Source organism: Glandiceps talaboti, chromosome 2 (genome assembly GCF_964340395.1).
Source record: "Glandiceps talaboti chromosome 2, keGlaTala1.1, whole genome shotgun sequence".
Lineage (NCBI taxonomy): Eukaryota > Metazoa > Hemichordata > Enteropneusta > Spengelidae > Glandiceps > Glandiceps talaboti.
In genome coordinates this window covers 11673525-11776896 of record NC_135550.1, presented here as the reverse complement: position 1 = coordinate 11776896, position 103372 = coordinate 11673525, and the positions used below count along the sequence as shown (strand labels likewise).

General features: G+C 35.1%; 4 protein-coding genes and 1 non-coding gene across 6 annotated transcripts; all 5 read left to right on the top strand.

The window, feature by feature from the left end:
• Window positions 1–208: 208 nt before the first annotated feature.
• LOC144449170 (xanthine dehydrogenase/oxidase-like) lies at window positions 209–33110 on the top strand. Its single transcript, XM_078139664.1, has 32 exons — window positions 209–345; window positions 1564–1621; window positions 2970–3066; window positions 3954–4062; window positions 5043–5231; window positions 7313–7384; window positions 7636–7716; window positions 8248–8389; window positions 9067–9234; window positions 10004–10080; window positions 11141–11234; window positions 11917–12026; window positions 12137–12321; window positions 13007–13172; window positions 14047–14133; window positions 15898–16015; window positions 16812–16863; window positions 17957–18062; window positions 18634–18753; window positions 19109–19333; window positions 20062–20195; window positions 21379–21553; window positions 22098–22289; window positions 24919–25067; window positions 25516–25597; window positions 25870–26094; window positions 26986–27060; window positions 27584–27636; window positions 28239–28419; window positions 28706–28894; window positions 30316–30483; window positions 32162–33110. The coding sequence occupies exons 1-32, from the start codon at window positions 277–279 to the stop codon at window positions 32210–32212; spliced, it is 3999 nt and encodes a 1332-aa protein (XP_077995790.1). The 5' UTR covers window positions 209–276; the 3' UTR covers window positions 32213–33110.
• A 726-nt stretch (window positions 33111–33836) lies between these two features.
• LOC144453869 (5S ribosomal RNA) lies at window positions 33837–33955 on the top strand. Its single transcript, XR_013482445.1, has one exon. It is a non-coding gene; the product is annotated as a 5S ribosomal RNA (ribosomal RNA).
• Window positions 33956–34341: 386 nt separating this feature from the next.
• Window positions 34342–35445, top strand: LOC144444237 (uncharacterized). The gene has a single exon (XM_078133654.1). It carries the CDS (start codon window positions 34342–34344, stop codon window positions 35443–35445), a length of 1104 nt encoding a protein of 367 aa, XP_077989780.1.
• A 4721-nt stretch (window positions 35446–40166) lies between these two features.
• On the top strand, window positions 40167–52248 carry LOC144452034 (3-oxo-5-alpha-steroid 4-dehydrogenase 1-like). 2 transcript variants are annotated; one of them, XM_078143036.1, is made up of 5 exons: window positions 40167–40514; window positions 43958–44124; window positions 44741–44842; window positions 46663–46813; window positions 50601–52248. In XM_078143036.1, exons 1-5 carry the CDS (start codon window positions 40180–40182, stop codon window positions 50665–50667), a joined length of 822 nt encoding a protein of 273 aa, XP_077999162.1. In that variant the 5' UTR covers window positions 40167–40179; the 3' UTR covers window positions 50668–52248. The 2 variants fall into 2 exon arrangements, with proteins under 2 accessions (XP_077999162.1, XP_077999172.1); XM_078143046.1 differs by lacking the exon at window positions 50601–52248 and adding an exon at window positions 48167–48371.
• An 8087-nt stretch (window positions 52249–60335) lies between these two features.
• LOC144451800 (uncharacterized) lies at window positions 60336–84978 on the top strand. Its single transcript, XM_078142706.1, has 4 exons — window positions 60336–60891; window positions 77635–77766; window positions 81337–81435; window positions 84278–84978. Exons 1-4 carry the CDS (start codon window positions 60774–60776, stop codon window positions 84586–84588), a joined length of 660 nt encoding a protein of 219 aa, XP_077998832.1. The 5' UTR covers window positions 60336–60773; the 3' UTR covers window positions 84589–84978.
• The last annotated feature ends 18394 nt before the right edge of the window (window positions 84979–103372 follow it).

Sequence of the window (103372 nt, the reverse complement as noted above, 5' to 3'; positions counted from 1 at the left end):
ATCCAATTCCGCCACACACTCATGATATTGCTGTTTCACATACAAGTATTACAACAGTTCGTAGAGGGTGTAATGTTTCCGAGTTCGTTGGAGTGTGCATAAAGCTCAGTGTGGTGTGACGCGCCTGCCATGGATGTCAAAAGATTTTTTTGTGTGTGCCAGCATGTCACACAAAGGTCATTTACTAGTATTATATATCTCTGGAACACAGCGAACTACAGGCTGCTACTGTGGTAGGAGTTATACTTGGGGGAGTTGATTTTGTGTTCTGACATCATGTCGCACCATGCTAACAGCGACTCCCTGATGAGTGAGGATCTTGTTTTCTTCGTCAATGGTAAAAAGGTACGGATATATAATACAGTATACGTTAAAAGTCGTATGATGGCTATGGTTGAATTGGTATTTCGTAGCAGTACTGGTCAAACACAATATGTGATTATAAATTATTACATGTAGGAATTTCGTGACATCGAGTGCATCAAGTATCTGCCATTAGGTATATGTAAGTGGCATGTCGTTTCTTTTCACGTCATTGTACCTAACATATAGAAACTCAATATCTACTAAAACCGACCATAGTTGACACTGCAACTCCCATTTAGAAAATAAATTTTTGTTCAACACCGAGTATATAACGTACATTTCAACTATAAGAACTGAAAACCTTTTGTATTTTCCAAGATTATAGAGGTCATTAGAAAAAACTTTTTATTTGACATTTGTTGACAACTTAACATGACATACGTTTCTGAAGACCATGTACTCAAACGACCTCATTCCCACGTGATAATACCTTGCGCATGCGTAGATGATTTTAAAAAGAAAAATCAAAGAGATGTTGTTTTTTCCGGAAAAAGTACACTTTTAATTATTAAAACGTTACAGTAACGACTGTCCTTTTTTACATTTTAATCTTAAAATCGCATTTGTGATTCTAAACTTTGTCTTTTAATGAAAACCGAACGTATAAACCACAGTAACGGACATTTCCTTCAGAATCCTGTCTTCTTTTAATAATATGAAACTTTTTTTGTAGAATGTAATGTTTATATTTATCGTAACTGCTATGCTAAACGTTGGATAAAGTCCGCATAATGTTATTTCAAACAACATATCGGCAAACGTAATTCATGGTAACGAACGTTTACCGAGTAAATTAAAAATAAATTTATCGCGGCTTCGCCACAAAATAATTTAATATATATTCAGTGATGAGGTGGGTGACGGCCATGCTAATGCATTTATAGGCTCTCTCTTTGTCTCTCTCTCTCTGTCTGTCTGTCTGTCTGTCTGTCTGTCTGTCTGTCTGTCTGTCTGTCTGTCTGTCTGTCTGTCTGTCTGTCTGTCTGTCTGTCTGTCTGTCTGTCTCTCGCTCTCAGTCGTAATCTGTTCTGCTCTGACGAGGGAATGTAGTTTTCCATTTCTCTTGCTAAAATAACAGGTGAGGTCTTTGGTCTTTAGTCTGTCCTGTATGACATCACACAGGTGAAGATTTATATGTATATCTGTAATAAACCACCATAATCACTGACTCAATCTTGACACCCTTTTATTTCACAGGTCATCGAGAGACATGTTGACCCAGAGATGACCTTATTGACGTACCTTAGAACAAAGTGTATCCTTTATACCATGCACGAGCCGGTCAGGTTCAACAAAAAATACGTTAGTCATGACGACAAAGCACGTTTATTTCATGACAACATGTGCCTTCGTCATTGGTTCTGCTGTGTTCGAAATGAGTCAAAACGCTCTTAATTGTAGCTGTTTCGACGTCGACGTCTTCTTTCAAAGCACGATCGCGAAATGAGTTCACATTTATAGTACTGCGTCGTTTTATGTCGATTCAAATGTGATATAGATGTACATGTTCCAAAATGAAAACAGATTCGGCTCTCAGTACCAAGGAAAACAATGCATACGATCGATCGGACTACACATTGTTTACAATTTTTTAAAAATCTTTTACGATGCTAAGTTGCCTTTTTTTTATAAAGTTAAAACCAATTCAAAGCATTTGATATGTTTTCTGTAATTTCATGAACTCAGGTAAACTGATCTGGAACGGTAACCCTCATTCCCTCAGTGACAGGATGATGTGACGTCACAATTTCTCAAAGTGAACACTGGAGGGGGGCTGTATTTAAGGGCAAAATGACAAAATACACGACCTTGTAATATTTCGGAAGCTAAAACGGATTTTTAAGCTACACCAAAGATAGTTGAGCTCAAAAAATGGTATAAATCACTCGTCACCATTTACATTGCAACACTTGTTTTATGATTTTGTTTCATTGTGTCCTGACTTAAGTTACCATTTCAACTGCACATTATTTGGAAAAGAAACCCAAGTAGTTAATTTAAAGTCACCACCATACAGTTTTGGTTGGGGTGTTTTTCATATGTAGATATAACAATTTGTTCAATGCAAGATGATCAGATCCTGGCATGAAAATTGGGGGTTTGAATGTTTTGATTTCAGTTAAAAATTTAAAGCCTCTAAATATATGGTAGGTTTCTTCAATTATTTGTGGTTCTTCCAAGGAGCATCTGAAAATATGGTATGTCTAAGAATGCAGTCATTCCTCTACAGGAACAATAACAAACACAGCAGTTGTGAGCGTGAATGCTACAACAAATTAACACCGTAGCAATTGTAAGCATACTCCTAGCAACAAAATAAACATTATTGCAATTGTGAGCATACCCCTAGTAACAAAATAAAAACATACCCGTTGTGAGCATGTCCCAAGCAACAATATATAAAGTAAGTTTATGGGCAACTCTAACTTATCAACCATGAAAATGGCCATTTCAACTGAGCTTATTTGAGTCAATTATATCTCCTATTTCTATAGTAACATATGGCCTAGTGATTAATTTCAGTACAGTCAGTGGTGCTGCAGTCTCATTGTGCTATGCCTATCATAGCATAGGAATATGTTATCCTTAATTCATTTTCACAGTAAGACTCACTGGTACAAAACTAGGCTGTGCTGAAGGAGGATGTGGAGCCTGTACTTGTATGGTATCAAAATATGACCACAAGGAACAGAAAATCAGGTTTGAAAGTCTTGATAATTATAATCTTAATTTCAATTTGTTCTGGTAAACTTTCCAATACAATGGAGGGTGTGTGCATCGAAACTGCAATAATTTTCCTATCATGCTGTGACACACTTTGCTAAAATATGACACATCCAGTTGCTGGTCATAATGTTTCATTTTCAATTCATGTAATTATGTGATTCAAATGGTGTTTTCATACCAGCTAAAGCTACACAGGGTATATGATAATTGTGGCCTAGATATGGTTTTGCAGACCTCGGTAGTCCTAGCTAATTAACAGACCCTCTTTAAAGTTGAGACCTTCTTCCATACAACTTCTGTCTGCAAAACCCATATTTGGGCCATAAAAATTATTATTTGAATCAAATCAGAGCATCAAAGTTTTCTGACATTAATGTTTACACTAATTTCATAAACCATCCTAATTAAGTCACCGAGATAACAAATCTTGTATTCCTACATTTTATGCTCCAGACCAGCTGTACACGTTAGATTCTGAACTTTAATATAATGTGATTGTATTTACTTACAACATTGGAAGATGAACTATCAGCAAGCTGACACAGACACAAACTAAAGCTGATATATTGCAACATGTTGATATAAGCTATCAGTACCCTTAACACTAGGTTGGGGTCTCTGATAGCAAGTTTTCCTTAAGTGGCCGCACAGTTCAATCTCGTTCTGTGCTTACACTATCTTGATTACAGGGTGATTATATCCATATAATTATTACTAAATTCTAGTCTACCTGTGTATCTATACTGTATCATTCAACAACAATTTAGTTTGTGTCTATCTTAGTTTGCCAATATCATAATAGTACCATTCTAGAGTTTCTGACATACCTTTCTTTCGATCACTTTTCCTTCTTCATCTAGTCACTTTTCAGTGAATGCATGTTTATCTCCTGTGTGTTCCATGCATGGTATGGCTGTGACAACTGTAGAAGGTATTGGTAGCACTAAAACTAGACTACATCCTGTACAGGTTAGTATATAGAAATTATACTAACAGGCATACAACCATAAAAATATTGTTTCCTTGCTCTCAAATCACATTTAGTAGTTTAATAGTTGTTGTTGTTTTTTTGGAGGGGGGGGGGGGGGTTGTCGATGGTAGAGTGGTTAGCTTGTATGCTTCTTACCTCTGTTAGTCTGGGTTCACACCCACCAAGTGTTGGCTGGGTTTGATTAAAATTTTAACACTATGTAAGAAGGATGATAAAAATATTGCTGACCCTGCCAAAACAACACAGGTTTTCCCCAGGTACAATGATTTCCTCCTGCTTCTTTACCACTTCTATAGCACTAGGGAACTGCTCTTGTGGTGACCATTCAACAAATTGCTTCATTTATTGAGACGAATAAACAGTATCATCAATATTAATAGTACTGAACTCAGAGTATAAGTAATTTTAATACCCCATATATTTCAGCCAAACCATTCAGTTTTTGTATTTTGTATGTGTGGTTAAATGATGTCGACTTGTCATTCTGACCACAGGAGAGTGTACATCCATCCATCCATCTCTGTTATAGCTGCACTGGAACATTTCTTGAAACTGTTTTGTTAGACATAATGGCTTAATCATAATATTATGCCTACACCCTGAACAGTATTGGGGCATAAACTTAATATGTGCATTGCTGTAAAATATGACGCAATAAATCAAATCTAATTGATTTTTGGGCCAGCCTGTACCCAATCACATGTGGATTTTACACACCTGGTATAAGATTTATATAGTAATTACTTCATTACACGCTACCAATTAGGAGGATTGTATAACCAAATCACATGGTTCTCTGTGGGTGAATTTGTACAACTGGTATAGAGATGTTAATATGAACTATTTCATTTTAACACCCAATCAGCAATGCATAAACATCACATGGTTCTCGGTATAGAATCTGTACACAAGGTATGTAGATTTTGATATTAACTATTTCAATTCACTTACCAATCAGGAACGTATAGCCAAATCACATGGTTCTCAGTGTGGATTCTGCACACCTGGTATTGTGATGTCGATGTATACACTCCTAAGAAACAATCCACAGCCTTGCTATGATGATATGCTGAGTGCTTTTGAAGGTAATCTGTGTCGTTGTACTGGATATCGACCAATCATAGAAGGGTACAAAACATTCACCAAGGTAAGAGTGTGAATTAAAGGGGGCACCAGCTCAGTTTAGAATTTTTTTTTTATTCAAGTGAAAATACTTAACACATAAAACATTGATTAAACTATTCTAGTATAATATTATGTTGATGTATGCCTTCTAATTGTCTTCTGGCATTGTTAGAACAGTTGATCACATAGTAGGGGTTTCCTTGACATTTTATTTTAGGTATAATAATTAAATTACATTAAAATTCAGGTCTTTTACATGTTATGTCGAGCCAGGTTTGAGTTCAGTCAATTGCGAGTGATGGTTAAGTATGAGTATCTTTAATATGTGGCAAAAATTAATTACAACCAAAAACATATTGTTCCATGACATGATGATCCAATCAGTGATATTCAAATTAGGGTAAGAATGTGTCTTTTTGGTTAAAAATCTATAATTCCAAAATTACTGATCAGATGGGGGCTGAAATTTGGTGGGAGCGTTCTTAGTGGTGTTTAGATTAAGAATTGTTTATGACATGATGATCCCATCAGTGATATTCAAATTAGGTATAAAGATGATCTTTTTGGTCAAAAATCTTTAATTCCAAAGCTACTGAGCAGATTGGGCTGAAATTTGGTTGGAACCTTCTTCAGATGCTTATATTAATATTATTTGTTCATGACATGATACAAATTAGAGCTAAAAATGTGTCTTTTTGGTCAAAAATCTATAATTTCAAATCTACAGAGCAGATCTGGGAATATGCAAATGAAACTGCATTCATAACTTGCTGATTCCATCAGCGATATGCAAATTTGGTCTAAAAATCTCTCGATTTTGGTCAAAAACTTGAAACTTGGTCGGGATGTTTCTGGAGGTCAGTCAATTGCGAGTGATGGTTAAGTACGTATGAGCATCTTTGATATGTAGCAAAAATATTGTTCCATGATATGCTGATCAAATCAGTGATATGCAAATTAGGGTAAGAATGTGTCTTTTTGGTTAAAAATCTATAATTCCAAAATTACTGAGCAGATGGGGGCTGAAATTTGGTGGGAGCATTCTTAGTGGTGTTTAGATTAAGAATTGTTTATGACATGATGATCCTATCAGTGATATTCAAATTAGGTATAAAGATGATCTTTTTGTTCAAAAATCTTTAATTCCAAAGCTACTGAGCAGATTGGGCTGAAATTTGGTTGGAACGTTCTTCAGATGCTTATATTACTATTATTTGTTCATGACATGATACAAATTAGAGCTAAAAATGTGTCTTTTTGGTCAAAAATCTATAATTTCAAATCTACAGAGCAGATCTGGGAATATGCTAATGAAACTGCATTCATAACTTGATGATTCCATCAGCGATATGCAAATTTGGTCTAAAAATCTCTCGATTTTGGTCAAAAACTTGAAACTTGGTCGGGATGTTTCTGGAGGTATTATTCTGCTGTTATTGTTGAAAATATTTCAACACAATTGGTCCTAGCAACTATGCCCATGCCCTTAGGAACAGTAAAGTGATGATGCATATTACAAAGCTAACAACAGGGATAGGTAGGTAAGTGACTAAAGATTCCAAAAATGTATGCAGATATGCCTAGCAACAGGAACACGCCCATAACAACAATTAAATGATGGTTTATTATCATTATTATTATATTGCAAAGATGAAGTGGGAAAGGTAGGCAAATTAATAAAGATTCCAAAAATGTCTGCAAATATATCTAGCAACAAGACCATGCCCATAGCAACAGCCAAATACAGTTGTTCTACACAATGCCATTGGCACTATTTTTAAACTAGTTTTTTGCAATGTATTGAGTTACAAACAGACTTAGTAAATGTTGTTTTATATTGATTTTTCAAGTAGAATTTAGCCATGATAAAATTGTGTTATAAATTTAAAAAAAATAAAATAAATACCCAATCCTCATCCATATGGTTACTTTAAAAAAGCATTTACGACAAACCATCATGATAAACTTGAAAGCAATTAAAAAAACAAATTAGATACTGCTTTTATCTGTATTCCTTTTTTTGATCATATATCATTATGGGGTTGGACTGTTATACCTTCATGATAAGATTTACAGCAACTTATTTATAAATGTCTTCCTCAGGAGTACTGCTGTGGAGGAGGGGGAGCTAATGGCTGCTGTATGAATGGGAATTTGAATGTGCAGGAAGAAGGGGTATGTAACACATAAATGAAAGTAAAGAGTGTCAAAATTACTGTATGTCCTAATATTGCTGATAAGTTACACTTGATTATCTATGTCTTCATTCACTCTTGAAATATAACAAAAAAGACTCAAATTAATTGATAGAAAACAGTTTTAAAAAAGAAACCTGTCACTGTATTTCTTTGTGTTTGTGCATTGTGTATTTGTTTATGGCATAGTGATGTTAGTCTTTGTTAAAATACGTTTTTATGTATTAATAGATATCCACTGAGTTGGTTAATCCAAGTGAGTTTATTCCATACGATCCAACACAAGAACCAATCTTTCCTCCAGAACTTATGGTGAGTGAATTTTTGCCAAAATTATATTACACACAAAATCCACGATCTTTTCTCCAGAATTTATGATGAGTGAATCTTTGTCAAAAATTATGTGAAATGATACACTTAAATTTATAACTACCACTCATTAATTGTCAATTAGTAATTGTCAGACAGTGTGGAGTGCTCTGAAAAATGTACAACAAATGTGGGAAATCAACATAATACAAAAATTTTAGATTAATATGTATTCTTGATATGATGATCTCATCAGTAAAATGCAAATTAGGGCTAAAAATGTGTCATTTTGGTAAAAAATGTGTAATTCCAAAAGTACAGAGCAGATTTGACTGAAAAATGGTGGGATGGTTTTAGGGGTGTTTAGTTTAAGAATTGTTCATGATGTGATTATCCCATCAGTGATATGCAAATTTGGGCTAAAAATGTCTCAAATTACTGAGCAGATGGGACAAAGTTTATCAGATATACATGTATATACATGTATTATGTTGTTAAAAACTTAAAGTATTTTTCATGATATTTTATCCATAGAACTCTGACAAACATTACACTAAGACAGTACAGTTTTGTAGTGAAAGAGTGAAGTGGATTAGGCCAGCAACTTTACAAGAATTGTTGAATTTAAAAGCCCTGTATCCAGCTGCCAGACTTGTCATTGGTAACACTGAAATAGGTGAGGTGGTTGTTTGGTTGTCATGTTTCATTTCCTGCATTCCAATTACATATAATTTGAATAAATTCCATCACGCCACAGAAAAATTAAGTACGGAGAACCTGCTAAATTAATTCATTTAGTGTATCGTTAAGTATGAGTAAAGCCTTAACTTTTATTCTGGTGAATGAAACATTTGGTGGAATGGCCATTTAGGATGTGTTGGGCACACTTTAATTTGGTAGGCAATGTAAGGTGAGAGTTCACACTACTTGTAAATCACCCATCTTGTCAGCCTGTCATATTTAGTATAACTAATGCTGACACCTTTCACAACAACTGAATATAGAATATAGAATATGTTAGTGGGATTTCTTTCCACGGAAAAAGCTTTTGCATGTAAATAAATCCACTACTGCAAAATGCAGATGTTAGGAGTACAGATAATTCCAAGAATACACCCAAATTCACACTTGTCATTTGAGTGAGACACAGATTTATAGTGGTACAGCCTAGTATCCACCGAGTCTGTAGAACACTCATCATATGGGTTAAAGGTTACCAGTCACAGAAATCAACTGCCTTCCAGTATTTGGATTATACAGCACGCTCGTCAATATTTATAATTAAGTTAATTTTAGCTATGCATGTACTGACCTGTGTGATTGTAATATTTTGTTTTAAAAATTTGTTTGTAGGAGTTGAAGTTAAATTCAAGAATCAATTCTACCCAGTCCTCCTTGTACCAACTCACATACCAGAACTAAAGAAAGTTGAAATAACCAATGATGGAGTGGTGTTTGGTGCATCTGTGACACTATCAACAATAGACCAAATATTGAAAACACAGATTCCAAAACTACCAGGTGATGAATTAACTTCTTATTAAAATGACCATGTGGATGGGAAAGAGGTTTTTATGTTGGATTTTGGATTAGCAAAATAACTTTACTATGTTTTTCTCTTTAAAAAAATGATTATAGACAAGTCCTTGTTTGTAACTTTAAATGTAAAACAACACAGTGGTTGGGGGCAAAGCTCAACTTTATTTACATTTTAAAAACCACTTATGCCATAGATATACTTAAAAATAGAAATTTTGCTGCACAAGGGCAATAGCTTAAACCTGCACTAGCTGCAACTGGGACATATTTTTTCATCAAATAACCAAAGATGTATTCACTAAAAATTGGTCAATTACTAAAAAAAAGAAAAAAGACATTGTGTCTGTTAATCAATGGTAAAGCAATGTATTGTCTGTAGGTAGTGTAGTGGCAAGTTTAAATTTTGAGCCAAAAGCTCAGTTTTGAATTTGTCACCATGTTAAAACTCCATTAGTTGTAACTAGAGTATCATTTTTTCGATCAGACAACCAGAATATAGTCACTGACAATTGTTAAAATTTCAATAGCTAGACATTGTACATGTTAATCAGTGGTCGCTATTAGCCATATAAGCAGTACAGAAACAGTTTGAAATCATGATTGCTGTTGAGGGCGTTGTTCAGTTTTGGGTACAATAATTGTAAAGTGCTACATAAAAAACTAACATTGCTAGTATTAAATCTGAAAACCGTTCACAACATCTATGTTGTACCAGGTGTTTAAGTTTCATAACTATTTTCTCTGCTTTCAGATTACAAATGTGGTGTGTTTGCTGCTGTGGTAGAAATGTTACGATGGTTTGGTGGACATCAAATTCGAAATGTTGCTGTATGTATAAGCATTATATGTATATATATATAGTGTCACTTTTCAATGTAATACTGTACCATGCATGAATGAGGTAATGATTCATGCATGATTGCTATTACTTTTTCATAGTTATTATGGTGTATTCATTCAATCTTGTTATCTTGAAGTGTATAGCATGAGCAGTTTGTTATTGGTTTCTGCATGTTGTATCAAAGATAGCCAGTGAACACTAACATTAAATGGACTGTATATGTGTACATGCAATGAATTCATCTATGGTTCCTCAGTAATGGAATGTATGAAATACTCGTAACTAGCAATTCATTGGTAACAGTGATATGTACCATTTGAATTCAGTGAATTTACTAACAATGCCTCTAATGTATATACATATACAGTTAATTATACACTAAAATCAATATTATTGCCTTGCATAGGATTGTTGTAGATGTGAAGTATGAAATGTGCCTTAAATTTTAATGGCCAAAATTAATTCTAGTCATTACCGACTGTGTTTCCAATGTCTTTGGGCAACACAAGAAAAATGGCTAGATTATAAAGTGATATAAGAATATATATACTAATACCCAATTTGTATTTTGAGTCTTATTTGCATAGTTAGATGGAACTTTCAATACACCACATTTTAGTTATCAGAGAGATAAAACATTTCATAGCTTGGCCACTAGTAGTGCTGTTCATAAGTTGTTTTGGGGACTGTAAGTTAGGGCCAAAATAGTTGAGTATTGTAGCTTAAAGAGAACAGACACTAAGTGAACTCATTTCTGTGTTATTCTCACTGTATTGTCATATTAGTGACTACCAATAATCAAAACATGTCTAACCTCTACCATATCAGAAGTGATATTTTGCGTTAAACGTCATCAAGAACGATTGATCTGAGCATATGTATATAATAAAGATTGCATATTACAAGAAACTTCTAACACAATTAAAACTTCATTGGAAGAATCCTTAAGCCATTCTTTTTCAGTCTGTACAATTAAATCTACTACAATAGTATTCTCCTTCATCATTTCTTTTTTATCAGCAATTGTAACCATTATTTTAACTGTAGGCTGTTGGTGGTAATATTATGACGGCCAGTCCCATATCAGATCTCAATCCACTCTTCATGGCTGCCGGATGTAAACTTACATTGGCCTCCAAAAGTAAGTCACCTTTATACAATATTATCATGTGATGATATTTAAAGATATGAGCTAGAATATTTAGTATTTAGATTTTTAGATATTTGGGGTCCCAAAATGAGCTTTCTATGAATTTAATACTTAAATATATTAGCATACCTACCAAGAATTATTTTGTACAGTAAAGATGTACATTTACCCGTTATGAATTTGCATAGTGAATGAAACATCTAAACTTTCACACTTTTTTGAGTTTCCCTGAATGTTGTACCATATCTTATACTTACAAGTAGCCAACCAGAATCCGTCTTGTAATATAACATTCAATGTTTGAAATTGAAAGAAAGAGAACCAGGAAACAATAAAGATAACATCGTTGTCTGCGCTCTGTGCTCGTGCTCTTTTAGAACAGAGTCCTCTGAGGTTCTGTGCCAATTATGTTTCGGCGCATTACGTATTCTCATTTGTTGAGTAAATCCACTCAGCACTCTCGTTTGGCTTGAGAACACCAGGTACTGTGTTAGATGTAGGTATCGTGTGCTCACAGCTAGAACAAAAAAAGAACCAACAACAATAAACGTAAGAGCTACATAAAGAAATCGCACCGAGTTCACAACATCGGATTTTAATAAAGATAGACCAACATTGTAACATAAAATTTTTTCATCAAACTAGTAATTTCACTTTCCATTATGTCCCCTAGCTGGTACCAGACAGGTTGCCATGGGTGATGGTTTCTTCACAGGGTATAGGAAAACTATTGTTGAACCAGAAGATGTCCTTGTATCTATTCACATTCCACACACAAGAGAAGTATGTATGATCAAATACTATTTTGTAATCGATATAACTAATTTCACAAATGCTTTCATTTAAATCTCAAATCATAAAATATTAAATCATTTTCTTTTAATTTCCTGTAGGATGAATATTTCTATGGTTACAAGCAATCTCCTAGACGAGAGGATGATATTGCCATCGTGAATGCCGGAATGAGAGTACTCTTTGAGAGTGGTACTAACATTATCAAAGACTTGGCTCTCAGTTATGGTGGTATGGCACCTACCACAGTTATGGCTAAACGGACGATGGACGCCTTAATAGGAAGGTGGGATAATACATGCTTTTCATATACACTGACATTTATTTTTATAACATCCCCAAAAATTTATCAAAATAAGAAATGTGATAAATGATCACTGAATCATTCATTCTATGAGTACATGTCAGCATAAAATTCTGACATTCAAGCTGTTTAACCCATAACAGGTCACAGACTTTTCATGCAAAAGACTCTGTAGACTTTTTCTAATACAGAGGAGGATCTTACCTATTCTACAGTTATATCAACTTTAACTTGAAAGGAATAATAAAATATAGTCAATCCTATTTTTAACTTATTCACACATTATATATATATATATATATATATATATATATATATATATATATATATATATATATATATATATATATATATATATATATATATATATATATATATATATATTGACAAATGAATATTAATTTACCCAAATATGAGGTGAAGAGGTGAAAATTGGCCTTATGCAAACGAGTAAACCTATCTGCACAGATGTGGGTTGGGAACCCGGACTCGGGCATCATGCAAGTAGGTCAAATGGTGCTCTGAACTTGGGATGTGTGTCCAAGTTTCCAAAGTGATGGCAATGTGATGCATCATGTTTGCCAACAAACAATAGGTACTATATCCATATATGCCTGTATCAGACGACCACTGGACTAACTTTTTTAACTATTATATTTTACTCCAGGAAATGGAATGATGGTTTGATTGATAGTGTGTGTGAACACCTTGCTGAAGATCTTCCTCTGCCACCGTCTGCTCCTGGTGGAATGATAGAATACCGGAGAACTCTGACTGCCAGCTTCTTCTTCAAATTCTATCTGAGTGTATTGGATAAACTAAACGCCAAAGAGGTATGGCACTATGGTACTTGAAGATTCACAGTATTAAAATGTACTGACAACTAAACGAAACACAATGCTTTGAATAGGATATTTAGATTTTACTCCCCAATATTTGTATTCTTTCAGCCAAGGAAAATACAAGTGACCTAAGGGGCCCTTGTTACTATGAGTCGCTAGCCCTTAGGTCATGAGTATTTTCCAGCTGAATGAAGAAAAATATTTGAGAATAATATAATCATACGATCGCCAGTAATATTTCGATCACAGCAGAACGAATGACGTAGACATGTGTTAAATTGCATGGTATAATTTTCATTGTCACCAGCTTGGGTATAGACAGTCTGTATAAGAGCGTTTTAAAATGCAAATTTCTTTTGTTATTATATAGTCAGAGAAATCAGTATCCTTGATGGTGTCATAACAGATGTTTTCCTATATTCCATGCACATTTTCTGCATGTCTTCAAAGAAAATCTATTGACAAATTGATAAAAGTTTCTGATATGTGAAGCAATGAAAATAGGTATTCAAGAACTAAGCAGTGGCGTAATCTACAATTTGAAAATGACAAAAATGTTTTCACAAAATTGTACACATGGGTGGGTCCATATTTGTCTGACTTTAATGATCTAATATCTGAGAGAACAAAGCAGAGAGAGAGTTCTAGGTAATACATTTTTTTACAGTACTGGTGAGATGAAATTGGCGTCTTCATCATGTTGGCTAGAGGTGGACTAGTGGAGTACATGTAGCAGCTACTTCAATTTTGCTGTGATAAGTTATCTCCTCAATATAGTTGAATTTATGCTTTAAATTTTACACTGGTACATCCTCATGTTGATCTGTAAGTTGCTGATAACAGTTATCTTATCATATGTTGACAGGTAGCAGAGGCATCGGTTCCATCTTCATTCAGAAGTAGCCTGTCTGGAATTCAGAAGGACAGTATACGCAGCACTCAAATGTATCAGGTAGTTTGTTCAGATTTTCACTGTATAAGGGACACATTATGACCTACCCATAGCAGTATATGTCTATGAATGCCGGCCATATTATGACCTCTGACCCTTGATCACCGCATTTTTAAAGCATCACTTCCTTATTTGAAACGCTTCCATGGTTTATGATCACTTCCCTGTTTAGTGTCCAGGTGAAAGATTTAGAATAATATCTTGCTAGAAACTTACTGTGTATCTCGTTAACTCCTTTAAAATGTGGGTCTAAGTAGTGAGTAAACAGATGTCAACTTAATTACCTGACTCAAATTCAAGAGGAAATTTTGTTTTCTAAAGATGAATTTCAGTATAAAAACCTGCATATCTTGTGGAAAATATTTGCAACATTGGATTCTGAGGGCACACAGATGAAAGAGGACTTTTTGCTGACTAACGTAATACCTACACAATCTTCTGTATAGTGTTGGGCTAAAATGGATGATGTAAAAGTGTCCAGTCCAGTTCTGTATAGTAGGGGTATATAGAAATAGCATACTTGTATCTGGAAAGGATAATTTCAGTGATATATCATGCTAAGCTGCATTAGCGCCCTCACTCAGGCATGAGCCCAGTGCTTTTGTTTTTGACATGATATTAAGAATTAGGCAAAACAAATATTTGCTTGGCAATTCGCAACTAACTGTTGCACATGTGTGGACATATAGAAGTTACAGGTCATAGATGTCAAGTATTCGAGCAGCAGGAACTTGGAAGAAATACTGTAACATTGATACTATCACCGATTAAATGACTGAAAACTTGTAGAGGTATCGATAGTAAAACTGTATTCAATTTGAAGTCTGTTTAGGCGATGTTGATCTTTACGACGTCACTACTTGCATTCAAGTTAGAAATAAAATGATATTCTGCGGAGATCAAGCATTCATAGATGTTGTATACCAGTGATAACTTGTGGTGATAAATTGAAATTACATCAAAAAAACTTGCCGAAATAGAATATTTATACTAAAAATATGGCGGCCTTAAAAAAACATTGAACATAATTTGACACGCAGGTATATGTCAAAGGTTTCTGCTTGCGATGCGACGAAGTGGTTACACGGGGCAACTCATGAAGAAGCAACTCAAGAAGCAACTTGCGATGACTTGCAGAAAAATCGACATGCGAGGCCCTGCGACAGAGAGCGTACACAAGGCAATGTGACGAATTGCTTAGTGAGTTGCTCGTCGAGTTGCATCATGTAACTTGGACTTTAGGCAAAAAAAAAGTTGTTTTATTTTTTTTTTGAGGCTTCAACGCTAAGACTTGTGGGTAAAAATACTTCTGTGATAGTTTGGCGAGATATAAAAAAAGAAATAAATGAAGACAAAAATGTGTGAAGTTAACATGTATGAACACGATATGTAGACTGTATTGTAAAATTCAACTTACATTTTTGAAAGACTCGATTTCTCTGAGATGGGATTTTAATAAATAATTGACCAACGATACTTTTGTAAGAAAATTTACATACAAATAGAAGTACATTCTCACCATTCTATCTTGTGTGAATGTGAAAAAAAAGTTTAGGGTCGGCAGCTTAAACTAGGTTTGGTCGGGTTACCTGACACCTATCATTTTCTATTTGGCCTTATTCTTTTTTTTTGTATTACAAAATGACATCAAAGATAAGTTTAGTGATACATCTTACCAAGCTGCATTAGCGCCATCACTCAGGCAAGGGCTCAGTGCTTTTGTTTTTGACATGATATTAAAAACCTTTCTTTTTGTTTTGACAGGAAGTTGCACCAGGTCAACCTGTTGATGATGCTGTAGGTAGACCAATGGTTCATTCATCTGCCTTCAAACAAGCTACAGGAGAAGCTCGCTATTGTGATGACATTCCCCCAATACAAGGTATCTAGAGATAACAGGCGTTACAAACTGAATATGATGTTATACTGTAGTAAACAACAACAATAATTGAATATTTTGAAGGAAAAGTCCAGTAAGACTAATAATTTCTGCCTTTATTACACGTGTTGATTACTACTTCTGTCAACTTTAGTGACTTAAGGGGATAAAATAGCGTCTCAATAACTAACTCAACTTTGAAATCTTGTAACAAAGTCTTACTGCACTTGACATGTGTTCAACCATATTGGACTTTCCTGCTGCAAGGGTTCATGAGGGAAACCTCTTGTGATGAAATCATTTTCACCACAATCTCTTTGTCTTGACACTTGAGATCTTTGAATTTGTGTTCTGAAGTGATTTCTGTTTTTTAACAATGAGGCCAGTCTTAACTGCTTGATAGTACCATAGACTGGAAACAGAAAACTGTTGCTCCAGAGAAACATTTCCATCACAACTGCACACATCCTCTCTTATTTTGTGGAAATATTCTAACATCAGATTTTGTGTTTTTAAGTAATACTACAACTAAGTAGACTAAGATTTGTCATGTCGCTCTGCCTGCACTCTGCCCTTCGGCACCAGCCTGCTCTGGGTTGACTGATGTGTGAGGGTGCCCGGACATCACAGTAAGGGGTACACCTCACAGACTGCACAACTTAATTACTGTGCTCTTTCAACAATAACTCCTATTATTGCTATACTACTGCTGCTATTGTGATGCTGCTACTGATTCAACTACCATAAACTACAAGTTAGTTACTTACTTTGCCTTGCAACCTTTTGCCATTTATCATAGGTGAATTATACCTTGCCATTGTGACAAGTTCAAAAGCTCATGCTGAGATACGGTGAGTAGAATGAATTTGGCTGCTACATTTTTTAGAACAGAATTTCAACACATCAGTAAATTATCAAACCTGTCATAGAAATTTCAGGACAGCAAACTAGCTTGTATTGAGTTTAGAATTACTGGAGACTGAATTCCATGACACTTTTAATAGGCAATAGTCCACTTATCAGAGAGATAAGAGATTTCATGGTTTCGCCACTAGGAGTGCTGTAACTTCAAACCATTCAGGGCTAGACGTTAGGGCCGGAATAGTTGAGTATTGTAAGAGAAATACAGCAGACAAGTTACCATTCATTTACTGTGTTGTTCTTCACTTCTCAGTGCCATTTTAGTGACTACCAGTAATAAAGACATGTCTATATAAACCATAATGTAATGCTCTTTTAAAAACATGTGGAGAGTTCTGTTACACACATTTTGTTCCCAGCTTCTTGCATCGATCACCATGACCAAATTGTTCCCCTCAAGTTGCCAAATCTGGGGTGCCAGGAGTCTTGCGATCCTTATGTGCAAAATGGTGAAAGCTTCGTAACCAGAATATGGAGTATTCATTGTAATAATAAATTGACTGAAAATTGAATATTATTAAATAAATAATATCACACTGACTCACAGCTACAAATAAAGCAACGAATAAATGTTTATACACTTTGTATACTCAGAAAAAGTATGCTAATTGACAGACTAAGAATATTTTCTTCTCAGTGTAGGTTGTCAGTGATCGAGCAGTTAGGTCATACACCTCTTCCCTCTGCAGTCTGACTTCAAACCCGCCAAGCATGATTAAAATTTAAGTACATGCTCAGTTTGACCATGATGAACAATGCAGATTTTCCCTGAGTAGTCCAGTTTCCTCCTGCTTCTGTAAAACTAGGGCACTGCTACTGCGGTGACCATTCTAATAAAATTCAAATATATTTAGATAAATAAAGAAACTCTTGAAAGAAATTCTTAATTTTAAAAACTATAAAAAAAATGGTGTGAACACAAGCTTTGAATTATCCATCTCTACTTGTGTCTAAGAAATCATCCATTGTACCATTCATTTTTCTTATAATTTATTACACACATATGATGTATATCCCTTGCAGATCTATTGATGCGTCTGAAGCCCTGTCCTTGCAAGGTCTACATACATTGATTACACATGTTGATGTTCCTGGTGAAGCTGATGAAGAAGTCTTTGCCACTGACAAAGTAAGTATGAGTAATAATAAATATTTATAGTTTATTTTGAGAACTAGCTCATAAAAATAAAATGTACAAATTTCTATTAAGCTAAAATTATAAGAAAAGAAAAAGGTCATTACAGTACAAAGTGAAAAACAATCAATATAAAGTCTTTTCCAAAATGTACTATATTGAATAATGATGCAGTAAATAAAGAAAGCATTTCGCTGTCTTGAAGACTAAGGTAAAATTTAGAGTGTAAAGTATGTTGTTTACTTCTAAAAATATAAAATTACTATACACAAACATGGTAGAAATACTGCCAGGTACTAGCTCACTTACATCCTGGTGCTTCTAATAATATTCTAAAGGCATTATTATAGGCAACATGAAAATACCAAGCTGGATTTATAGAAGATCCTAATATTAGAGTTATTGCAAAACTAGTTTTACAATTATGAATACAAAAATTGAAACTCACTGGGATGCAAGATCAACCAGATGGCAATTTGCCTTAAGCCACACTTTGTGCTGAATACAACTGTGGTTGAAATGAAATAATTCATCATTGAATTGCCATGACTGATTTTCTTCCTAGGTAACCTGTGTTGGTCAAGTGATCGGTGCAATAGTTGCTGATAGTCATACCCTTGCACAGAGAGCTGCTAAACTTGTATCTGTGGAGTATAATGAGCTGGAACCTATCATTACCATGGAAGTAAGAATTAAACTCAGTAATTGTCAAGCTTCAGTACCTGTCAGTCTTTGTAAGCTAAAGCTAAGATGTATGTGTGTGTGTGTGTGTGTGTGTGTGCAAATATGTAATGTATGTATGTATGTATGTATGTATGTATGTATGTATGTGTGTATATGTGTGTATTTAGGCCATAGATACCATGTACAATAATTGTAAACTGCTGAAACATTCTTAGAATATTCATTATTTTACATAATTCTTGTCATAACTGATATAAAGAAGCTTTTCTGTTGATAATAAACTGTTTAAAAAGTGAAGTAGACTTCAGGGGCTGAATACAATTGTTAAATGTTCCAAGTGATTTTCTACTGGACAGGAAGCAATTACACATGAATCATACTACAAACCAAGCAGGACAATAGAGAAGGGCAACGTTCAAGTTGGATTCGAAAATTTGTCTGACCATGTGATAGAAGGAGAGATGAAAACTGGTGGCCAAGAGCACTTCTACTTGGAGACGAATGCATGCATTGCAATACCAAATGGAGAAGATGGTGAAATGGAGATAATTTCCTCAACACAGAATCCAACTGCAACACAGGTTTGTAGGATTAAGGGACAGTGTGAATGTTGAGCCAGAAAGTGACAGATAACATTCCAAAAGTATATATTATCAAATGATTTTAGATTATTTAAAGAATACTAGGTTAAGCACTGAAATTTACAGAAGAGATATCCTCGTTATACCGGGATATTCTATAACGGTTTCAAAGCAAAGGTTGATCAAATCATGCACTGCTTTCAATGAAAAGTGAACACATCATTCTTTACTATATTTCAATATGCCTGCAATAAATTGCTGTGTCATGAAGCTGGTGTGAATTACATACTTATGCCGCCATAAGGGTCAATAAAGACGATAGTATAAATGACTAGTGTGTTTTATTTCCACTATCTTATCTCTTACCTTTATCTGTTATCAGCTAATTCACTAGAGTGTACACATAGGATGTGAATAGTCTTAATCCCCTCTGTGAACATTTGCTGTGTGGTCTTTTATGGATGAAAATATATCCATCATATCTTTATCTGTTATTGGCTAATTTACTAAGTGTATACATAGGGACTAAAGAGATAAAGTAGTGGAAATAAAACACGCTAGTCATTTATAGTATCCTCATTATTGAGTAAAATAGAAAAAGGAAGTAAAAAAATAGACAAATATGGAGAAAACTGGATGCAGATTCTCAAATATCGTTCCGCCTCCCCCTTTGCCATTTGTCCTTTATATCTGACTTAATGCCATGTTTTTTATCAATTACGATTCAGAAACTTGCAGCAAAAGCCTTGGGAGTGCCAGAAAATCGAATTGTGTGTAAAGTGAAAAGAATGGGAGGAGGTTTTGGAGGGAAAGAAATCAAATGTTGTATATATTCCACAATAGTAGCTGTTGCAGCATACAAGTAAGCTGTTTGTAGAACATTCTTAAGGTTCAGTACAATCTGATTGATGATTGGGTTCAGTAGTGTTTATCAATGGCAGAGGGACTGTATGAATGCCTTAAGGAAATAGATAGTAAAAATATGTTGACTGTGGTATTACTATATGGGAATGTTACTTTTGATGACTTATTTGGAAATTAGATTCCTACAATTAATCAAGAAAATGTTGAAGTAAAATTTGTGGCCAAAACATTCAAATGCAGAATCTCCCAAATTGGATTTGTCGTCTACTATTTTTCTGCAATATCTCAACTAAAATGACTTCTTTCAGTTCCAAAGTATTTTACAACAAAACAATATAATAGTGACTACCAAAAGACAGAGTTATAGCTAGAACACAGAAATCAACAGTTCTCAAACCAATCACTTCATTGAACAAGGAGACTACTGGGTGAAAAGGTGCAGCTAACATTTGAAAGGAAAATTGGGACATTTTAATGTGGTCTTAGTTTATATTTATGAAATTCACACCATAATTATACTGTTACAGTACCTTATACCGATAATTTCAAAATACCATACAGTTCATGCAGAAATCAACATTCAAGAAAGTGCATATGCCACACTTCAATAGCAAGATTGCATTTTTTGCTACATTTAATCTACATGAAATAAAGCATTTAAATGTATTGCAACTCCATGTGGACATCTAGGCACCAATTTCACTGTAACATTTCGGAGATTTGAACAGGGTGGTCAACCAGTATGATGCATGTTATTCCCAAATTGCTGCCAAATGTTGTCACAGGAGATTTCATCTTAGCTTGCAAATGCTGTTAAACAACAATATCAAGTTCTCTGAGACCGCAGACCACCAAACAATTATGTTTAACCGTCTGAGGTGAGACTGAGCACATGGTTTCATGTTGAGATAGATACAATTTCAGACCACCAATGGTCTTAGATACTATAAAGATAACACACAAACATGCCTTACACAGTGTTCTGTAGCTGTATAATGTGTCTATCTCAACATGAAACCAGGTGACCAGTCTCACTGATCTTGATACATTGTTAAACAGCATTTGCAAGCTAAGATAAAATCTCCTGTAATAACATATTTCTGAAATTACATACACTGAACCTTAATATATTTGCACCAAAGCTTTAACATTGGGCGATTTGATCTTAATTATTAAAACAGGGTTTGTCAATCAGTACGATGTATGTTAGACCGTGATGAGGATATGTGTACGTCTGGAACAAGACATCCTTTCATGTCCAGATATAAAGTTGGTTTTGGAAACAATGGACAAATTCAGGCACTTGAAGTCAAACTATACAACAATGCTGGAAATACTGAGGATCGCTCTATTGCAGTATGTTTATCATTGTGATGTAACATTCTGTCACCATCAGAACTGTTCAAAGATATTAAGCTACTATTAATTATCATATTTTCTCCTCAGAGTTGTTTTGATAAGTGTATGCATGCCCTCACTGTTTTGAATGTTACAGAATACAACTGCTATGTCCATACACTGTCATCTGTACATGAAATAGAATATTACTGCCTGGATGCATCATAAAAATAATGAACATTTGAGTTCTTGGTCGATGCCATACTCTGCTCCTCACGCTTCATATAACTGTACCTAGTTAGGCCAAAAAATCAAACATTTTGGTTCAATTATTATGACTATTATCATGTGTAACTATGAATAGCAATTGTTAGTTTAGCTTATAATGAAGAGAGGAAGTGCTAAAGAAAGATTCTTTTTTTTTTAATGAGCAGTCTTTTTAGGGAATGTGTAATATAATCTCAATTATTTCTGTTTTCAAAAGTTGAAACTTAGATCATGTACAGGCTAAAATCCAATTTGATTTAATGTGTTAAATTACTGTTTTTTCTTCCATTCACAGATAATGGACCGTGCTCTCTTTCACTCAGATAATGCATACAAGATACCAAATATAAAGGTCACAGGATATGTTTGTAAAACAAACATTCCATCCAATACAGCATTTCGTGGCTTTGGGGCACCACAGGGATTATTGTTTGCAGAGAACTGGATTACTGATATCGCTATAAGGTGCGGTGTTACACAGCAAAAGGTATTGGACATATCATGTGGATGAATATTGAAGGGTACAAGCTGAGTTTAAAAAATAAGGGGGGGGGGTTTGTAAAAATTCAAAGGTACTCATTATAGTATTCATAGTACTCATACAAAAAGAAGAAAAGAAATTCCTACTATGCAATCAACTGTTCTATTAAGCAATGCCAGAAGACAAGTGTAATGTCATAGAAGGCGTGTGTCAAAATTAACATTCTACTAGAATAATTTAATCAAGATTTTATGAAATTATTTTCACATGAGTGAAACGTTTGTAAACTGAGCTTGTGCCAATTCAACTTTGTAATCCTAAGATGGGAAGCATATTATATTGTATATATAATGTTAGGTTACTGCTGCAATGCAATTTTAGCTATTGTCTTTAATGATTCTCATTCACAATGGTCCAGAGAACATCTATTTTATCTGGTATTCTGAAAAACAAATAGAAAATGTTTGATTGACAAGTGAAATATCAATTGCTTACCCATGAATTGTAAAATTTAGTGAGAAGAATATTGATTTTTCCAGCCTGAGAGTGCAAAGAATCATGAGAGAGAACCTTACTGTGTGTAGAAACAGTGGTCGATCATATGATTATTTGTTGAAATCTACATAACATTTTGAATGTTACACCTTATCAACATTGAATTCTAAACAGTCATATACCTGAGTATATTGAATTACCTGCAGAATGATGGAGTTAGAGCACCATATTTATATAGTGTAAGGTGCTTCTCTTTTAGTAAAATTTGTTGTATAGCATATATTACTTGTTTATTCAAATTCATCCTTTCAATACTAAAACAGCATGGTGATTGTGAAATCAATATGTGTGTGTGTGTGTACACACATATATACACATATATATAAGATGTATATATATATATATATATGTATATATATATATATATATATATATATATATATATATATATATATATATATATATATATATATATATATATATATATAGTTTTGGTAGTACTGGAACTCTTATATATATATATATAGTTTTGGTAGTACTGGAACTCTTTCTTGGTTGTAACTCGGAGTTTCACGCATAGTGCGATCGTCAGACAATATATATGAGTGAAACGTTTGTAAACTCAGCTTGTGCCAATTCAACTTTGTAATCCAAAGATGGGAAGCATATTATATTGTATATATAATGTTAGGTTACTGCTGCAATGCAATTTTAGCTATTGTCTTGTGAGTATCAATCTGCTAAGACAGTGCTCTATACCGCAGTGGCAGAGCGTAATAGTTTTGGTAGTACTGGAACTCTTTCTTGGTTGTAACTCGGAGTTTTACGCATAGTGCGATCATCAGACAACATGATGATCGCACTATGCGTGAAACTCTGAGTTACAACCAAGAAAGAGTTCCAGTACTACCAAAACTATATATATATATAAGAGTTCCAGTACTACCAAAACTATATATATATATATAAAGTGTACAGAAGAACACTTGTATACACCAAAGGGGTATAATTTCACAATTTGAAAGTCAACACAGCTTATTAGTTATACATTTAATAATGAGCCTCTGAGGCCAGGTTGATTGATTGATCGATTGATTGATTAATTGATTTATTTATTTATTATTATTTGGTTGAGTGAATGAATGATTGATCGATTGAATAGTTAATTTTTGTGGTGAAATAAAACTTATTTTGTGTGTAATATTGATCAATTGACTCAATTTTTGTGATGATATAAAAGTTTTTTTCTTCTTTCCCTGGCTACTTTTCTCTCTTTCAGTTACATATAATTCTCTCTTTATTCTCTAATTAAAGACATCTTGTCGAAATTAAAACACCCCTAATCTCATAATTAGCAGGGATCAGTTACCATGAAATTTGCTTTATCCCTTATCTACTGGGTCATTATCACACTGGACAAACCCCCCAAAAATGCACTAACAAAGAAAAAATTAATGCAAGAATGAGTGTGATAATCTCCCAGAACATAAGAGTTAAAGCAAAGTGTTAATGTAACGATCTGTTGACAATTATAAGTTCATGGGTGTTTTATTTTGGATAAGAGGAGAAGAATGGAGTCTTTATTTAGTCAATAGAGTGAATTTCAGATAGAAAAGTAGCCTCCTTGGAAGAAAGGAAGAAAAAAGATTTATATCACCTAAAAATCAATGAGTCAACTGAGCAGTAATATCACACACAAAATAAGTTTTATTTCACTGAAAAAATTAACCATTCAATCAATCAATCAATCAATCAATCAATCAATCATGCCACCAAATAATAAATCAAACAGTAAATCAATCAATTGATAGATAGATCGATTGATTGATCAATCAATTACATGCTCGCTGTACCCTGAGATATGTTCGTGCACTTCCTTATGGTTGCATGATTTGCTTTTAACTGACAGGTTGCATGTCACTTTTGCTCTCGTGTAAGCATGAAATTTTCTGCTAAATCATACACATTTTCACACAGTTCTGCTTATAATGTACATTGCTTGGCAATGGGGGTGAGCCTTGAGACATGAAGGAGTCACATTGGTTGTTTTGTTTAACCATATATATGATAAAGATGTTCAACATGATATTCTGATTTTCATGTTCATTCAAATCTTTCCTTTCAATATTAAATTTTCAAGATACGTGAAATCAACATGTATAATGAGGGTGATCTGACACACTTCAATCAACCTGTGATCTTAAACAACACACTACACAGATGTTGGCAAGACTGTTTAGAAAAAAGTGATTATCTAAGAAGACGTCGACAAGTGGACATATTCAACAGGTATGACAGAGACTAAGTATTTTTTCTGTAAATGTTCATTTCACAAAATGTTCCCATGTCTTGCACAGAAACAGAATTTGATATATTTGCAAGTTAGGGACAAATGGCTGAGATCTGGCACCTTGTCAAAACCATGATATTTGTTTGTTTCTGTTCATTTCACTAACCATTAGATTTAATGTTCAAAATTGGGCCACAATCCTGGTTCAAATCTTCAGCGAGGACTTTAGTCATTCAGAAACAAATGCAGTGGCTCAAACCTGTAACTTGCAACTTCCAAGCTGGCCGGAAATATTCAGAACAAATCTTTAGTGCACTTTTGATTGATGAAATTAACTTTTGTTGAGAACTACAGAGTAAACGAAATTATTCAAACAAAACTAAACAAGAGTTTGAATGTTAAACTAATGATATCAAGTATGGAAATTATATGTTGAATATTTTGCAGTGAGAATCGTTGGACGAAGAGAGGCATTGCAATCATTCCAGTAAAACATGGTATTTCATTCACGTGTACACTTCTTAATCAGGTAAGTTTACACATTTTTCTAACAATAGTCGCTAGGAATAAGTATTTCAGGACGAGACTTAATGTCACATTACAGAGGACATTTAGAATATGTATATGGTATTATACTTATAGATACCTGGAAGGTGAGATTTGCATACGCTGGTAAAGTAATGACTGAGGGAGAGCATTTAGCAAACATTGGCATTAACATTATAGTATAATAATTAACCAAAATATATTTGTTTGAGTAAAAGGTTCACAAACCCAGCTTGTGCCTTTTTAACATTTCAGGCGGGTGCATTGGTGCATGTATACACAGATGGCTCGGTACTTTTGGCACATGGAGGGACAGAAATGGGACAAGGTTTGCATACCAAGATGATTCAGGTTGCCAGCAGAGCATTGAAGATTCCTACTAGTAAAATATATATTAGTGAAACTAGTACAAACACTGTACCAAATACTACGTCCACTGGTGCTAGTGTCTCATCAGATTTGAATGGAGGGGCAGTAAAGGTAACATAACTGTTATGATTGGTTGGGACGGGTTTTTTGATTGGTGGGTAGATGGGAAATTGTGGCATGAAAGATGATCATATTTGGTGTGCAAATTTCATTACATTTTCCAAATATTACCAAATAATATTAGGTAGATTGGTATGAAATTGACTATTTTGTGAGGATGCCCCTCGGATTTGTTTTAAAGTGCATGTATATAAAGGAATACAAGTAATTCAAAGCATGAATAAGAAAGGAGCAGAATCAAGACCATGTCCATGGCAAAAGCTTAACATGACTTACATGTTGAATATAAACTCCAATTTCTGAACTCCATAGAAACCATGATAATCAGACTTACATGTATTGCAATGACAAAGTGCCTTTCATATAATGAAGTTAGGTGTGCTGCAATGCTATTAGCTCTATTTTCCATAACACGTATGTCGACAGGATATATAATGTACATACACCATGACTACAGTGAATGTATGTATTTTAATATTCAATTTTTTTTTAGCTGAAAGACATTTTTTTCACATTTTCGCTCAACTTTGTTTTAGATCAAACTCTGACTCATATCAATCAATCAATCAATCAAAAGAATTTGTATCGCGCCAAAATCCAATACAACGTAATGTTCTATGGTGCTGAACAGGAACAATAGTAGATCATTGTAAAAGTTAGAAAGCTCTTGCAAACAGTTGTGTCTTTGTTATTGCCTGTTTGTTATGCAGAATTTACCTGTAAAAGTGATTCCCATTATTACGCTGATTTATTTTGGCACAAACACTTTCAGTTGAAGAAGCTAAAAAATAAGTTTAGAGCCAAATTACATACATTCATAGAATGGAAAGATAGATCTTAGGTCATTTAAATATCCCCTGTTTTTGATGTAATTTCACACAGAGAGCTTGTGAAGTCATCCTGGAGAGATTGGAACCTTTCATGTCAGCAAATCCTAAAGGAAGCTGGGAAGACTGGGTAAGGTATATTTCAATGATTTTGCTGCTAATATTTATCTAACCTGCTAGGATGGTCTTCAGATATGATTTAATTCTTTCTTTTGCCAAGTCAACAAGTTTTCATGAGAACAGTCCAGTCCATCCACAGGATTTTATTTTTAATAGTTATACTCAAGACCTTGGAGTGAAGGGGTTAAGCTGTGAGCTGTTCAGTTCAAAGAGTATAGAGAGAGAGAGAGAGAGAGTAATAACAGATATTACATACTAATGCTAGGAATTATCTACAATTTGTTACATCTAGAATCAAGTCCTTTATTATTATACTGTAAAACAAGACAAAACCACCACTCACACAAACATCAAAATATGAAATATATGCAAAAACAAAATGTAAATTAAAAAGTCATATTTGGCTATATACTAATGGGACCTAAGTAATCGCAAGTAGCTATGTACATAACATGAATTTGGGATTACCGATTGAATACAGAATGCAAGGAATATACAGTCATTGACAATAATTAATCATCTGTTTATTTCAGGTGCAAGCTGCCCACATGGACAGAGTTAGCCTATCAGCAACAGGATTTTATAAGTGAGTCATTAATTGTCAATTGAACACTAGATATACTAACTAAGGCAAAAATAAAAAAAAATGTTTGTTTCCAATAACATGACTTCAGAAAATAGGGTAGGTAGGTCAAAAATTTTATTTTATTTTATTTCACTTTTTTTGTTGAGAAATTGCTTCAACCCTAAGACAAGATACTCATTGGTTGCAATACTTCTGATATGTGAAGTAGATGGAAACAATATCCAGACAACTTACAGTCTTAAAAGATCTGGGGTTTCAGGCATGGGATTATGAATAAATGACACAAGATACTTTGGCCAAAAATGTTGTTTACATGGAAATAGAAGTAAATTGTCACCACTTTGACCTTTTTGAGCATCAACAATTGTTTTAGTGTTGGCAGCTTCTGCCAGGGTCGGTTGGGCATTCAGAAAAACAATTTTCGTTTTAATTTAGCCTAAAGAGTCTTACATCTCATTGTAGTTAACAAAAGATTTCACAGTTAGTTAGTGTCCAGGTAACAACATTTCAAGTACCTGAAGCAAAGATTGGGAGTTTGAAAGCTGTCTACAGAGGGCAGTGTTCAGGTATTTATAAAGTATGTCCTGTTTTTGCTACCCTAGGACTCCTGATATTAGCTACAATTGGGAAACCAACTCAGGCAACCCATTCAGTTATTTTACTGTTGGTGTAGGTTGTTCAGAAGTAGAGATTGATTGTTTAACTGGTGATCACCATGTCATACGTACTGACATTGTCATGGATCTTGGTCAAAGCTTAAATCCTGCTATTGACATCGGACAGGTATGTTTAAAACTTACCTTTGAATTGAGGTGTAGAGGGCGATGTTAGAAATGTACCTTTGCAGTGGATGTTTTATTTGTTGGCAATTTTTGTATGGCAGTAAAAAATATTTTCACTCTACAGTTTAACCCAAAGACAAATGTCATACAACAAGGGTTTAAAATATGTGAAATCAGTAGTCTAAATTGCAATGAGAGTGCACATCCTTAAAGTTATAACAGATGATAATTTAACCGTTGTTGCATAAGCACATCCTGTTCCTGTTGTCTCTATTTTTGATATTCAGATTGAAGGTGCATACATGCAAGGTTATGGCATGTTTACAATTGAGGATCATCGTTGGTCTCCAAATGGTGTTTTACTGACTAGAGGTCCAGGCATGTATAAAATACCTGGCTTTGGAGATGTTCCTACAGAGTTTAATGTCTCTCTTCTCAGTAACTGTCCAAATGAAAGAGCTATCTATTCATCCAAGGTGAGTGTATATTCTTTGCATTTGTTTTGCATGCATGTGTGTGATCATGTTATGGACTTGCAAATGCTAATTTGGGAACAATACTAGTTGGAGTTATACTTGAGATACTTGAGTTGATGGCCTTTGCCATGTTTGGTTGTTGAATGTGAGTTTGGAAACTTAGTGGATGATTGGTGGGAGAATGATCATGTAGGGGCTAAGAAGATTTGACAAGACTTGGCTTTGCTCGGAGTAATGAGGCTGGAATAGGAACGTGAATTGTGACACTGGTTCATACCCTAAAATGAACTTCACCTTAAAGGCTCATTTTCAATACTGGGTCGGTGTCTCAACACTTCGAATGTGTAGCAAGCCAACATTTTGTGAAGACATTCCCCAAACAACTGTTTTCAAAAATAGGACAGGTTTCTTTCCTGTATTCATAATACCATAGTCCAACATTAGGAAATAAAAACCTGTCATACTTTCTAAAAGGACAGTTTCAATATAGGCACTGTAAGTGAGTGTGAGTATGTTAACGTTATCTAGCATTTGGCCAAAAAAATTGTTTCTGGTCAGGACATTTTGTCTGAAGTGATGCAATGACACAATTTTTTTTACCACAACTGAACTGATTCAGTAGTGCTATAGGAGGCATGGCAAAGTATGTGTGTGTGTAAACAACTTAAAAGTCAAAAAAAGATAGACTGATAGCCATGATATTTGGTGGGTATATTACCTTGGGTGCCTAGTTGGGAAATTATTGAAATCAAAGTGATCTTGACTCAGATGTAGGATTGGATCCAAAAATGTGGTTTTTGGTCCAAAACTTAAACTCCAAAACTACTGGGCAGATCGGTCTGAAATGTAGTGGGAACCTAGTTAGGGGTGTTTAGGTTAAAAACTGTTCATGACATGATGATTGCATATGATATGCAAATTAGGGCTTAAAATGAGTCTTTTTTGTCAAACATTTATAATTTCAAAACTACCGGTCGTAAGAAGATTGGGCTGAAATTTAATGGGGATATCATCTTGGGATGTGAAGATGAATGTGTATTCACAACATGACGATCCCATCGGCGATATGCAAATTAAGTCTAAAGATCTCAATTTTGGTCAAAGACATATATCTTGAAAACTGCATGGTGAATTGGGCTGAATCTTGGTGGGGATGTTTCTGCAGGGTTATTCTGCAGATATTGTTCAAAACATTGGATCAAACTGGCCAAAGCAATTATGAAAATTCCCTTAGCATACAGTGAAATGTTGATGCACATTACAAAGATAACAACAGGGATGGGTAGGTAATGAATAAAGATTTCAAAAATGTATGCAAATATGCCTAGCAACAGACCAAGCTCACCTAGCAACAGCCAAATGATGGCTTAAAACTTTACTAGCATTTATAAATTTCAATACCTATTTTGTTTATTCTACAGGCTGTTGGAGAACCACCTCTCTTCTTGGCTTCTGCAGTATTCTTTGCCATTAAGGATGCTATCACATCAGCAAGAGCGGATGCAGGTATAACAGGAATATTCAGACTTGACAGTCCAGCCACTTCGGAAAGAATCCGCATGGCATGTCAGGACCAGTTCACAGAAAAGGTAAGGCATGAATTTCTTTAGATTTAGGACTAAGTTGTGAAACCCAGTTAATGGAAGTGTCATATGAAATATTGATAGTTTCTATCTCATTGAATGATTATTTTATACACTTGAGAAATAATTTCAGAAGGTAGTACATTTGACTACTTTCCACCCTTAATAAGAACACACAATTATGAAAATGAGAAATTTTGATTAAATATGAACTGAAGGTATAGTGATAAGCTCATTACAAATTAATTCTCTTTTTGTTAACAAGTAATAACTTGTTTACAATAATACCCCCTTGGGAGAAAGAGGATTAATAATATATGTTTTGGTCAGATAAAATGTGTGTAGTTTGGTAAAAAGCAAATCCCTGTGTTGCAACTATTTATCAGTATGCTAGATTTGGTACTTTTCAGACATTGAATTATTTCCTGCCCACTTTCCTGCCCAAGTATATACTACTGTACATAGTTTGATGTTGAATATATAGATTTGGTGAAGTACTGAAAAAATGAATTACACTTTGTTAATTGTTGTAAAATGAAGCCGGCTAGAAGTGAGATGAATAATTTATTGTAACAAACAAGTTTCTGGGTTCAAGTAGATCATTTAAAAATAACTTTAATGGATATTGTCGACGTCCGACTCTCAGTTGTAGTTGATCCACATGCACTTTGAAAAGACCTTTCTCTGTTTGCATTTTAGCACATCTGATAAGGTTCAGTAGTGCGGTAGACATGGTGCGGTGTCTGTCCGTCTGTGTGTTAGTTTTTGTGTGGGTGGGTGGGTGAGTGGGTGGGTGACTTTAACTCAAAAACTGCCAGACCGATTACCTTGGTATTTGGTGGGGACATTACTTTTGGTGTCTAGTTGGGAAATTGTTCATAACAAAATGATCACATCACAGGTATGTGTTTCATTTTTGGTCACAAAACTACTGGGCAGATTGTTCTGAAATTTGGTGGGAACATTCTTAGTGTGTAGATTGAGATTTGTTCATGACTTGATTCCATTAGTAATATGCAAATTAGGTCTAAAAATGTCTCTTTGGTAAAAAATGTTTACTTCCAAAACCACTGAGCAGATTGGGCTGAAATTTAATTGGATGTACAGATAAAGGAATATGAAGCATATAATGATCTCATCAGTGATATGCAAATAATTAGGTGTAAAAATGTGAACTTTGATCAATGACATATCTCAAAAAGTACTTGGTCAATGAGACTGAAATTTGGTGAGGTGTTTCTAAAAATGTTATTCTGCAGATTTTGTTCAAAACATTTTGACACAATTGGCCCTAGCAACCAAGACCACGCCCTGAGCAACAACCAAATGCCAGCATATTTTGCAAAATAACGTGTGGTAGGCTAGTACAAAATGTATGAAAATATCCCTAGCAACCATGACCATAGCAAGAGCCAATCGGTGGTGTCTTTCACAAAGATAACAACAGGGATTCATAGACAAGTGAACAAACATTCAAAAAGTGTATGCAAATATGCCTGACAACAAGACCACACCCATTATGATCGCGTATGTTGCAAAGATAACAACATGGCTGGATATAGACAACGGGATAATCATTCAGCAAATGAACACCTATACCTAGCATGGATCAGCATGTAGATAAACATTTTTAAAAACTGTACAGTTGTGCTACAATGCCATTGGCAATATTTTTCTCTTGTAGTTTCCTGCTGCTAAACCTGGTACATTTATGCCATGGTTTGTACGAATTTAATGTGACATGCCATGATACCCACAAAGTCAGATTCAAGTTATCAAATCACAAAAACAATAATGTGAGAAGCAGAGGAAGGAGAAAATGCGAAAGAAGAAAACTCTGGTCTTCGATGTGGTAGTCTGACAGACAAGAAGAGAGGAACTATGCAAGAAGTATGAATAGAAGTCATCGATAGCATGACAAGAAATAGTCTGGAATATAAATTGAATCAATGAATAAGATTTATGGTTTATATTTTGATATTAATAATCTTCAATGATGATGGTGATGGATATAAAAATATATGGAGACATATCCTGCCATGATGCTATTGTTACGGATGACAGAATACAACTTTTTAATATTCGCTAAGTTTTGATGTTTTGCTAGGTCACCGTGAACTCTCAGCTGTCATGAATTAATACTTAGAACAAATGTTTGCATATCGCGAATAGTATTCTTCTAAGATGACAACATTAAGTTATTATAAGATCAACAGTGTCAAATAATGACTGATTACAGACAGTTGGAAGAACAATGACGTGATCACATTGTTTGGCTAGTTTTCATATTTGTCAAAATCATTTGCATTGAATTAAGACGACAGCAATACTTCCGTTTTAGTCATTTATGGTGCTGATTATTTTATCACCCAATCATTTGAGTATTGTATATTTTATGTTTAATAAGAATTTAATGATGGATTCATTCTTTGGAAGCTAGAGCTGAAGGCAACAGCTAGGCCTAGACAAGGAGCTTCGATCTGCTCCGTGGCAACTTCTAAATGATCCAGGTTAACCATGAACATTGTGTGTAGTTTGAGCTAATTCCCTAAAAGTCCAAGTCGATCCCGTGTACAGAGTGGAGAGAGAGAGAGTAACATTGAAGGAGGGTGACGTTAACAGTAGAGGTTAACCCCCCCCCCCCCCCCAATTTGTTACACTATCCATTGCTGTTGCAACCTGCATCAACCGTAGATGAAATGGAGGACTACATACAAATTTGCTTTTCATCTTAAAGTTTGTGTGAATGAAAAGTAACCAGATTTAAAGTGAATGCAAGTTCCATATGGATAGTTTTTTTTTTTTATCTTATTCATAATAATTGGAATGTAAAAAGCTGATGACTGTACTTTAGTGTAATCTTGAAAGTCTTATGTAGTTTAGTATAAAAGCATTATTAAAATATTTTTCAAAGACATGAGATCAATCACAATGACAAAGTCAAATATTTTAAAGTCAACTAGGAAATATTAAATAAAACACAATTTGTAATGTGGTTTCATGGTAATGTGTGTGCCATATGTAGCGTCCTTAACTTTAACCAAGTAGTTCAGGTAGCAATTATACTTTGGTTCGTTTCGATTGCTCACCAGGTGTCACTCCGATCTAGCAATGTCATGCATATGTAGGGGGTATGACATCGCTACCGATTTTATAAGAAATATCGCCAATCCCTATAATAACGTCATTGTTCTGTATTAGGACCGTCATAGACAAGAATAAAACCATTTAGGAAAGGAATAACAGTTTACAAGCGACTGTGAGCCAAATGAAGTCAACGTCACTACTTCGTCGGGAACTAGACTATGACAGTGTATACGACTTTTAGTATAAACACCGAACTTTCACCAATCTTGTTTGTCTACGGCCATACTACGTAGAAAACACCGGTTCTCGTCCGATCACCGAAGTTAAGCTGCGTCGGGCGTGGTTAGTACTTGGATGGGAGACCGCCTGGGAATACCACGTGCCGTAGGCATTTCCATTTTATGTTTTTCATTACAATATCTCATCATTTACAGTATCTCGTCTTTAAACCACATTTTTTTCAATCCGCATATTTTTCCTCTTCATTAATCTTATCATAATTGTTATACTGCTTAAATTACCGAAGTGTTCAAAGGGCAAAATAAAAGATGCCGCCGCCAGCGCGTACTACCAATACTTATCAGCAGCTGACAGGCAACTTTTCAAATGAAAACATCAACTCCCCTAGCCAAAACATCGACGCGCGAAACAGAAAAGTTGGACGCGCGAAACAGAAAAGTTGGACACGGCTATCTAACAAAAAAGATACACAACGGCGTCAACGCCTGCTTTTCTGAATTTGAATTTCATGACACTTCAGCACGAGACTGTCTAAGCATGGCTGGTTATAACATGATTAACGCATATGGACGGAGATTGAGGAGAGGGACAACAACATCGACAGAATTACAGGATTTAATTGTGCAGGAAATTCTACTACGCGGTGGTGATCCAGTCACCGGGGATTTTTCGTTTTACCGAGAGGTAGCAGAAAAGTTCCGTTTCAGTGACCGTGGTATTCGAAAAATATGGGAACGATTTGTATCATGCAAACCAGTGAAAGGCAACAGGGGTTCATATCCTAAGCTGAAAGATGGTGATATTGAACTAATAGAAACTTTGAAAAGGTCTCAGCCTTCCATGACGTACCGAGCACTGAAGGAAAAAATAGCGGAGTATGGTGATGTTACCGAAGATGTTTCCATCAGTACTTTCGGACGAGCGGTGAGAACTCGATTATCAGGTGGTAGATGGACTTTCAAAAAACTGACAACTGTAGCATACGAGAAATTCACAGATGAAAACATAGCATATTGCAATGAATTTGTGAATTTCTTGCATGCAGAAGACCCCAACAAAATCCAGTTCTTTGATGAAGCAGGCATCAAATTGAGTCAAGACATAAATCCACGCTATGGTCATGCCTTACGCGGTGAACGGGCAGTGGAAATACAACGTTACATGCGATCACCTGCTGTAACATTGCATTTAATGGTTGGTCTGGAGGGTCTAAGTTATGCGAAAGTCATCCATCACAACACTGATACGGTGCAGTTCATCCAGTTTTTTGAAGATGCTAGCGAGAATGTCAGACCAATGACCCATAGACCAGTATTAGAATATGGTGATTTTATCGTCGTCGACAACCACCCAACTCATCATTACGAAGGCGGTCGATATTTGGGAGCTTGGCTTGATGCAATGGGCATTTTTTTAGTATACACTCCGTATTACTCCCCTGAATTGAACCCAGCCGAATTTGTTTTCGGAAAACTGAAGAAGACACTCTCAAGACCAGAATACAACGCTTTAGCAAGAACAGACCTTCATCTTGCTGTTCTCCAAGCTCTACGAGAAATCAAACCGTCAGATGTATTGGGTTATTATCGTAGTGTTGGGTTTTTAGATATTAATCTGCAAGACTACCTTCCAGCGGAATAATGAAGCGAACAGACTATTTGTGTAAATTTCTACAATACAGGTTTTCTTATTGCCACTTTTTCATGGGCTACGTTTGATTTACTTTTTAGTTCATTTGCACAGCATTTGCACAAACATGGGCCTGAATATTTTTAACTCGCCCTCGTTGGTACGGATTTCGGTAATTGATTCTTGCATGCATGACTTTGGCCCACACACCATGGAAGTATACCTTCATGTACACACGTACACACTACAGTTGTAAAAATACATGCATCGATGGCACTCTAAAAGATGAATTGAATTTTTATGAAGTAATAAGATTTATTTCAACTTCTGAAAAAACAAACCATTCGACGTGTGGTGTTACATTTCAGTATAAGGTAGATCCAGTACAAACTTGGTGCCATCCAGTCATAACTGTAATAATAGAAAACATCACCGTCCACAACACAATGTGACAACTTCAAGCTGTTGAACATTATAATGTACATCACAGTTGTTGTACAAACACTATTCAATGAATATTACTGTACTGGAACGGTTACAAAATATTGGATCATGAAACACTTATCAATAAACAAAATTTGTCTGTCAAATTTGGAAGTGGCTGTTATTTTATTTTGATGAATGGTATGGTATTCTGCTTCATGTACGCGAGCGATCGGAATGAGTGATGTCATTACTAGAGTTAGCACTACGTTCGACCTTTGACCTTATTATCACCATATTAAATATAAACATTGAATGTGTTCAAAACCTTGATGCATTAAATTTCACCAAACTGGCATATTTGACATGCAAGATGTTATACCATTATGAGATCTATTCTGAGTATTCATGTAAACTTACTGTAATTCAAAAATACATAAAATTGTAGACTGCAATATTTTAATGTGTAAACCATGATTATCATAATGTGAACTGAACATATATATAGTTTGAAATTCTTTGATAAGAATGAACATTAACATTAACATGTGAACATCAAAAACAAGCACTTCTGATTCATGTTTGAAAATGTGCCTTTTGAGAACCATCACACAACACAATAAAATTCAGTCAATATTATAACAAATCTATTTTTTGAAACTCAAAGTATGCCATGATTACATTTACTTCAGTAAAATCAGTCACTTCTGATCACATGATGGATATAAGGGACAGTGTCTGAATAATTGACTTTACAAAATAAAATGATGTTAATTTTTATGATCTTAAAATCATTCAATCCCAAATTTGATAATTTTCATATATGTGATATCTAGGCATAAGGAGTACACTTATCAATTATTTCTTGGGTTTTCAGAAAGATTGTGTGGATGAATGCAATAACTTACTGATAATTTTCCATTTTGATTATTTTAAATGGTTTGTGTTCACCACTAAGCTTTGTATGGAAACATGGTTCAACAAAGATAACTAGTTTTAATTTTAACACTTTTATTGATTATTGGCAACAAAATAATTACCAGTTGAAAAAAAACCCCACATTGTAGCAAATAATTTGTGTGAATTACAGTGTATTATCAATGTCACTGAATAGTAATAAAGTATGTGGCATATATGTGACATGTATACAAACACAACATGAGACATGTCGACAACTGAGTCTCCAGTCCAAATTTCACTTTACCCTAACACATGGGTCATCTTACAGGGTTTGACGTTCCCTTGGTAATATTGTTATTTGACACATACTAGCAAGTTTATGTATAATTTGGTCTATAGTCTTTGGTAATGACATGAATGCAAAGTGTTTTGTGTTATAGAAATACTATTAATTCAACTGACAATCTAATTCTCACTTCAAATAAATCAAGTTATCCTTCATTCCAGATATCACTTTAGTATCTTAGTAGAAGTCACCCTTTCACATTCAAATGTTTACAAATCCCCAAGTAGACGAGCTGATTCATATAATGCTAACAGATTTGTTGTATTTCCATCTTCTACATTTTGTGTCTGTAGTAAGGGTAATGTTTCGACTGACTGAGTGTTTTCAGATAGACATTGTGAATTGACAGTTACATGGTTTATCATATTTGTAGATCCTACAGGTGTGCATAGACTAGTAGCTGGCAGGGTAGTAGATCCTACAGGTGCGGTACATAGACTAGTAGCTGGCAGGGTAGTAGATCCTACAGGTGCGGTACATAGACTAGTAGCTGGCAGGGTGGTAGATCCTACAGGTGTGCATAGACTAGTAGCTGGCAGGGTGGCAGATCCTACAGGTGTGCATAGACTAGTAGCTGGCAGGGTGGCAGATCCTACAGGTGTGCATAGACTAGTAGTTGGCAGGGTAGGATGGCAATCAGTGACAGGCTGCAAGTGTACTGGCCAAGTACCTGTTGGAAAAAATTCAGTATGGCCTTGCGTAAATGTATCTTGATACATCCTAGGATGTGATGGCAAATAATCTAGTTGTGTATTCACTATTTCAATTTGCCTGTTCCCTGGTATTTGGTCCTGGGTAACGCCACCATATTGCTGACTATTGTTTTGGCTGTATATGTTAGGCATACGCATAGGAAGTGAGTAGGGTGCAATTGGTAGCTGTTCACACATCTTATCCATTTTGACTTTTACTCGATTGTGGTCCAAGGTTTTGTTGTGGCCATGTTGTTTTGGCGTTGACTGTGACAATATGGACTCCATAGTGAACAGACTTCTACGTGGTCTATGGGTATTGTCATTTTCGTTTCCATCCTCAAACGTATCCGTACCAAATGCCAAATCATCAGAATGAACAGTCTTAGACATAAGCTTACTTTGTTGTTGACATGCAGCCCTCTGTTCCAAGGTCACATTTTTCCAAGACGGGTTTGTTTTTTCTTGATCGACGCTGCTGTCAGATTTCCGTTGTTGTTCAGTTAAGATGGATATTTGTTGTTGCATATTTGACAATGCAACGAAAACGTCGTCTAAAAGGTTATCACGATCTGTCCCCGAGTCAATACGATCGGTCGCTCTACTTTCACGTTCTTCTTCATACGTCTTTATACTCTCTTCTATACCAAGTTTCAGAAGTAGTTCATCTTGCTGTTTTGTCACAAAAACAACATCGCTTTTTGGAGCTTCCGGGTTCAGAGTTTTTTCATCTTGCTCACGGGTATCTAAAGCTGTCTTTTTCCCAGGCCAATTCACTCCTTTCATTTTCCACAAATCAATTACTTTACTTTCGCTTTTCCTTGTTTTAATATTTTTGGGAGTAGACTTTTCATCAAAATTTGCGATAAGCTCTTGGATATCTGAGGTTTCTACTGGCGTATTACCACCCAGAACAGTCTCCAGTTTTCGTGCATCAGTATTGACTTCCAGCCAATTTACTGTGCCGTCAACTGACAGATATTTGTCCGTATTGCTGTTGATTAATTTGCCTCTAATTTTAGAAGCGTAGGTGCTACGACTTGCTGTTATAGATTTACAAAATTGCACTAATTGCAGCTTTTTTTCTTTAATTTTCTCCTTAGTTGCTTTGATTTCATTCCCAAGATTTATCATCTTTCTTTTTTCTTTTCTGTGTTCACTTCGACCGATGTCTTTGCAGAATGACGCACTTTCACACTTCGGAAATTTACAGTTCAACACATTATGGCCTAATTTTTGGTGACAATTACTGCACGAAGGGCCGTGTTTCGTGGTTGTTGTAGTCGGCCGAAAGGATTCCTGCATACAACATAGGTCTTTTTCTAGTCTTTGCAAATTTTCGGAAATATTTCCAATTTCCATATCCATGTCAAATTTCATTTTCTCAACTGGGGTCATGTACGTATCACTCTGTGATTTGACGTATTTTTGTGTATCACTTGTGTGTGACTGGGTGGATTTTTGCGATGAACCCCCGAAATCACTGCGTTGTTGTTTACCTGTATGTGACATACTAGTAGCATCTTCGTTCGTTGGCGAACGTGACCGCTTCCCCTTGGCGGAAACATTTATTGTTGTCATGGTCGTAGTGGGTTGATTGACAAAGTGGGGATTAGTTCCAACATGCAGTTGCTCAACATTATAAGAAGATTTCACCTTCGAGTTACTTACTGCTCCATTGTCAGACTCACTTGATGACTTGATTGCATCCTGCTTTATGGGGGTACGCAACTTGGATGCCTCATGTAAAAGTAATCGTTTATGACCCGGGGGTATTTCAGGTAGAAAGTCTTGGATGTCTTCACACGTTAATCGTGCAATAGCTCTCAAACTCGTGTATCCAGCCTTTTTTAGGGCCTCGACATAATTCAGAAGTTCCGAATCGATGTTTTCAAGCCACGTTTCCAATTGTTTTTCCCTTGTTGGCGTTCTAGCCTGGTAACCCCTACGTATCGCCGCCATGTTTAGAACCTCAACCTGACTCAGATGATGACAGTAGATTGATCATTTTAGCTTTAGACACTGGGCGTGGTTTTATCTTTTTGATATGCCGACTTCAACTTTTCTGTTTCGCGCGTCAAACTTTTCTATTTCGCGCGTCAATGTTTTGGCTTGGCGGGTGGATGTTTTCATTTGAGAAGTTCAGTGACATGTCCTGATAAGTAGTGGGCATACGCGCTGGCGGCGGCATCTTTTATTTTTCACTTTGAACACTTCGGTAATTTAAGCAGTAATATACATTTTAAAGTATGCCATGACGGGGCGCCCTCACACATCGCTCAACCCATCATGCACCCAACGCAACGCCCACGATTGTAGACCTTTGACCTTTGAACCGCACACAAACATGGGTCAGACGTGACGTATGCATGTGTATGCTCAATCATGTCGTCCGCTTGGCTGTCAACAGTGTTTGAAATCATGGGAACATTTCCCAACAGTTCACAGGCAGAAATCGATCTGTTGTACTATTTAGCTTTGATTATGGCTGGGACAGCGATCATTGTCTGTGTGTTATTACAATTCCTGAAAAGTCCGTATGGGAGGTATGGAAGTTCATCATGGGGCTTCGGGATTCATCCGAAGGTGGCATGGTTTCTCCAAGAATTACCGTCTTTCGCCGTACCTGTAACACTCATAATGTACTCAACAAGTAATAATGTACAGTCCACAACGAACCGACTCCTCCTTGGTATGTTCTTACTACACTATTTTCAAAGGTAACGTTGTCTGTCCATACATACATCATTAGGGCGGCCCTTTTTATTTTTCTGTTTCTCATCTCCCGACCGACCCTAATTTGCAGCTCCGACATTAGAAAAAAAAAAGTTTTTTTATTTCCGACCGACCCCTGAGCACAGCAAAATTGTAAGGTTCCCCATGGCGTCTTAGGCCAGTTCTGCCGAGGCCACGACCTTGCGACATTGGCCCCCTAAAATTACAAATGAAGCAATAATTTTCCAACCTTGCGTCGCTTTGGCGCATTCATTTTACGGCAGACATCAAAATTATCTAAGTCCACGGCCGGACCAGGCCAGGCTCTGACTCGACGTGAATCCCACAAGAAGTATACTGACTGTGAAACATCATATAAGATACAGTGACAACGCGCAGTTCTATTGTTAACATAAAAAATGCCACAAAAAGATCAACTTTGATAAACTTAATCTACAAATTAAAACATTAGAGGGATTAGATGAGACGTCGAAATGGACGTCTCTCGTCACATGTTTTGTCTACTGTCACTGTCGTGACCTCTGACCTAATCACTGACGTGTGCGAAACACTGAACTTGCTACCGGAACATCTGCCATGCCACAGCTCAGAAGCCTTCGTGAACCAAATTTATGGGACAGGTTGTGATTTTCATTTGTTGATGGGTTAAATTAGATGAGTACATGTGTATTTTGATTCCGAAAAAGCTGTGTTAGGGGATCGTGTTGCATGATGTTGACAGTGCTAGTGACACATGTGAATGTTGGGCACTGAATCAATGAGTAATCACTGGCATGGCCACTATAGACGGCCGATGCATGTGCGCCCGGTCAGACATGAAGAACGAACTTGTTGTGCAAATCAGAAAAAAATTAATGTAATATTTACAGAGCATCCCAACTTTGACTTTGTTGATAGTTTTAGTTAAAGATTCAAGTTCTGAGTTTCAAGGACACCTCATGTCAGCTTTCCGTATCATTGCAAGTTTACGGTACGTAACTATGCTGTCATTTGATATAGCAGGACCAAATCATGATACACAGCCAGTAACGGTTAATTAATAAAAAATAAATTATTTTAAAGTTTGTTTGACTATTATTTGTAAGTTTTTCGTTCACATTTGGTACTTTTTAAAGTCAGGGATTTTTTTTCTTCAAAATGTCATGAATTTGAAGAGGGAATGATAAACACAGCAGTGTACTAACAATTTTAAAAATGAAACAAGTGGTTACAAGTTTAGGAATTCTCAAAGTTTTTATTCAATCATATGTTCACTGTGACTTATTTTGAAGTTGGTCATTGTCCTTGTCTGAAAAAAAGGAATTATAAATTTTAGCACTGGGAACTGTTATTATGAATGGAATTTTTTTATGTTGTTAGTTAATGGTCTATACGTAATGGAATATCTCAGACCACAGTATCTCTATAGTGGTCTGAGATAATTTATATGAATATTTCATAAACAATAATAATTGACCCCACTCCCTGTCAAATGACACCACTTTTTGGAACTAAGGGGCCTGTGTCCCCACTTGTTGGAAACCTTGGCAGAACACCGCCGTCTACCCCCCCCCCCCTCTCACCCACCCACCCACCCAACCCCTTTGTTACGTCAGAGCAGCATGTGTCTTTCATCATGGCAGAAGCCGTTGAGGTTTGATGAGGGACAGGGCTCAAAATTAATACTGTCACGCGGTACATTTTGTTGCAATGCAATAATAGCTCAGAATATTTCCATCATTTTCAAAATTATGCTTAAAATTGGTAAAAGTCATACTGCATTCCAAATTTCTTGACCAGTTTTTAGCTTTAAATCAGTTGTATTATCTGGGAAATGACCGACTCCATAGCCGTTTCATGACCCATGACATGCATGACCTTTGAAGACATTCCAATGTTTACATTATTACTTTTAATTACTTATAAACAGTAAATCCCAAAGGGGTTCTGAGTTCTAGAAATGCTTGACATGTTATCTGGTGGATTATTTTGACAAGTTCACACTGAAGAAAAATGTTTCATAGAAGTAATGATATATATAAATGAAAATTCATCTAGCACACTGATCAGTGACAATCACGTACGTGTTTCAAAAAGTTACACACTAAAGTTCAAATTGGATAACTTGAAAACATTGTTAGCGATGGCAATGCCACTTTGATTAATAGGACGAATGTATTAGTACTCCTGATAAAATCACACAATAGTTCATGGCTACAGATATACACCCATCAGGATGATAAGTATTTAATCATCTTCTTACAAAGTTGTTCTACAGACTTGTCAACCTTGCTAAAATGAAGGAAAGAGACTTGTAACAAGGAAATCAATAAAGAGAAGAGAAATGAAGTTGTATAGAGACTAACAGGACAGAAAGGACAGAGAATAGAACTGAAAAAATACATTTTTTTTTTCTTGCCCCCCTTTTTTTTTTATTTCGCCCGCCCGACCCGCCTGACTATTCCATTGGAGATGAGAAACAAAAAAAAAAAAAACCTCACCCTTACATGTATAATAGTCTTCTTTAGGGGAGAACCATTTGATTTCGGGGGGGGGGGATTGTCGGCAGGTGAATTTGATCCCGTAATGGCTTAAGAAGAAAAATTTGTTCCAACAGACAGAAGTAAAAAAAAATTTGTTGCGATGTGCTGAAATCAGCAAAATTTGGAATCCAATTCTCCCATATCTCCTCATGGTGGTGCTAATATTTTCAATATTTGTGAGCAAGCCCTATGTTTTTTCCAGTGACATGTAGGTATAGTTATGTTAAACAAGGAAAAACAATTTGCCTTGTTTCAGCATATGGAAAAAATAATTTGATACAGGACTGACAATAGCAAAAAAAATTTGCTGTCACAGCGATGGGGAAATTTTTTTGCTGCCATACCCACTTCCTCCATCCCCCCTCGAAATCAAATGGTTCTCCCCTTATAGGCACAGTACAAGTCCTCCTTGCAGACAGAGTAATGTACGTCGGGACTAGATTCTGACAATGTCCCTCCACCCTTCTTTGTTTATGGACAATGTCAGAATTCAAGACCTGTACACCTTTTGCAAGCAGGATTAGCACAGTAGGTGCTAGTACTGTATTCAAGAACATTATGAATATCTTTGACCTAGCCCCACTGACAGATGCCTGACTTTAGACAGGGCCAATGTCAGGATCCTAGATCAAGTTTCTGAATCTGTGCAAGCAGGCTGTTTTTGATGTTGTTTGCAGTGAAGTGACGCATATAATCAAAACATTGTCCATAAAAGATTTCCTGTGTCTTACTAGTAAGATTAACTGAAATTATGTGTCAATCAATATGGATTTAATGTGTTCTTGGATAACACCATACCCAGACCACCTACCTAAGTTATAAACTTATCTAGATAAGAATCTTACAAAATCATACTTTTATTATATATATTACAGTTTAGTTTTAATAATTTCATTACATTACAGAACATTTATATTTCCCTTTCTAATACGAGGGGGTAAGAAGACTCCGGTCACACCAATGATTTTAGCCTTCATGTTCTGTCTCTACAATGGTTATATGCAGGGGAGGACTCTCACCCAGTATGCTGTATATCAGAAGGAGTGGTTGTACAGTCCTGCTTTTATTCTTGGTAAGCTTCAAAGGGTGAAACCTTTTAATATCACGTTCCTCATCATATACTTTAAATATGATGAGGAATTGTTTGTCCAGATCACCATGATCAATGAGATCGTGGACTTTTTTCTGATCTGCCATAGAGGGCATATTTTTTAAAAACAAAAAATACAGTAAAATTTAAGAAATACAAAAATGTTTTAAATAGGGTCATTTAGATGAGAAGATACAATGAAATGTGGAGTAATGTTGGTTGAATGGCCTGGTGGTGGCAGTCCTAGATGAAGGGGGTACGCATGCTTGTTAGAAATTTCACGGAAAAGTTTTTTGTCGGCCATCTAGGTCCATGGAATCGTAAAAAGGATACCTACACTGTACGTGCAGTGTATGGATTAGGTGTCCTTGAAGGTAAAACCTCCCGGATTTCGGAAATAAGGAGGTGTTTTTTGCAGTGATTTTTTCCCAGATTCACTACAAAAAAGTGGGTGTTTTTCATTGAAATATTCTGGGAAAAGGGGTACATTTGAAATTTTGCTAACAAGCATGGGTACCCACCCGTACAGGGACTGCCACTACCGGATTGAATAGTTACCCCGTCAATACTCATACGCCTTGTTTTCTTGGTTTGTTAGGTTGTATACTATTTTTCCTTGGTATGACCATCAATATACACAGTGATCACGTCTTAAGAAATCTAAGGAAACCAGGAGAGACAGGATACAAAATACCAAAAGGTTTGTGTTTCTGCTTTTCTAAATACTTACAAAGAACAAGTACAATTTCATAATATGTCACAAAATGTGTGTTTGAATATTTACATAAATATGCATGTTTCACTTCAACAGTGGCATATTATGCTGATTTACAGAAGAACGTATTGAAAATGACACAAATTTTTTGCCAGCCCAAGGTGAAGTGCTAGCAAAAAATCAGTTTGATGATGATTGAGTCCTGGGGATTAATGTATAATTAGAATATCATGTGTTTTTCTGAGTTCAAGCAACATGCTTCATTGCAGTGGCCTTGGCTATTAAAATGTGTGGCACTTTGGATAAAAGTAAGAGCAGAAATGATGCTCAGTACTTGAAATAATGTGATCAGGCAATACCTTGTCGTGCATGGTCAATATAAATTCCCAGGAGCTATTTGAGAGTAACCCTCCAGCATATGCATTTTGACATTCATGGCCCCAACCTTTCTAACATTAATTTTTGATTAAGGATCCATTGGCCAGACCAGTAATATTTAGTGAAATTGTTTCTTTGTGTAGACAGTAGACAGGTATAGATGAGAAATATCTTCATCTACTGGGTCAGATACTTGGTCAATATATGTGCTATCGCTGAAATAAATTATATAATTACACAGTGTTGACATTTGCTGTATCCCTTAATACATGGAGTATGATTGAATGAAGCAATTATCACACCCTAGCAACCTCCATTGTTACCAATGGCCTATTATAATGGCACTTTGTGTTTTTGAAAATTCTGAATTCACATTGCAATGCACCTTCCGGAGTTTTCCGAAAACAAGCTCATCCGAAAAGTTGCCCATGGGCGATCATTTGGCGGGTGGGCGTCTAATGGGTTTTTCAGATTCACTACGGCAAGAATTTTGCCTTGTTATATTGGTAACGTTAGTTTTTATTTAGTTCGGATGTTCCATTGAAAAAAACCATTAACTTATAGTGCCAATAAAAAATGGTTGTTTTTTACACGAGGAGAATGTGATCGTGAAGGTAGGTACATACACCTTTGTGCTGAGATCGATCAACAAGTCGGTAGATGACTCATGGAGACCCGCAGACGTCACTGTCAATGCGACACACTGGGTCTAAAAATAGGTCAGGGTAATTTGCACGGTGAGTGTGCACACAAAGTGAATTACATCGACTGAGAGTTGAAGTAATGTGTAATGTCATGTATAAATGAGTTCATGGAGATTTAACGATCAGTACAAGGCTAATGTCAAGTTTATCACATGGCTGTTGAGTGTTGACTGCCAAATAATCGCCCTGAGCTTCTATTTAGTTCCTCTGTTGTGGTTCCGAATTTGCTGATTTTCCGAATAGTGGCCCAGGGCTAGTTTTCGGAAAACTCCGGTAGTACCTGACATACTTTCATGTCTCAATTTTGGCACTTCTAATGTAGTAATCTCTCCGCCGTAGTCAACTCTTACAACCAATCAAATAAATTTAATATCCTAATTTATTCTTTTTTATCCAGGTCTCTGAGCCATTGTTTTAACTTCATGTGCAATTTTCAGAATGAGGAACTGTTTGGTAATTTTAATGTTTTAGGAACATTTTATATTAGTACATAATATTAGCAATGTTCTTTACTATTTATTTATTTATTTATTTATTTATTGTAAATACATGTACTTGTTAAATCCATCTTTTTACAAGCCTGTAATTTGGGTAACTTGTTAGTTAGATAAATAAATAATAAATAAATATATAAATGTGTGTATAAAAAGTTATCCAACCTGTAGTACCTGGCTATTTACAGTGTTCCTTCACCTCATCCCATTTCTCCCAAATCTTTCCTAGGTGGACTTTTTGAGTATGTATCTGGAGCCAATTTTTTTGGAGAAAGTTTGGAATGGTTTGGTTGGGCGATTGCGTGTAATACTTTACCAGGATATGCTTTTGTAGTGTTTACAGCCTGCAATATAGGACCAAGAGCTTATCATCACCACAGGTAAGATTTGAAGGAGGTGCATTCAGTTGATCATTAAAATTGTATTTTTTAAAGTTCAGTGTGTGTGTGTGTGCATCTGTATGTATGTATGTATGTATGTATGTATGTATGTATGTATGTATGTATGTATGTATGTGTGTGTGCATGCTTGCCTGCTTATGTACGTGTGTGTGTTTCAGATGACACCATCTGTATGTGTACATGCATGCATGCGTGTGTGCGCACTTACATATACTTATGTGTGTGTCTCTCAGAAGAAACCATTTAATTCATTGTATCCAGTTTTAATGATCACCCAAAGGAGAATTGATCTTACACTGCCCTAACAGCATTGATGCTGTGTAAAGACCAGGAAAATGTTATTTTGAGTTTGTGAAATGTGCATCATTTCTAAAATAGAGAAGAGGAATTTCAGTTTGTTTTTTGGCAGATGCCTTTAATTAGTACATGAGGATGGGGTTGGTATCTAGTATTGTTTATTTGTACCCATTATGCTATTATGTTTGGCACCTTGTAAGTGTACCATTGGTGTGTATAGCTATGTCATGACTTGTTATAAACACGATATAATGGCCCTTTTTCCCAAGGACTCAAGGAGGTAATTATGCAAGTTCTGAGTGCCCCAGTCACTTTACCAGGGTTCCCTACCAGTGTTTTTGCTAAGGATGGCAAGGCAATAAAAGCTACCTGAGTTTCTCAGTCACTTTACTTGGGTTCCCCCCCCCCCAAAAAAAAAAAAAGAAAAAAAAAGAAAAAAAGAAAAGAAAGATACATTGCATGGGAAAGCAAGCCTTCCATCATTTACTGGATTTCCTTATTTCTCTCACCAGTATATTCCCCAACCTTAGTAAAAAGAAAGATGATTTTATAATGAGTAAATGTTTGGATGTATATGTTTGTGTATACATGTATACATGTATGTATGTATGTATGTATGTATGTATGTATGTATGTATGTATGTATGTATGTATGTATAATGTATGTATGTATGTATGTATGTATGTATGTATGTATAAACATGTTTATTGAACCCACTGTTCTACCAGTGTGACATGTAAAATCAACTAAATGCAAATACATGTATATATGCATTTGTGCATGTATGGTATATATTTACATGAACGCAGGTGAAAACTGGACTGTCTCAATGAATGATATTCATGCAACAATGTATATTGACATGCTTCGTGGTATGCACATGTACAAAATTTGTTTTGTGATGAAGCTTAGTAACATTCACCGAGTCCATCTACAAAATGGTGACACTTCGTGAAATCGGTTTGTTAACGAGCAAGACACAGCTTCTATGCAAATCAGATAAATCTTTAAATTCTACTTTTTTACAAAATCAGTCTAGAGACTATCAGCAATCTGACTTGAGATACTGGCCTGTGAACAACATTTTTAGCCAGATAGCCAAGTCTGTGGGATACCGCAAAATGACACCAGGGATAATAATACAACCCATAACACCGAAGTAAAACGTTTTCTGTATGTACCACAATCATTTATAGCATCCATATCAACTACAACCCATAACACCAAAGTAAAACGTTTTCTGTATGTACCACAATCGTTTATAGCATCCATATCAACGTAGAAGTATACTGTTTCATTTGCTGATTGACCACATTAGAAGGGCCACATGCTAGGCTTGGAAATAAACCAATCGAAACAGTATACTTTTACACTTGATACGAATGCTATAAACGAGTGTAGCACTTAGAGAAAGTGCTTTACTTCAGTGTCACTCATTGTATGGAGACTGCATTCTGTTGCTGCCAAATGTATGAGTTCTTTATGTTGGTCTTTAGATTGATTAAGTGTTCAAAAATAATGGTTTTTGAATGTATTGCAATCATAGTCATTATCAATTTTGCAATCATTTTTAAAAAGAAAAAGACAAACATTTGCCAAATTTAAGTGTTAACTTTTATTGACAATACTATTCCAGTTTGACATATATATACACATACATGCCTGACACCATTAATCATAGAAGGTCTGTTCCATCTAGCCAATATTTTCGTAAACAACAATTAATCATACAAGGTCTGTTCCTTCTAGCCATATATTTTCGTAAACAACAATTAATCATACAAGGTCTGTTCCATCTAGCCATATATTTTCGTAAACAACAATTAATCATACAAGGTCTGTTCCTTCTAGCCATATATTTTCGTAAACAACAATTAATCATACAAGGTCTGTTCCTTCTAGCCAATATTTTCGTAAACAACAATTAATCATACAAGGTCTGTTCCTTCTAGCCATATATTTTCGTAAACAACAATTAACCATACAAGGTCTGTTCCATCTAGCCATATATTTTCGTAAACAACAATTAATCATACCAGGTCTATTTCATCTAGCCATATATTTTCGTAAACAACAATTAATCATACAAGGTCTGTTCCATCTAGCCATATATTTTCGTAAACAACAATTAATCATACAAGGTCTGTTCCATCTAGCCATATATTTTCGTAAACAACAATTAATCATACCAGGTCTGTTCCATCTAGCCATATATTTTCAGAAAACAACAATTAATCATACCAGGTCTATTTCATCTAGCCATATGTTTACGAGTCTGATCACATACATGTCAGAATGATTTATCATGTATATACTTTTCTGTACATCTCTACCAAATACATTACATACCATGCCCTTCCTTTTTTGCGAGCACCCATTTATTTTAATGAATGTTCAGCCAGAAAGCAAACACAAATTCTTACTGGGTTTTTAATTTTTCCTGCCGTGAGATGACATCAGTAGCATCACCACATGATTAGAATCAACTCAGAGGGTTGAGCTGTATGATGTAAACATGATTACCATATTCATTTGAGGGTGGAATGTTGCTATGGGAAATTGTAGTCTAATTTTAGGTTTAGATAAATTATGGCATCATAGGGGAATGGCATTTGAGCTGAAACTCCCGTCCTTTTGATGTAAAACACTCGCTCATCAGAACAACAGTAAATATCGTCCCAATCAGTCCAGCGGTTTTTGACTTTAAGTTGTTTATACACATACACACACACACACACACACACACACACACACACACACACAGACAGACAGAAAGAAAGACAGACGGACACTTTGCCATGCCTATAGCGCTACTGAACCTTATCAGTCCAGTGGTTTTTTACTGTTTATACACATACACACACATCCAAACACACACACACACACACACACACACACACACACACACACACACACACACACACACAGACAGACAGAAAGACAGACAGACACTTTGCCATGCTTATAGCGCTACTGAACCTTATCAGTCCAGTGGTTTTTTACTTTAAGTTGTTTATACACATACACACACATCCAAACACACACACACACACACACACACACACAAAGACAGACAGACAGACACTTTGCCATGCCTATAGCACTACTGAACCTTATCAGTCCAGCGGTTTTTGACTTTAAGTTGTTCACACACACACACACACACACACACACATATATCCACACAGACAGACAGACAGACAGACACTTAGCGATGCCTATAGCACTACTGAACCTTATCAGTTCACTTGTGCTAATAATCATCTCTGAAAGAGTTCTTATCTGCTGTCCATTCTTCAGATAAGATGCACATGTACATCAAACTATTGAACCAGAGCAAGAAGCCAGATCTTGGATGTAGTTAGTGTTTTTAAGGCGCGTAATTGGGAAAATGAGACCCTATCATGAAGTCACCAAAATATATCTTTGATGTCTCTTTCATATTTCTTGATTTTTCTGATTTTTCAGATGGTACGTACAGAAGTTTGATGACTATCCAAAGAACAGGAAAGCCTTCATACCATTCTTGTTATAGAGGTGCAAAAATGTCACAATTTTAATAACATTTCAGACCACCCAATTTGGTAAAGTAATGTTGTTGTTTTTGTAAAGCTGCACCAGCTGCAACATTTTTTGTAGCTCTTTTGTAAGATGTGATGATTTAATCGTAATATCGTACACCGGCCTGAACAGTATTGCATTACCTGTGGATAAACATATTTGTGTACAGGTTGTATGGTGCAATGTATTCAGTCGTATTGATTTTCCGGTCCGGCACCTAAAACTCAGTACTTGAAATGCAATCACGATTTTAACTTACTACTATATTACTTGTAGATGAAATAGACCTGAAATAGACATGTATATAAATGTCTAATTATTGACAATTTAACAATTGTCAGTGAATATATTGTAATCTGATAAAAAAAATAATAATACCCCATTTACAAGTTCATGCATTAAATTTTACTGGCAAAATTCAACATTATGTGAAACTTTATGGAAATCTGCATAAACGTTAGCATATTTTTATCACAAGATATGGGCACAAACCAATATAAAACCATGTTAGAAACTCCAATAGTCTGTAAGGTACAGTACACTGATGGGGCACCCTAACAACACGGTGTATCTTGCAGTCTAATACTGGAATAGCAAAAATCTACATAGTGTTATTGTTTTATTTTATCTTGAGAAAGAAATTATATATGTGAATTATATTATCAAGTTAAATATTGATGGATATTTACTTTAGAGTCTTTATACTTTTTAGGTAAATTTTTGATGAAAAAACCCTGCAAAAGTTACAGATAAACTTTTAATTTTGGCCACCTTTGTGTTTCAAAGATTTGTGAAGGCAAGTTAACAAATTATTGTTAAGAATTAAAATCAACAACTTTGAAGTTCAGAATTTTAATGGACTGAGTTTTGACAGGTGGCACTGTGTGTGCACTTTACAAACCTTGCAATAGTTGTCTAGAAATGCTGCCGATCAGAACTGCATTTTGTCACTAGTGGACAATAAAAAATGGCTTTGAAGGGGCCACAAAGTCTTCTCCTTACCAGACCATCAAAACTGATATACTGATACAAAAATAACACTGATATAGGTTCACCCCATGTTCTTATCAGTATGTTTATGTCTGTGAAAGTTGGTCATATTGCCATATTACTAACGTTAACAGACATAAGCAAACTGATGAAATCTACATCTGAGACACCTGCTATTATTTTTGTAGCAATGCCAGTTTGATATATAGTGCGATTGTAATAAGGAGAATTACTTTACAGCACCTTCAAAGCCAGTTTTAATAGTCCACCACTAATAAAACGACATTCTGATCATCTAAATTTGTAGACAACTGTTGACATGTTGCAAGTGTTATATTGGCCATATCTAGTGGAAACATTGTTGTAAACTACAGCCTCTTTTATGGCTCCGTCCAAGATGCGCCACCAGATGTGTTGTGGAAGAAATAACAGCCCTGGTTTGTGAGAATGAGTAGACAAGACAGACGGCCATCTGATTGTCTGCTACTTTATGATTCCAGAACTTGTTTAGTTTCAAATGTACAAAAATACGAAATGAGTGTAATTTCAGTAAATAAAGTTGATTATAACCTTGATGTTCAAATATGTAGTCCTTAGTTATAACTTGTAAAATCCAGTTATCACATAATTTAAATGAGAAATGTGATTTTAGGGTGTTCAATCAGTTGCCAAAGACTATTTTTTTTTGCATGCTATCAGAGCCTGGTACACTGTTCACAAACAAAATGCGTTGACCACTTCTACAAAATCTCCTGTGAAGAATGCATGACAAAGCCTTATACAGCTATGTGACAACTATAGAAATGGAAGACCTGCAAGTGGTTAAAAAAGATAAAATAGGGGTATTGTAGTGGATGGTGATGTCCGGAAGAAAGCAGAAACGAAAACTAAATAAAAGTATACAAGGCTAAAAAGGGTAAATGCATGAATTACTACATTCGTGGCTATTAAAAAATAATCTGGCAAGAGACAGAACATTCTTAGTCATCTGCTAAGAGATCATCGCTTCTTGAGCTGGGGTGACATTGTGTGATCGTCCCTAAATTGGGCCCTATTAAGTGTGTCCATCCATCAGTCCATACATCCATTCATGCACACCAAGTCCTTTAGTTCTGAAATGCTTGAGCTGATTTAAATCAAGCGTGGTCAGTGTAGTAAGCATTGTAGAAATATGCATGTCACTTTTGATTTTTGTTTCATCTTTGTGATAGGAATGAGTGGTGACCATATTTGTGATCTCAAGGCATATCTCTTTAAATATTAGTCTCAGCCATCTTAAAAAATCCGGACACCCACTCAGGAGATCCCATTGGTCTTCAAAACAACATACAGTCCCTACATTAACATATCTCATGTACGTGATGCAATAACTAAACACAGGGACGTAATAGCAAACAATGAGATATTGAATCAATTATAATTTATATCCCAAAAAAGACTAATCATAGCACAAAAGCGAAACAAGAACTTATAATTAAAAGACAAATTACGGTTAACACTAAATTGAAGCATTCCGAATTTAAAAATCTAGCGGAAAAAGAACTAGATGATAGGAATGTTGAAATACTGGCATCTCTTCTTGATGAACAATACAAGTAAACTCTGGGCAAACAAATACGGGAAGGTGAATTTATCACAACAAATGCGACTGATGAAGATACCCTATAGCTGGTTTCGAAACGTTCAGCTAGAAGGATCAACAATTACCGATCCGGGAATTACGTATCGCCAATAGTTTCCCTACTCAAACCAACCTGTACGTAACAACCACACGGCCGGTTATCTCTAACCCAACTACCATACAACCTGGATGAACTTTGTCTATGTTCGGAGCCCCCCCCCCACCCCCACCCTCATACATTCAATCACCGAGTATCCAGTGCCTGTGAATCCACTTTTCCTCTTACCATACAGTCATTTACTTCTGCGCATCGAGCTCTGCTTGCAGAGATTATTCTCGCTATAAATCTTCTTTATTATTATTGTTATTATTATTATTACTATTATTATTGTTACATCAAAATTCAGAATATGAATGATTAAATTGAAATATTTTTTTTTCAATGACTTAAGAGTATAGAAAAATGAAAGGAAATCTGTGTGCTATACATGTACAATTCTGTTGTTACGTCCAAAGCTTTAAGCAGACTGAAGAAGTGTAAGCTCTTTTCAATAGTATATATTTTTTGGGTCAGTGTGGACTCGCAAAATGCCATGCGCCAGTGACATAAAAATAAACGTACCTTTGTAGCTCTGTACTGTACAGTTTAAGGGGACTTATCGATTGCAGTTTTACGATTTGTATCTTTGAAGTTTTACAACTTTCGAGAAAATTACGAGATACTCAGAGATTGAGTCATATGTAGGTGAATTCACGTGGTTCTTGATGAATTATACTAGTAATCATCAAGATATAATTCTGAGATGTAGTAAAGTGGTGTGTTTGAAGCTCAAAATAATTTAGAAAAGCTGCGGTATTGCACCTTTAAAACCTTTCTTCATTTTGAACTAATTCGTTCAAATGGGTACATAAAATAGTAACTTTTTATTTCAGTTTCGTCAAGAATAAATTAAGTCCTAAAGATAAAGCGGTTTAGGACTGAAACGTCAGATTTTGTCAATTATTTTGGATCGTAAATATACTATTTCCCTACCTACCTCTCAATTCCAATTCCGGTTTATAGCAGCGTTTACATTACTCTCCGTTACCCAGACTCTCAACCCCCAGCAGAGCAAGTGAGCCATCAGCGCTGAGGCTGGGTAACTGCATGAGACTACGTTTACACATGCATTCAATCGTAAGAAATCCGACGTTCAATCTCAAAACATCAAACTACCCCCCCCTTTCCCTCACGCACGGTAACCCCTCTTTAAAGTAACATGTCCGTAATATAGACCGCTCTAAGATTTATGTTTACAGGGACAAAATGTGGATTTCCCTCGGCAAGATCGGATAAAATCTTTTGAAATAAACAGCCAATTACTTTAAGCCTAATATAACGTTATTTATTGTGACTTGAAAACAGATAGGAAAAACATTGATACAAACGACATACATCCTATAATTTACCAATGGTAAATGTGAAAAATAAATGACATATCAACATAAAACATCGCAATTTATTTAGTGCACGTCCCGCATGAAATATTTGCTTCACTGATTTTGATATCAGACAAGTGTATTTTCATATGTGTCGGATCTGGCGTCGGACGTAGTGTAGTTGTAGAGAAAACACTAAGAGTACGTGTTCTACTAATATTTATGAAATACAGTTGTGTTCTTCGTTTAAACGAAGTCATTAAATCGAGTCCGCATCACATGGTTAGAAATGCTGTTTGACATTCTCCTTGTTCAATGGTACAGCGTATTATTTAGGGAGTATCTCATAATATCTCATGAGATCGGAAGCGAAATTCTTTCGTTTAGATCAAGATTTTCATTCTCTCTCTTTGTCTCTGTCTGTCTGTCTGTCTGTCTGTCTGTCTGTCTGTCTGTCTGTCTGTCTGTCTGTCTGTCTGTCTGTCTGTCTGTCTGTCTGTCTGTCTGTTCTCTCTCTCTCTCTCTCTCTCTCTCTCTCTCTCTCTCTCTCTCTCTCTCTCTCTCTCTCTCTCTCTCTCTCTCTCTCTCTCTCTCTCTCTCTCTCTCTCTCTTTCTCTCGCTATTGATTTGACACTGACTGGAAATCACAGAGAAACGTTTATTATAAATCACCATGCTGTGTTAATATCCGAATCATGTTTATCTTCCATTTAGACAAAATAATCTAAGGTTCACATCACTTAATTTCTTGCCCTTGGCAAACTGGCGAGCATATTTGTGATAAGAAAAGCAAATTTGCCTGTTACCTCCAAAAGTTTAATACATATGGACACCATTGAAGTGTCTACCCTCCCATTATCAATGGTTAGCCTTCCAATGAGACATTGACCATTTACCATGACAAACATTTTCAATTAAATGACCAATTTTTCTTTCTTTCTAAGTTAACTCAAGAAGTTGAATAAACAATGACTCCATATATTTAAATGCCTATACACCAAAGGAATGAAAGGTAAGCTTTCTTTTTATACTTTGACCTTTGACTTTGACTGCCATGTTCAAGGTCAAATGACAAATTGGTCAATAAATTATGCAGTTCTGTACCTAGAGACACCATTCAAATTTGCACTATAACTTGCCATATAACACACCAATTGGGCGATTTGTCTTCAATGAAGGCTTCGGCAAGTTTTATCTTGATAACTTGTGCTTCAGTGCGACTTCAGGAATGTTTCAGGAATGGCTTTCAAGTGGGAAAACGCACATAAACCCGAATGATCTATCGTTTGTGCAATGTAATTGGTTACAGATTGAATGAATTCAGTGAACTACAAGAATGCACCGTTTCATGTTGTGGTTACTCCTAAAGAATTGTATTCAGCGATATCTCTAATTCGGGATAAAACGTGCAATATACTTTCCGTATTTATCCCGATTCTGATAAATACTTTTGTTGACAGTTACCATGATCTATCTTGATTGGGTTATATACGGAAAGTACATTAGATGGTGTTACCGACGACAGAAAACAACTTTCTGATATTCGCGAAGTTGTAATGTTTTGCGAGGTCACCGTGAACTCTCAGCTGTCATGAATTAACAGTTAGAACAAATGTTTACATTTCGCGAATAGTATTCTTCTGAGATGACAACATCGATGTCAAATAATAACTAATTACAGACAGTTGGAAGAACAATGACGTAATCACATTGTTTAGCTTCTTTTCATACTTGTAAATATCATTTGCATTGAAATTAATGCATCAGCAACACTTCCGTTTTGTTCATTTATGGTGCTGATTATTTTATCATCCAATCATTTGAGTATTGTATATTTTGTGTTTATAAGAATTGAATGTTGAAATAAAATAATGAATTCATTCTTTGGAAGAGGACGAGCTGATCATGAGGCAAGGAGCGTCCATCTGCTCCCTGGCTGGCTACTTCTAAAAGGATCCTAGTTAAACATTATGTGTAGTCTCAGCTAATTCCCTTTCAAGTCCAAGTCGATCTCGTGTACGGAGTGGAGAGAGAGAGAGAGAGAGAGAGAGAGAGAGAGAGAGAGAGAGAGAGAGAGAGAGAGAGAGAGAGAGAGAGAGAGAGAGAGAGAGAGAGAGAGAGAGAGAGAGAGAGAGTAACATTAATGGGAGGAGGGTTATGTTAACATTAGGGGTCTCCCCTTCTATTTGTTACAATGATTTTATCCTGATTGGCATAAACATGTAAAATGATTTCAGATAAAATATTCTTTAAAGATGTGTACTGAAAAATTGCCTTTCACAACCGAAGTCAGACACGTGTCTCTTTTTGAAGGTCTCTTAGAGTAGAAAGCGTACATATATGCTTCCACATGCGCTATTTCGTAGTTACGTGCCACTGAACATTCAATGGTAATTACGCGATATAAACAGTTAGGGGTAGACCATACGATATCCTGGGGGGGGGCCTTGGAAGATTTGTGGAGAGTCATTATTTTTTTCCCACCTGCTTGCCTGAGAATTATTTTTTTCTCCTTCGCCTATGCTGGCAACTTTTTTTCCTTTGCTTCTTTGAGATATCCGGATTTTTTTTACGTCAATGTTGAACACCTACTTTTGTTGCCACAATTTTCTGTTTGGTTTTCGCACTGGGTAATACAGAGAGTAAAAAGATGCTGTTCTATCACACACATATTTTATTTAGAAAACTACATATTTCATACATTTTCAATTAAATAAACATCATTGAGGTTTTTATGCCATGGTATTTTATTTTATTTATAGTCAGGTTTGAACCCTTACATGAAGTAATATTTAAACAATTTATGAAAGAAACAGAGAAAAGAACAAATATATATATATATATATAACTCGGTGAGTATCAATCTGCTAAGACAGTGCTCTATACCGCAGTGGCAGAGCGTAATAGTTTTGGTAGTACTGGAACTCTTTCTTGGGTGTAACTCGGAGTTTCACGCATATTGCGATCATCAGACACTCTGATGACACTCTGTCTGATGATCGCAATATGCGTGAAACTCCGAGTTACACCCAAGAAAGAGTTCCAGTACTACCAAAACTATATATATATATATATATATATATATATATATATATATATATATATATATATATATATATATATATATATATATATATATATATATGTACCACAGGCTAACGAAAGTGACTGGTCCCTGACATGTGTTTGAAACTGTTTGTCATGATTTGACAAGTGTCCTGGTTGGAGAGGTACGAGCAGGTTGAACAGTATACTCGAACCTGTGCATCACTTCCCTGCCAAGATATATTTTTTTCTAGCAGCAGTGGTCCATCTTTTTTTTCATCACCCACTCATATCCGGTTATTTTTTCGGGATAATTATCCTGAGCGGGATAAACATTTATCCATATGGGGCGGGGATATTCCTGATTGTTTGTGTTTATTTGCATGATGAACGTGTACATGTGAAACGATCACAATTAAATAGCTAATTGCGGGAAAAACAAAGTTTAGTCATAGAAACGAACGAAACCCACCCCACACCAAATGAACGAATTTCGCTTTTCTGGGTCCATGCGACATATTGAGACATTCCCTCAGGCCGATCAATTTCTAAGAAAATGGTGTCCGGCGTTTTGGTACGGGATTGAGTCTGTAAAAGGACAAAGTCAATAAAATCTTATTTCAGCTTACATGGGCTCTAACGATTCTTTGCCTCTTAAATTACAAGCACCACTTGTGCATTGTAATTGGTTACAGATTGAATGAATTCAGTGAACTCAAAAAGAAAATATTATGGCTTACTTACCTTCTGACATAATCGTCGCTATTCGTGGATACTTTATCAATAGTATAGCTATTTATAGCTGTAACACTAGACACCAGATGCAATGTTTTATTTCAATTCCTATTTGAGAAACAATGCATTGTGTGTGAGCCTGTGTATGTATGCATTGTGTGTGATTGTACAGGGCAGCTACACCCACCTCCGGTGGTAGGAAACTTTATTCTGTGTCATGTAACTGCTGCCATTTATTATTTCATGACATCAACATACTGTTCTCGTTTAAAAATAAAAAAATACCTTCGAGGATGGTATTCAAAGTAAGCCCCCACCTCTCCATTCTCAATGCTCTTTCACTTACAGCGGTTAAAAGTCACTGATTTCGGCATGCGTTGTTCAGGAAAATACAATAATAAATCACGATATATTTGTATTGTCAGCTCACCCTAAACTTAACCTTTTAAGAAAGATAGATGTGTGTTCGCCAAATAAAGTTGTCTAAATATTGGATTGAAACCTTTCACTCTTCGACAAGCTTTTCTGGTCATAGATATCTTTCGTTATAACATTTTGAATTTCAACAGATGCGTTTTCCGACTCCCAAGTGACGTCTTTAATATAGGGCGAGGCAGACTGTAACGATATATGGTATTAAACTATTTTCGCGTGTGTATACACTTAGGCAATTTGTCATATTTCTCGGTAATCCTTTGACACGAGTAGTCTACATTGAGATATACTATACCAACAGCTGTGTGTGTGTGTTTCAGATGTGATGGCCTACACAAAAGACATGTGTGTTGGTATTGGGATAGTCCGATATTAACTGACAGCCTAGTCTAGTGACCCATACTGCAGTATACTGATGACAACGGCGCTGACAACTACAAAGGAAAAAAAATCCGCATTAAACAAACATCACGACTCTCTCCGACTGAAGACTCTCAACTGTAATAATGTCAAGAAAGTTTCAGACTGTTTTAAATCCCAGGATTTTACAAATACTCTAAAACTACAAGTCGATCCCGAAGTATAGAATTCTACCAAGCTAACGAGTATGTAACTTTTTAAAATCAATAAGGCTCAGAGTATAAAAATCCCAGGATTAAAATAGAGAAAATACGAAATACATCAATACAAAATATTCATTCCTATATAATTTTACAATTCTTAAAGATCATGAAGATATTGAGAAATAAAAGCCACAAAAAGAACACGTACATGTACAGGGGTGAATTTCAGCATTACATGTAATAGTAGTCAAGACCACGACCTTGAGTTTTAAAAGCTTGCAAAGGGGCCTGAGACGCTCAACTCAAAGTGGTTGCTTTCAATTAAAAATGATCTATCGCTAAATGTTATTTTAGTGTACATATATGTATTATAAAAATATCTTTAAGACGAAGTCTGTCCAAATAGAGTTTAATATTATAATATATAACAACTCTGCGCCAAGAAAAATATTATTCCAATTCATAATGTATGAACGCAAATATAAAAAAAGGTGGAGCCAACACGTGCAATATTTATATTTCAAGGAATTAATTTTTTTGCTATTGAGAACGGAACATCGAGAGTTATTATTTCTACCACTACATTTCGAAATAAGTCCTGTGGCCATGGGAGGCTCGTTAAGAACGTTGCCGTAAAACAGGCTGTGGTTTGAGACGAGGCGGAACATATGCCTTCTCGTTAAACACGAACATAAACTAGTAGACCTAGGGGGACCGCTTCGACACGGGAAGCGTTGCTGTTAATCATGTTGAAGTGTGGAATGCTATCCATATGTATCGTTATGACGTATAGGGACGTGTAGGTTGCAGGTCAAACCAACAAGCCAGATATCGTTAATGTTATTTTCCATCGTACCGAACACACGACATGGTTTCAAATACTACATGTATTATGTTATGCAAAGATATCGGCCGAGACTTTCTTTGAATTGCAAGAAACGCCTTCGAGCTCCGTAAGTGACTGCCGATGATAATATTATTTGATAACATTCTAACGCTCGTGGATACGCAAGAACATCAAACTCATGCGGGCTCCATGACCATGACATCGATATCATTTATGTTACTTCCTATGACAAAGCAGTGACTATCCGAAGGTCTTGTCTTGAAGTTGTACACGGTATACCCCTTTCGCGGCTTGGCTCGATTGTCGGTATATTCTTGGCAGAACCAGCGTGATGATGTGACAAGAACGAAATAACATCGTATTAAGAAAAATAATATCAAGAGATTTATCGGCGTTTTAAACGCAACACGTTGGGTACGGACTCGATGTTTCCCGGGATCTTTGGCAACTCTAGCCTGAGAGCGCTTTTACTTGTGTTTGCCACTAACATATATGTGGGAGTTACACAGGAATTAACAACACTGAAATTAGAATCTCATTCAGGTATGTATTTCCAAAACTGAGCGATCTCAGTGTTTTTGTCAGTCATTTCTCCCGCTCGAGAGAGAGAGAGAGAGAGAGAGAGAGAGAGAGAGAGAGAGAGAGAGAGAGAGAGAGAGAGAGATCGAGAGAGAGATCGAGAGAGAGATAGAGAGAGTTTTTTTTTAGTTCTTTATTTGTAGCTCTGCCTCAATTAGCTATTGCCTGCCTCATAATTGAATGTAAAAAGTCAAGAGAGAGAGAGAGAGAGAGGTTTTTTATTCATTCATTTGTAGCTCTGCCTCAAGAGAGTGTCAGCACTTATCATTCCAGTTGAAAGACAAACAAACACACACACACACACACACACATATATATATATATAATATATATATATATATATATATATATATATATATATATATATATATATATATATATACATATATATATATTTGAGTGAAGCATGAGTTCTTCTGAAGGTAAAGGAGAAAGCTGACACCTGCCCCCCCCCCTCCAGCAGTCAGTCGTGTGACTACATAATTTGTAACACTTCTGTGTGCTTTATATATTATAAGGTGACACCTAGTTCTTAGTTTAACGTTAATACTGTTACACGCTGAACTACACAGCAGGCAATTCGATTGAGAAATATCGATGGATGCGTGAATTTCGTGTGAAGACTTTCACCTCAATCGTTGTAAATACATCACTCAATATATCCCAGTTGTACATTGTATCGTGTACGTTAATTATAAAACAAGAACGATGCAGTTTCAGCCACCAAATACTTCGATTGTGTTGCTGCCTAATGATGTAGGCCCTAATGTAGAGAGGTTACCATCAAAGACAGAATCGGTAGACTGTTTTCTACAATTAGTGACAGTCATTGAATCAAATGTGGTTTCTTTTGTTTATGAACAAATGAAAGTTGCCGACATCCATTGAACAAATGCTACCAACAGCTTTTCACTGCTTAAAGCCATTCATAAAATCCCAGATTATACAGGTATATAAAGTATCATGGCAATTGCTAGCATTTTATCAGTTTACATTACCAAAGTTTAATAAGGTTAACCCGTGTACATGCAATTTTTATTTCAGCTCACTATATAGATATATAGATGACAGTACTCCCATTATGACCTTATTCTGTTACATCACTGTTTCCCTTGAAAATCACCTCATGTATTGAAAATTTCACACAAATTAAAATACTGAGACAAGACCTTGATTAAACTATTCTAGAGTTAATGTTGGTGTATGTATTTGATGACACTACAGTTGTCTTTTGTGAGCATAGTTGATTGCATAGTAAGGATTTCCTCAACATGTTTTATCCCTATAAAAAAATTATGTCATTTTCTTGTTTTAAGTTTGAGTGCGGTCATTACCTACAGCTAAAGTGATGTAAGCTTGGTGTTTCACTCATGTGACATGACATTTAATACACACCCTCAGACAACTTCTAATGTAAAAGAAACAATTACATACAAAGTGTCATGGCCATCATGCACAGTGGGGATGTAGAAGTAGTCAAGTTGAAATGTTAATTATCAGTTAGAAAATACACAATAAGAATCCAGTTTTTACTGCACTGTGAAAGAATAGAACTGCTTATCACTGTTCAATGTGAGGATCCTGCTGTGTTTATCGTGTCTCTGTTATTGTTAGTCTAGAGTTGAAATATGTCTGTCTAGCTCTGTGCCAAACACATAATGTCCCAGGAGTGAAACACCAAGCCTACATCATTTTAGTTGTATGTGATGGTTATGTATGCTTCAGTAAGTAGAATGCTGTTAGCACTTTTTTTTAAATATACAACAAAATTTAAACCCCAAACTATATCAACTCAGCTTGTGCCCCTTCAATACCTGATCAAAATGAAGGTTTTGATATTAAAATGGATGATATTATAGAGTTGATAAGAAAAGACAGGGAAGAAGACTGTCCTATATAATATACACATTTATTTATTTTGTAAATCAATCATTCGGTTCATTGAATTATTCAAAATTGAATGCACTGGAGGGTTTCATGTCATTAAATATTTTATAGCTAATGTATTAAGACACCATAAAAATGATAATATAATATATATGTATATGAAATATCATATTTTGAGAACTGTTCAATTAAGATTGATTTGTGTGCAATTCAAGCATGATGAAAATACAGTTGGAAATGGCTAAAACACTAGAAGTATCATTGCCCAAAACTTGCTTTTTATAGTAGACACATTGTTTTAAAGTGGTCATATGGATGAAAAATTGATATATGTTTTGGAATTTTAATTAAATAAAAACAGCTTCACTAGTTGGAAAATGAATGTGAAACAACAAATACCCAAGTACATTTTTATAATTCAATAGATTGCAACATGAGAAAAAATGCAAATAACATTGTAAACAAACTGAGTAAACGTGAAATTTTTATTTAAAAAATATCTTATAAGATAACAAACTTGCAATTTTTGGTTATAAATATTTTAAAACAATATATCAAACTTGCAATTTTTGTACAGGAAATTTTTATACAAAAATATTTGTTTCATTTTGTGCCATACCAGAGTTACAATTGTTGTTTTAATATGAGACATTTACTGGCCAATTCTATCAAACTTGCTATAAACATACTAAAACCAGATGACAACATGTATTAAACTCATGCATACAGCTTATTTCTTTTAAAACATTTTTGTACAGTGTTTTAAAAGAAATGTTGTATGAATTCAGTTCTGAATACTTACTTTGATAACTGAAAATAAGTTCACAAAGTAAGTATTTAGGACTGAAATAAGTAAAGATTGATACAAAAAGGAAAATGAGTTTACAAAGTAAGTATTCAGGTCTGAATTCAAATTTCATTAAAATCTGATGTAGAAGTTGTCCAGTTGTTTGATTCCATCGCATGACTGTTATTTGTGCTTGAGTCGTCCTTTTATATTACGGGTTTTCATATTCATCGTGATCACCACTTTCTTCATCTGACTGGCCATTCAGATCTCACTGCGTATAAAAAAATAATATGGTAAAAAGATTCGACTGAATACCTATGTGACCTGTCTATTAGATTTTAATCAGATTGGGACTGTGTTCTACTCAAACACCCCATTGGGGTTTGTCACTTCTATGAATACTTGTTCTCTCAATTACAATTAAGGGGTTGACATATGTTGAGACTGTTCAACAATAAGTAGTTGAATATTGCCTATGGCCCTCTGGTGAAGGTGTCTGCAGCATAATGGAATACCACTTTGCATATACAAGACATGTATACTCTACTCATTTACGTGCCACTGCAAACAATATGTGCTGTAAAGCTTAAAACTGCACTTTTAGCTGCAACTGGATTGGAATAGTATTTTTTTTTGGTCAGAAAACCAACAATGTATTTTCTGAAAATTGTTAAAATACCAATAATTAGACAGTGTACATGTTAATTAGAGGTCGACTTTATCCATAAGTAGTACAGTAACATGTTGGGGGCGCTGATTTTTAGGTGCCGACCCCAAAATCAATTTGATTGGATAAATCATTATGTTTACAGCTGTACTAATACATTTACACACAGATGATTCAATACTGTTCAGGGTGTATGATAATATGAGTAAGTCTTTATATCTGATATTTTAAAAAATATGTTCCAGCAGCCAGTGCAGCTTTAAACTGGTTAAATGGAAATTCCAAATTCCAATTGCAGAACTGAGAATTGAGAAAATAACTTTTAAATGATTTGAAAATATTTGGGATAAAATTGAAATCAGATTATTGGATATATTATCAGATGTACACAACAAGTAAATATGTTGACTGTAAACATTATATGCCATTGTAATATTTTAGCCAGTCTGAGGCAATCAAATTGAAAAGAAAAGTCTTAAGGTGGCAATTCAACACACAAAGGGAATTGCTAGTGTAAGATTATTTTGTAAAATTTGAAACCAAGAAATGTGATGTAGATATATGAAAATGTGTAGGGATGATAGAATAAATTACACGGAAGGGAAATCGATAAAATGTCTATTTCAAATAATTTATAGATATTAAGTAAATTTTGCTCAAAATAGGTGATATGAATTGATGGTTGGTTGGTTGGTTGTCATTGTTGGTTGTTCTTTCTGTTGGTTGGTTTATTTGTTGGTTGGTTGATTAAAAGTGGGTTTGATGGTTGGTTTTTGTTGATAGGTAGGTAGGTTTGTAGATAAGTTAAAGTAAGGTGGTTGTTGATTGGTCAATTGTTGAATGGTGTGGTTGGTTGGTTGGTTGGTTGTTTGTTTGTTTGTTTTGTTTGTTTGTTTGTTTGTTTGTTTGTTGGTTGGTTGGTTTTTGGTTAGTTTATTGGTTGGTAAGAGTGAAGGAAGATCATGCATCATACTTTAAGTGAGAGTGGAATAAAATAATAAAAACTCTCATGTGAACACCTTTTACCATCTTTGGGTACAGTAAAGGATAAACTGTAATTAACCACTGAAAGACTATTAGCATTCTTCAAAAAACAACAAAGCTATAATACAATATTTCAAAAAATCTACTTTGAGCAAGATAGTTCAAGAGGCATGAGGTATAAGAGGTATTTATAAGCACCTTTTCCAAGGTAATTTCCAACACTATTTAAATACTTTTAGCCACGGGTAAAAAAGATAGATCATACACCTATCTAACTGTCAAAGTCAATTATTTTACTGACTGTGTAGCTTTATTTCTCATTAATACCAATATATGTAAATTGTAATAGGCTGTGCAAAAATCCAATTTTCTTTGCTATAGTAGACATAGTGACTGCACTACAAGTGCATATTTGATAGGCCCTAGAGGGAACACTGCTTCGTCTACAGGGAATACTGCTTCAATTCTTATTCAACATTATGGATTAAAAAAAATAAGAAATGAATTGAAATTCATCATGTATTGAATTTATAGTGCATCTTTTACAAAACCTTGGGTTAAAAGATTAGGTGGTTTTTTTCAAATTTTCTCTATTAGCTGTGGTTCATTGTAAGTCATTTTTATCAAGATTTAATTTGTATGGCAGCTTTAATACTTTTCATGTTTTACAATTTTGTACTGAAACAAGCGGAATGAATGGGTGATGAGTTTTAGCATTATTAGCCTTATACTTATACTCTGTGTGTAAAAAAGAGAAACGTTTGAAAAAAATAACCAGTGGGTCTTCAGGTCATCAGCTTTTAGGCCTCATCAATAAGAATGATAAATTAGATACAAAGTCATTGTACAAAAGTATGCTTAAAACAGATGACTAAATATGGGGAAAATCTATGTAATTTGTAAAGTCATTGCACAAAAGTGTGCTTAAAACAGATGACTAAATATGGGGAAAATCTATGTAAAGTCATTGTACAAAAGTTTGCTTAAAACAGATGACTAAATATGGGGAAAATCTATGCAAAGATGTTGTACAAAAGTGTGCTTGAAACATTACTAAATATGGAGAAAAATCTATGCAAAGTCATTCAGACAATTTAGGTAAAAAAGATGATTAAATCGGAAACAAATCTTTCAACTGTTGTGGATTTCATTCAGAATACCTAGCTAAAGATACATAATGATTTGTGAGGATGCAAACTAAAGATGTCATTATGGATTGTAAGAAAGCCAAAAGCAGAACATGACAAAAGAGATATTGGCAATAAAAAATGAATTAAAAAATGTGCCAGTTAATTGCTGTGACTTTGATTAAAGTGGCTATATAGATGACAAATGGGTATTTATTTTGGATTTATTTTCAATTAATAAAACAACACTAGTATGTTTTATAGCTGACAAAAACAATGAAAAAGAACATACACATACAATCATGGCAAAAGACAATATTGACAATAAAAAATGAATTTAAAAAATGTGCCAATTAATTGATGTGGCTTTGATTAAAGTGTCCATATGAGTAACATCAATTCATATTAAACAACTCAACTATGTTGTAGAGTTTGAAAAACAATGTGAAGCAACTTATACTAAATCCCTTCTTTGTAACTCAATAAACTGTACGTACAATAACAAAAACTTTTTACAGTTTTTAGTTTTTTGTAATTTATTATTGAGTTACAAACACAGACTTGATCAATGCTATTTTACATTGTTACAAGTAGGAAAACACAGAGTAGTGTCTTAGGAATTAAAAAAAATCCAAAAGAAATACCCATTTGTGATCCATGTGGCCATTGTAATAATACCCAGTAGGTGCTGGTTCTGTGATGTTTACACAAACTACAGAGAGAGCCAGATATTGAATTGACTCAAGATACAATCAGTGATGTGTAGTGAGGTGAAAATTAGAACAAATCTCCACGAATTGAAAATGACAACAAAATGATGACGAATATGTAAATAAATCGTAATGGAGAACATTTCGTGGTGACATCTGCTGCCTCTACTTATAAATCACTTGATTAGTATGTTTTCCTGTTGCAACTCGCTTGATGATAGCATTACATCTAGAAATGCCAGTTTGAAAATCACTTTGCTCGATCTTTTATGAAATATAAAATTGAGAAAGAGAAATAACATGTGCATGAGTCGCATTTTTGCTTTCCTCAATTTCATTTCACTTAGTGATATATTTCATGGTCAATTAATAGCTACATCCAAGACATTCCACTGATAAATGTCTACTTGAGTTTATCATCAAAATGATATGATGGATAGGCTAAGATGCAATGTACACAGAGAGAGAACAACACTCTTCACATGTGGTACAGTATGTTGTTACTATCAATAGAAAAACTTATTACTCAGGCGTGTGGTTGCCATGGAAATAAGGGAATCTAATATGTATCAGTACGGATAATGGGGAAAGTCACGTGACTGGCCATTATGCCATATTATACATGGACCCCATATTTATTAAGACCGAGTCTTTCTTTCTAAGTATGTACTCTCCCCATCTCCCCAGGCTTTCTAGAATATAGAACCAATGCATCATGTAGAAAGCTGATACAGTTTCCATGGTAACCATTACATCACTATAAGACCTAATTGCCAATGTAGCCTATATCCAATTGTGATCGCTACTGTTTTTTGTCAATTTCGACCAACAATAGTTTTGAATACGTTTATTACATGGATTGTTGGTCTGATACAAAACTCAGAATTAAGTGAATTTATACCTACAATGTATGTATCTATAAATCGTTTTATGGTAATAAATTGAATATTAATAATAATACACAATTAATATGCCATAAATGTGACTGCTTTTAGATATATAGTGAACGTCAAAGGAAGTTACTGAATTACATTCATAGTAAATTCAGATTGTGTACTTAAAAAGTGCATTAAATTGAATGACCGGTACTTTGATCAGCTTACAGTGCACTGCAGGTTATTGTTCACTCATACTGTTTGATACAAACACACTGAAACCAATAAGAAACTATACATATGCTACACTTCATGATCTGAGTAGAGTTTCTTGCTGACATTTTATCTGCATGAAATGAACTAACAAGTAACATATGACACACATGCCATGCACACATAAAATGCAGACATCAAAACATTGCCACCTGTGTGTCTGCATCTAGTTGTGTTCCCGGTGGCGGCACCAGTGGCCAGCTCTGGTAGGGGGTGTGTGGCCAGTGGTGCAAACCTAAGGCCCCATTTTAGACCCACTTTGACCAAAACTCAATACTCCATTCTAGACCATTGCACTGAGGTTTTTAAAAGTTGAAAGTTTATACATAAAATATATTTTCCTTATGAGGCAACATTTTGGTGGCAATTAATCATGTTAATGGCAGTTATGATTTCGTAAAGGACAGTGGACCACATTTTAAACCAAGCAAAATAGAAAATAATGCAAACTGGACCCCGTTTTAAACTCCTCAGCTCAGAAAAACAGACCCCATTTTAGATCAAAGTGCTAGAAAATGCACCCCAAAGGGCGACACATATATGTGTTGAATAATTGGCATAGCCCCCCCCCCCACGTGGTTGTAATATGTTTTAAATGATTTATTTCAATCAGCCTAATTGTAGCAAAGAAATAATTGCAAATATTTTGGTATCCCAGTGTAGAATATACAGTGTGTTATTTATTGGTTTCTGCATGTTTGGATCTCAAACAGAGACATGCTGTATATTTTAATGCATAATAGTGTGTCCATTGGACAAACACAGGTAGCTGCTTAATGTATATTTTTTTTGTCTGCAAATGTAGTTGTCTTGAAATGAGTTGAATATCCAGGTATTAAATTACTCTATTAAAGTCACAAAATGAAAATAAGTGAATTTCATCTCCTATTATATCTTTTTACCAAGTGAACTAATTTGTTACATCTACATGTTTACATGTGAAGTAGTCTTCATCTTTACATTGTAAAGTTTAAAAAAAGCAGAACCAGTTCCTTGAATAACTTCTTGATTGTGGTGGTGAAAGAAAAATATAAAATTATATATCATTGCCTTGATATTGGGTTATGTGCTCAAGGGCAAGGATAGTACTAGCACGACACATAATGGAGTGCTGAATATGTATCCTTGCTCTGAAGTCATATAACGCAATATCAAGTCTATAATAATTTAATATTATTTATAGCCTCCATAGATATTATTTTCTTACAAGAAATTTCATGTCAAAAAATTTGAAAACAAATAAAACTTGACTTTGCGCCCTGAATGTCCTGCTTAATTTGACACTCATTGCTACATAGAAAAAAACAATGGATTAATATGCTCTTACACGGTCAACTCATTTGCATAATTTTGAAGAAAAGAATTTGTGTGTCAATCATGATGCAGTCGACATCATACACGATGACCTTGTAGATCTGGTGTAGGGCAAACCCTCAGAGTGTTGAGTTCATCATATTCCACATCTGACATGTCAAAAAAATGTCAGTGATATTCCCCAATATCAAAGGCGATAGTTCATCTAGTATTTCTAAATCAGCTATTCACCATGGGAGCACTTTGAAAAGTTAGCTGCTAGCTGTTCCAAAAGCATGCGCTACATGTTCCCAGCATTAACCGTACTGACGCACTGAAAACTCAAACAGAAGTATGTCGGATTTCTGAAAGTGAGTCTGATATTCCAGCAATGACAACGATTCTGAATGATGTTTCACTATTATTATGTATGTGTCAAATATTTTTGTTTCACATGTAACTATCGGTTGCCAGTGTTAATATGTCCTGGAATATCGTTTGTGAAATATACCTCACTTTTGATATTAAACGTGTATTACGACAATAGGACAAAGTTACATTGATACTGTTGCGATATATTTGCTGTATTCAAATTCAATATTCTGAACGTTTACGAGAGAATTTCCATCCACAAGCAGTCCTTTTCCAGTAATAAAGTTTGATTTTGATGTAAATGGAACTGCATGTGTGTGTTTGTATTATCTATCAAAAACAGTTCTGGTTTGATTTGGTCAGTACTGTAATATAGCTGCTACAACATAATAATTTTCTCCATAGAAAACAATGTAACGTGCAGTGTCTGAATATATGAGGCATATAATAAAGAGAACTACATCATGGAAAATTCCAGAAACACTTTGATAAATAGTCTTTTGATCTCCAACTGCAGTTGTTGTCTTTTTTGTTTTTCATTGATGTATCTTATAGAAAGGTATACCCTTTTTTCTTATCCTAGACATTTTTATTGTCATTTATTTTCTAGCGTTCTCCATTTTTCTGTGTGTAAACTTTTCAAGGAAAGCTATATGCCTTAATAATAAAAACATGCTCTAAATTGAGGTTCAACTTATATTAAGTTTCCTTGTTCCAGTTCATGGCAAAATTAACCTGCAAATTATTATTGTCACTTTTGGTGATTGCATGCTCACTATAATACTTTGAATAATTGTATTTTTTCCAAAAAAAAAAAAAAAGACGTGAACAATATTCATTAAAGCCTTCAGTTTTCTCTCAATAGCACTTAGATTTTAAAAACACCTATTCGTTTGTGATAAATTGTGTCTTTTGAATTATATATCGTTGCCTGGAGAGACCAAACACCTTATTCCAAAGGCAATCAAAATGTCAAACACTGTTAAGTTAATTGACTAGAAATTAAACTAATAATAATTGCTGCAGTAATTTCATAGGTCAGGTATTTTATCTGTGAAGTTCTGAGGGGAATTTAATTCATCTCATATAACTCGGATTCTAAAGCCATAATTCATATTAGCTTGAAAAATGAATTAAACTTTTATTGTCATTGTGTGTGTGTGTGTGTGTGTTTAGCAATGATCTTAGTTCCAAGCTGATAGTGAATTCAATTGCACCAATTGTAGGGATTATTTCAAAACTCCGTCATATCGTTCCCCAATCAACACTTATCCTACTGTACAACTCCATGATCTTACCACACATATCGTATTGTATTGAAATTTGGGGCAATACCTATATGAGCTTGTTAAATCCTATCTTGAAGTTACAGAAGCAAATAGTTCGCCTTATTACTTTCGCAGACTTTCGTGCTCACACTGCTCCTATTTTTCGTAAACTTAATATTTTAGATATTCATAAACAGAGCAAATTTAGTACCTGTATGTTTATTTTTGATTTAAAGAGTAGTCGCTTTGCGCACAGCGTTGATAATTACCTCGACATTTTACCTCATAGTTACTCAACACGACAGGCAACAAGTGACAATTTTTATACTCCAAAATTTAATCTTTCTTTGAACCATCATAGCTTCAAGTACGCTGCAACCAAACACTGGAACTCAATACCAGACTTTATCAAGAATCTCAATAAACGCCATGAATTTAAGTATCACTTGAAGAACTGGCTACTTACCAGCTAAACTTCTCTTTTCAGTGCTATTCCACTGTTATGTTATGTAGATATCATTTACTGTTAATTAATCTACCCATCGGCATATACAGCTGTTATACTTCTTATACCGTTCGACCATCTTTCACAGACGTTCACCTTTAAAAGTATTTTTCGCATTGTGTCTGAGGGTCACATTCAGACTAGTTCGAATGAACTATTTGTGATCCCCGCCAGAAATGTTCACCTTACATGTGTGTGTGTGTGTGTGTGTGTGTGTGTGTGTGTTTTCTAATCTGAATAATTTATAACATTAAGCTCTGTAAATTTATTTGTAATGTCGAGCTCTTTGTACGAGATATTGTGTCTTTTTTTTTTCTGGCGAAAATAAACATTATTATTATTATTATTAATTGACCATACAACATAAGCAGATATGCTGTTATACTGACAGTATACAGAATTGGGATATTTTTAGGGGCAGTTATTATACTTTGACATTGTGATACCTGTTGACATCGCAACAGCAACATTTGATTGTCATATTTGTACTGCAATTCCTGCAAACTGATTAGGGGATCAGCTCTTTCCTATAATTGTTAATCTGGATGAGACATGCAGAAAACAGATTTGAATTAACAAATATAATTGCATAGCACCAGTGATTAGGTGATTCAGTGAGTGCACTAATTTGCACTGCTGTGGAATACTGAATACGTAATTGCATACCACTACCAGTTTGCAAATTAGTATGCAAATAAGTATGATTGCTTGATTGCTCAGAATATATATGTTTTTTAGAATGGGATTTTACTTATTTGGACGAGCATAATATATTTAGTCATGGTTGCACTTGGGGATTAATTCTCTCATGAAAATACAGCTACAGAAAACATATTGCAACCACCCATTGAAATACCCCAGAGTATATGCCATACAGACACTGAGGCGTCATGAGGTGCTGCCACATTGGGTTGTGTTACAGTGGTCAATTTTGAAAAGCTACATACTGCTGTCAATTATTGTAATCTGGAAAAGGAACAAGTTGAGAATTAAGTTCACTGATTTCATTGAATGGTCCAATTAGATGTGTATACTTGATTTTATTACTTGTATCAATACATTTCAACAGAATGATAGATTAACGGCTTCTATTGATATGTTTCAACGAAATGAGAGATCAACAGCTTCTATTGATACGTTTCAAAAGAATAATAGATCAACGGCTTCTATTGATACGTTTCAACGGAATGATAGATCAACGGCTTCTATTGATACATTTCAACGAAATGATAGATCAACAGCTTCTATTGATACGTTTCAATGAAATGATAGATCAACGGCTTCTATTGATACGTTTCAACGAAATGATAGCTCAACGGCTTCTATTGATACGTTTCAACGGAATGATAGATCAACGGCTTCTATTGATACGTTTCAACGGAATGAGAGATCAATGGCTTCTATTGATACGTTTCAAAAGAATAATAGATCAACGGCTTCTATTGATATGTTTCAACGGAATGATAGATCAACGGCTTCTATTGATACGTTTCAACGAAATGATAGATCAACGGCTTCTATTGATACGTTTCAACGGAATGATAGATCAACGGCTTCTATTGATACGTTTCAACGGAATGAGAGATCAATGGCTTCTATTGATATGTTTCAAAAGAATGATATATCAACGGCTTCTATTGATACGTTTCAACAGAATTATAGATCAACGGCTTCTATTGATATGTTTCAACGAAATGATAGATCAACGGCTTCTATTGATATGTTTCAACGGAATGGATAATCTATAGATCAAGGAGACACAGTAGTATAAATACAAATGATTGACAGTTTAATTATTGGGATATATCTTACTCCTCCTAAATTACCAGCGTGCAAGTGAAAAGAATGATGTCTTTACATTTGTAATATATGGACTTTCCAGATTTTTTTTTTTTTTTTTTTGGGGGGGGGGGAGTTGTAATGCAGTCTGTGATTTGCACATAGCTTTACACAAGTAAAGGTAAAAGGTCTGATGTGGACTCTCCAGAAAAAGTTTTGGTTTTGTTGTTGTTGTTGTTTCTCGAGTGGTTTACGGTATGTGCAATCTGTGATTTGAATATGTACTTCCACATGGTGCTTCCAAAAGATAATAAAAATGTAATTATATCTAATTTTTTTTAAAGAAATATAGATATTATTTTGAAAAATCTACATTTTTTGCAATTTGACTTGTTCAATAAAATCTAAAATCCAAAAAAATAAAATCTTTATGTCTTTATAAAGATTAACAATTTGAAAATATAATTCTAAAGTTAAATGCAAATTTTCTTACTTTTCTCATAAATTTCTCTGTAGTAGACTCCATAAAAGTGATATTATATATTGTCTTAATAGAATATCATATGCTCCATAACTGAGTCCTAATGTAACTATTAAAGTACATAGAAAAAATAAGGGATCCACCATGTTCAATTTTGCAGCAAACTAATTTACATATTATTTGAATTCAGTATATATTCCATCAGCAAAAGTCCAAATTGTTGGAAAATTATGGCAGTGTTATTTTCTCAATCTATTACTATCTAGCATAGTACAAGTATAAGTGTTGACATACTTCAGTGATGGAAATGTGAAATGTGAAAGTGGCAGGAAACACATAATTCTCTGTAAATTCTGTACAGTAGACATCCTCAATTTTGAGATCTTGGAGATTTAACAAAATTGACATGTTTTACAGTTGAATGGATTTTCAGGAAAATATTATGTTATAGCTGTAGGGTCCACAAGTTGCTTTTGAGGCAATGCATGAACAATCCAGGTGTGTGTGACAGGATGTGAGTTTGAGAATTAGGCTAGCAGTATAAACTGTAAACATGCACTATCAAAGTAAGATTAATGGTGAATATATTCACGCTGCGTTCCAAAGTTGAAAATTTATGATCCTTGAATTCACTGTGTGGGTTTATAATATACATTTGTCAGGTCAACATGGTATTGCTTCATGAGAGTTAAGTCATGAAAGGTCAAGAGTAATGTATTGCCATGATATAAAAAACACTATGATTATTATCTGCCGGCTGCATTACATTTGTTTGTAAATGTAACCCTACCTACAGCCGACCCAGTACTAACTATTTGAAATAGCTGCAATAGCAACTTAGATGTCACAGGATATGAAGTTAAATTGCTTGTAAGAATTAATTCTCTTGAGGAGCATTCTTATCATTCCAGCAAAACTGACTCATTTTCCTGGGAGATTTTATGTCAAGTAGATAAAAGTGTTATGTATAATAATAGCTAATTTGAAATGAAATAGTCTAACCACCATCTGTCTACAGTCGTAAACGTTTGGTGTTTCCTTACTTTATCCATAGACAGTGGAAAAGAAATTATTTCTTCTCCACTGTGTCTATGCTTTATCCAAACAACAGAACTGATGGTTCACAGTGTGTGGGTGTATACCCCTGAGGATGGATAATGGATAGAGATACAACATAATAACAAGATGATATTCTATAGCTTATTAATATTAATATTGAACAGAATATACAAAATTATGAGTTCAGTTGTTGTGTTTGTGATGGCTGTATACAAAAAATAAGAATACTCGGATAATAATAATAATAATAATAAAAATATAATTATATACTTTATTGCCATCTGCATGGAAATAATATTGCTAATTGACAGATAAAGGTGAAAACTACACAGACTTGAAAGAATTAATTAAAAGCTGAATAAATTTTTTTTATGTAAAATAAAAATATCAAATATCAAAAAATTTATCCAGCTGTTGTGTTTCAAATCGTTCTTTACACGCATAGAACATTTGGACAATAAGAAAAAAATATAGACATAACATTAATAATAGTATTAATAAAACATTTATTGCCATCTGCATAAAATACAAGTTGGTAATTGAAAAATTCCATGTGCATTTTTAAATTTAGTAAATAAGGATGAAAACGAGAGGCCGGAAAGAAGTAACAGCTGAATTATTCTTTAAAAAAGGTAAGGGTAAAACAGCAAATAAATGTGTTTTTAAAACAAATAGACAAAACAGCAAAAGTGTTTTTGTTGTCTTTGAAATGGAAGTCTGTATGGGTAGAGAATTAAGAGATAGAGGTAGAAAAAAGCGGAATGAAAAACGTTTGGAATTCAAGGAGAAGTAAACATGTTGAATTAATGATTTGTCCACTGTTGACATGTAAGCTTATAAGCAATAGAAGTGGCTACTAAGGCTTTTGCTCAGCACAAACTGTGAGAAATGAAGCTGTGTAGGAGCTTACTGACAGAGACAGATTGACTAGGGAGGTATTAATACCTTGCAGTTCAATAAACTAGAGCAGTATTGTGGTTCATTGCCTGTTGCTAGGTTGAAAGAAATGGATGGCATTTCAGTGTATTTTCGAAAATGCAGGGATTAAATGAAATTATGTCGAAGTACGTGTTGATATAATCAGTTTGCATTTTGGAGTGAAAGTTATTTGAACGCGATATGATCACACATTTGGGCATGAAATAGTGATTTGAACTCAATGCGGCATATCGTTTTCACCAGACAATTAAGAAAAAATACATGTAGTATAATCTAATCTAAATCTACATGTATCAGAAAATGAAGATGGGAAAAGTGTAATTATGAATGTACTTTAAAAATACAAGAATGAATGGTATTGACTGTCTCGTTCATAGTCAAATGAACATTTCTATGCACAGAGTAAAAAAAAATTGGTTTTGGGATTTACTTCAAAGAAATTTTTTGATTAAGTAGAAATTTTTATTTGATACCTTAAGTTTGTACTTAGTGTTCAAAATTTTATTAGCAGATATTTTGATTATATGTTTTGTAATTATGTAAAATGACATAACACTCAAATAATTATGTCTAAAAGGATAAAATATTTAATTTCGTTAATAAGTAGATGTATACACAGAAAGAGAGGAATGACATTAAAATTATATGTCTATACTATGCGAATACTTCAAGGTCATACATTTCATTTTGTTTGTCACCATTATTAATTTTTTGTATAAAACTAACTAAAATTAAGCTTTTCATTGTGCGTGACTTTATTTTTGGAAATTTAATAATAGTAATTATAATAATTTGATTATTATATAAATATCTTTCAACATGCAATATTGAAAACATGGTATAATAAATCATAGACCCGCCTACATGAAAGGGTCTATGAGTAAATACATAGCCAGACAAATATATCAATATAACATGCTCAGACAGTGACACACACACAGTAGATTCTGTCTCCCTTTACATGGATCAGAATTTTGCAAGGGGGAAGTTTTCATCAAAATTGACAATAAATAAACATTTTTCTTTAATGTTCAAAGTGTAAAAATGAGAACATGTCATTGACACAGAAAAGTACCATTATAATTATCTCATATCCTGTAGTGATTCTATTAAAAAAAACATTAATAAAAGTGACTGAAATGCTAAAACGTGTTTGAATAAAGACCCATTAGATTTATAATTCCCTTAAAAATAACATGACACAATTTTACAGTATGTCACCAGGCTATTAGGCTTAGTGTTAGAGCAGCTTTTTAAAAAAATGATATCAAGGTGACACAGGTCTAAAAGGAATGATATGAATAATCACTGGGCATATAGGCCAATCAAGTCATAAATTTTAGAACCAACATTGCATGCTGTTTTGATTTAATTGTTGTCCAAGTAAATCATGCAGAGCCAGTGCAGTATGTACATTTGCATTCTAACTATATATATATATATATATATATATATATATATATATATATATATATATATATATATATATATATATATATATATATATACACACACACACACACACACACACACACACACACACACACACACACACACACACACACACACACACACACACACACACACACACACACACACACACACACACACACACACACACACACACACACACACACACACACACACATATATATATAAAATCCATCAGACAGTCATCTCACTCTTTTTGTTTTCCAGTTTTTGGACAGGCATCGTGTTTCACATGTACACAGAATGGTAAAGAGTTTTGCATCGCTTGGTCATTAAGATGTGATGGGAAAAATGATTGTGACCTAGGTGAAGATGAAACATATGAAAGATGTTATGGAGGTAATTTAAGATCTTTCATTATTTTCAAAACGAGCGATAAAAAGCTAGAAAAAAAAGCTTTCAAGACTTCTAAGACTGGACTATAAAACGTTTTTGTCATTGAATTATTTATTGAGTCTTGTCAGAACAATACCTTCACCTAATTGATGGTCATGCAGCTTGATGTAGATTTACGTAAGGTTGAAAAATGAATGCAGATTAAACTAATGTAGTCATATTTTTTTGTTCTGCATTTATTTTACACACAAAAGGTTTTTCTGCCCAAGTAAGTCCCTGCTAACATACTTTTATTATAAATTGTCATATTTGTAAACTCAGGTGTTGCGGAAGGTGTCAGCAACTGAGTTGCACTGAATATTGCAGGTTGAACAGATGGGATATCTATAAGTGTTTGTCAACTTTCCCCTTGCATTGTCCGCCAAATTAAAGAGTGCTTGACATGTAGCCAAAATAAATATGTTTACTGTACTCTGTGTGTGTATATGTGTCTGTCTGTCTGTCTGTATGTGTGTGTGTGTATGTATGTATGTATGTATGCATGTATGTATGTATGTATGTATGTATGTATGTTGTGTATAATTTGAATTGAGCTAGCTGTACAAATACACATATAACTCATCATCACGTGAAACCTGTTAATGGTAAACATACTGTTACCCAGGCTAACTGTATATTTATGGATTGCATATCCCTTTATTCGTGGTTGCTTTGTTGGACACATTGACTTCCCATTATATGAGTGATTGTGCTTTTGAGGAAAATTTACTTGACCTCCATTAAGTTTTCACATTTCATTCAGTCTTGTCGTACGTGATCAGTTACAGTCTTTATTCAAACTTCTCAGGCCTTGTTTCAGTTTGATTTTCTCGTCATTTAGTTCAATTTAAAAACATTGTTGTGTGCATATGGATGTAGGGCATTTGCCTTAAGGCTTGTCGACAAATAAAATAACTTGGATAACTGCAGTGTTTGCGAATGTGCATGTCTCTGTGTGTCTAACTGCTTGAGCTGTGTTTGTGTCTAAAGATGTATGCAAAAAAAATGCTACAGGCAAAAATGGCTTAGTCTGGAAGATAATGCTTTGATGGTTGTGCTTTGATGGCCACAAGCTAAAAATGGCTAGACCCATTATGCTACCACTACCATGATTATAGCTGGGAAATAGTTGAAGGCAATCCATATGTGATAGGATGAGTGATATGAAAATTTGGTTTTAAAATGTAATTTGATGCCAAAAAATACTTAACTATCAGAGTTCATAGTTGATAATAAAACAAGTTCATTTCATTTTAGTTATTTATGTGTTCATTGTTTCAATATTTTAATGTTCTAAATCTTCACCTCACAGCTATCAGATGTAAACATTATATCTTATTTGTTCACTTTCTTTCATCAGGCAGTGACTATAAATCGGTATATAGAAATGTGATGACAAGTATCAATGAAATTAATAACTCAGTTTTTCCTTAACAAAATGTTTGTTTTGCCAATCAAGCATTATTAACTAATGAAAGTGTAACCTTTCTGCTTGATGGAGTGAAAGATAACTTCCAAGTCCTTGATATTATGTATCAATGTGTAAATTAAGGACATTTGATTCTAATCTGTAAGGACTGGGGGGGGGGGGGGTAATTTGATAAGGTATATATTGAATCATTCTGTTGATAAAGTAAATTGTAAAGTTTGTTGATTGAGAAAATTGCTTCACTACACTATAAAAACAATAGCTTCACATTTGATTCTTGTCTTTAAGGAATGGGGATAATTTGATAAGGTATATATTGCATCATTCTGTTGATAAAGTAAATTGTAAAGTCTCTTGATTGTGAAAATTGCACTATAAAAACAATAATTGATAATTCTTTAGAGACAGTAAAGTTTAAAAGTGTGTTGACTGTGAAAATTGCATTATAAAAGATTTCTTTATATACAAATAATTACTACAGCACGAGAAAATGTTAAATCAAACTGCTGGAATAGTGTAAGACAAATTCTTTGAAAACAAATATGAATTTGCTAATCTAGTTAGAGTTATTTTGTAATGTCACACCTGATCTATTGACTATACTTTTTTCAGAAGTATTTCTATCAATGTCTATATTTATCATATTTTGATTAAAGATAAAACTAATACGTTAGAATTATAGTAAGATGGATATAAAGATTAAATACTGACTTGGAGGTTAAATGGCATTTCTGATGAATGTAATTATAGCAAAGTGTCACAACCACCACAGGAGAGAGATGACAGGCTGCTAAGCATATATCGACTTCAAATGATATTACCGGTAGTTGGCATATGATCTTTCTACCAGGGAGGAATTATCTTTCTACCAGAGAGGAATTTTGTGTTGTAGTGCCAATCAGTCCTAAATGTATTAAACCAATCTGCTTCATACAGACTTCTACAACAGGTTTAGAAATTAGGTCGGATTGTGAAAGATATCTTTAATTTTATCTCAACATCGGATATTGGGTCATTATAATGATTGAAGACTAGATTTAATTTGTCTGTCATTCTTAATCCTGCAATGAATGTTCTTTAACTGTCAGGCTATTTTGATGTGATATTATGATTTCTGGCTTTATATAGATATAAGACCCCTGGCTTCTGGCAGAAATGTAGACTTTTGACCCCTAGGTTTTAGTTTTGAGAATTTTGTATTGTTTGTGCTTATGATTTGATTCTGCCAGTGTACACCTAGTATCCTTTCCCCAGCTAAGTGCCCCCAGTGTTTACACGCTTGCGTTACTGTAATTATTACCTATCGTAATTAACAGTGGAAGCAATAGATACATTTATCATTAGATGCAAAGAAAAGTGCAGTAAATCAATTTGAGTTGTAATTAGCACTTGTGTGTAATATTAATTAGCACTTGTGTGTAAGGGTTGTTAGTAATATCCAGATGTTATTTCATATACATATGTGACAGATTAAAGTTCATTTGATACTCAGTCTTCAATATCTTAAAACGTTGTTACTATTTTAGGAGAATAGCTAATATCGCTAGAATTTTAATTATCTACTTATCAAGAGAAATATACTGAAATGCCAAATTTTGTGTGTTTTGTCTACATTATATTTACTCACATGGGTTTTAAAGTGTCAACTCCACAGTCATGTGTAGACATATGCTTCTGTCCAAATACAGATTGTTGTGTACATTTCAGATATTGCTTTCGGAATATGCGGAATATGCGTGTAGAGTTTACTTGCACTAGTTTTTGTGTACACACGGGATTGACGCAAGGCATTACAATATTTTGTACACTGTGAGACAGTGTTATATGGCAAACAGTACTGGATTTGATTTTTAAAAGTTGACAAGTCCTTAAGTGTATATTGTAACTTTATTATCAGTGTTTTGACCCTACATGGGAGCTAAAGGTTTAACACAATAACATGAACAAAATAGAACGAGTAGAATCTTATAACATCAACATTTATTTATTTGTTGTGCACATACTGAATAAATCATGTGACCCATTTACCTTTGGGTTGTAGCTGTAAAAATGCAGATTCATTTGAAATGTTAAAGCTTTCATTTATTTTGTGTACATGTGTACAGATTCTTGTGTAGAGTTGTTGGAGAAAGAATATCATTGCAATGGTATAAATGATTGTACTGATGGCCGAGATGAGTATCATGATAAATGCCAAGCTGAAGGTGAGTTTTAAATTTTTTTTTTTATATTACCTTAGATTGTATGTGTTTAAAATCAAGCATGTGAAGTAGAATTACAAAATGCTTAAACACTTTTGTTGATTTTATAGTTAAATTTTTGTAAACTATAAAGGCGTATTAGTGGCAACCCATTGTTTTCTAAGTATCTCTGATTACAAAAATATGTTTTCACTTAAATCCATACTATTCAGCTTTTGTAGCACTAAATGTTACTGTAAAAAGGAATGCCATATGCCCTATATTTGCAATTTGTATGTTATTTATTTTTGATCCACTGTCAAATTTGTTCTATATAAATCAGCTGGTGCATCTGTATTGGACGATATAACTCATCCACGAATAAATATCTTGTGTGAAAATCCGACAGATTCAAAAAAATGACCTGTCCAAATTCTAAAGTTCTTGTTTACACACAACCAATAAACGTCAGCCACAATAAAATGTTGGTTTATAATGCTGATCCCAGTCCATACAGCTGTCGTTTATGATATTGTGTAGAAGTAGGTAAGCTATAAAAAGTAATTGTCATTTCATATTTTATGGAAGGACACTTTCTTTGTGTAAACATATTTTACATGATACTTATTATGGTCAGTCTTAAACTTTACATTTTTTTAATAGGTTAGCAACTGATATTTACTATGATTTTGTCATTGACTAAACTGTATCAGCACATGTAGTTTTTAAAAAACAATCTGTTATTTTGTAGTCAATGAAATTTTACACTGTCTTTTGACAGGGAACATAAATATTATGTCATCCAAAGTGTCTTCAAATATGCATGTGCTGCAGACTGTAAAATAGTTGAGAAAGGACATACTAAGAACACAGGGCTAGACTATGCCAGGGCTAGCTGTAAATGTTATACATTACAGATGATGTTCTCTCTAGTATACAGTGAATGTGATGAGATTAAAGTTAGAAAATAGAAAGGATTTTTCAAAAGTTGATTAGATTTGCCAACACCAATATAGTGGTATTCAACACTTTGTAATATACTGTTTAGATCATTTGTATGACCATAATGTCATTAGAGATACATTATTATGACAAAATAAAAGTGTGACCTTTCTACCTCATGTAAATTATTTTGCACTCACGCAGCAGATAGTCATGTTAAATTTGTAATATCAAGAATAACTAATTTGATTACTGTATCAAAGTGATAGTAGCCCTTTTTAGATCCTTAATACGGATGCTTGGCAAGCATTTGTATTAAGGTTCTTAAAAGGGCTATATTGCTTGGGATCCTATGGGAATGAAGATAATATTGAATTGTGTTGGGGTCATTATACCAATCCCTCTAAGAAGGCATAGCGTGCACAAGAATATTTCATTCAAACCCAGGTACTAAAGGTAACAATGAAATGGTAATTTGCATATATTTTTCTTTCCAGAACCAGAACAAATATGCTCAAAAATGCTACTTTGATTTGAATAATATTATCTTGAGATGTCTAGATGAAAAACTGTTCAAGACATGCAAATTACAATAAACAAATTTAGTCAAAACTGTTAACAAACTCCAAGAAAAACTTATGTGGCAGATTAGTCCTTAATTTGATGTGAATCCTGTTTCTGGAAGTGTCTAGATGAAGTATTTTAAAGATAATATTATATGACCACCATCATTCACCTTAAAAACTAGGCCTTAAAATGGGAGTTTTTGTCAAAAGACTTCAGTTTAAAAACTTCTGGCTGCCTCAGGTTTGTCTAATATTTGATGATGATTTCAAAATGATTTGATATGCAAAGTAAGGTCTAAAAACATGATATTTGGTCAAAAATGTTGAATCTATAAATTAATCAAATTGGCGTGATAGTTGTTACAATGTAAGGACATGCTAAGAAGTATCTAGAAGATGAATTCTTGAAGTTAGGATGACTCTGTTGATGATACACTATTATGTGAATTGTACATATTATGTAAATTGAATATTTAGTTGTGCTACTGTGGAATGCCTGGTCAAAACACAGTGCAGGTAGGCAATTAGTCTACATTTTTGGATGTACCTAGGGATGTACCTCAAGATGTGTAAATGAAGAAGTATTTGTCGCAAGGTGACATGTTTGATATGCAAATTAGGTCTAATATAGGATTTTTGGTCAAAATTAGTTGCTATGAACTAAAGTGTGGATTATTTGCCAGAAAGGTAAATTTGCAGATATTTCTAGCAATATCAAGATGAAGTATTATTCAAAACAAAATTACCTATATTTGATATGTCAAGTCAAGAGTAAAACATATAAAAACTTGTGATAAAATGTACACAGTCCAATAAATTTATACACAGCTGATGCTTTGGGATTAACCTTTCAATGAGCTATAAAACCTAGCACTACTGAAAGTTTAGGAAATTTATGACACTACAAATAGCAGACATTTCAGGAGTAATTTTTCTAAGAGCTAAGGACTAGCACTACTAAAAGTGTAGGAAATATATGATGTTATGATTAGAATGCAATAAAAAGAAGTATAGAACAATATAGCTGTTAGTATTAAAACATGAGTTCTGTTCATAAGGTTTAAAATAACAATGTACTGTGTAGATTGGCCTGTATTTTGCAAGGTTGTTTTCAGGATAGGTATCTCTTAAGTACCAGCTTAACATTCAGTATATTGAACTGTGCTACAATGTCACTGGTGTGCTTTTTTTGCATTAGGGGATTTAAGCTAATTAGACAAGTAATATAAGTAAGATGTAATACTGAGTAAATCGCTATGTGATTACCTATCTGTGATGCAGCCCAACTATCTATGCCTTTAGGCCGTCTGTGATTTTAATAAGCTCTTTTGTACTATGAATATTTTTTCTGTTTTCAGGTACCAAAGATGTGATTCCATTATTTGGGAATGTTAGTGTGGCAGTTGCAGTAATATTTCTTCTGTGTGTTATGATAGCCCTCAGTGGACTACTTGTCTGTATTTGTTGCTGTTGTCGGAAAGGGATAGCAAACAGACCATATATCTCAAAATCAGATTTAACAAGCAAGAACAGGCCGGGAACAATGGATAAATCAATGAGTGGACATCGATGGGTATCATATTCAATGTCACACTATTATGATCATCCCATAGATGGAAGTGTTGCATATTGTGCTGACAATGATTCTGTACAGGTAAACGTTCCTTAACATTTTTTCTGTGGAAATTTTTAGATGGAGATCAATGTTGGACATTTTAAAGAGTGGTAAAACACTGCTTGTGAACAGCTGTAAGTAAATGTGTTACATCTATATAAAGCTTGATTGTGTAAGATCTTGCACTGTTTTCTCTTCAGATATTCTGCCATGTGAAAATAATGTATACTTTGCTGTGTTTACATAGTGCACAGAGGGTCAGACTTTCACAGTGTATAACTATATGTATACAGTGGTACCAACTGTCATTTGTTTTTATTGGGTCCCCTTTCATTGTCTGAGTCAATGAATGTAAATATATGTATTTTTTGTTTAATTTGGTAATTATGGAGCTATTTTTTTATATATTTTATGACCATTTTGTTTTGTCCTTGTGTGTTGTTTATTGAGTAAACTATTGTTTTGATATGCACAATATCAATAAATGTTCAACTATGCTAAATAGCATGGTAGCTGTCAGTTAATTATGCAAATAATAGCTTTTCATTATGCAAAAACTAACTTCTCTATTATATATAATATTTGGTGATAGTCTTATTTGGAAAATTATTCAAGGCCAATTGAATATGAGATTGATGTATTCACTAGAAACTAATTACAAACCAAATATGATAAAAGATAAAGTTGTCAGTATGAATTTTGAGATTTTTAAGGCAGTGGTGGAAACAAAACAAAACATGCTATGGGTAATACTGAATGCCATTGCATGAAAACTATAGACTCCTACAGAGCACTGCAGCACAGCATACAAGACAAGATAGAACTATGTAAGTGAAACAGACATTTATGTGAGCAAATACATGTATCTGCCATTAAATTCCCAAGATTGAAGGCTTTCTAAATTAGATTTTAATTCCCTTGTAACCACATGCCCTTTAGTAACTGTATACATGATAGCACACATATTCTAGAGTAGAAAAATTTCAGTCATGGGTCCCCGATTAAAAAATGCTTTGTGGATTTTATACACCAAAGTAATTTAAAGTTCCATAATGTTCTTACAAATGTAAGAAGACACTGCTGTATAATAAGTTGAACTGTAGTGTCATTTGTTCCTTTTTTGTTAGTATGTGGTATAATAGTTAATGTAATATACATGTAATAAAATATAATATAATACAATATTATACTATATAGTATATAATATATTATATACTATGATATTATTAGTGATTTCTAAGATTGTACAGAATCTTGAAAGTATGCAATGAAACAAAGGTAGGTACTAATTTCAACTTTTGGTTATCCTTTTCAATGTTCAAAATGTCAGAAAGACCTGAATAAGATATCAAACCAACTATAAGGTCAAAAAAATGGAATTGTTTCTGGTCAGGACAGTCTGTCTCAAATGGGGTGACGACGTTTTTTTTAGTTTTTTTTTAGCACAACTGCACTGATAAGGTTCAGTAGTGCTATAGGCATGGTAAAGTGTCTGTCTGTCTGTCTGTCTGTCTGTCTGTCTGTATGTGTGGATATGTGTGTGTGTGTAAACAACTTAAAGGCAATAGCCACTGGACCGATTGCCATGATATTTGGTGGGAATATTACCTTGTGTGTTTAGTTGGGAGATTATTCAAATCAAAATGATCTTACCACCAGTGTGTGATTTGGGTAAAAAAATGTGATTTTTGGTCAACAAACTTAAACTCAAAACTACTGGGCAGATTGGCCTGAAATTTGGTGGGAACATTCTTAAGGGTGTTTAAATTAAGAATTGTTCACGACATGATGAACCCATCAGTGATATGCAAATGAACAAACATTCAAAAAGTGTATGCAGATATGCCTAGCAACAAGACCACGCCCATGACAACAGCTAAATGATCACAGATATTGCAAAGATAACAGGGATTAATAGACAATGGAATAAACATTCAAGAAATGTATGTAAATGTGCCTAGCAACAAGACCACGCCCATAGCAACAGCTAAATGATGACGTATATTGCAAAGATAACAACAGGGATTAATAGACAAATGAATAAACATTCAAAAATGTATGCAAATATATATAGCAACAGCCATATGATCAAATATATTGCAAAGATAACATAAGGAATTCATAGATAAGTGAACAAACATTCAAAAAATGTATGCAAATATGTCTAGCAACATGACCCACACCCATAGAAACAGCCAAATGATTGTGTATATTGCAAAGATAACAACAGGGTTGGATAGGCAACTGGATAATCATTTCAGCAAATGAACACCTGTACCTAGCATTGATCAGCATGTGGTTAAACATTTCTTTAAAACTGTACAGTTGTGCTACAATGCCATTGGTGCTATTTTTTTAATTCTCAACAAATCTGTCACTCAGTCTACTATTTATGGCAGTTACTGTTCTTTTTATTTAGTACTTTAGAACAAGTGTGTATGTGCACGTGGGGGCAGATGGCATTTGCTTGTTCATGATTGGATCTGCAGTTGTCTTCACTGAAGTAGGGAGGGTTGTCTTTGTTTTTCCCCATGGATCTGCTGACTGCATGGGCTGGACAAACACAAAAAAAGAGACCGACGCAGGGTATTTAAGTGATGCGCGCTGACCAGGCACAATTATTTTTTTTTGCCTAATAACAAAAGAGATTAGATTTGCCAGTTTAAAGGGGATTGGGAACAAATGACGAGAACATTTATCATGAATATGACTACTCAAATCTTCAAATATTGGGTGGAGTCAACTGGATTATGCTCAGATGCTTTTCACATCACCTTTGCATATGGGACTCTTTTAGTCTTAATTGCACAGAGCAAGGCCATAAAAATCTTAAGTGGAAAACAGTGCGTAATGTGTTTTGATGTGGACATTTACACTGTCTACAGACCTCTCTACCCTTTACAGAGCTCATGGATGTGATGCCTTTATTGTCACTAATAGCTATGTACTTACTATCTATACTTTGACTGTGACATGTCTTAAAACCCTACTTAGTTTAGCTCACCATTTAACCTAATTGCTGCCGTTCTATTATAAGCTCTGTCATCATGTAGCTTTGTATGCCTTTGTAATACAAATATGAATATAAATAATTGTGTGCATATACATTGAACAACAACAATTACATCCAATTATTGTGGATATTTGGCTTTTCAATGTAGTGTTGAAGAAAAATAAAATTTCACATGTAAATTTGAAATTTGTCACTTAAATTTGTTTTCTTTTTGAAACTATATTTTGGATTGATTGTTGAATGTTTAGTTATATGTCTGTGATGCAAAAAGTGATGTTTTCTAGCAATAAGAGCAAATTTATTTTGGTGTGTATGACTGTTACCCAATCTTCTTATAGGCCATGAAACAATTCTTTCAAGTGGCATATATTATTTTATAATATACCTAGTGATAATGCTGTGCAATAATTCGCTAGAATCAGTCATGTGATAGGAAAATAGAATGACTATTTCCCTATGGAAATAGTTCCATCAACTATTACATGGTCACGTGATCACCGTGAGTACACAGCAGGTCAAAATGGCAGCTTCTGGCGATGTCGTCTGCCACCGCGAGTTCACAGCATGAGGTATATTATAAAACACATATTGCCTGGCCTATATTCGGGCTATAGCACCCGTTCATTACCCCCTCGTGACTGTGAGTTACCAGAATCACGTGCATGTGATTCTGGTAACTCACAGTCCCTCGGGTGTAATAAACGGGTGCTATAGCCCTCATGGCCAGGCAATATGTGTTCAATATGACATACACAACAAAGAAGATTATGCACCAGGAATGTTTTTAAAATTATTCCTGCATAGCAAGATTCCATGATGATGGCAAGTGGAGTATGACTACCACCCAGTCTTGAAGTGTGCTGTAAAACAATTCTTTCAAGCAGCATGATATTGCACCAAAAATATAACTTGACATAAGGTTATGTGCAAGGCATTTTAAAAAAAAATTATTCCCACATATATCAAAATTCCATTAAGATCATGGCAGGTCAACAGGACATATCTCCTTGTAGTCATTTTGAAGTGTTTTTTCCTAATCCTAATGTGTCTACATTTGCACAAAGTGTGTCGGTGTCTTTTACTACCACATATTCAAATAACAATTCCTTGAAAAGTGTCAAATATTTGCATTCATAGTTTGAGTAGATTCTTCATTTGTTGAGGTCAATCCCAGGGCATTTGTCTGCAAACCAAGCCACTCAAACAGAGTATATAAGAATACTTTAGGTAATAATGAGTGTTCACTGACTCTGGGTTCAGTTAGAAATTAAAATTTCTACTCACCAAAGTTTGACACATTTCTTATTTTTTTAAAGTGATTTATTGAATTACAGACATGCACATGGATTTTGTTTTTCCATATTGTTTTTCAAGTACAAAAACATAGTTGTTTTAATAGTTAATAAAAATGAATATCCATTTTCTCATCCATATGGGCACTGTAATGAAGATCTGAAAATAAATGATCTGACAACACATTCGAATATTTAGAAATATTAAATAATTTCCTAGTGCATTTCGTTCTTTCCTTTTGATGTCTTAATAACGGTGCTAGTATAAAAACTAACTATTCTTTGTGAATTGCGACTTTTGACCTTTTCAGTTATTGAATTTATAGGTTTATGGCCCAGTTCGGATTTGGAATAAAATTTGGATGTGAATAAAATTTGGATGTGAAATTTGCCTCTGGCAAAGCATAGACCCTCAAAGTGGAGGGTCTATGGGCATAGTGATAGACAAAAATAATTTTTCCAGAAGGAAAGAACGATCCTCTATAATCCATATGGCCGAGTCCACTGATAAGATAAAACACAAATACGAGTACCTCGGATTGAATCCCAGGTCTTTGAATGCATAAGGTATTACATCGGGACTAAACTAGAGCTGTCATGTACAATTAGTTCGCTATGAAACTTAAAAGTAAATTCTGACCATGTTTACACTAGCTGTCTGCTATTTTCTGACTCCTCGTTACTCACTTCTTTTGTTTTCATTTCCATCTGTTAACACACTGCACAATTAGTTTCTGTTTGGGTACACTACGTTATTTATAGCCTATTGGCGGTTACTATCATGAATAACAAGGCACTGATAAAATCGCTGCAGGTCAACCTGTTCGTGTCTGTACTCTGCAGTTGAGACCGTACTGCTGCGAACTCGAGACTGATCCATAAAAAAACACACCACATTTCGAAAGATGTCTGATGATAATTTCTGTAGACGTGACTCAGATAAAGAGCCAACGAAGTCACGCAAACAGTGTTGAATCTTATTTTGGGAAAATACAAAGATTACAGCTGGTGCTGTGTTTCTCATAAACTGTAGTTACTTGTACGATAATCGATGTGGCTGGAAATCGTTCAAAGCAACATGATATTGTGGGTGAATGACTGTAGGTTTATGGAACGAATTAGAAGACCCATTGAAAAGATTAACCACCGTCTGCAAATCACACACCAGCCACAACGTACCGCCAAAAGGCATGTTATTAGTTTTCGTTGCGTAAGCGGACAAATATGCTACTAGATTCCGAGAATGTAATCAACCAAGTATGGATTTTTTTGCGTAATGATTAAAATTGCCAATGCATCTGGTTCTCTCTTTATCCGGAGACGGTAATACTGTGAAGGTTAGGCCCATATAATCCTAATAGTAAAGGTGTATTGTTATCCGTACATATAACACACTGAGGATGGGAGAAGTTGTAGTTTAAAAGGGGTAGTAAATGAATTACATAAATACATAAATGTATTATGACATTGAATGCCTTGAACAATCAAATTTACGAATTACAGAGAAAATAGTTTCATGTTTTCGTTTTACAACAGAAAATGGTCATGATTTAAATTTGCACAACACATCGTGATAAAAATTTGTCATAAATTTCTTTTACGTGTACATAGAAAATATCACTTTTAAAAAAAATGCGCAGAAAATAAATCAATGGTTAGGGAGTATTAAACGACGGACGTCAAATTACGTTTTTACGATATTGATTTCTTTCAAAGTTTTCCAATCTAGCGAAATTGTAAGAGGCGATAACGAGTTAATGAAACAACCCCTGTCCACCTTCTTTGAACTAATTGGATACTTTACAAGATGGCCTGATAATGAATGGATTAGTAGTTTATGTAGTTCGCCTCAGTGAATACTGTTATCGCTGAAAACTGTACTAATGGCCAACTCTGAGTAATTATAGAATCTACGAAACGATGCATCAACGAATCAACTCCGCCAAGAAATAACTAACATAAATACTATCTTTGCAGACCTTTACAGGAATAGGTCTTGTTTTCTTGTGATTTATGTGTCCTTTATCTGACTTCTACGTCTGTTGATTCATCAATTAGACAGACCCCACTGATACGAAGGTCAGCCATCCGAGGCGTAGGTGGTGACTGAAGCGTACGATTGAATGCGACATAGGCTCGATCTATACACACAAATAACAAACGTGTGATTCATTCGTCGCCATCACAGGGAACTCAGACAATAGCTGGTTATGCTTATGACAACACAAAAAACAAACAAACAAACAAAAAAACAAACAAACAACAACTACAACAACAAACATATCACTGACAATAATGACAGACATGTACCGCAGAGTAATTACAGTACGGCTACCCTGCGTCATCACCAAGTAGGACTGGTTCTCGTTAGAGTTATCCTACATGAAATGGTTCTCGTTAGAATCACCCAATCGCCCCTGTGTGTTGCCATACGAACATAATCCAAAGGGGCATTACTTGCAGCATTGTAACTCAGACCACTACAATGTAGTGACTTAAGATTATAAACACAAAGTGAAGTAAGCGCTTACTGATGACAAGCTTTCAACCACGAGGGAGGTGTTGTTATCATCATCATTGTTGTTGTTGTTGTTGTTTATTTGTTTTGTTTTAGTGTGTTTTGTTTTGTTTTTGTGAGGGGAAGGCAAAGGCAACGTATACAGTACTTAATAGCCGGGGGAACTCGAGTAAGCACTTTTTCACGCGAAATAGTATCATTGCCATTTTGGTGACGTGCTATGACTAGTAATAACTATCATTTGGATAACTTTTCAAACTTAGGGAAGGAAGTATTGATAATCCAGTATACTACTTCGTGTACAGATTATTTCCTAAAATCCCAGAAACCCAGTTACGATGGAAACAGTCAAACCAAATACATGTTGTTTTCCAAGATACCTCGAGAAAAGATAGCTATCACCGTTTCCAGTTACATACCCAAGAAAACAAAGCCGACATATAGAGCTGAGCTATCTATTAAAATAACGAACGTGGGGGATGTATCGCACAAACAAAACTCAACAACGTACGTATATGTGACAAAATGTGACAACTGAAGGAGTGTTATTCAATATTCTAAGAACTAGCAAGAGAGGGCGGCTTTCATGAGATCATCTAATAATACCATGGCAATGACGATCAAATCACATTGACAGTCGCACTTTATTGTGATAAGGGACCGGTCAGTTTCTTCGGCCTGGGGGGGCCGGTGGATTGGTAGGGGGGGTCACCCTGTTTTTGAAATTGGCAGTAGGGGGGGTCATGCTGTTTTGTAAATTGTGGAAGGGGGGGGGGGTCATTGTGTTTTAGATTGTGATGGAAGAAAAAAATCCTTTCTACAATGGCATATAGCCTTGTCTGAAATGTGGTACATGTCAATATTTGTTCTTGTCCCTGTTTCTTACATGAAGTCTTTAACATTACCTATTAGTTCAAACCTAACTATACATATTCATATACATTGTACATGTACCGGTATTACCTAGCTACCACACTAGTTACAGAACATGTCATGTAAATACTTGGCTGTTTCACAATCAATGCTTCACTTATATTGTAGTTTGGGGCAAAAGTGAACTTGAAGGTTTCGTAATGGTAATTTTCATAGATAGTTTATAAATGAAGTTAATCTAAATTGTTCTACTCGTCATGCTATTGACACTACAAATCACCACATCTCATCAGATTCCAGTTACTATTATACACTAGGTAAGACCACCTAAAGTTCTCTAACATACCGGTGACTTTATTATACATGCAATATTAATGCCCCTATATACTAATGTTACGTGTCCATTTTATGTGATATGAGAAACTCATTTAAAAACGTTTTACGTTAGCTTTTCGAAGCTTGGAAATATTACCTCAAAGGTTATGAATAACCTAAACATTGCCTTAGTATCTCAAGCAAAAAACTCCAGATCTGCCAGGGGGAAAACCCCAAGGACTCCCTCACCCCCAGAGGTCACTCATACATTCAACCAACAATCAGATGCACCAACAACCTTTTTACTGTCATAATGGTATTAAACTTTTCTTAAATATTTTCACCCTATTCTAATTTGATATGATATTGTCTTTTCAAAATCTGAAACATTTGCCAAGTTAGTCTAAAATTGCCTTAAACTCCAAATCTCCCCTACCAATGATACTACCATTATAGATGTGCTGACCTTTACTACATGTATATAATGATGCCATTTAAACTTTTTAAGAACATATTTCAACCCTTAGTGTAAGTTATAAAGAATAGTTTCTGATACTTGCTGTCTTGTAAAGCATGGATTAAGTTATTGCTTGAAAGGGTCTGAATAGCCTAAACGTTGGCTTTAAGAGTAAAAATCCTCCAGGGATGTCTAGAGGGAGACCCCCTCAGACCCCCCACATGAGGTGGACATATCCCAGTCTCAAGCTCTTCCCCTCTTACTGTCAAGATGCTATCAAAGTATATTTCAAAAGTATTTCAACCCTATGTAGTTGTTTTTTACATGTTGGTGTTGTCTTGTAAGGCTTGGAAATTATTGTCTGAAAGGGTCTGAATAGTCTCAAAATTGACTTTTCAGAGTTAAAAACCTCCAGGGCTTCTAGGGGGAGACCCCCTAGGACCCCCCCCCCACATGAGGTGTACACATCCTAGTCTCAAGATCTTCCCCCTACCTCTTACTGTCAAGATCCTATCAAACTATATTTCAAAAATATTTCAACCTTATGTAGTCGCATTTTACATGTTGGTGCTGTCTTGTAAAGCTTGGAAATTATTTTCTGAAAATGTCTGAATAGTCTCAAAATTGACTTTTCAGAGTTAAAAACCTCCTGGGCTTCTAGGGGGAGACCCCCTAGGACCCCCATAAGAGATGTACATATTCCCTTCTCAAGCTTTCCTACCTTTCCTACCTATTTACCCTGTGTAGTCAATAATTATAAATATGATAGTGCTAACCCGGGATCTTATAAAGTAGATGCAAGACAGTCAAGCAGTCCACACTGAGTCACGATAAAAAATACCTGTCATGCGAATATTATATATGGGGGGGGGGGGTCATCATGTTTTAGAATTAAGTGATAGGGGGGTCAGCCTGTTTTTGGTTTTACAGATAGGGGGGGGTCAGTGACTTTTTGTCGGCCCGATTTAGGAATCCACCGCCCCCCCCCCAGGCTGGAGAAACTGACCGGTCCCTAAGGTCTGTGGAAGACGAACGCACTAAAATTCATTCTCTCTCTCTCTCTCTCTCTCTCTCTCTCTCTCTCTCTCTCTCTCTCTCTCTCTCTCTCTCTCTCTCTCTCTCTCTCCCTCCCTCCCTCCCTCCCTCCCTCCCTCCCTCCCTCCCTCCCTCCCTCTCTCTCTCTCTCTCTCTCTCTCTCTCTCTCTCATATTACAGTATGTCACATTTCTATTATTTATGTGTTTGTTTTTAGTTCGTACTGATTTATGTGAATATTATGTTCTCTTCCACGGATTGTCTATCTACTTAACCATTAATTTATTGTATTGTTATGCTTTTAATTCGACACACGCTATTCCATTGCAATTGCGCAAAACGATGCCCCTCACTAATCATACCCGTACTGCTGCTTAAAATAAAGTAGGTTATTATTCACATAATCTGATATGAACTGATGGTCATCAGAAGTTGCTAATAGAATGATCAGTTTGTGGTGTCAGAAGAAGTGTGTGTGTGTGTGTGTGGGGGGGGGGGGGGGCGACAACATAGAAAATGGTCGACAGACGTGACCGTATGAATGAAATCAAGTTATACTAAACGTGTCAGGTTTTCGTATGCATCCGGACCGTCAACTCCTCCAGAGACGACACCAAATCTGAATTTGAATTTGAATATAAGGTTATTTCCCTGATGCAAAAGGAGGATTTTATCAATATGTTTTCACTTGTATATGCTATGTTTTCTCTGATCAAAAGACAAACGATGGAAACTATAATTGTGGGTTCAGTCGTGTGCGAGTCTGGACAACTAGTATCGTCCAACAAATGAGTCTGGAAAATGGCGCCAACCCGGCTAAACTAGGGGTGCGCAAAAACATCGCGCATCAACGTCGACATCGTCAAATTCCGAAGAGACGCAAAAATAATGTTGAATATTTCTATGTCACCCTGTTATTTTTGGGAATCATGCTACAATATAACATTGTCGTAAACCAGTAACCTCTTTACGGCGACGCCTACGTCCCATTGCCGCTGTGTTAGCGGAAAAAAACGTGCTTTGACTAGCTTGCAAGAATGGGGAAATCGGAACCAAAAACATATATGAAGATTCTTCACCAATGTTACACGGACAACTCATAGAATACTCCACCAGTAGCTTGCGATCACTGCATTTCAGTCACCCATTCAGAGATGTACCACCGAGTACTGAGGATCTCTCGGACATTCTAAGGGGAAAGGTACCAGCTCACTCACGTACATGTACAGTATTTTAAACTCATGCAACGGTTTCAACCTCAAACTCTGCTCCAACTTTATTCAGCTACCAGCAAGTTTTAAAACCCAAGTTTACATTTCTCAATTCCTCGTTGTCCAAAAATGATGTCATCTCCTGATCTAAAACAATGCCATCACATATCAGCAATTGTTGTTTATCTTAGCATATTGTAAAGATCGTCATATGAACTCTTCATGACTGAGAACTCTTTTAGTTTACATTTCAGTCTAGACGAAATGTCAACAACAGAGCTCTCTGTCACCATCAGTGCATATCAAGGCATGTGTTCATATTACCAGCTTAGTTAATGTTTACATAGATGTTGATAGATTACTAGTATTGGTTTCAAAGGTACTTCACTTGTGGAAGTGTACAGTAAATTACTTAATATTTTATGACCTGTCCCAGTTGGATATTGATAAGCATTTGCCTGAATAGAATAGACAACTTTATACAAGTAGTTTTCTGCTTTTCCTTGACTAAATGCTCATCAATTTAGTATTTCAATGAGTCCTTGTAAATACCTGCACATTATATGGCAGAATGCACGTATCGTAGCAGCCATATCATTCAAAAATACATGGGACTAAAGCTAGTATTTCCAGTCAAGGTGTGTGCACGCTGGTGTTTACTGCTGATATTATTTCTAAGTTTTAGTGTAACTTCAACAGTGTCTGTCACTGTTACCTTTATCTCAGCACATTATATTTATTTATTCATTTATTTTTTGTGGGGGGGGGGAGCTATTGCGATGGGCTGTCTGTGCGTGAGTGCGTCAATAATACGTCATTTCTCAAACATGCAATATCCAATTTCAAATGTGACACAAAGGTAACATATCATGTGGGACATATATATACACGTCAATTTATTTGTTCTATATATGCAAATTTGAAATGGATATTGAAAAAACGTCGCTGTTGATCTTCAACAAACCATTGAAGTACAATCGGAAATCTCGCCTGGGTTTTTAATGACTTGTTAGAAATACATACGAATATTAAATGATGCCGTTGGTCAATGTAGTCGGACTAGTTACACATTAATGACAAATTCCGTGTAAAGTTAACGTTCTATCTCAATAATTATAATGATATTGGTTTTTTTTTTAAAAGAGAAGATAAATAATAGCGCAAGTGACTGACGCCAGTCTAAATTTGAATTCAAACACAATGTTCATATCACAAATTACAACGTAACTGGAACAAAGAAGAATACAGTGAGGGATGTGGTTTATTTCTGTCGGGTGTCGGGCACTTGTACCGCTCCTAGGAATAGTGATATAATATTCAGATCAATATGAAGTGGATTTGGTTACCATGGTTACAATAGAAGCAGCAGCTTCGTCATATTCACAAACAACGTGGTCACACTTATAATTTCTTTTTAAAACCAACACTATATGAAAAGTCGTATTTGGCCACGTCTCACTTTCCACCTGGGGTAAAGCTTGAGCAGAGAATGTGGAAATATGGTGAGTATGAGACGAAGTTCCACCTTTGACTTAATTTACCCCGGTGATCTCTCACCAGGGGGTTGTAGACAGTCAAAAGTGGTACTGCGTCTCGTACTATACTACCCCTGGACAGAGCCGGGGTGGCTATAGGTAGGTCACATGTAGGGTAAAGGTTGGGTAAAGGTGGGTAAATTAGACTTTTCGTGTAGTGCAAGGCTTTGTGTTTGTAGAATTATATCGGGCATTTGGCGATGATCATAAAACATTAAAAATCATCACGTTTTGATGTGCATGTTGTCATGGTGTTTAGGATTGTCAATGAGGCCGATGATTTTCATTTAAATCGTAAAACCAGCTTGAACTGAAAGATCAACCGTTGTGGGCGCTCTTCATCCATTTCCGCACAGGCAGGGGCGTGTTCGATTTGCACAATTATAATCATGATTTATCAATCACAATCATGACTTTGCGTTTGATAATTACCAATCACAGTCATGATTGGTAATCATAGTAATCATGCCCCGAACCATGATGCATGATAGACGTGATTACAAGATGGCGGACAACATAGGGGGATCGCGCGCCCGTGGCTGAAGGCAAGTTAGAAATGACGGAAAACATTATGTAAATAAATTGTATTCGATCAGATTGGTAATTTGTTATCATTGTAATCATTTTGACGATGTAAAATCATTTAATTTATCGGAAATGTGCGAAACTTTTAAAAAAAATGTTTACATGTAAGTAATCATGATCGTGATTGAGCGTTTTGTTTACAACCTCGTTTCGAAAAATGACGTCAGATTAATCACAATCATGTTTGGGCAAATCGCCCCTGGCAGGAATGATAAGGACGCGCGCTCCTGGCGGCGATCACTTAAAAACGTTCTAAAGAAATTTAACCAAACTGACCGTTGAGGGCTCAATACCTTCAGTAAATCCTGCAGTAAATCTACCAGATATTCGCCGTTATACGGACGTCAGCTGTGACAATCTCGCATTCTGATTGGTCGAGAGCCCTGCAGATATGCAGCCGTATTTTTGCTGGTTGTATAACGTGATCACTGTAGTTGCCCTTGTCAACAAACCTAGCAGACAACTAGAAATCCAGCTATAACCAGCATTTCAAATATCAAATTTGTTGTCAATCGAGCAAAATATCACCGTTCTATACATTGTAACAAGTCTTTGAACTGCACTTTTCATGTCACAGGGAAATAGTCAAAAATTCCACACAGAACGGCGAAAGCCTGAGTCCAGTGACGACGGCGGCGAACGCACGGTCGTCACGCGATCGTAAACATGAATTCCCAAATTTATGAAAGATATCAAAATTATCGCCACAGAGGATGCATTTTTTGCTTTAACTAGAACAACAAAGCATATCACGAACATTTCTTTACATTAAAGGGAATAAAGTACGCAAAATAAAGATGCATGTGTTATTAATTTTATTACACCGTCCCTCGTAAAGCTCACCTTTCTATGTACGGACTTCAGCAAAAAATGTGGTCAAGGCCTCGTCTAATGTTGCGGCGGTGAAAGTTTCCATTGCACGTTCTCCATATCCAAATTTGGAACCGATATAATCTTTAAAAACAGAGACGGAATGATTGGTAGCAATTTTTATGTTCTTACTTTCCAATTCTAATAAAATGTCATCGAGTTCTGTACCGGAAAGGTTTGCGTGTCTTACTACGGCAGTCGCCATGTCTGAGCGAAAGTAGTGAACGACAATTTGTTATGCGCAGAAGCAGTGCGCAGTGGTTCAAACAACTTCAGCGGGCAATAGTCCCGCGCATTAGTCTCTGCACGAGCGGGCAATATCACCTTGTGGGCATTAGCCCAGTTAAAATCGGTCACGTGATACGAGTCTGACCAATCACAGCCTTCGGAAGAACGCCGAGGTGTAATAAATGCTAATATTGCGTCATACTACTGAGCAAACGCGCGCTCTGATTGGATGATAAAGTTAAGGCTGACATGTAAACAACCGCATTGGCCATTCCATGCAGTTATCGGAGAGGTGCGTGATACTATTACTACTGCTACTACTAGAGTCAACAGTATAACGCGGAAATGATTTTATTTTAAAATGAAACATTTTTAGACATTTGAGTGAATTCGTGGTCGCAGGTGACGTATAAGTATGTTGTTTGCCAAATACTCTTCCACATCTTGCTGCTCGAGGTAATTTTTCCGGTATAACGGCTGGCCTCCCGCTCTCCGTTATTACCGGAAAAATTATCTCTCGCAGCACGATATGGAACGGAACGGTACGGTATTTGGCAAATAACATATACTTACCATGACAATCAGTTCGAACCATACGATTCGTTACATTTTACGCCCACGTAATTGTAATTTTTTTAATGACATGAAAAATTATGATTTATAAAAACCTTCAGTATAAATTAAGGTCTGACAAAATAATATTTGCCATGTTTTGTTTGTAACTCAATACATTGCAAAAAAGATAGAAAGTGTCTGAAAAGTGTGTTATTGTACGTACAGTAACAAAACATTTTACACATTTTTGTTTTAATTTTTGGCAATTTGTTGAGTAACGACCAAGGACTTGGTATATGGTGTTTCACGTTCTTTTTTCAGGTAGGAAAAAACACAAAAGTTATTTTATAATTTAAAATAAAAAAATCCAAAACAAATACTCATTTGTCATTTGTCATCCTTTTAACATGAAGTGTTTTAGTTGCTTAATTTAAAAATGGGGAATTTTAATTGTTGCATTTTACAGCTCTCGATTGAATTGTATAGAAAATTGAGATTTTAATATCGATTTGAGCAAATGAAAACAAACGGAATTGACGAAAAGTGTACTGTATTATAGGCAAAATGATATAATACAAGATGAAAAAAGTGTACATTATGACAAATTTCAATAACAGCGAGCACCGTGGAATAGGCTTTAATTGCAAACATGTACATATGCATGTATATCAGTATTGAGATTTTGACTCCTCGCGCTCTCCCCCCTGCTGAGTACTATATAGCGGACCGACTTCAAATGACAGTCGGACTCCATCAAGAGATCTGCACTGTGACTACATATATGCAACAAACAAGGCGAAAATAATGAAGCGAAATGAGATAATATTATTAGAGATTATTGAGTTTGCTGTATGCTGACAGTTTGTCGGCATGCTTTCATGTCTCAATTGACTTGTAAGTTTCTAAGGTTCAATATGTTCAGATTAAAGGCGATATCTTTTATTTTCTATATGCGATTATTTTGATCAACTCAACATTTTCGACTTCTCCTCAGAAACTGCTCATCAGTTTGATTTGATATTTGGTGTGTATGTTCCTAGGGTTGGGTGAATAATATATACACAGATTTATTTGCAAGATATAACATTTATCTTTTATATTTTATTTTAAAAAATTTTGTGGAGGGAGGGGGGGGGTATTTTTAGTAAAGACTTTTTAAAGCATCAGTCAATTTGTTTCAACATTTATGCGTGTTCCACAGCCACGTGTGAGCTCAGAGTCAATTGATGAATGTCCTACTACAAAATAATTAATTTGCGTAATTAGGTATGTTTAGAAATTATTAAAAAATCCATTATTGTAATTGCTGGGTAAGTATGAGAGAAACTGTATTACGCAATTATTTTGGTGTCCTAGGACATCCATATGAATCAACTGCTAGATCACATCTAGAGTGACCTCGGTGCGTTTCTATGGTTACATATCCATGTGAAAGTGATATTTGTGAATATTTATTTATATGGTAAACATAATTACGTATTTTAGGTAACATTAATTAAAATGTAATGTTTTGTTTTCTAAAGAAGCCATTGCTTTGAGTAAGTTAACATACTAAATGATGTGGGGGGGGGGGGGTATTTATAATTGCAGCTACTCCACGCAAGTGAGACTGTACTGTAGGTATAGTTGTACAGTAAAATCATTACCTTGGCTCAGACCTCTAACAGCACGATGACGCTTTTTACACTTCTGCAATTCCCATGGACGCTTACAAAATGATTCCTACAGCTTGTGAAGGGAATGTAATTAATTTCCAATGTAATGAGCGCACACTTACCTAAGTAATAATTACGTAAGTACAAGCAATGGATGCAAACGACACACACGTACACACAGTTAATGCTATCGAGCTCTCCCGGCTCCAAGACAGAATTTCACAAAATGTCTGAGAATGCATCTCGGAATTTGATCCGGAATAAGGAAAATACGAGATCCGTCCACAATGTTTACTTAAATGTGAATGCATTGCTTCAGTCTGGCCGCTAAGCTTATACTTATGTCTAATAGTAATACATGTATTTTGTGAAAGAGAGATTTCGGAGATTTCAGCAAAAAAACGCTCTTTACATGATGTAAAATACCAATCCTTGAATACATCGAATTTTAAGGTTTCCTTCAGAATTTAATGTACCAGATTATTTGGGCAAATCTTGCAAATATCCTGGTAGTGATGTAATCTGTGTAAATGTCTCTCATTTTTTCGAGTACATGACATATATTGCTTCTTGTTGAACGTTGAATATTGTGCATGATTAGAACGGAAACCAAAATTGCCCGAGTCGTTGAAATGGGGTTATTAATTGCTCTTCCAAACACGAAAGGAAAAATCCCATGTCTACAACACTATATAAGTTACTTAGTGCATTGGTCGTGCCAAGAGGATAATTTGGGTTACTAATTATTATTCGGAACACGTGATGTCTCAGACTTGTACTACGTGACAGTGTCCGAATTTGCTACAAAACAGCATAATAGTCATATTTATGGGAATTTTAGAAGGATCTGTACATATTTTCGTGAAAAAGTGGCTTATTCTTGGGTGGGGGAGTTTCTGTTCATCTTCATATCTGTGGGATAACGTCATCCTATTTCTTACACTCATGATCACTTCACTCCGAAAGAACTCCTTCAAACTATATTAAACACGTTCTATAACAAAGGAAGCACTCACCTGGATAAAAGGAAGTGGGCACCACATTAGAAAAGTTTTGACCTGTCAAACGGCTTAAAATTGCGACCGTTTCAGTCGTATGAGCAACCAAATTTTGGGAGTTTGGCTTTTTTAAAAATTAATCACAGGTATTTTACGAATACATTGTAGACATAAAAAATTGGGTATGTATGTACGTACCTTACGAAAGCTTAATGAGAACACAGGAGGGAAATCAAAACTACTCCCATGGTAAAAATCCTACCCCTGTGTCCTCATTAAGCTTCCGTAGTATTTGATATAAATACTATAAGTCTATATTGATCCGTTGCATGTAGTATTATATGCCATTTCGATTTTTAGCACAACTGAATTGATAAGGTTCAGTAGTGCTATAGGCATGGCAAGGTGTGTGTGTGTGTGTGTGTGTGTGTGTGTGTGTGTGTGCGTGCGTGCGTGTGCGTGCGTGTGCGTGCGTGTGTTTACATGTAAACGTGACTCTGAATTCATATGGTATACGAGGTTCGACCAGGGACGTATAAACTTCATCCTTTTTATTGTCATTATTATATGATATAAACCCCCCTCACTTTGTTGTTTTCCTGACATGCAATTTTGAAATTACTTTTATTATTTTTTAGACTCTCACAAATTGAATGTATGTACAGATAAAGCTGTGAAAGGGCGCCCTCAAATGTCAGCCAGCATAGCAAATATGAGCTGGCATAGCAAATATATACTCAAACGGATACTATTCCTCTAAATTTTCTCTCACACAATGCTTTATTATTATATAATATTTAAACCCCTTCACTTTTAGTAGTAGTAGTAAGAATAATAATAATAATAATTGTAAATAGTTTATAATCAACACGTTTTCCAACTTTCAAGTTTTCATAGGTGGCGATGATGCACATGATGTGGTAGATGTTTTGGAATTAGAGACTGGGACTGAACCAACTTGTTGCTTCTCCAATGGATATCAAAGTTGGTTGCTTTTCCTAAGATATCGTGAGTGGGAATATCTACTATCATTTCTAGGGCGTCGTTCTGAGACTGAAATATGTGTCATGGACGCTCCTGCTGTGATCCTGTAGCGAGCAATTTCACCAGTGTAACCACCACTCTGTTGTATTGCCACAGCCTTCGGTAAAAATTTGACGCACTCATATTTTTGACGCGAAATTCCCAAATTTCATCGAAGTAATATTTAAATCCATCATCATCATCATCATCATCATCATCATCATCATCATCATCATCATCATCATCATCATCATCATCATCATCATCATCATCATCATCACTTACCGCAAGAAACCGATGACCCTTGGCACCCGTCTAGTCTGTCTGTGCAATCACCGAGGATGTACCTGGCAACTCATCTGTCAATTGATTGGTCGCTTGCCTTGCAACACCGCCGTCGCTTGTACAGTCGCAAGAGATTAATCGCTTCAGGTGTCGTGTGTGTATATAACTAGGCCGTTTAATGCATTAATCATGACACAACACCAAGCACACGTATTAGTATTTCATGAAATACTATTTCCCGCAATGATCTTAAAAAATGATTTGTTAGGAAGTTCTCGCGATTTATCCTTCGATTTAATTTCTGATGTACTGGGAATAGAAATCCCAAATCTATTGCGTGATTGTAACTTTTTATAACACAATACATAAATTTGCAAATTGCATGCCTTT

Coding starts and splice junctions, on each gene's coding strand:
- LOC144449170 (XM_078139664.1), top strand. CDS start 277: ATGTCGCACCATGCTAACAGCGACTCCCTGATGAGTGAGGATCTTGTT. Junction 16,864..17,956: donor AAAGCTCATGCTGAGATACG/GTGAGTAGAATG, acceptor TATCCCTTGCAG/ATCTATTGATGCGTCTGAAG. Junction 27,061..27,583: donor AAGGAAGCTGGGAAGACTGG/GTAAGGTATATT, acceptor TGTTTATTTCAG/GTGCAAGCTGCCCACATGGA.
- LOC144444237 (XM_078133654.1), top strand. CDS start 34,342: ATGGCTGGTTATAACATGATTAACGCATATGGACGGAGATTGAGGAGA.
- LOC144452034 (XM_078143036.1), top strand. CDS start 40,180: ATGTCGTCCGCTTGGCTGTCAACAGTGTTTGAAATCATGGGAACATTT. Junction 40,515..43,957: donor TTACTACACTATTTTCAAAG/GTAACGTTGTCT, acceptor ATTACATTACAG/AACATTTATATTTCCCTTTC. Junction 44,125..44,740: donor CAGTCCTGCTTTTATTCTTG/GTAAGCTTCAAA, acceptor TTGGTTTGTTAG/GTTGTATACTATTTTTCCTT.
- LOC144451800 (XM_078142706.1), top strand. CDS start 60,774: ATGTTTCCCGGGATCTTTGGCAACTCTAGCCTGAGAGCGCTTTTACTT. Junction 77,767..81,336: donor ATATGAAAGATGTTATGGAG/GTAATTTAAGAT, acceptor ACATGTGTACAG/ATTCTTGTGTAGAGTTGTTG. Junction 81,436..84,277: donor TGATAAATGCCAAGCTGAAG/GTGAGTTTTAAA, acceptor TTCTGTTTTCAG/GTACCAAAGATGTGATTCCA.